Source organism: Apteryx mantelli, chromosome 3, assembly GCF_036417845.1.
Source record: "Apteryx mantelli isolate bAptMan1 chromosome 3, bAptMan1.hap1, whole genome shotgun sequence".
Lineage (NCBI taxonomy): Eukaryota > Metazoa > Chordata > Aves > Apterygiformes > Apterygidae > Apteryx > Apteryx mantelli.
This window is the reverse complement of record NC_089980.1, coordinates 122,478,774-122,622,952: the sequence shown is the minus strand read 5'-3', so window position 1 is coordinate 122,622,952 and position 144,179 is coordinate 122,478,774. Positions and strand designations below refer to the sequence as shown.

Here is a 144,179-nt window from a genome sequence, read left to right as displayed (position 1 = left end):
GGCATGACTGTTCATAAAGCTGAATTTAGCTCTACTTTCCTCTCTCAAAAACTTTTCAGGAGAATGAGCAATATCCCTTATTTCAATGTTATTTTGCCAGAAAGCTTCTTTTCTGATGGGAAAGGAGGTGCCTTCTAAATGTAACAAATTCCCTTGGATTATATCACATTCTTTTCAGCTCCCTGAGACACAATTTGTTGTAGAAAGGACTCATTTGCATTGTGTGCTTTTTGATGGCTTTAAAAACTTTAATGAAAATGTTCAAAACAGAGGACCTAGGCACTTTTAAAATCCTTTTCCACCCCAGTATAACTGAGGGAGAAAAATAAGTGTTAGCAGCTTTACAAAGATAAACTAATGAACTTACACATCTTTGAGGTAGTTAGGAAAGAAACTGAATCCAAAATGAAGTGAATGTAGTTGAAATGATAGAAAAGAGGGCAAGGCAGGATAAAAACCTCAAGCAGCCCACTACGTGGCCCTAAGTGCCCTGTTCCTGTTCTTCTTCCTTGCTTGGTCTCTGTCACCATGATAGGGGCTAAATACCCAGCACGGAGTCACCATCTGCTGTCAGTGACACCGCATGCTCCATTCAGAGAAATGCAGTCAGGATTGTAGTCTAACCAGAAGATCTTGGCTACAAAACATGAAAGCAAACTATTTTCAGAGTGCCTTGTCTGAGTTATTTTTGGTTTGAAAGGTTTCGTTTATTGTTAGTCTTCATGCCAGTGACCTGCCAAACAAAATGCTACAATGCATTAAAGCCCATGTCCCTCACAGGGAAGGGAAGTGCTCCATGGGTAGGGGCAAGCATAGTCTTGCTTTTGCACAGTTAGCATAGCCTTTCCAATAAAAACAGTATCAGTCAGCAAAAGGGTATCATTCAGGAAAAAAAAAAAAGAGTATAACCTTGCATATACAAGGTATTGTACAGTGGATTTACCATAGTGTGCAAATTGATTAAGTCAGGTATCCACCTAAATCTTCATTTTTCTATTAAGCAACCATTTTTCTAGTAAAAAATTAACAACTCTCACTGTAGAATAAGTCACATCATTGACTTTCAAAGGATATGAAAGGCGTTCCCACAAACACAATGAACGTTGTGTTTGTATGTGTAGTTCTCATTATGGAAGGCCTTTTTCTGCCTTTTAAAGTAGTGCTACAAATTGGCTAATGCATATGATCACCAGTCCATGTTCCAGGATGGATGAAGGAGGAGCTGTCTCCTTTTGGTCCCTTTACAGTAACTAGTAATCCTTTAGCTTCAGTCTTACTGGTCAGTCCTGTGATTCAGGAGGATCTAAGGTTGCTTATCTATCACTAATGCAATGGTCTTAATGGTCATAGCATGCAACATGATACTAATGTGGAGTCAGAGGAAGCTATAGATTAGTTTCAGTGGCGTCACTGCTGATTGATGTAGGCACTTTATTGCCTGGAAATGTGAAATGAATCTCTCACTCCGTTTTGGGGCCCTCCTTGTGGTTGCACACCCCAAACGTGCATTGGGGGGAGCCTGGGGTCTGGCTTTGATGCTCTGCTTTGGTGGCTGTCTGTCAGGTGGCTGGAGGCTGGCTACCTCTGTGTGTAAGTAACCCTATTCCACCTGTGCAGGAAGCACCTGTGGCTTCATCTCACACCGTAGCTCCTGCAACGAGCCCCAGCATGCAGCGCAAGCCTGCTTAGCCCGGGAACAGGGCAGTCCAGCAGTGAGAATGGTGGTGAGGCTCTACCTCCTTCCTCACGTCTGCTTGCAGTGACTCCTGTTGATGTCTGTGCTACGGTGTCCCAGACTGCAAACTTCAAAGGTCAACACCCAGTGTGAGTGCTGCTCTCCATAACATTTGAAACTGTCACAAGAGTCATGTTGATACCTAACAGAGGATCCATAAATGTGAACCTCTGCCTATTGTAGGAGTTCAGCTGGATCTCACGGGTCTGGACCTGGCAAAGTCCTCCACTTCTTCGGCCACGAACTAAGCAGGGACAGACACAAAGCAGGATCTCTTGAGATTTGGACAGGCTGGGAAACACTCATCCGTAGCTTCATTTTTCAAACAGAGCCTCCACTGGTAAAGAGATGGTTCCATCATGTCCCCAAACATCAACCGTACATAGGCTGTCAGCCAGAGAGGGCACCTACTTTATGAACAGCATCATCGTATTCACCTTTCATGATTTTCACTGTGTGAAGTTAACCTGTTCAGGTGGAGTGGGGAAGTCTAGGTTGAATATTTGTTTATGTGGTTCTCTTGCTTGGGACTGTATCAAAGAGGGGAGAAATCATCCAGCCAAGTACCTACCACTGACATCTTCATATAGGCCTGTTCTTGTGGAGGTCAGGGAGTGTGGGAGAAGGAACAAGTAACTCATGAAGATTTGATCAACTGGTGTGTTTAGATACACTGCAGCAGCAGCTTAAATAAGGCATACACATTCATTTTTAAATGTCATTTGTATTCCTCTCAACATTTGTACTTCTATTGACTGATGTTTAATTTACTGACCTCACTAATATCTCAGTCCTGATCTGGATGCTGGCCTCTAGATGTGTGCAGTTTCTGAAGTAGATGCAATCTCACAGGTCTGACCAGAGTTGTGTTGCTGTGTTGCCCAGGGGCCCACCAAGACATCCATGCCATGGTCCACTTTGGCCTATGAGAGTCTCTCCACCCCTGGTTCTCCGAGTGTGTGAGGGACACAGAACCTGTCCTTAGCACAAATTTCCCGACCTTTTTCAGGTTATGTAACAGAACTATCTGACTGCAGTTCTGCTGTTCAGCGCAGAAAAGGATTTTTAATCACCAAAATGCATCACCTTTGACACAATCTCATTTGTTATCTCCTTGCTCCCGCTTACAGAATAACTTGCATGCAGCGATCCTTCCATCTTGATCCTATTTCCGTGGAGGAGCTTTTTTCGGGCTGTGCACCTGTCACCAAAGCAACTAACCACTTTTGTGAGGAGTTAAACTGGCTTTCGCTGCCACCTACACACAATACCTCCCATGACGGCTGTTCACCATCGCCATAGAAACCACCCTCCCTCTGTGGTCTCATCAAGTTTGACCTGGTATTTGCTTCATCAGTCTGTACAGATTATCCCAGTGCCTCTGCCAGCTTCCAATGAGAGAAACACCTATCTTTTAGGTTATATCTCACGCCAAGACCAAGGTACTTCTCTTTAACATGTGTGTGTTTAGGGGATGGGTGTAGTTTTGTTTCCATCAGTTCTAGCAACAAAAAAAGCAAGTTTGTAGCTCACCATCACTTGCACAAAAAGTATTTAAATCTATGCAGGAGGTGAAATATTTGATTCACATTTGGTTTTAACAGCTTAATCCCTCAGGTAGAAACAAGGAACAGAAATGACAGCTCAAGATTATACTGTTGTTTTTTTTTTCTTCCTCTCTAATTTTCTTCAAAGCAAGTTAGTTTCTGGAACAGGATAATATTACTTTTCTAAACTCTGAGTTTCTAAGAACCTGAGAATGATCCCATTGATGGCTCCAAAAGCACACTTCCCACCAGCATCCTCCTCTGAGCAGAATGAGGTTTTTCTGTCTGCTGGCAATCTGGAAAAGATCAGGCATAAACCAAAACACAGGGGGAAACTCTCTCCCTTCACCTCTGAACTCTGGGAAAATTTCAAATTCAGGCCAGATCTTCCCCATATGCTAGGTAAGAGAGCATGCGTGCAGGGGAGAGCCTGTATCAGATCCACCTCATTCGAAATTTCAAAAGATGAAAATGAAGATTCCTCTTTACTTTTGGCAAGGTTTTACACTCTTTAGTGGCACCTACTCAATACGTAGCAACTTATGTGCAAAATGTGGTGGCTGTAATCACGTCAGATATTCAAGTCAAATGAATTTATGAAAAGTTCACCCAGGTCTGTCTTCTGTTTCTTCCTTATATATTACTTGGTTTTATATGAAAGACAGATGGGAAAATACAAGGAAACAATGAGGCAGTATTGGTTGTAGAGCCTTTTTAGAGTGCACTGCTTTCTCCTTGTGAAAGTATCTTTACACCCTAATCACATCACCTCTCAATCTCTCTTTTTGTCATAAACTAACAGATTGAACTGTTCATGGATAAGGACTTTTTCTCAAGTCTTCAAATCATTTTTGTGTCTCTTCTCTTCACCCCTGCTGAATTTTCAGGATCAATTTCAGCCTTTCACCCTGAGGGTCCTTGGCCTTTAAATTTTCTTCTGCATCCTGTTGCAGTTTGATAAATCTAAGTCACAAGGTTCACATTTTTTCCATTTTGTTCCTGGGATGGAAAGCCTCTCTCACAATGATGGGTGAAATTACAGGGCACTGCTTTCATCTGGAGTTATTGTGCTGATCTTCACTATTCACCCTGTGTGAATTAATCTTTCAGGAGCCCTCTTCGTTCAGTGCTCTTCAAGATGATTTGTATTCACTTATTGCAATTGCATCTCAACAACTTCTGCACATTGAGGAAGAGATGCAAATCCATAGCAAGAGGTTTTAGGAATCCTGTACTACTGCTGTGTTGAATAGTGTCCCACCCCATATGGAGCAAAACTTTCTCATGTAAACACCCACACACATGAGTTTATTATCCATTTTCTGCAGGCATTTTTCTCTCACACTGAAACGATCACAGAAGTGATGAACAAAATGGATGGGACTCTAGCCAAACCCATGTCTCTCTTTAATTCCAATGGCTAGTCAGAGAAATGCTTGGGAGTATTCACCCAGCTCTATTTTTAATATCGTGTTTGCATGTGTAATGACCATGTGTACATAATAGCTGTCCCCCTCCCTGCCCCACCCAGCACTTTCCAGTATTGCTCACTATAGTGTAAAGCAGACATGCCTTATGGCCATTCCCAAGTTTGGGATGGCATAATCCAGGGAAAGCACCGTGGCCATTACTCATGCAAACACCATAACTATCAAGAAGATTATTTTAATAGATTCTTCACAGATACTTTGTCCTGTTTGCCCCACTCCCCTCCCTAGAGACCCAGCCAGAGCAGGGCTGTGGTGGAGCCTGGCCAGATCATGACACCAGGGAAGTGGGGACACCAAGAGGGAGCACAAGCTGCAGCTCTGAGCTTTGCATACGGACAGGAAAAACAAGCCAGGCACTTGAACAGGGCTTGAATCCATCAAGGCATGTGACTTTTTTGTGAGATAAAACAGCTGAGCACCTGCTGTGCGTGCCTGGGGTAGTCTGAACCCCAGCACAGGGGGCCCAAGTGCTCTGGCTCTTCTTTGGTCAAAACTCCTGTTGATTTCTGACTGCCTTGAGCCAGAGACAAGCAGTCAGCGGCAGCGTTCAGCGGCACTGGGATGAGCAGGTAGGGTCAGCCTCCCCTTGCAAACATTTTCAGTTCTGTGGTAGTCTTTTCAGAAGTGCTCCTGTAGTAATCTTACAGATGCAGCAGCAAGCAATGTATCCAGGCAGGAGGCTTCAAAATGAACACAATGCATTGCCCTTAACTGCAGCAGAAAATTATACACAGGGGATAGTCAAAACCATGGGGTCCCACACAGTACAAAGCTTTTATTCAAACGAAGTCATCGCACAATGAAAAACAGGATTTCACATTGCTAAGGATGTCTGCAGCACCAAAACTTTCCAAACCTATAGCTCCAGGTTTTGCTGGGAATGTTACTTGCTCATTTGTGGTCAGCGTAGGAAATCAGTACTGGGCATCTTGACAGAAGAAATCATGTTCTGTGCTTACTTCTTAACTAGGTCTCCTAGGATTCAGCGTGGTGGCAAGCATGCAAAGAGGGGCCACTTGGACCCTCAGGGCAGGAGGAGGAGCATGATGTCCATCCTGCTGCAAAGTGGAGGGGCAGCCCACCAGAAAAAGGCAGAATCTGCCTTTATTTTGGATACTACCAACAGGGCTGGAGAGGCTGAGTGTCTGCTGAGCTGAGCTGCAGAGACGAGAGAGGCAGCTGGGGCCGTGCACCACTGCCCAGGCACACTGCAGCGGCCCCTGAGCGTGAGACCTCTGAACTGCATGTGGCCTATACCAAACCTACATGGTACTTGCACACCATAACCATCCCATCAGAAATATCAACAGTCATCCATTTTCGCTCCAGGAGAGACACATCCTTTGCTGTAACCCAGGCTGCTACCGATATAGCAATGAATACACAGCACTGCAACACTGCATTATTCTGTAGTAAGCTAAGCTGTTACGACTAAAATGAGTTTCAAGTTCTTGATGCATCATTTTTGTCCTTCTTTATTATTAACCTGCACTGTAATTCCCAAAGCACCAAGGCACAAAATGAGTAGGAGTTGGTGAGAACCAACAGCCAACATTTGTATTTATTTTTCCCACAAGAGGGGAAATGTCCCAGCCATTCTAATGAATTAAAAATTGTTCTCATGTTTCTTGCTGAACAGGAATTATATGATGGAAAGAGGAAGGAGTTCGATAGAAAAAAAACCAAACATTTGTCCTTTGCAGTAGGAGAGTTTCTTTGTTATCTTTTTGGGCAGTGCCTGGCTGCATGGACCACTGGCCTGTAGGCACTACGGCAGCACTCATCAGCAGTATCATCCTAGCAATAGAAAATGGCAAGGGAGGAGAGGAAACAAATGAACAACTAAAGTGATCACACTTGTTCTGTTTGCATGGCACTACAGGGCTGCCATTTTCCACCTGTTGGTCATGTGTTTATAATACGATTGCTCTGGAATATAATTTCTTTAGGGAATGAATTCCGTTTTCCATAACAGATTCAGCCCTTGTAAAGCGTGATGCTCATCTACAGTGCTCTATAAATAATAGCTTTCTGACTGACCAGTTATGCTGCACACAGCTCTATTTTATCACCAGATGGCTGATGGAGAAGAAGGTCCTATTTTTATCTGTTCTGCATTGTCCATAAAAAGCTTGTTGTTTACCCCATACTCCTCTTTCTGAGTAGTTCTTCACAAAAGGAGACAGTCTGCAAATGGGATTGTTCGTGTAACCATTGTTACTGGAGAGGAACAGAGGATTTCATAATATTTCTGGAAGCAAATTGAAACAAAGATGACATAGGAACTATTTCCTCTCAAACCATTGTTCATGAACACTACCAAAGAACTGTCTAACTAGAACAAGGCCTGAAATGTCAAGTACCAACATATATTGCTGAGCCGTGATTTTGTGGAAATTTTAATAGACAACTTCTGCTGTCTTGTCACTAAAGGTATTCAGGAACATTTTGATATGGCCTAACCTGTTATTATCCTCCTAGGGCCGGGTACAGGAAGTGAAAATGGCAATTACCTGCTATTTAATTACACTGTCTATTAGTTAAGCTTCTTTTTCCCATGCACAAAAAGACCTCACACAAAATGAATCCCTGCTCTAAACCTTAGTGGAAGTGTGAAAGTGGCCAGCAGTTCAATTAGCTGCTGTTGCACATTCTGACATTGCAGGCTGACTCCACCAAACAACCTCAAGTTGTGCTACTTGCTCCTTGGCAATGCAAAGTTCTTCCCTCCTGTTATCAGACTGTCGCTAGACTCTCCGCACAGGTGGAGTTAGACCTCCTCTGCAGTGGTTCAAGCAGAGCCAACATGAGATAGATTGACACACCTCAGACATTTCATCTTGGTAAGAAAGTCACTAGTAGAAGTCTCTTCACCCAAGAGGGTTTCTGCTTGGGCAGCACTAGAAGAACTTGTACCTGAGTGCTTCAACGTTTCACATCAGAAAAACTGTGTTGTTGTTGTTTTTTTCCAAATATACAAATAGCCTTAGGAAAAAGCAATGACTCAAAGGGGAGCATTCTTCCCCCTAGAACTTTAAAATAATAACGAGATTGCATTTTTGTGGGCAAACAACAAGAGCTGCCTTAATGCAAAGAACATGGAAGAAGAGTGTGAGTCGGGAGACTGGCCCCCTTCTTTGATGTGCTGCGCTCAGGAGGGGCAAGGAGAGCACAGCAGCTTCTCATGTTCCCCTGATTCCAGTGCCGCTGGAGGTTGCCAAATTGTATGAAAAGAGTGGAAAGCTGGGCAAAGCACAGCATGAGATGCCTTCTGCATGGAGGAAGTCTAGTAACCTGTTGACTTACTAACTGCTTTGTCTTACCAAAGCCACAAAATCTACACAGAGTGAACCAAAGAATCCTAACCCTAAATCTTTGTGCAGTTAAACTAGAAGCTCTACAGCTTCTTCTTTGCATATTTATATAAAGCAAGATTCACATCCCCTCACTTAAGCCACCTAAAATGTAGGTACCTCATCTAAATCTTCTGGGAGAAGGAGAGGCAGGAGGAAGTCTTAGCAATTATCTAAGAAAACAAATTAACACATGGGCATTGTGGGTTGTTAGGGGGTTTGCTACTGTGACCCACACAGAGCAGATAGGTTAGTGTGCATCTAGGAGTGCATACCATTTCAAAGCAATGTACTACTGGCCAAAACAGGCACTGTCAGTGCAGTGTTGCCATAACTTTTTAAGAGAGGATTCTCTGCTTGCTGCACTAAAACTTGTGAAAGAAAATCCTGGCTTTGCTCTTCAAGAGATGCTCTTAGAGAATTCGATTTTGCTCTCACTTCTGTGGGCTTTACTATGCAGAATAACCTACTGAAGGGACTGCTTATGAAGAAAGGCATCAGAATTGTGCTTTTTGTTTAGATGGTGGCAAGATGTCCTTCACATTGAAAGGGAAATATCATTTACAGCCCAATGAAAGTATCTCTACGTAGCCCTTCAAAGCAAAAGAAATTATGTGAAAAACTTACATTGCTGAAGATAAAGTCTCAAAAGACTTCCTTAGCTAATAAAACTTCTAAAACAAAACAGATTTGAAAGGAACATCCTGTTAACCACTGTAGCATCCTAGTTAACCACTAGATGAAACAGACTGCTTACCCCTCTTATGTTTTCTCTTGTGTCAGATCAAGCATTTCACAACAATTTAAAATATAATTAAAATTTAGAGTCCTCAGGATGGAATAATTATGATTAATTATTGTGAAAATGGGCGTGGAAAAGTCTTACGACCTGTTCTTAATAATTCAACTCACTCTTCATTGCAGCACCTGCAATACTTAATTTGTGAAACCAGTGTAATTGTATTTGTAATATACGCTATCGTGATGGTGTGACGAAAACAAGCAGATTGCTAGCACACCAAACGAGGAAGCAGCGGCACGCTCCATGTACGCTGCCCAACCTTCTGTCCTTCATACAATGAAATTGCCAGCGAAGCAAAATAAATTGCTTTTGCTTAGCAGGAACAACACTCTGATCTCACCCTCAAAATAGAGAATTTCCTGCTAACAGGCCAAATTAACTGCTCTTACTCAGCAGCTTGCTCAGAGCAACAGGAAGAAAACAAGCAGGAAGAGGTCAGAGAGAAGGGGAGAGCAGGGGTCTCTCAGCCCATGCAGCCAACTGCCTATTGGGATGTGAACATGCTTCAGAGGTCCCTGTGACACCAAAGCATTTTGGCATAGGAAGGTTTCAACAAGATTTTCCTTCTGCAACCATAGTAGTAAAAGAAGCAGGGATTTCTGTGTGGCTCCCGTAGACACGGCTCCTTCCCATTGGCACCCTAAACTGATTCATTAAGATTCATAAAAGGATCGCATTGATGCACTGATGGGACAAGGAATCAGCAAGTCTTGAATATTCCCTGCCCTTTGCATACAGAACAGCTATGCAAATCCAGCCTGAGAATAGCAAGGGGGTGAATCACCATGCTACGCTAGGTTTTGATCTCTTATCACTTTTACACTGCTAGCACCACTGACTCTAGTGAAGCTACTCCTGATTTAAAGCAGTGTAAGATCAACAGGAGCATCCGAGGATCCCAAACCAGAGCTGTGCAATTTCAGCACGGCCTTCCAAAAGGCAAGGGATGGGGCTGGAGACGTTACTGAGAGCAGTGTAGCACAGCGCACAAGATCCTGGTTCAAACTGGACAGAAGCTGGACTAGAACAAACAAGTTTCAGTAAAGACCACGTGGTATTTTATTGCTTACTTACATGCTGATTAGATAATGCCTTTGTATTTGTCCAGTTATAACCAAATGACCATACTCATGGTGGTATATAATGACTATTTTTAGATTTATCTGTAGCTCGTAACGCCAAGCCTCTCCTCTGTGAGATGGTGGTGCATAGTAGGAGTAAAGCAGCCGCATTGGATCTTTCCTTCACCGCTACTGAAACCTTCACAGCTGAGCACTTTGCTTGCACAGTTATTTATGGAATGACTCATGAAAAACAAATAAGCAGGGAAGGGAATTCAGTGTTTTCCGTTTTCCTGCAACTGAGTCAGGTACCCATAGAGCTGGAGGCCCAGTGGCAGAGACCCAGCGTGCTTGCGCCCCGTGACACCCAGGGGAGCCAGAGTGCCCCACAGCTCTTGCATTAAGTGGATTACATGGATGAATATCCTATCAGGAGCTCAGCATTTGCCCTCGCCCCCCTGCAAATGCTGGCTGTGTGCTGGTAAACTAAACAGGGCCAGGGCTCATGCCCAAATGCTAGCAGCTGGCACCCTGGGCAGCACCCAGGCATGGCTGGGGTGAGCCCAGGCCAGGAGCCAGTCAGGATGGAACCACCTTGTCCTGGAGGACTGGAGATGTGGATTGTGCCTCTAAGCGTCCGGCTTAGACGTAATCTCTACGTACCTCTGGCTAAAGCTGGCCAGAGAGCTGGCGTGCCTGTTCTTACCTAGCGCTTTCCATCTTTGGAGCTGTGGATGATCTGCCTTACAAAATGCTACAGAAATGTTAGGTGTTACACGCTCGTGCTTCCCTTCTAATCTCTCCCAGGCTCAGGACTGGGAAGCTGAGGCACTGAAATGATTCCCAACACTGCAACCAAGGCCTTTACCAGCGGTGCCAGCGGCTGCACGCCACGCGCTGGAACCCGGTGAGCACCTGGGTTATGCATGTGGAGCAGCCCTCACCAGCTGCGTGTGGTGGCACAGGCTGGCCAGCAACATGGGGCAGGACGTGGTGACAGCTCCTCGCAGCTGCAATGTGCGCCCATGGGGTCACCCAGGAACCCCCATTTCTCACAGAACTGATCTATAGCAGCGGTTGGCTGCATCCCAAAGGTATGCATCATTTTAAAAATCTATTATATGTATATTTAGCTAGCTAGATAGGTTGTGTGAGTCAGTGTGATGGCATTGTTAACCCACAATGTCATAATCTATTGCACCCATCAGCAACTAAAGTATCCCTCCCCAGTCCTGGACTTTGCTTTGGGGAAATTCTGCTTTTAATACAGGTTGTTTGCACATGCAATAAGGAAATAGTATCACATTTTTCTTTTCCTTCTTTTTCTTTTTTTAGCAGCTCAAAGTAAATGGCTTGACAAAGTGTTAATTGATGTAAAACTTCCAAAAGTTTGATTCTGATTTTCTGTGTATGTGTGTAGGAGATCTGAATTGTGCCACATGTTTAGTACTCAGTTACTGGGATAGTAATGCAGTGGATCTTGCTGCTTAAACCATGGCAATGAAAAAAACCCTATGAAATATGCATAGCCGTATGAATGGCCATTTTATATCATGCCTAAATCCAGCTATATGTGATCCAAACAAATTCTGCTATTAAAATTACTTTGCTTGATAATGAATTTGTAGACTTAAGACTTCTACGCAGTGCAGAATCAGTAGTCTGCATTATTTCAAAGGTGGGATCTTTGGCAGAAGCTTGTCAGCTGCCTTCAGCTGTGGAGCTCTTTCTCTCACCAGGTGCAGATGGCAGCAAATCTCCTTCCTCTGAGCTAAAATGCAGATTCCTCCCCTTTCCAAAGCTGGCACATTAGAGAGTAACCACTCTCTTTAATAACAAAAATTGAATTCACTACAGGGCACTTCCCTAGGAAAGGGCAGAGGAAAGAGAAGAATTACATCAGAAGAGAGACAGACGTGCACCAATCCTGTGTGAAAAAGGGCAAGGGAGAAAACCTGGGCACCAGAAGTAGATCATTAAAAAATTCAGTTAAGTGGTGAGAATGGGTTTTGGATCAGCTAGAGGAAAGAGGTATTGAACATATTTTCAAAGGACCCTGTCAATATGCAATGCCTTCCTTTTCTGACTTGAAATCACTGCAGCAGCACACGAGGTCTGCAAAAGCCTGCTGAGCAACAGGGAGAGATGTTGGAGCTGGGAGGGATGCACCCAGGCCTCCTCGAGCCTGGGAACGTGTTGCTGAAATCTGTGAAATAGTTCAGTGGCAGCTTACATCAATATCCACACACTCCTGTTTGCATCAGGAAAGGTATTGGAGCAGGCAGAAATGTACCCACTAAACTGTATTTTCCTGCATGTTGTTTATTTAGAAGAAAAACATACTAATACGGTCTTTTTCTCCACTGCCATCATGCACACAGACACATTGTTTGCTAATTGCAGATTGTTCATAAACACAGGGCACTAAATTTAGGTAGAAGTGTTGTTTCTTTAATGCAGCATTTGTTTGAAAAAAACAAGCAAAGCAAAAGAATTACAGGAGTCTGGCAAGTGAATATAACAAAAATCAAAACAGAGCCAAAATAGCACTTTTCATCTCCAGAGCTCAGGCTTCTTTGCAAAGCTGCATCAGGGTTATTGCTCCTTTTTGCAGAAAGGGAAACAAAACACTCAAGTCCACTCAAGAGTCAATGACAAAATTAGGAAAAATGTCCAGGTTTCTTGTCTCTGCAGCCTGTGCATATCCCATAGGAAAGATCTGAAATGTGGATTTCATTTTGAGACAGATTGTCTTCTCAGCATCTTGAATTATGAAATATAACTCATGTGTCTGATATGCTCAAAACCTCTCCATGTCTACCGAAAGCAGACAAAGCCAAATTGGACCCTCAAATCCAACACCAAAAATCCAAGACCAGGAAAGCACATCTGATAATCCTCCAAACCTGTGCCAGCCCTGCCGTTCTGGATTTTAGTCACTAACCAAGAAAAAACTGTTTTTCCAGCTTCTGCCTCAAGCTGGCAGGAATGCTGTGCAATCCACTGAGCTTTCTAGCAACACGAGCAAAAACCAATGATATCAGTGCACTAGGCACTGAGATCTTGGGAAACCATTTCAGCCTTGAATGCAAGTTTTGCCCCCTCCCCAAAACATCTACAGCCCAAATCTTTTACCATCCTCACACTGCTTTGGGAAAACTAAGAAAATGAGCACTCTCTGCCCCTTTGGCTGCTTCCCACATGCTTCTCGCACATGGGACAGCTTGTCCCTCAAATTCAATAGCAGCAAAAGGACAAGTGACCCCAGATCTCCCCTGCGCCGGCGCGACACTGGCCCAGGATGAAGCGGTGCAAGCTTCTGGCTCTGTACAAAATAAAGGGTAGTCACGTGTGAGCATTCGTGGGGGGAGGAATTAGACCTTTATATTGGCGTCGGGTGTGATAGGGTTTCTTCTGCTTGAGCCAGGGATCCCATGACCCCACTGTTTTCCCTGGAAGAGCATCAGCTTGTGTGGGTTGTACAAGGACTCAGTAAGCAGCTGTGTGGGGATGGGAACGATGACTAACAGGGTGGCCCAAAAAGGAGCAAGGGAGGATGAATTCGCACCATGTGCAGTAGCGCACGTTTCCCTGTCTGTTGCATGGTGCAGCCTTATGCAGCAAGTGCTCGGCTTTGTCCCAGGGCTGTGCGTGGAGCTGCGCCAGGCTGGCATGGCTTCGTTCCCTGAAGGCCGTGCAGAGGAGCTGCTTTGGGGAGATTTCCACCTCTGATGCCTGCGCCAGGCGGTGGCAGCAGCACCCACCACATCGCGGCCCGGAGATGTGCCCAAGCCCTGGGTCATGCCCTGAAGGGAGTCTCCAAGCAGCAGCAGGGAAGCGGAGGAGCAAGTAGAAACATCTGGGGACTGAGGTCATCGATTTAATCTCAAGGGAAGGGTTGAGCTTATTATGCAGACGGCGCCTTTAATTCCTCATGGTTAGGAGGAGCGGTTCCTTGCAGCCCTGGCCGCCGAGAGCTAGCGGCTTGGGTTTTCCCCCCTCTTTTCACATATGGAAACTGAGATAACTCGAGTACTCACCTGACTCAGCTGCTGGAGCTTCAGGAGAAAACCAACAAGTATCAGGAGCTTCCCAATAAAACAGTGCTGTGGCAAGGTTTCTGTTTGCTCGGTCGGGCACTCCCTGCCTCAAACACCAGCCGTCCTGGGCAGAGCCACCACACCTGCGGGCCAGATCCTGCCCAGGGTCCCACGCTGATACTCTGTGGGCTGGAGGTGCCTCTGCATGTTCACGGCTCAGGCACAAGGCTGAGGGCTGGAGATCAGGATTTATTCTTGTACAGTGGGTAAAGAGTGTAGACCAAGACATTAATTTTTCTCTATAGCTTTTTAGCTATCAGCAAGGTTTACCCGTGGAGCTCCTGATTTTGTTCACTTAGTATTTTTGATCTACTCTGGTTTTAAGTCTTCTAATAAAGGGCTCACTTACATGTGGCTTTTTTTTTAATTTTGTTTCTTCCATTAGCTGTTTTCTTGTCAGCTACCAGGAGGATATATGGCATGAACTCTTTGTCTGTGGCAATTTTTAAATTCTTATGGGATGCGTGTGATCTGGAAAATGAAAAACTAGGTTAACTGTTCAACGGGTTCAATAAAGTGGAGCGGCATTTGTGAGATCTGACCTTAGAACCACATCATCTGGCAGCGAGGGCAGTTTTTGTTTGTGTCACCTAGACGACTTTCCTTTGAACATCACTCACATCCCTGACATCATCGCAGGTGCTCTGCGCTGCCCTGTACCTGTGTGCCGCCACCTGGCTGCCGCGAGCGCGGGAGCTGGCGGGCTGCCCGGAGCTATTGCTGGGTGCGCTTGTGGCAGGCACCGCTTTGGGTCCTGAGCCGTAGCCTCCGAATCAGCGATGATTAGTGCTTGGAAAGGAGCGCGTTGCATCACTCACTTCACATTAGTGTTTCCCAGGTGAGTCACGACCTGCCGCGCGAGGCTCTGGCGCAGGGCAGGGCGCGGTTTGGCGGGAGGTTTTAGGTGGGCGGCGTGGCCCTGTCTCCCGCTCCCATGCTCTGGCCGTGCGGCACAGGCACTGGCACTGGCACAGCTGGACCTGGTGCCAGATGTGCGCCAGCTGAGATTTCCCCGGGGAATTGCTGGTTGCGCACACAGGGTTTGCCGCATGCCCTCGCGGGTGTCTGTGCTGGCTGGCACCGGGAGCAGGTGAGGCGGCAGGGGCAACGCTGCCCGCGGCCGGGGTAGCAGTGCCGCGCTGCCAGGGCCCTCCGGGGCCTCAGCGTCGTGTGGCCCCTGGCTAGAGTGAGGGCGGCTGCAATTCAAGGCAGAGGGTTTAAACCAGGACGACTGTTCTGCAAGGGGAGGAAAACACTTTAGTTAATGTTAGGCAGAAATTTGAATCCGTGGCTTGCATTTGCCTGGCTACGCAGGCTGTGCAGCGTAAGAGGTAAAGGCAACTTTGAGCAGTGTGGGTCAGGTACTTGCCCCCTCGGGCAGCACACAAGGACATATCTAACCGTCCGCAGGCCGCGAGAAGGCTGAGCCCCGTTAGGGAGGCCCTCTAACACACAGCTCTCTCCGATGAGACGTGGGCTTTATTGACCTTTCAAGTTTCACAAAGTCTAGTCACCTTCAAAGCCCAGGGGGCTAAAGCTCCTTGAATGAAAGGAGAGAAAGGTAAAAGAAGGCTCACAGCAGCAAAAATAAGGAAGAAGAGAGACCAAGGGCAATGCATGGGGCTCGTTCAGTGCCTGGGCAATGCGATGCCCGCTTGCTGCTGCTGGGCTGCCCCCCGCATACATCTGGACGCACCACAGGAACGCCAGCGTGTGCACCTGCATCCCTCCCTGGCCACGTTCGCTCCGGCAGGAGCAGGGCTCGCAGAAGCAACCCCTCTCCTATTCCTTAGCTCCGATGAGGCCTTTGGTTAGCAAATTGCAGAAAAGCCCTTGGTGTGCTCCCCACTCTGTCCCCGTACCGCTGCTCTCGCCCCGTGCCCGGCACCGTGCTGGTGCTCCTTGGCAGACCCCAGCCAGCGTGCATGCTGCAGTTCACAGTGATGGGTCTGTTCCCATCTAGGGCTCAATCCTCTCCCTTTCAAGAGCCTAAACCAAACCCACAGTATAGCAAGAGAAATGTTAAATTAAATCCAAAAGAAGAAATGAAAATAAAACCTCTGCCCTCAAAGGGTGACACTGGCTGGGCACCTGTGTTTGGGGACTCCCTGCGGGAGCCCAGCTCACCACAGCCGCCCCGGGAGTGCACCCAGCCCGCGGGGGATCCCCTCCGGGACGCTGCTCATCTCCACTGACTCCACGCCAAACCGGGAAAAAAAGAAAGCAAGGGGGTCCAGCCCGCACGTACCGGAGCCACGGTGCAGCGCAGGCAGGGTTTCGCACGGCCTGACCTCCAGGGGCTGGCAGACAGCCGAGCCGGGCACCGCGGGCCTGGAGACCGCGCTAACAAGCTTTGCGGGCTTGCTGGGAGCGCCGGGGGGGTGCAGCGCCCCGCGCCTGCCTCCCGGGCGCCGAGGGACAGCCGCTCTCTAATACAGACACAGCCCCGGCGGAGTGCTTCAAGCTGAACGGCTCATTAGATAATCCTCAAAATACAGCAGCAACATCGCTCCCTGGGAGCTGCAAACTGTCCAGCACTGGCTTCTTTAACCAGTGGTAGGATTTTCAGTTTCTAATTATAACCTCATTAACTAAGAAGAGCAAGTAATACTTAGACACAGTCTTTATAACTCTTAGGATTAGCAGGGAATTTGCAGACCTGGAGTCAAGGCATTGTTTGCTGCCTCGCACTGCCCTTCTGCTGCACAAGGCAGCCCGCTGATGAATTATCTTCCTAAATCATCAGTTAGAGGGCAGTCATAATAATTCATTATTATTTGTGTTCTACTCCTGATGTGCTTGACAGTGACTTGGTACATAGCTAGGATAGGAAACCTCAATGCAGGTTACAGCAGCGGCTTTAGACACAGCGAGCTACTTTTAGGTTATAACGTGAATCCTCCCTCGTACACAATAGTTTCTTAGACATGTCCAATAAAATCTCTATCCAACAAACAATCTCTCGCTCTTTCTGATCAACAGACCTTTCACTTTACAGCTTTGCTGTAGCACTGGTTAGCAGCTCCTTCCCATTTATTTTGCTACTTGTTCATTAAGATTGACACGTAATTGATGGTGTTGATAGGAAAGCCTGCTGCTGCAGGACTGCAGCCCTGCACTCAGACATTGCCATGCACTGCACTCTACTCCTCTTTTTCCTTTACATGCAAAAGCACATCCAACTCTAAGCCTGGCTATGGAGCTGCAAACGTGGTGCAACTTATGCCATCAGTGCATTTCATCGCATAGCAACTGAACTGCCTCTACAGCCGACTTTGTGGGATTTCATCAAAACTCTTCATGCCCATCTCCCTGGGCTGTTTGCTGGGAAGCACTGGCAGCAGCCTCTCTGGAGGTTGTCCTCAAGCCCTTCTTAATAGGAAAAGCACAATCCCTACTGCCCTTTTGGCACTGAGGGCTGCAAAGATGTACATGATGCAGATGGAGAGTGCTTTTCACACACCCTGACCGTTTGGGGAATTTCAGCTCAGTCCTCGATCTCAGGGCACTGAGAATATTCCCCCCTCCTGTTTGTACCCACCACCCTTGCGCTCTGCTTTTCCTGCAAGGAAGACTCGGGACTGTGACTTTATACAAATTCCGCCTAGCTAAGCCGGCAGCAGAAGTGTTTGTCAACTCTTGGAGCCTCTGATGTTTCAGCTGCAAATCCAGCTGCATTTGTAGCTAAGCTCATTTAGAGCTCTCTCCTTGTTCAAAGTTGTTCATCATGGTGTGGGTGTTGTTCTGCACTTGCAAGGATTTTATTTTGTTTCCCAGGGCTCAGGGGAGCCCTAAGGATTACCATTTTACTCAGTACATTGCGCTGTTACCAGCTGCTTGGGCTTTGACAGACGTGCACTGGCAAATCTTACACTGCTGCAGCAAAACTCTGTCCTGCTCTACGATTATTACCATAAATAATTGGAGACACCCTGATTTCTCTCATTAGTGGGCTTTAGGCTACAGTTTCTCAGCCTTTTGTATGGGTAGGCCTTGCTAGCTGGTAGCCAGCAATTGGCTGAGGGCTAAATTGCCCTTTAATTTGCCTGGGGGATGCTGTTGTGCAATGCGAAAGTTGAGGCCCTCAGAGGCTGAGCGCAATTCAAGACAGCAAATAACATCTAGCATCCTGCAGACTGGCAGGCTGGGGCTAGGTCTGCTCCCAAGTTGGCTCAAAAGGCACAGGGCAAACCCGGCTGGCCCACGTCCCTCTTGTGGCATTTCCTGCAGCACGTGTGTCAGAGCTTTGACCTAATCCTAGGAATGCTTGATTGAAGGACAGCTACAAGACAGACCGAGCCATTCCCCAACACGACAGTAAAACATGCCCCTTCAGTCCTTGCTCCTGTGGCTTAGGCCTTTAAGGAGCATTTTGCTGAAATACACAGGACTAAGTTGCGTGGAGATGAGACCACCATGTGGTGCAGGCACTGAAACACTGTCAGCAGAACCGGACATTAGTGTCCCAGGCTGAGGCTCCTGGAGCTCCTACTGGCATCTAGATGTGCTGCTCCTTACTGGGAACTGGACATCCAAGCTCTTGTTCAGCTGCAGATTACCAACATAATGTCACCACTCCAGTGGTGACAACCAACAGCAGCTTTCTCAGACTCATTGTAAGTACAACTTTTTTCGTCTTTAGTGGAGCTAAATTGCATCATCAGTGCTGCCTCTTGGCCCGAAAGCAAAACTCCAGGCTCTGTGGGGTGGCTTGTGGTTTATCCAGCTTTGCAGAGTGATACTTTGAGGCCCGCTCAACTAAGTTGATAAAATGTGATGGTGCTGGCCTATTTAAGGGCAACCTGATTGCCGCTGTTAGCGCCCAGTGGCAAGGCTGGTCTCTGACAGGCAAAGCCCCAAGTATGCACAGCATTGGCCCAGAGCACCAGCGTGCAGGGCTGCAGCGAACCGGCAAACCTCCTCCCAGGAAAGCCAGGCTGCTGCCCGTGGCGAGGCAAACTGGGTAGCACCGGCTAGTGCTGGAGCACAGCCCCTCGCAGCAGCCTCCCCCGTGGCCTCCCTCCTCCCTGGGGCAAGCCTGAATCTCCCTGGTTTTCCTCCTGGATCTTTGTCTCCGCTGTTTTTCACAGCGGTAGCTGCCTGACCCTGCCTGACACCAGCTGGCAAAGCAAAACTGAATCTTACCAGCATTTGCTGGGTAACTTTGCACTGGCTCTATGCGATGGACACATTGAAGAAAAAAGTAGGTAAGAAGTGCCGCAGAAAGGTGATCTTAGGAAAAGAAAGCAGCATAAATACAAAAAATATAGCTCGTAAAGAGCCAGCTTTAGGAAGATTTCTGTGATAGATCAAATTTTAATTCTAAGTGTATATCTGATACATCAAGGTTAGGGTGACTGTCTTCCTCATGCTACATTTAACAGTACCCCCTACATGTTACAGGCACAGGGGCCAAGGAATTTAGTAAAATCAGCCCTAACCTGCCAAAAGGCTACTTGAAGCTATTTGTAAAATTCTTGAGTGATATAAATGCGTAATTAAAGAAACTCCACATTAACAAATAATGGAAACTCTCTCCATGGCAATGAGGGAAACAAACCCCACTAATACTTTGTTTGCTTGGAAAATGCCAGGGCACAGGGCTTTTCCACTGGGAGCAGGGCTTGCCTGCACAAGGAATCCTCCCCAGCCCACGGGGGCTCTTTGCGAGAGTGAGGACTGGCCAAATCAGACCCTCCAGGCCTCGAGGCGAGAGCCCCCCGGGAGCTGGCTCGCTGGTGAGCCACGGCAGGGTGTTCGGGGGCGGCTTAGCCATGTGATGCACCACAGCAGGTTACGTGGAGCTGATGTCCTGCGACGGCTGCTCTGGGAGGCTTAGAAAAAACCCTCCTCCCTTTTCAGCGGTCAGATCTGGGAAGAATGACAGCGTTGTCTGGGCTCTCCATCCACTCCCCCGTCGTTTCAATCAAACAAATCCAATATGAGCTCAAGTGGGCCCACCTCCCTCTCCTGTTGTTTACAAGTCTCTGCCTCCTTCTGCACGTCCCTGTCCTCCCAGGTCTAACCTCAGCTGTAATCCACCCGTGAACAACCTTTGTCACATACGGAGTCTTACTTTCTTCTTTTTTGACATGAAGTTGGCAACACTCCACTGTCTGAAAGGCAAACGTTGATTCACAGCCCTTCCCACCTCCACATCCTGAAAGCAAGCTGCCCTCCCTAGGAATGACACTCTGCAAACAAGCCACACGGGACTGGGAAAGAGTCGTCCATCCTCTTGAACTGACATCTTCGCGGTAGAGTTAAGGCATATGACATTTTAGAAAAAGGGGCATTTTTATCAACAGCTTGTGTTGTCCTGGTTTCATCTGCAATGCTGCATCTCAACTTTCAGTACACACAACCCCTGAGATGCAAAATCATCAGAAATCCAGAAGTTACATTGCACCTAACTCATACTGTCTTGGGTCGTGGTTTTTCCCAATCTGTGCAGCATCGGAGCTGTAAACTCCGGTTTCCTTTCCTCTTTGCCCACCCTGGTCTTCAGTCTCCCAGGCATCCTGCAGCACTTGCTTTGTGGACAACTGGAGACTTTCACCAGGTGATGCAGGGGAAAGGCCCTTCTGGTATCTGGATGGGGGGAACCAGTGATAAGATGTATAAATGTCACTGCCAGGTGAGAGTGGAACAGGCTAATTCACATTGGTTCCTGTTATTACCTACACTATCCTGTTACATCTGCCCTTGTGACATCCATGAGGCCAAAGCTTTGACCCTCCCCACCAGCCTCTGCTGTCAAACTCTTGGAGACTCCAATATGCCCCTGGGGCACTCCTGGCCCCCTTTCAGCATCCTCCCGTGCACACACACACACACACACACACAGACATGCATGTCCTGGACAGCCCCAGCCTACTTACCTGCCCTGCAAATAGCTCTACAACTGTGCAAACACTGGAAATACTTTTGATCAGGGACTGCTTTTTATTGCTAAACAGCCAGGGAAGAGAAACAGCAAGAGAAAGGAAGGTTTATTGCCCCCATTTCGAGGTGGGGAGTGCAGCTCACCAGTCTCAGAGTCGTTTTTCCAAGCTGCCTCCCACCTCAGACCAAATCGCGGCGGGTATGGCCAATTCTGAGGCTGCCACGCTCCTGGCCAGGTTGGCTGCAAGCTTTGCATTGACATAAATCAAATAAACAGGCACAGCTGAGGGGTCAGGCCCTTGGCAGAGCCAACACATTACAGACTGGCACATTACGGCCTCGTAACAATTTTTGCGGGGCTCCTTCCCGGCCTTTCTTCACCTCCGGCGGCTCCGTCCCTGCTGGGACTGTGCATTGCCAGGCTGCGGTGGGCTGGAGTGGAGGCAGCAGGTCGGGAAGCCTGTGAAAACTTAACTAGGAATTTCCAAACTCTCAAAGGTTGGTTTATTCTGCAAATTGTGTCCCAGAGGTTCCTAGTGCTCACTACGTGTTTAGCTACTATCTGTGATGCAGATCTTAGCATAAACAGTCCACGATAGTTGTTTACAGCTTCGGCTTCATTCTCACTGGGGAGGGCAACGCGTGTTCAGGTCCTTCAGCCTGAAAGGTGCTATATCAAAACAAAGCTATTTCCTTGAACGATGCTGAGATTTAAGTGAACTGTCGAGGCGGCCTTTCAGGCTGCTGCGACCAGCCATTCCAGAAGGCTGTCAGAAAGGCTGACATTTTATTTCATTTTTATATTTATGGATTGTTGCCTGCATTTGTTTTTCTGCTGCAGGTAAAACCAAAATGCAATTCATTTTCTACAGAATTAGCACTTATTATATAGCTGGTCCTGCAGCAGCACAAATATATGGCCACAGAGCATTTGGTGGTGCAAGCTGGCTGGTAGCTGTTGTGCTGTGCTGTCGTGGCACGGACAATTCTCCCAGCTTCAGAAAACCAGAAAATCATTTTATGTTTTGTGCCATGCAGACAGCACAGTCACACAGAAATGCGAGCGAGCTTGTGTGCCCGGCTCCTCTGAGCGGGTGATCTGCAGGAGGCAGACCTTCCCGCGGATTTTCCCATCTCCCGCTCCATATGTACGCATCGACTCTCCGAGGGCCCTGGGGCGCGTGACAATTCATAATCAGTGCGCGGGGAACCGCGTCAGCCTCAAACGCAGAGTCCTCCCAAAGCCTGTCACTTACACGCTGCTTTCATGCTGCTTCTCCGGAGAAATAAACACCAGAGGCAAAGACTGTTTTGCACTCGCTGTTGACACTGCCAGTTATCTGAAGGGAGAAGCAGTACTGAGCCCAGCCGGGGGCCCGGCGGGCCGAGGGGGGTCTGTGCCGCTCCGGCCATCGGCAGCGGGATGGCCTGACGGGGCGGCCGGGAGCGCCGCTGCCGCGGACACAATTCCCCCAGCGCACGCAAAACGCCGGGCACTGTGCTTGGAAAGCACCTGTTGAATCCCGGGTCTCGCTTGCCTCTTAAGACTGCAAGTGAATAATTAAATAAGGCGAGAGGGGGGGTTGTCAAAGGCATTCGTGTTGTATTCGGTCCTTGTGCGTCTTATGAATTGCACATTTTCTTGTGGGAGTTAGTGTGCCAGATTTCTTTTCCAAATAATTGTGCACGATACGATTCTTAAGCCAGCCCTCCGGTGACTCAGCAGCAGGTAAAGCTTTGAACAACAGGAAAAAAAAAATCCTCCAGCATGTTTCCATGGACTCCGCACAGTCACCGAACAAACCTCGAGTCTTGCCTCTCTGTACTAGCGTCTGACTGCTGAATCCCACATCAGAGGCTCCAACAGGAACTTCGTGCATAAGGAAGCCTGCAAAAGATGGTCTGCTTTGGGGAGAAGTGGGGATTTCAGTGTTTTTAGTGGTCTCTCCCATTCTGTGCTGTGTCGTTCCAAGCTGCCAGGTCTACCAAGACAACCTGCAGACCGAAAGCATGAAAATATTCTCCTTCAGTGTGTGCAAAACTTTACCGCTGGAACTGCAATGTAATGCTGTGTTTTAGGGATAGCCCTGCAGGCAAAGAGCCTCAGAAATAATGAATCACTTCTGCTGCCTCCCTCCCGGCAGTGACCCGCGCGGCCCCGCTGCTTGGGAAGAGCTGACACCGCCGGCGAGCCCGGGGCGAGTCCCAGCCGGCCGCGGGAGTACGGGTGCGTGTGTAGAGCAACGCACAGGAGTTAGCACCAGCGCAGCCTGCCTTTGATTTTCAGAGTACGATTTTGGGGCAACAGCATGAAAGTTTGCTCCAGTAACGCCTCAGAGAGGAAAAAATCATGCCTAGAAACTTGCCCTTGGCAGTCATTTCACAGGAGCCTGGACACATGATCTCTTTTTAAGCATCCTTATTTTTGCGTAGCTGATGGACATGACACTTCACTGGGAAGCAGGTTGCTGCAGACCATTTTGGGGGCTGCTGGCAGCAGTGTGGCTGGAGGCGTGCGGCAGGGGCTCCTGCACCCAGGAGCAGGGCGGCCGCCTCAGGGATGGTGGCATCGCGCCCCTCGCCCCCCCGTGCCCATCACCAGCCGCCTCTGCTCTCGGGGCTGCCCTGGGACCGGGCCCCCGGCTCACGAATTGGAAGGGAAATAAATGAGCCGAACCAGGTCCTTCCCCTGCGCTTGCTCACGGTTTTTAGGCACGTGATGGCCATGGGGCCAGGCGCCTGAGCTGCCTCGGGGCATAAACTCCATCTCTTGTCACAGGAGCAAAGCGCCCGGCTGCTTTGGAAAGCTGAGCTGTGGTATATTGGGCTTACAACATCCCTTCCCTAGATCACCATGAAAATACAGCACAGAGCCTCAAATATGGGAGGATAAGGTGCAAACCAAGCAAAGTGACTCTGGGCAAAAGGCAGAATTTGGAAGGAAAAAAAGAAATGTGTTTAATTCATTTCCCCCCCCCCCAATATGGAAAACTGGATACTTGGAGAAGGGATGTAAGAGAAACTTTCATGTAAATTGATTTCACTCAGAGGCAACATTGAAACAACATTAGAGAGATGTTTAAAAAGGACTTTATTTCAGCTATACTCTGCCCTTCAAAATACTTTCTGTAACTAGAGGGTTTCAAATAAAGTTATTTTAGTTCAGAATGAATGGTATTAAACAATTAAAATGCTTATAGACCATAGGCTTCAATATTGTGCGCCTAATTTAATGTTGGTCTTTAATGCTGTGTTATGTTAACTACAGTGCAAAGAATATATAGAGGTAACAAATGTCCATTTTTCAAGTCCTTCTCTGCTTTATACTATTAAGTCACTGTTTATGTTCTATTTCTGAGCCTTATAAGATGCTTTCTTTTCGGTTTAAAAGACAGTTATATGGGTGCTTTTTATTTTCAACATTTTATTTTTTCTTAATTTAGAGATGCATCAGTGGGCAAAACATGCAAAAGTCCCTTAGTGTGTAGTGCGGCCCTCTCTCGTTGTTTGCAAGTAAAGAATTGGTACCCTGCTTCATAACATAAATGCACCCATCAAATCCCTCAGTGTGCTCATTGCATAATATGTTTTACCCACAAAAAATGCTTTCAATAAGCAATATAATAACCAAAATTATTTACCTTTTCCTAAGTTTGGGGGGGGTGGGTTTTTTTTTGGGGGGGGGGGGGACATTCTCTTTTTTCCCCCCTAGGCCTTCCAAATTTTCCATCTCTAGGCAGAATAAGAGTTCACCTTCAGACCCCTAACCTGGGTTATTTATGCGCAGTGACACCTGCCCGTGATGTACTCGAGGTCTTCAGCACCGGTACCCCCAAGCCAGCCCTGTTCTCCAAGCCACACGAGTATTTCTGCTGGTTGCCTTTACACAGCACCCCCTTCTGCTGCCGGCCACCAGCACACCCAGCTTGCATGCTCACCACCGCGGCTTTGTTAGCATCAACCTTATTCGTCCCCCATGTGCTTTGAGAGGAGACTCCCTTTCTCTGAAGGCAGGAGCGCGAGGTGCCCTCCTCTCCCACAAAAATCAGCAGGAAACCAAGATCTGCAGCCCTCCCTCTGAGGAACTCCACATTGCATGGGATCGGGATGAAACTCCCTTGCCCCATGGAGATATTTTGCAAAATTTTAATATAACAGAACATACTGCAACGAATGTCATGCCTTCCCCAGAAAACGATGGGAAAGTGCTTCTCGTTTCCATGGCGACTGTGCAACAGCAGCAGAAAGCGAGGCCGAAGCGATGCTCTCTAACTTGGCTGCGAAGCAGCACAGGGCAGCCGTCCCTGCCTCACCGTCGCCCAGGGTCTCCCAGCGGACGGTCAGCCTGGGCAACGCAGGCCTGGGGGACTGGGCAGCACGGGGTTGTGCCCTGGCCTCTGGACACCCGCTCACGTCACATTTGTGGCTGAACAGGACTGGAAACTTTATCAAGACATGTTCTCCTTTTAATAAGGAAACCTGGAGGGCAAGGGAGACTCAACAGCGCAGATATCTCTTGTTTTCTCCCCTCCAGATTAAATCTGGCTGCGTATGTTTTATATGTGACCTTGACAAGCTGATCAAGTGTACTTTTATTTCCTCTGTCCATAAATGTCAGTAGGAATTATGTGGCATATTGAGAGAAAACAATAAACATAAAGCAGTAGATAAAGAGTCATGCACATAGCATAACTAGCGACATCCTTTCTGTTGCCACGGGCATAAATCTCCAGCCATTAAGCTCTTTGATAGCTATCATCATCACAGGAGCGCTGCTGAATCACCTCTCCTCTTAGATTTCTATAAGGATGATTGCATGCCTTCACTTCACACCCCTCAGACCGATACCACAGCGTGCAGGGAATAAAATCAGACTATAGCCAATGCACTCACAGACACCATAGAGCTCAGTTCGGAGCCCTGAACACCAGAAACTTCTTTTCAGCCCATGGGAGCTTCCCTCCCCTGAGAAAAGCAAAATCAGATTCCCAGACCACCAGAAAAAACTAGTGTCTAAAGTTCCCTTTACATATCCTTGCACTTGCTCATACATCTGTGTTTTCTTTCAGTTCCCAAGAATGACCTGCGCTTTTAAGAAACTGAACCCTGCCCTTTTGGTCTACACTGAGGCTGTTTGCCACTATCTTTTTCTTTCAAGAAGATATACTCCACCCATACTATTTCAATCTTAATGCTGACAGGCACAACAAAGCAAGGGTTGGATATTTAATTATTTGGGGTCCTTGTGCAGATTCCAAACCAGAAATATTTCTTGCAGCAATGTTACAGTCTGTTTCCCAAACACATATGCCTCACTACTAATAAACAGTTCCATCATGACAGTATTTGGAGAACCAGGGAAGTCCAGGTTTGCATTGTGCCAGCTGCTGCCATCCTGCTCTGAATGCATGCTGTCAAATACCCTCATCTTTTCAGTATGATTGTGCCCTGGGTGATTCCAGGTTCATCATGGTCATTTCTGATTAACAATAATTTCTGATTAGCAATAATTTAAAATGAGAAAAATGGGTTCTATTAATAATAAAGGTGATAGAGAGATGAGACTATTCAGCTTGATGTTGCAGGGAGTATTTAAGTGGTCTTTGGAAGCAAGTGTTTTATTAGAGGGAACTTTGATTATTTTGGTTTATAGCAAGAAGATGAGTGAGGAGGTAGAACGACGTAGTAGAGTTTGAGCACTGGTTCAAGCCAAGGGCAGTTTGGGTTTCTGCTCCTAGCCTGGCAGCTCATCTTAGCGCTCTGTGTTCTCAATACTTCTATCTGTAAAATGGGGATGCTGAGGTCAACTGTCTTTCAAATCACTGTGGTCACCTGGAGATAAAAAATGGGAAACACACAAAGGACCAGGCCTGCAGTGCAAACCAGCACACCATTGCTTGGCCTCAGCAGAGGGCTTGGTTCAAACAGTGAGATACAGGACAGGAAAATGAGTGGAAGTCAGCACTAAGGAGGGAAACTGAGAGTTAATTGAATATTAAAGATAGCATCAACATAAAATGTGGCTTTCCTAGATTTTCTTTCAATATCATCTACTGCCATTTAGTAACTGTATGTACACACACACACACAATATACAGTGGTAGGATGCAAAGTTTTACTGGCATGGGCTTAGATGGATACATTACTCATGGATGGCAGAGGCACAAGTAAGCTGTTCTGATCCCACTCATGAGTGCCAATACACCACACCATTAAGCATTCACAATCCACCATCTGGACCATATAAAAGCTAATTTAAGAATGTTTTAAACACATCAGCTTATAAATTCAGGTGCATTAGTTACCTGGTTATCCGGAGGCCAGTTACACAGGATTCAAAGAGAAACAGGAGAATGAACGTGTGCAGAGTACTGCGAAACAAACTGCATCCGCAGCGGCACAGCTTCTGAGTCCTTCGTCTCCAGCTCATACGAAGCCCCAATTCGCTCCGTCGTGCAATGGGAAGCCATTGATCTTCCCATTTGCAGTGGGCTGGAGCTCCTTTTGCAGGGAAATAGCAGACTACAATCTTTTTACATGGAGCTATATCAGAAAGCTGATGTTGGCCAAGGCCCAAATTTTGCTGGCAGCAGTGGGGAGGAGGGCAGGAATTCCTCCACCGAGGAGAGGAGAGGAGAGGAGAGGAGAGGAGAGGAGAGGAGAGGAGAGGAGAGGAGAGGAGAGGAGAGGAGAGGAGAGGAGAGGAGAGGAGGAAGCAGCCAGCAGGTTGATTAAGTTTTATATGCAAACGGTGTCGCTTTGAACTGGTTTGGGTCTTGGCACCTTCAAGTAATTCTTGGTTCCAGGCAAGTGCTGTGGTCAGGATTATTTACTCCTCACTTGCCTGTTTCAGCTGATCCTAATTATCATGTGTGCAGTGCGCACAGCCACCCCCGCGCAGGCACTGTGGTTGGTCCTCAGCTGAAACTTGGGGTTGGAAGGAGCCTTTCCAGACAGGCGAGCAGCCTGTGTAAGTTGCCTATATTCTTCAACCTGGAAAAAAGACATTTCTTTTTTTTTCCCTCTCTGAGCTCTGCAGCAGTAAAGCGCCCTAGCTGCCTTCTAGCTCAGGAGCACCCATATATCTCACTCCAATGAGCTCCGTGCCTTGCTCCCTTCCAGGCCGCTCAGCACAGTTTGCTCCTTCCAGCCGGTGTGCTGCATTTGTACTCAGAAAAGCTCTTGTTAATCTGCATGATTTATCTCCAGCTAGGTATCCTAATGCCTTCCTTAGGTCCTTGTCTGCAGCTGGTTTTAATATGTAAAGGCATTTGGTTGTTCCTTCTGCTGGCTGGGAGCCTCTTCTGTTGATAGAGCCATCACTGACTTAATGAGACATGCAATTTTATGAACCCTTCCCCTCCCAGTGACAGCTGCTAACACCTTGCAGAATAATAACTATACACATGCACACACACTCACATACATACACTTGCCTTTTGGGGAAAAAGTACACTGAAGAAGATAGAATGTAAATGTAAAATTGATGTGCCTCTGGAGAAAAAGTATTTATTAACACAAATTAAGTGGGTTTGCTAAACAATAATATTTCAAAGAAAAGTCTCTTCTATTTGAATTTAACAAAGCTTCCTGTGTATTTTTGTAGAAGTAGAAATATCTTAATGAAGTGTAAATATTTGGCCAGCTAAAATGTTATGACTTCCTCTTATGCTCTTACAGCATATTTTCCTTCATATTTTTCACTTTATATCTAAGAAAGCTAAAGTCAGACTAGATTTAGTAAATTACCCTTGCTTTAGCTGAAGGTTGCTTGGGTTTCTTGATCCAAGTCTGGGCTGACTTTTCATTGGTAAGGCTCCTCCATATCTCCCTTTCATGCAAGAGGCTTATTCCATTTTGTGCGGCAGAAATCGTAGCCACGTCCCAGACAGCGCCGGGACATGCTCCACGCCACAGGGCTCTCTGGGCAGTGGGGGCAGATGTACTGCAGGTGGTGTTTGTGGTGTGGGCACCTTCTCATGAGATATAATATCATACTTTGTCTGTAGATTAGGTTTTTGCATTTACATGCACGGATTTTCTTGGCTAAGTCCACAGTGTTGAGGAGGAGGGCATGCGGGTGCCTCAGTTCTCACATGGGAAGATTTTTGTCCAAGCTGGGGAGAGCTGGTTGCAAGTCCCTTAACAGAGGCCTGGTTAGGAACAAAGTGGGAAACTTTGAACTCAAAAAGCCAGAAATTTCAGGGTAATTTCCAGGGTTTGACTAACAATCCCTGCCACCAAGCACCTGTTTTCCATCCCAGCAACCCTCCACTCAACCCACTGCCCCCAGACTACCTCTGCCCCAAACCGTAGGGCAGATTTAAGTCCAACAAGCTCCTTGGATGGCTCCCACGTGTCCTTTGCTTCCTGCAGCTCCGCTGAAGGAGTCCATGCTGTGCCATAGACTGGACTGCAAGCAAACCGCCTCTGCCTTTGCAGGAGGCGACGCTGGGCCCCTTCAAGGGTGGTCTCACAGCTACATGACTTCACCTTGCCACCTGGTGGGGCACCTGGAGGCAGTTAGGCCACACTCAGCATGCATGGCTCAGGAGGTTTATGTGGGGCTCAGTTTTGTCCTCCAAATTTTGCCCAAAACTTCTGCTGAAGTGCAGGCTTGCCTCTGCACAGCACACGTGCCTGGGATGCTGGCAGTGCAGACAGCTCTCCCAAGCTGGAAGGGGACGTGTCCCCAGCCCTGGGAGTCCTCCACTCCCATCACATTGTGCGTGCTGGTGAATGGGGATGCAGGGACCTGCTGGGGAAGGGACGTGTGAATGGCTCTGCCTCGGCCACACTGCAGGGCCCTGCAAGCTGGAAACAAGGAGCGTTGCTCAGCTTCCCCTCGGCTCTTCTCGCATGGTGCAGGACTGGCCCTGCAGTGAGCTTAGCAGTGTCTACGTGGCAGCATCACACAGCATGGCCGCGTTGCCACCTTGGCCAGATGGAGCTGCCCACAAGCCCACGGGAGGCAGAGGGAAGCCTGTGGTTGACTTCTGTAGCCTGTAAGGTAAATGAATCCATAAATGCAAGGTTGGGGCTTGTAGATAGTTTTTGCTTAATTAAGAAAACTCTGAAAATAGTATTTCACGGGAAAGATCCTGATATGAAGAGTCGCTACATGAGGCAGATTACATGCTCCCTCACCTCCGTAGCATGTCCTTCTCTGCAAGGGTCCATCCATCCCACACAAGGCACTGCAGCTCCATCTCTGCAAAGCAAGCAGGTCATGAGTCATGTCTCATTTGAAACGAGGCTCTCTGCACCAGTAAACCCAGGAAAAGTGGTTGCTGCATGGGTCAGAGAGACATTAGGAAGGACTTTGCGGGAGCACTGCTAAGCCCAGGCCGCGCAGTGCTGACTCGTGCAGTGGTGCCAGAGCTGATACAGGGCATTTCTCTCACCTGGGGCAGGCACACCCCTCCAATTAGCTTCCCCTTATTCAGAGTTCCCCTTATTCAGCTCCCGTCGGGAGCTCAGTGAGATTAATTCCCTGTCCTAGTTATGGCAGTGTTATATAACAGCAAGCGCTCCAAACACCGCTGATACGGGCTGACCTTGTTTTGTGCCTGCAATGTCATAATATGGCCCAGTTCACTTGCAGTCATCTGTGTCATGCCTGCAGAAATGATGCGTATTTTTGTGGGTCGTTACCTCCAAGGAGTGTCCATGAGCTTCCAGGGCGACGAGCGGTGCTGTGCTGGAATCCTGCCCGGCCTGCGCCTACCTCCCCTATGGCACCACTAGCACCCACTGAGGCCAGAGAATTTGCTCAGTACAAAATCATTGTCTCTCAGAAGACTTTGAAAGCTCTTTTGGGTCAACTTCAGAAAGACAAGCTGCAATAAGCCAACATAACATCCATAGAAATGTCTGGGTTGTATTTTGCTGTGACTTATAGCACTTCTCAGAGGTAAACCTCTGCAGCTCCATTAAACCTGCGTGCTAGCTGAGTAGGCTGCTCCAGTAGCCCCGTCTTTGCGGCTCAGTCTGCTAGCATGGTGCTTGTGCAGACATTTTCATCTATGCAAGGTCAGCGGTAACATCTCGCACTGAATTCGGCCGTGTTGGAAACCCACTTTGCACAGGAGAAAACAGCTACAGAAGGTGAATGATGAAGTGAACTTGATCTCCTCCATGAATGGTCAAAAGTACCATTTGCATGCAGAGAAGGAAAAGTAAAAACTAGGAGAGGGGTGGAAATAGCTGTTGTCAAGATATTATGGGATAAATCAGACCTTCTTCATTCACTGCAGTTTATGCTGCCTCATTCCCAGTGCCACATTAAGCTAAGTGTTGCCACTCCCAAATCATAGCGACAGTGGTGTAAATCTGGACTACAAGGCCCCAAATCGCTCTGTGCATATAACAGAGGAAGGATGATTGCCTTCTTGCAACTTTCTTGCTACTTGTTTTTCTTCCTGTATTTCCCTTTTCTGGCCCTTTTGCCTGTATATTGATAAACTGGAGAGATTTTAAATTGAATTCATTTACACAAGTAGCTGTCAGAATGCAAAGTGGCGATCAAGAATGATCCAGGCTACTGCTCACATGCTACCAGCCTGTTTGTCGTGTGACAAGTTTCTCCTTTCCCGTTTCCCTCAGGTAAATCGTATTAAAATGCACCTGAAATACAAGAAATATTTGCCTACTACAGTAGTTACTATACAACAAAGTTCATATGAGCCATTACATCTTTGTGTTAAAATACGGCTTTCTCTCTCTATGGCAGTTACCTTGACCCAAGGTTACCTAAACCTTGATTTACATCTAAACCGGAGCAGAAGTCCTTAAACATCTTTAACCCTCCTCTGATTTTTAGCCATTGCTTAGCATGGGATTTACTTAGATGCAATTCACAGGTCCAAACTGAAGAGCTGGGCTGTCCCACACAGACTGTGCCCAGCCTCAGCAGAGCACGGCAGCTTGCGCTCACATGTGCCTGGGAGCCCAGGTCATCTTCTCCTCAATCCTTCCAGTGAGGGGGATGGATGACAGGAGGAGGAGACGGACTTTCCAGGTTAATGACTGGCTGCGCCGCTGCTGTTGGCAACAGGGTTTTGGTTTCTATGACCATGGGACCCTGTTTGAAGATCGACAACTGATGGCGAGAGATGGGATCCACCTCACGAGGCGGGGCACGCGGGTCTTTGCCAACAGGTTGGCCAACCTGGTAAGGAGGGCTTTAAACTAGGAAAGATGGGGGAAGGGGAGAGTTATAGTGACAGGGTAGTTGGCAAAACACAGCTCAAGTCGGGATGCCTCCAGCAGGTGAATGCAGCCAGGGAAGTGCGCATGGGATGTGGCTATGGAGGACCCTCTTGTATCCCTCCTGGGAAACCTGCATGCTTGATCGCCTCTCTGAAATGCCTGTACACCAATGCACGCAGCATGGGGAACAAACAGGAAGAACTAGAGATCTGTGTGCGGTCGCAGGGCCATGATCTCATTGCCATTACAGAGACATGGTGGGATAGCTCGCATGACTGGAGTGCTGTCATGGATGGCTATGTGCTTTTTAGGAAAGACAGGCCAGGAAAGCGAGGTGGTGGGGTTGCTCTTTATGTGAGAGAGCAACTGGAATGTATTGAGCTGTGCCTAGGGGAGGATGAAGAGCGAGTCGAGAGCTTATGGGTAAGGATTAAAGGGCAGGCTAGCATGGGTGACACTGTTGTGGGTGTTCACTACAGGCCACCTGATCAGGAAGAGGAAGTCAATGAGGCCTTCTACAGACAGCTGGAAGCAGCCTCACGATCCCAGGCCCTGGTTCTCCTGGGGGACTTCAACCACCCCGATATCTGCTGGAAAGACAACACAGCTAGGCACAAACAGTCCTGGAGGTTCCTGCAGAGCATTGGTGACAACTTCTTGACACAGGTGGTGCAGGAGCCAACAAGGAGAGGTGTGCTGCTGGGCCTCGTACTAACAAACAAAGAAGGACTGGTGGAAGATGTGAAGGTCGGGGGCTGCCTTGGCTGCAGTGACCATGAGATGGTGGAGTTCAGGATCCTGCGAGGAGGCAGCAGGGCACCAAGTAGGATCGCAATCCTGGACTTCAGGAGAGCAAACTTTGGCCTCTTCAGGGACCTACTTGGAGGAATCCCATGGGTTAGGGCCCTAGAAGGAAGGGGCATTCAAGAGAGCTGGTTAATATTCAAACATCACCTCCTCCAGGCTCAAGAGCGGTGCATCCCTATGAGTAGGAAGTCAAGCAAAGGAGGCAGGAGACCTGCATGGATGAGCAAGGAGCTCCTGGCAAAACTCAACCAGAAGAAGGAAGTATACAGAAAGTGGAAAGGGGGACAGGCCTCTTGGGAGGAATATAGGAATGTTGTCAGAGTATGCAGAGATGCGACGAGGAAGGCTAAGGCCCGTTTGGAATTAAATCTGGTGAGAGAGGTCAAGGACAGCAAGAAGGGCTTCTTCAAATACATCAGTAGCAAGAGGAAGACTAGGGAAAATGTGAGGCCTTTGCTGAATGGGGTGGGTGCCCTGGTGACGAAGGATGCAGAGAAGGCAGAGCTACTGAATGCCTTCTTTGCTTCAGTCTTTACTGCTCAGGCCAGCCCTCAGGAGCCCCAGACCCTGGAGGCAAGAGAGAAAGTCTGGAGAAAGGAAGACTCTCCCTTGGTGGAGGAGGAGTGGGTTAGAGATCATTTAAGCAAACTTGACACCCACAAATCCATGGGCCCCAATGGGACGCACCCACGAGTGCTGAGGGAGCTGGCGGATGTCATTGCTAAGCCACTCTCCATCATCTTTGAAAGGTCATGGAGGACAGGAGAGGTGCCTGAGGACTGGAAGAAAGCCAAGGTCACCGCAGTCTTCAAAAAGGGCAAGAAGGAGGAGCCAGGGAACTACAGGCCAGTCAGCCTCACCTGCATCCCTGGAAAGGTGATGGAGCAGCTCATCCTGGAAGCGATCTCCAAGCATGTGGAGGAAAAGAAGGTGATCAGGAGTAGTCAGCATGGCTTCACCAAGGGGAAATCATGCCTAACCAATCTGATAGCCTTCTCTGATGGAATGACTGCCTGGGTAGATGAGGGGAGAGCAGTGGATGTTGTCTACCTTGGCTTCAGCAAGGCTTTTGACACTGTCTCCCATAACATCCTCATAGGTAAGCTCAGGAAGTGTGGGTTAGATGAGCGGACAGTGAGGTGGATTGAGAACTGGCTGAATGGCAGAGCTCAGAGGGTTGTGATCAGCAGTGAAGAGTCTAGTTGGAGGCCTGTAGCTAGTGGTGCCCCCCAGGGGTCAGTACTGGGTCCAGTCTTGTTCAACTTCTTCATCAATGACCTGGATGAAGGCACAGAGTGCACCCTCAGCCTCCAAGTTTGCTGATGATACAAAACTGGGAGGAGTGGCTGATACACCAGAGGGCTGTGCTGCCATTCAGAGAGACCTGGACAGGTTGGAGAGGTGGGCAGAGAGGAACCTCATGAAGTTCAACAAAGGCAATGCAGGGTCCTGCACCTGGGGAGGAATAACCCCATGCAGCAGTACAGGTTGGGGGTTGACCTGCTGGAAAGCAGCTCTGCGGAGAAGGACCTGGGAGTGCTGGTGGACACCAAGTTAAGCATGAGGCAGCAATGTGCCCTTGTGGCCAAGAAGGCCAATGGTATCCTGGGGTGCATCAGGAAGAGTGTTGCCAGCAGGTGGAGGGAGGTGATTCTCCCCCTCTCCTCAGCCCTGCTGAGGCCACATCTGGAGTACTGCGTCCAGTTCTGGGCTCCCCAGTACAAGAGGGATGTGGCACTACTGGAGCAAGTCCAGCGAAGGGCTACAAAGATGATTAGGGGACTGGAGCATCTCTCTTATGAGGAAAGGCTGAGAGAGCTGGGCCTGTTTAGCCTGGAGAAGAGAAGGCTGAGAGGAGATCTTATCAACGTGTACAAGTATCTGAAGGGAGGGTGTCGAGAGGATGGGACCAGACTCTTTTCAGTGGTGCCCAGTGACAGGATGGGAGGCAACGGGCACAAACTGAAACACAGACACTTCCACCTGAACACAAGGAAAAACTTTTTCACTGTGAGGGTGACAGAGCACTGGAACAGGTTGCCCAGAGAGGTTGTGGAGTCTCCTTCTCTGGAGATATTCAAAACCCGCCTGGACGCGATCCCGTGCAACGTGCTCTAGGTGACCCTGCTTGAGCAGGGGGGTTGGACTAGATGATCTCCAGAGGTCCCTTCCAACCTCAGCGATTCTGTGATTCTGTGATTCTGTGCCCTCGTGCTCATGCGCGTGCCCATAAATGTGCACGTGCACACTCAGGTACCAGAAACGCTTCCCTCCGTGGGTTTCTGCCAAGGGCATTTTGGCTGCCTCCTTTCTAATAGTCTCATTTACCGAGTTGAATGCTACATGTGTGGGTGCTCGTAGATTCAGGGAAAACAACCCTTTCTGTCAGAGTTGCAAAGTTGCACCAGATTTACACAGGGAGGAAAATCAGGCTCAGGAAGTTTGAGCGAGTCTGGCTGGCAGTAGTTTACCCATTTTGCAGGAAATGTAAGTAAGGCAAGAAGTGCCCTGAGGTGGCCTACGTACCCCTCAGCCTCCCAGGGAAAGGTGCCTCCCTACTCTCTCATGCTTTCCCCCTGGCCGGAGGCATGCACAGCTGGACATGACCAGCAAATGAGCCTGAGCGTAAATGAGACATGCTAAGAGGTAAAGGAAAAGTGAGAGCTGTGCCACCTCCAGCTTCACCAGGCTAATCTGCCCTGCTAGCCATACTTCTTGGCTTCCCTTTGGGCATGACCTGCCAGGGCACTTGCTCTCTCTCCAGCAGCAGCACAAGCACCGCCGCACCGCGCCAGGAAGCGCCTGCCAGCCTGGGCAGCGACGTCCGTCCTTCGACAAATTTTGTGCAAGTTTCCTGTCAGCAGAGACGAGAGGGTGGGGAGGTGTCGGCACGACACATTGCACCACTCCCCCCTTGCTAAAAGGAGAACAGGAAGATTGGATGGCAGCGATTATAAAATGGAGACACCGAAGCGAATTTATGAGCCTGGCACCACGTGGCACCGGGTGCTCTCCCTTCCCAGGCCACCAGCAGGAGAGGAAACCTCTCCATTTATTCTTCTGCAAAGGTAATAGGCATGGTGGTAGCAACACCTTATCTGCGCTCTTATCAGGTGCCGGCTCCACCCTGCTGGTGCAGGGCCTGGCTGTGTCACCGGGGCGGCTTCGGAGCCGGCGCGCGGTGACTCACTGCCGTGCCGGGTGAGATTTCTGGTAGAGGCAGGCTTTCGGAGTGCAGGTGTTTCGGAGCGCATGGTCCAGGGCATTGCACTGCAGTCCTGCACGCTGTGTCTCCAGCTGCACCTGCTGCCCTGGGGCTGCGTCCGTGAGCCAGCTCCTGCTGGGTTCGGGGAGCCTCACGTGTCGACGTGGTTGGTTGCATTGTGTGCAAACGTTGGTACGTCGCTGCCTCCGTGCACGTCTCCAGCCGCGGGGCCCAGGGGGCCCTTCCTGGAGCACCCGCCGGCAGAGGAGGCGGGTGGCATGCATAGCCCCGCACACCAACACCGAGGAGGAGAATGAGATGCTTTCTAAAGAAGAAGGAGCAGTTCTAGTATTTTAATGATGACAAAGACATCCCCCTCTTTTCTCTCCCCTAAGCCCCCAGTGGTGCCCCCCTCTTTCCCATCTCCCCCAAAACACACGCACTTACTCCCTTGCCAGCACAAGTCACAGCCCTCTCTGGGCACGTCTGTCTTTTCCAAATCTGAACATTTTGAAACAACCTCTCCCAGCGCCAGAGCGCAGCTCTCCTGTGCACACCCCTGCCTGGACACGGGAGAGGTTCCCTGCGGGCCTTTAGGTTTCAGGACACGAGGAGCTGAGGACACCCTGCCCCTAGCCAAAGGCCAAGGGCAGTACCGAGCGCCCTCTTCACCCTCCCGCCCGTGCGCAGCCCCCCGGCAGTGCTAATGTCGCACAGCGGCAACGCGGCCCTTTCTTCACCGAGTCAGTTGCTAGAACAAAAGACCTTTAAAAGTCTCCATGTTACCTTTCAATAAAAAATAAATGTCAGAAGTGACACGGGGGTTACTCAGTTTTGCAGTATGAAATCTACTGAGAAGGGACGAGCTTCGAACTGCCTGCGTCAGCGTAGCTTAGAGCAGCTTCTCCCCAGCAAAGACACCGCCGGCAGCCCCCGGGGCGCTGCACAAAGCGCCGGCGTGGGGACCCCCCGCAGCCTGCCGCTGCGTGCAGCCTGGCTCCTCGCCGTCGGGCTCGTGGCCCTTCCCGGGCTCAGCACCTAACGAAGGCAGTGCAGACTGGAAGGAAGAGGCGACTGGCAGAATAAAATCCTTTTGTTTAAGCTTTTATGTTTATCTGCTATCTAAGCACCATTGATGCCAGGGCATTCTGGTGTTTTCTTCCCCTAAATCATCTACGTCCAGGTGGGCATTTGCTCTGCGCCATCAGTTTGCATGCGTCTGGAGAATGAGACACTTCCTCCGCCTTCCTCCTCCTTCCTTCCTTCCGCAACTAGCCACATTGCCATTAAAAAGACTGATAAAAAGATAACTCTCCCCACTAGCTGCAAACAAGACAAATGACGTGCTCTCTGTCCTGCGGACCTGAGGAGGCACTGGCCTGGGCGAACAACTCAGCAACATGCTGGTGTCCTGAAATGCGCCCAAGCCCGCCGCTGCTGCAGCCCTGGAAGGCTGGGGCCCTCGGCTATGAACTCCCTCCCGCCTGACCCAGACACTGCTCCTGCCGGCAGTGACTGCAAAAACACTCTGTGGAGCATAACTGCACAAGAAATCATGGAGGGGAGAAAACTTCAGGAGTCATACTGACTCTTTCCCACTTGCCTTTGCTTTTCAAAAGATTTGCTGAAAAGAGAAACCCAGAGGGAGGGCAGGGAGTGTGTTTCTAACCTAGCCTCTGTGCATTTTTTCCTGCACTGGGAAAAGGTGAGAGAAACATTTTGCAAAATGAAAAGTTAATTCTCTTTCCCACTCATTGTTTCAATAAGTTCTACTCTTAATTATTTTGTGATGGTCTCACCACCATCCAAAATCCATCTTTTGCTGAGATGAGGTAGGTATAAATAGCTGTTTCGCAGCAGAAACTTTCCAGTGACACCCAGGGATAGCCTGACCTAGCCTAGCTTGAGAAGGCCAGATCTGGGCTTGTCTACACTAGAAATTGTGCTGCCTTAATCACATCAGTGCAATGCAAAGCGTTCAGCCTCCAAGCATGGACATCCTTCCCTGAGCACAAAGGTGCCTGAACACCAGCAGAACAGGGAGAATGAGGAACAGCTATGCTGCAAGGATGCCTCTGTTTTGTACTTCGAAAGGGTGGAGGAGCCCTCATCAACCTGGCTAATTGGTAAAACTTCAAGTATAAAGTGGACCAGAGATTCAGTCCAGTTCATGGTAAGATTTCTGGGCATCAGCATCCCTTAACTCATCGCTGCCTTTGAGCCACTGTCGGCAGCTAGGGATGCAGGAGCCGCGGTGCCTGTGCTCAAGACTGGGACCTTCCTGGTGGGGGAGGTGACATTTCACATTCTCCCTGTTCCAGTAACTGCCTGCCACTGCTTTGGTCACTTGGGACTGCAGGGATGGGTAAGGCAGCAGAAACAGACCTCAATATTATTAAATAAATAGAATATGAGTTCCTAGAGCAGCTGGCCAAGGATGCGATGTTCAGAGAAAGACCTTGCAAAACCCAGGCATGACAAAGGAAAGCTTTGGGGTCAAAATTTCCAGTACAGAAAGTGCTTCCTCAATTTGTGTTTTTTCTGGACGCATAAATTCTGCGGAAGGAATTTGGAGGTCTAGGGCAGAGCATTAGCACATTGTCAGCCTAATTACACAATAAAACCTGCCACAGTGTGTCCAGAATAACCATTTAGGGAGTGAGCTGATACTGAAAAAAATGTTGTTTACAGCTTACCGTCTAGTCTGTCTGAAAATCACCCAAAGAGAGGAAGGAACAGGGAGAGGATTTGTTTGGTGATTTGCTGTTTAAGTAAGAGCTTGAAATGGCTATTTTTTCTCCACTCAGGAGAATTCATTACTTCATTCCTACAACTCCCTGCAGCCACTCCTGGGGGGGTGAAGCACATGGATTACACCATGTCCATAGTGTCCCCAACAGAAGAACACCCTGGGTGGGAGAGAAAATAACCCATTCTGACTGGCTGAAGTGTATTCAGGCAGAGGGAAAAAGCACATGGGAATGGTGTGCCCCAACATTTGCAGTGGTAGTGGTGGGGCAGAGGAGAAATATTTTAAAGCATGTATTTTTAAATGAACTTCTTCAGCTGAATCATTCTGTTTATTAGCCACCAGGTAAGAAATGTGAATCCATCTTGTCGATGACTTCAGGAAGAGCACACACTGTGGAAGGAGCAGATCCTGATTTTCCTCTCCTTTTGTAGCCCTCTGGAAAGCCGTGGGCTGCAGCATCTGATTTGGGGCAGGGTGGCCCAAATCACACCTACACAGTGGCAGAGCTCCTGTGACACTAACATGGTACCGTCATGGGTTTTACCACTGTTGCAATCATCTGAGCCACTGAGAATTTGATCCCTGCAAGATCACGAGAAAAGTCAATAGTTAAAGCAATTATCTCCTGTTTATTTTGTTTAGTTTAAAGAAAGAGATCAGTACCTTCTTCCAATTACTATGGCTAATAATATTTAGCACTTATATGAAGTAACACTCTCCATTTCCAAAATAAACTGCAAGTTCAGGCTAATTAACCCTCATATTGTCTTTGTGAAGTAGATATTTATTATCGCTGTGAAGTAATAAAGAGCACTTAAAGGCAAAAAATCTGGTAATTAGGATTCATAATTGTTGAAAAAGACTGTATAAAGCTTCTCCAGACAGAGGAAAATAAATGAAAAATCTGCAAAGGAAAGAGGACGCTCGAGGTTGTTGCGTTCCCCACTGCATCCTCCCATCTCCTGCTGGGCACCTACAGGAGCCTGGGACCGGATAAGTCATTGCATGGAGGTGTCTCCTTCTCTGCGGGGACAGCCAGGGGACAGACACGCATGTAAGGCTTCCAGTGCCTAAAGCTAAGTGAAATGAATCCAGGTGTCAGATGAAGATTCCTCTCGTGTCCTGAAATGCCAGCCAAGGAGTCGAGCCGCCCGGCAAGGGTGTTTGTGAGCCCAACCTCCCCTCACTTCAGTGTTGCTACAAGAAGCAGCAGCCACCAAGCGTGGGGCAGGTTCCCTTCTCATGGCACCATTTCCTGCAGCAGCGCGTTGGAAATGCAGGCTGCCCCCTCCACACCAGCCTCCCCACTGTATATGTGTTAGAGTGGCTGGGATATATCATTTTGAAAGTATTTTTCCTTTAAGTGTTATTCCCAATGTCACAGGCAAAGGCAAGAGCAAGCATGGCCTTGGGAGCTCTCAGACACAGTGTCTGCTCCAATGTATGGCGCCAGTGCTGAAATGCCACCTTCAGCCTCGAGCCTTATGGTCACTCAAGCAACTCATCTAGGAGCTGCTCTAAGGTTGTTATGGGCAGAATATGGCCTGTGTCTACGATTTCCAGTTCCCTTTATCGGCACTGCCAGGAATCTGAGTCCGCTTTCTCCTTTCTCCCAGGTCCTGGCACATCACTGAAGCACAGCAAGGACTGTGTCTTGCCAAGTAGATGGTGGCAAGTGGAAGCAGGCATGTCACCAACTGATGCTTTCCATCCTCCCTGCTGCTTTCTGCCTCATCCTCCCACCTCGCTAGACAGCAAGTGGCCCGGGCAGTGCCTCTTCTGGCCTTGCTTGTGTGAGGCTTGGAATATGCCAGCAGGACACTGGGGGGGAGGGGGGGGACGCACCTCCCTCCAGTGGCTGCCAGGTTCCTCCAGAGAATTTACCTCCAGAGGATTTCCAGGTGCTGGTGGCAGCGGCTCCTTGGCACTGGGGGAGAGTTACTCTGAGCACAGCTCGATATCATTTGCCAAGATGGGTTCAAATATGGAAATCTTCCCAACTTTTCCCCACCTTCTTCAGAATGGAGCAGCATTATTCACTTATTCTAAGTGTCTGCAGGCTACATGGGGACACACTCACATAATGGTGGGAGCTTTCTGAACTGCCCCACAGAATTCTTTAGTAGGGTGGGTTGGTTTGGGGGTGGTTTTTTTGGCTTTCTAAAGACTTTCCTATGAGGAACATCTTCAGGGGCATTTTATTGGATCTTCATGTCAGTGAAAAATAGCAAAAAGGAATTTAACACTATTAACACACTGCTGAAAGGAGAACTGAACGTAATGTAGACCTTCACATTTGGACAGCAGGATTGTTCTGAAGTAACAGTGGCATCTGAGGGGCATACAAATATATCCCAGCCATTGCAGGTAATGAGAGGTTAAAAAGTGCCAAGCTAGTGTGCACGGAAATGATCTGCAAGACTGGAGGGATGCTGGTGTTGTGTTTAGGCATGGACAAGAACCCTTTCAGCAGAAGCCCTTTAGTGTAATTGGTAGTGGCATATAGGAAGAGAGCAAGCCCCGGTCCCACTCCACTTTTGCTACGGAGAAGTTATGCACCAAACAGAAGAGATTAAGTTAATTAACTTTTCCAAAAGTAAAAGGTTCCTAGGAGCCATAGTGTTTTCTGTGAGCGTCAAGGCAGCCCCGTGCTTCCTGCAAAGCCACTGTCCTTCCATGGCAAGAAAGACTGTGTTCACAACAGAAGAGCTTATTTCAGGCAATGGTTTTATCCTTAGAGATTCTTCCTACCCTCAGAAAAGCTTTAGCTGATGTGGACTTTAGGGGGAGATCACCCAAACTATAAAAGCTGTACTGAGTTGGGAGGCAAAGCTTCCCCTTCCAGTCAGGTATGGAAAATACCTGGAGGGATCCATGTGCCTGGGCCAGGCAGCCGGTGAGGGCAGGCGGTGCCATCCCTCTGATGAGTGAGGCAGGTGGTTGGGAACATATCCTGTACCTTTAAGGTAGCTAAAGCAGAGGTGCATGTTTATGGAGCAGGTACTTGATTGCTGTCAAAAGCACTGTGCACATCTGATTGCAAGGAGCAGCCTGATAGTAGCTCTGGAGTGTGATTTATGAAGCCCCCATAGGGAGAGAGAGTATTTGGGAAAGAGAAAGCTAAAAGCCATTATCTATACATGTGATGCTGTTATTTAGAGGGCAGGTTTCTCTTCTTCCAATGCTATTAACTTCCAGGTAACACTTGTAGGATGAGACCCTTTCTCACAGAAGGTAATTAATCAGAATATGCAAATAAGCATTTGAAAACATATAAAGCACAGGAAAAAATAACCCCTCCCCAGCACACACACCACTGCTTTCTCCTTGCCCTCGTGGAAATGCCACCTTGGACCAGAGGGCAGATTAGGTAGTCATATGTAGATTTCTTTTCTTCGTGAGTAAACTAATATTGTTCTACTTCTGTTTTTATCTTTATGGCTACTTTGTGTAAATGCAGAAACTGCCTTTGCTTGCCTTTTATTGGCAAGAGATATAATGTGGCATATAGGACCACCCATGTCCTTACTCTGTGTCACGACGCTGGGCTGCAGGCAGTGCCGCACATAGCTGTGCTCTCAAGGAGGCGGCTGCATTTGGTCCAGGCAACAAATCCAAAAGTGCAAGTAGCCCTTGAGAGATGGATAATAACTGGCTGTAGGAAGAGAAATAATTCACTAGACAGAACAGTGGTGGGTGTTATTGCATAAATAAGTAATAGCACATTAGCTGGTGGAGTAACGCTCTTATACTTTAATGGAGTAATATTGGTGTTTTAAGAGATAGAAAACTCTTCCTAGCCAGGGAGGCTGCAGATGAAGGCTCCAGCTCCTGGCTGTTTTCAGGAGGGTGTTTCTCGCTGAGCACAGTGGGAACACGTCACTGCGACATCAAAAGGTTAGAGCTTTCCATCACTCCCTGCGAGGCTGCTGAGAATGACACCCATGAACTTACACAACCTTTTGGCTACCTTGTAGCTACACTTTATTGAAAGACAGAGCGACCAAAGAAACTGCATATTTGAGATAGCTGATCTAGCCACATGCTTTCCAACACCAAACTTGCATTCCTGTTCTACCTCATCTTGTTCCAGACCTGCTCTTGCTGGGAGCAAGTGGCCCTCCTAGGACTTCATCCCAACTGGCAAACTAAACCATTTTTAGCCAAACAGGCTTGATTTGAGCGTAAATGGTTCAATCCCACTAAAATTGTCATGGTCTTTTACTATTGCCCCACTGCGCTAACCAATGCAGTCACAGAGCCAGGCAAAGGTGAGCCCTGGGGTGAGGCAACTCGAGAAACTCATCTGCACACTTTAGGGCGGTAATTGGAGGAATATTAGAACACTGCAACTAATATTATTTGACACCAGCAATCCTGGCTAAAAAAACTGGATTTGATAAGTAGTCTTGCAAAAGGAATATTTGGCATCCTCACAAAAAGCACTGAAAATTTCTGCGAGATATGTGGCAAATATTGTAAATGGCAGGTTTTTCTACAACATATTATCTGGGGTGGCCGAAAGCTCCAGGTACCTCTGGCTCGTGGACAGTAAGCCCCCATGCCGCTCCGTCTTATAGTGTTTGTGTTTCTGCATACGTCAGTGACACCCAATGGGACATGTGTCTCACAGGTAGTGGCAACTGTAGAAAGTGCAGATACACTAAGCTCACCTTCTCAGGCCCCACAAAAATAGTAATGACCAAATAAAAAGGTTCTCTAACCACAATTTGAAACTTTAAAAATGCTCCATCTCAGGCTGAAGGACTTGAAAAATGAAGGTAGATTTATCAATGTAGTCCATTTCCATGAGGCTCTATGGATAATTATAACAACTTTAATTCTTTATTCATGTTTTAATAATCAGTATCTAATGATCACTGGGAGCTAAAGGCTAACAGAAAATCATATGAATTGTGGCTGAAAAGTTATGGTACATGACTGAATGGTGCAGCTCCAATGACTTGCACCATTTCTCAGGAGAATAGTAAATGCTAACTCAAAAACTTGGTAGCTTAATTTGATTGTGTCTCAAACCAGACTGCTAATTTTTTGTGGTTTATACCCCTATAAAGATTGTAGCACCTAAATGAGCCATTCAAAAATAAATAAATAGCAAAATAATGGAAGTTTAGTAAGACTAGGATTCTTAGGGGAAATTAATTTTTTGAATACTGAAAAGTGTTATTGATGTTTTTCCCACTGCTAGAAGAGAGGTGAGCTGCAAAGGGGAGGCAAGACAGAGCTGGCAGCAAGAATCAGATGGATTTTACTGCCAAATATAGCTAGTAGACCTGACTCCAGTTAGGAGCTTCCTTTTCCAACTCACCCTCATGGCATAATTGGTGTTTGCCAAAGACAGAACTCACCTATACAGAAAAAATAGGGGATGTTTTGTAATTTATATCATGCAGAGTGGAAAACAAAAAAATTGCACAGCTATTTGGTAAGCTGAGATTTATCCTCCCCTTTTAACTTTTAATATTAGCACACAGGTATAATGCCACTCTTGTGTTCATTGTTCTGTATAGCACAGCGAGGATGGTCAGAGTCTTATGAACATAAATACTATGAAAAGTACATCTGACCTGCAATCTCTGCATCCAGAACTGAATCCAAACTTTCCAAAAGTTCAAGGATGGTCAGATCAGAGGGTCTGGTTCAGGCATGTCTCTGGAGACCTTAGAAACCCATTTACACTACGAAGAGAAAAACAGGAAGCAGACAACATTTCAGCCCTTGGGGCCTTTCCTCTAGATGAGCTGGCATGGTCTGAGAGAGATTATTTTGGCTGCAGGCACAAATAGTAGGAACTTTTCTCCTCTCTTTAATAACAGCTTCATCCATGAAGTATGAAATCAGTGACATGAGTCACTGCCTGCTAGAAGACTGTTTCCAGGCTCTTCTGATGGTAACTGAGGGGTGGTTAAATGGTGTTTCAGACTCATTTGCACTCAGAGGTAGCTCTCCTGGAGCATCCCTGCTGTGCTGAGGTTGTGACATGCACAAGCAAACCATCACATATTTCTTCAGAAGAGACCTGACTCCTGATTTGGCATATTGATGACGCTTGTGTCTTGGCTTTCGGTTGGCTTTCAGGTTGGGGTGATTGGGATTAATCAACGTGAAAACTCACAAAATAGAACAGTGAAGTGCTTATACAGATTTGCAAAAGTAAATTTGTAAAATAAATACATTTGTCAAAATTACACATGAAGTCTAGAAACCATAGCATACAAGTTGTGTAGCTAATCAGCCAAGCTTGTAACTGAGTCACAAGATAAAGTGGGAGAAATTGGGATGAACAGCAAGAATAGCCACATTCTTGTCTTGCAGAGACACAGAGCATTCTTGGTTCCCTCCCTGGGCTACCATCAAGACTTTGCAAGTAAACAGTGTTAATAAGTTATGCATTTCATTTAAAACTGGTAGGGTAGTTTTAGCATGCAAACGGTTTAAGAGATTTTGGGAAGAACTGCTCAGAGCAGTTTGCTTTCAGATGATTAGGTATTAGGCTAGGTATTAATGTCATGTTTGGAAATCCCAGTGTTTCACTGATATTAGCACAAATGCAGATTTGCTGCATATTAATGGTGTATCTTCCTGTCACAGCAGTAAGAATATCAGGGGACAGATGCTAAATTAAAGGTAAATATGCCACTGTCTTAGAGAATAGCCTTGTATCACATGTGAATGATACAAACAGTTTGGAAAGCCAGTAGGCTAAACATTTGTCATTGATTCAATCTGCTTAAGAAGGATTGGTAAATACAGCTAAGGAAAACCAGAGCTGATTCACAGGCTATACGCTAGTCAGGAGAGAAGTAAGTGTGTGCTGAATACCTTTGATAACAAGTAGTTCAACCAAGTCTCATTTCAAAATTGTTCATGTGATGATATTGTGCATCTATTCTTTCTCTGCTTTCAAAATATCAGATAGAGGATTTAGTTCTTCTCCCACACTCTCCAGACAATAAGCTATGCGCTACTCATAATAACACATCTGTTAAATTTCCAGTGTGAACATCTCCATGTATTCAGAGCCCAATATGATCTTACAGTTTCACAGTATCAGGATTATATGTTTCCAAGAGCAAATTTTTAAAACATGCAATTTGAAGTGATAGTTCCAACAACTATTCTGTTTGCAGGGAATAAGAGAAGCTGAGCTCATGATCTGAGTTTTTCTGAGAAGCGTGGAAAGAACCTATTCAAAGAAAATGAAAACCTTTGTAGGAAAAGGAAGTTAAATCCTCTTTAAGGAACTTTAGTGAGAGGTTTTCCAGGGTGAGTCCTGAGTAACTTTGGGCTGTGATTCAGTAAGCAGTGTAAGAAAGACGAGCACATATTTAAGGCCCATTTGAATCTTCTTTAGCTCTGCTATACTGAATCAGTGTTGAAGAGATTTTAGCCCCTCCAAAAGTATTTTTTATAGTTCGACTGGCCTTATGGCATGAGGTAGAGAGTGCCTCTCTCTGCTGCTCTCCAGAGAGCAGTTTGAGCTCAATGAAGTAACAAACCACCCTACCACAAGCCAATGCTGCAAGTTTAGAAAAGTTTGGCTAATGGGTGTTGGGACACAATTTCATAGCAGCCTTCTGCCCTTTTTCTGTTGAGGTGTCCTGGAAAGAATAGGTAGTCACCAAGAAAAACCCATCAGCTCACAGCATGAGTAAGGTTTTAAGGCAGACTGACCCAGCTCAGTGGCATCTCCTGTGTGAACCATCCTACTCCAGCAGTCTCGTTTTTATCTGGGAATGTGTCCTCACCCACTTTCAGGCTGATTTGTCAGGCATTCCTGAGAAAGTGTTGTACTGCTGCGACATGCCTGAAAATCCCATATTTGTCCACATGAGGAAATCAAACACTGAAGTATGGAAAATTGAGCCCAAGCTAGAAGTGATTTTACAGTATGATCAATAACTTTTGGGGGAGAAGTGGCACAGCAGGATCTTTATGTGATCCCTCCACCTTGCATCTCAACAATTTCTGATTATGGAACAGGTCATTTCTTATTTTACAGGAGTTTGAATCTGCAAACCTCTTTCATTACTGAATGGACTGTGGCCTCCTGCAAGGCTGGATGCAGGACCTTACCAGAGCAATTACGGAGGTCTTGCAATACGGCTGTCAGCAGAATAATAGGCTGGACAAACCTTCCAATAAAGTCTTTCAGACTGGCTTCCTGGGGAATATCCTGGGTTAGCTTCTACTGTCACTTTATAGAGGTGTCCCTTTTAATTTTTCCTCGTTGCACTCTAACTGTGTGTGAACAATTGGATTTAACCTCACAGTAAGTGCCAAGACCTGTGTACAGTGCCCTCTGCTTCAGCAGATTGCCTTGACTTTCATCACAGAAGGATCTGTCTTTGACTATTGCCATTTCTGTTTGCCACCTGAGAGGTGATTTTTCCTTACCCATGTGCTCTGACCTATGATTTCAGGGTCCTGAGAAACTGTATGCAGGCTACTCTAATATGTTTTCTACAGCTGGCCGTATAATTTTTGTATGAAGATTCCAATTTATATTTTTTCTTTAAAATGCAACATGTAAATTTGCTGAAACGTCACTGGTTGAAGCTGGTTTCAACCAGTATAAATCTATTGAAATCAGTGAAATCTGGATTTACAGCATGAGGACTGGCTGTGTCCTTGGTTATCTACAAAATGTCCCAGTGCAAGCAATAGGGTTTCTTCAGTATTACTGTCTTGGAGCCAATCTTGTTTAATATATTAAGGAATTACATTGGCACGAAATGTAAGAGTGAGCTAATGAAATTATATACAAAGGCACTGTCAGAGCAGCAAAGGTTCAGGTTCTCCCATGGGAGTCCAAAGTGGAGCAGGCTCAAGGAAAGCTACTGAGAGTGGTCAGGAGACAGAAGCTCGGCTGATAGGAGAAAACTAAGCTTGATTTAGCCTAGTAAACCAAGGGAAGAGCAAAGATGGTAGGGCTCTCCATTAATACAGCAGAGCAGAAACATTAGGAACAGGATGATTAAGCTACAGGACGACAGAGCTTAGTCAGCAATTACGCTGCAAGAACAAATGCGTTTATACTGTTCAGGAACTATTTTAGCCTGAAAAAAAAAAAGATGATTCTGACCCATTAGAGCAGTGAGGGTCTGGAAAGGATCTCTGTGAGAGCAGAGAGGGGAAAACGCAAAGGGGTTTGATGATAGGATTAGATTTGACTGTGAAAGGGTGGGAGGCAGATGGTGAGTAGCAAGGAGGTCCCTATCAGTACATGCCCTCTTGAACCTGGCCTTCAGGGTCCGCTTGGCCAGCAGGGCATTCACAGCACTTCCAGCATAGTAGTCAACTTTGCTAACAAAAATCAGGTCCACTGTGTTGTTGGTTTTGCATTTAAGCCTTTACCCAACAATAACTGGGCCTTTTGAAGGAGTGCAGCAGAAATGGGGCTCAGACTGATAACACAGGGGTGAGGAACCATGCTCCAGTGCCAGTGCCCTGGGTCATCCAGGTCCCAGCATCTCATAAAATCCTCTTGCTTGTTTATTAGTGTGGATCTAGATTGATATAGCTTTTGCTTGAACAACCTCTTTTCCCCTCTAGATATGTTGCCTTTTCATTTATTAGTATTAACTAACAAGCTATGTATTTAACAGCTATGTATTTGATTGAGCTGGCAACAACAGATTCTTTTGATCTTTTTTTCTTTAAATGAGAAAAGCTGCTCGTCAGGCTCCCCAAAGTGTAGGAAAGATAAACTAAATAAAGGTTAAATCAATGTCAAGAAAACAAGCCTACAGATAATGGAGTCCACAAAGAGGTCCTGGGGAGAGTGCAGCACTTGTCTGGCAGGTCAGGTAGAGCTTGTTTCACAATGTTAAACTTAGCAGTATCAAAAACAACCTTCTCTTTCTCTGCACATACTGAAGCCATTACTAGCTATTCCCAATCGTCAGAGGGCTTCACACAGGGAGTTTCTCAGTCAGACTCTGCTCTCACTGTGCTTTCTCCTGCTCTGCTTTCTCTTGTTGGCAGATCTTTTCCTTCCTTCCTTCCTCCCTTCCTAAAAAAAAATTCCACTGGAGTTAAAATGCCAGGGTCTGGTCTTTGCGTGAATAATCATCTCTAACCTCTCTTCTGCTGTCGAGACTCCCTTATAAGTGACAGTCCTGGGTATTACTAGACTTCGCTTCCTATAGGATAATTAAACTGCCAACTTTTTAAAAAGAAAATCTGGTTATCCTGTTCTAAAGAAATAATCTGATTTTTAAAGGGATCAGTTTCTCTGCTTAACAAGCACACACAATAGTTGAGATTTTGCTTTAAACACATTAGGGATTAATAGTTCAGGATAATATTTCTGTTATGCCCAGCACCACTTGTATAGTCACAGAGAAGGAAAAAATCCTTCAGCAGCAATTCAGCTGCAGGAAAACTAAAGAACAGACGCTCATTCCTGACATTACCAGAAAAATGACACAGAACAGAGAATATTCTGAGTTTGGTATAACTCCCCTAAACACAAGAGACCCATTAGTGAGAATTACTAGAATCTGAAAGCAAATACATGTTCATCAACTTACATTCAAAAATGTAAGGAAATAGAAATCGAGCCTTGGGGCTAATTTCCTTCCTCAGGGTCACTCATCTGAGCTGCCTATGAACCCAGAGAGGAATATGGCCAGTGCATTTCCAATGGGAAGATCAACATATACTCTGAAAATAGAGACACAGCTCTGATGGTGTTCAGAGTGCAGTTGAAAAGCCTGTCCGATGAATGAAGAGGAGCAGAAACTCACAGTCAAAAACCACCTCCTTCCACAGGTGGACCGTACTGTCGGTGCACTGGTGTGTGCCTGCTTTCTGGCACTGTTATTTTTAGGTGCAGTCACCCTTCTGCTGTGGAACTGACTCACCTCTGCAGGAAAGCATTGCACCTCCCATGCAGCTATGTGCATTTTCCTTCCACCTCGCCTGGCTTCCTTCGAGGGGATTGCATCAGACCTCTCACACAAATAGTTTTAGAGCATGACCATTGTGGCTGTTTTTATGGAGAGAAGCCTGGGCCAAAAAAAACAACAGATGTGTGAACTATGGTCCCATTAATCAGATCTCCAAGCAAGATTGTAATGAATCCCGTAAATCCCTACAAATTAATTTCTCCTCCCTTTACATACATGGAAGGTCAGGCATAGACAATTCAAATTGTTTTCCCAAATTTATACCCTGTGGCAGGGCCAGGAACAGAACACAGATCTAGAGATTCTCAGGTGGTCCAAGCTGGAAAAGATCAGTTTTCAATCAATGTCAGATCAAAAGTTAGGGAGAAGTGTCCTTCTCAGGGCTGGTAATTAGCCTCTGTCAGGAGATAAAGCTGGGCAAGAAGCTGCTAAGCACAGGGGAGATGCGAAACTTTCTCTCAGAAATAGTTGCTCTTTCTCCAGTGAAAAATTGTTCTTTTAAGTTGAAAATGAAACCTGATGACTCAGGAAACAAGCAGGCACCGTGTTGCACAGTCAAGCAGGAACTTGTTTTAGCGTTTCTAAAACAGGGTCAGTTCAGAGGTTCCGGTGACAGGAAATCCTACTGGTGATTTTTTCCCCTCAAATTCCCATAAAAGCATGCCTTTAAAATAATAGGTAACAGAAAAAAAAGTGTGCATCTTTGTGATCATTTTTGGACTTCAGTTTAAAAAAAAGAGGGGCAGGTAAAAATGTCTTGCTGGAGGTCTGCAGTCGGGGGACTGGTGGGCAGCCTGGGGGTAGGTATCCAATGGCAAATCCTGCCTTGAATGAGACACAGTCCTGCCCTCTCTTGGGATTTTTTTGTTTGATTTGGGGGGTTTGCCTTCATATCGAGCTAACATCCTCTGAGGTGATACAAGACCTTCTGGTACATTGCAGAGGGCAACTGACAGTTCACTGTATTTTGAGAACAATTTCATTTTTGCAGATCTCTCTGGGGCAGATGCATGGCAAGAGCTCAGAAAAAAAAAACAGTTTTCCAATCTAAATCCCTGCTGAGGAGTAACTAAAAAACTGGTTGTTCAATGGGCAGGTTTTGATCCTATGACAAGGACAACCAGAGAGACTCATGGCCTTGAGGAAGGAGAAAGAAATGGAAGGTGGCCACAGAAAATGGATGGGACGGGAAAGCCACGCACACACCCTGATGAGATGTCAGCCCTCAGCAGGGAGAGCTGTGGGGAGGTCAGGACATGGAGCTGGACCTGTGTGTGGGCATCCACTGCTCTGCCCAGAGCTGCAGACCTCTTGGGCCAGCTAAAGGGTCTGTCCTGCCGTCCACATGCCCGCACTCCCGCTGGATGTGTACCAAACTCAGCGAGCCCCCGGGGTTGCCTGTGCCCTTTGCTTTCAAGTGTCACTGGGTAAAGCATGTCAGGAAAATAGCTTTTGGGAAGATCATAGATCTTCCCAAAAGGAGCAGGGTCCTGCACTGCCTGCTCGCAGGACATTGCGCCTCTTGCGGACACGGCTGCTCTCCCCGGTGCTCTGGGAGGTCCCCGTCCCTCTCTGGCGCTTGTTTCCTCAGGGCCCTGGTGCTGGCAGGAGATGGCAGAGTCATCCTGCCCCATCACTCTGTCCCTGGGCGTGTGCCAGCCAGCTCCAGCCCTGCACCACCACCAGCCCAGGAAGGCTGAGAGCTCAGCATCCCCCCTCCAGTGCGACAGCACAAGGTACAACCACCCTGTGGCTCCTGGTCCAGAAAACCAAAGCATCAGTCAAAACTATAATTTCCTGGCTAAAATTTTGATACAAACTTTGTACATGAATGAGGCCTTCTCAGCTCATTCTCTGGGCTGATAATGTTTCTCTGCATTGACCGGTGCTCAATCTTTCTAGTTTGAAGTTTTTAATGGCTTAAATATGTAAGTTTTTAAAGAAGTCACAGTTTATGTCTATGTTTTAGGATAAAAAAGAAGTAAGAAGACTTATGCAACAGGGAGGTTGCTATAGCAATTGTTCATCAGAGAAGAGCAATCGCAACAACAACCCCCCCCAGAACAGCCACTGTGTGTATAGCATAGCCTCCCCTTTGCATCATTTTGGTCTGGATTTTGAAGAGGAGAGGTTGCACAGGAGACAAGTGTACCCTCCCGGCTTTCCGCTCCGTTTTACCAGGGGGTTATTGGAAAGCATGGACAAGCCAGTGAACTCATCAGTTCTGCCTGGAGTTTTGCCAGGTGACACACACAGGAGCTTTGTACACATGTTAAATCACTCATGAGTCACCAGTTGATCCCATTATTACATTGGTGCAAGTGCTTGCTTATAAATCATAGATGAATCATAAAGCATGAGTTTGTCTCCTTAAAGCATGGTGTATCAATCATATGTTTTGTCCTGGCTATAAACCTGCAATCACTTTGAGCCAAAGCTGTCCTCTGGCATACAAGCTTCTCTGCAGCATGCTTCTGCATGACTCAGCTGAGCTGAGATGGGCCACTACCTGGGACATGGGAAACAAATCCATGTGCAGTTTAGGAGAATTACCTTCATGAGAAGGTAGTACCTTACATGAGAATAATCTTGGACAGCCAAACACCGGATACATCCCCACAGTGATACTTGTACCATTATTTTCCAAACAGTGTAATGATAAGTTGACAACATTTAGAGAGAGTTTTTCACATGTGGGTTTATATTTGATGCTTTATGTTTTTCATTTGCTTACAGCTGGCACCAGTCCTTAATGGCTGACAAGCCTTACTATTTTCCTTTTATAAAGAGAGAAACAGAGATAGCATGCAAATGGGGGCCAAGGTGATAGAAACACAGCTGAGCTGGAAATAGATCTTGTTTCCAGGCTCTGTTCGACACAGACCTTCCCTCATAAAAAGTCGTGGTGGTTTTGCTGCCATTACGGCAGATAATGCTGGCACCTCCTAGATGCGAAGGTCATATTTAGTGTCTGAGCGTCAGCAATGCAGTGAGAATATTCAGAGTCGTCGGTGGAACATTTATATTTGCATGCCAATGACATTGGCCCAAGGAAAAAAATGTTTGCATAAACAGTCTAAAAATACTGTTTGGGAAATCTTTACCGTGTAAGACACACTCGTTTAAATCCAACAGCAAAGTGACCATTTAACCTCAGGAGGTGGGATGGGGTCAGCGCAAAGCACCTTGTCGGTCAGCAGATGTGCACCCAGCTGCTGTGAATGGCAGAGTCTGCAAGATGGCCACGTCTTCTCGCCAGAGACAGGGCAGCTCGGAAAAGCACTGTGCTTTCGGAAGAAGGATTTAGAAGGTTATTTCACAATAATAACCCACTGCACTACTGTTCCTTCAAACACAGAGTTGCCCAGAGAGTTGGTATTCGTTAAAAGCTGTGGAAGAACATGAAAACTGCTTTTCTAGACCAAACCAATGAGCCATGTAATCTAGAATCTGGTGTCTGCCAGGGGCCAGTGATATTGAAGTCAGAGGGAAATGCAAAGTGGCACTTAGCGTAAATTCATTGCCAGCATATCTTGCAATGTCATCCATGAGTTAGTATCATTCACTTTCAGAAAACAGGCAGCTTTAGGATTACTTACACCCACTTGCCCTATAGCTTTTTCGTGCACACAGCTTCCTCAGAACTGCCTGGTTTTGGTGGTTGCTGAGCAAATTCTTCATGCACAAACATCTTGTTGCTGTTTAAAATAAAAAACAGCTTGTCATAAAGAAATGAAAAACTGGGACCCTTTAGATACTCCCAAGGCAGTGTCCAAGACAGGATGTGAAAAGCTAAGGTGCATATAAAAGCCTGCATTAATTTAATGCTGTTATTAGTGAAGGCTGGGGAGGCAACAGCCACCTTGCCCTCAGAAAAAGCAGGAGAAAGTTTTGAGGTGGGAATTCATCTCCTCTGTTTGGACCAGCTCATGAGAAAACTGCCCCATACCCAGGAGAGCTTAGCCCTGATGCTTTCCCCTGGCAATAGGTTGCTCCTTTGCACTGTGTTGTTATCACTTTCCTTGTAAAGAAAGACAACTCAGCCATTCACTGATAGAAACATTCATGGGTTCCAGGTGCATCAAGAAGTGATGGTCAGTATAATAAATTCTACATATTTGCATCCATTTAGAAAGAAAATTCTCAATCTGCAGAACACATCTCTGCAGTCTTCCTTCTACAGCTTGATAACATTATGTATGCTTCATATCTTGATACCTTGATATCATAATAGTGTCACAAGATAAAACTATATCCATTGAATAATGTACTGAATACCAGGGAACACAAAACATCCTGCATTAGGAAATTTAGTTTGGTTTAAATGAGCTCAGCTACTGAATCAGAATTCATTTTGCTGCAGACATGATAGATAAAAAACACTTATATAATGTTTTCCTTTGGAGGGACTGAACTGAAAGTTTGAATTTTTCACAGACTGCGCTTCAGTTCACAGATGAAAGCTTTTTAGCTTTCTATTTTTCTACATTCCTGCTGTTTACCTTGGTCAAAGATCATTGTGATTGCCTGACAGGAAAGTACATCTTAAGGTCTGGAGGCTAAGTCAGAGCTCACGTTTGCTCACGTTTGTCTGTTAGGGCTCCCATGTATTCAGAAAGGTAGATTCAGACTTGATATCAGTCAAGCACAGTTTCTAAAGCAGGAGATCTAAAAAGCAGTTTCCAAATCCTCAGTGTGAAGGAGCTGCCACTGTCTTATGAAATACTTTACCAAGCGGAGACTGGTCTGCTCATGTATGTTTTACCTGCATTTCATGTATCAGGTTTATTGTAGCTGTTTACCTGAAAGCAAGATACTTTGTTCATAAAGATCATCTATTCCTGTATGTATTCCCCCACAAAAATCCAGGCCTTTTCAGTATTGTATGCAGAATTAATAAGATACATCAATGAAATCTGTAACAAATAACTCATTTTTTTGGAAATCTTCAGTACAAATAAAGTTTATAACAGCTCAGCAGGGCTATTTTTTATTGGAAAGCTTTTAGGTTTGTCAGCAGAAGATTACCAGTCATCTCATTTAATTTCTTAATATCCCTCTTCAAGGACATACATTCACTGGGACCCTTAAAAAAAATTTTTCCCCTCCCCCTGGCAGAAGGACTACCAGCGACTGAAGCAGACTCGTGACCAGGCCCAGCTCCCGCTCAGATAACAACCAGGCAGCTTCAGAAGGAGAATCTAGGACAAAATCTGTGTGCCATACTGTCTGCAAGATGACGTGCTTGGTCTCTCAGCTGCCGAGGGAGAGTGGGAGCTGTTTGGCCCATTCAGAGGCCAAGAGAAGCAGCCAAGCGGCCCATCAGGCTGTGGGGACCTAAAGTCAGGCTCTAGGCTGGTGACAACATACACACCATTTGGCTGGCCGAGTGGCACATATGTACTGCTGGCCAGTGGCCAAGAAGTATCTTCTTCATCTTGCCCAGCCCAGAGTACAGGCAGAGTGGAAAGTTGGGGGGCTACGAGAGAGCTATGGGTCATGAAGGAGAGGGCTATTGCAATGATGTGGGGTTTGAGACATGGAGAGCTCCAGGGATGCAGATCTGGGGGCAAGCAGGAGAGCTGGGAGGTGCTGCAGTGTGGAAGGCTGAGGTAGGAAAGAGCTAGTGATAACAGTGGAAGATTTGTAGGGTTTGATTGCTGTAGCCCCCTCCTTAGCTTTATCCGTGGTTGGGCACCAGGTCTGTATTCTCAGACACCAGCTCTGGAGTGGAAAGCCTCTGACTCCAGCCAGACTCTTTACAGCTATCCCAGTCCACAAGATCAGACTGCAAGAGCAGAGATTTAGCTACTGCATTACAGTATCAATGCAGCTAAGCAAAGCTAGTCTACTATTCACCACAGGGGTAGAAGTACTGCAGATTGTCATCAAATGAAACAGTCGGTATTCATGACATTATCATACTTTTAAAAATAATGTTATTCTTACAGGAAAAATATCATGACCACTTTCTTTGTAGCAATGCTTGCTTTACTTCTGCACTAGTGCTCATTAGCAAATTTCTTATATCAGAAGGTGATTCTGGCTGGAACGTAAAGTATCATATAGGCAAATAGGATTTCTTAAGCAAGTATTCAGTACCACCACGAGATAATGGAATTACCTATTCAAAGACCTCTGAACTGTTCACTGTTCACTGAAGGTGAACTATTATGTTTATTAACGGGAGGTATTTGTATGAGACAGCTTCTTCGTGCTCTCAAGAGGGCACAAAGGCACTGCAATGTGCGGCAGTCTGTGTAAAGAAAATTAGACACATCTAGGAAAATTAAAAGACCTAACCCCTCTGATTTCAGCTCTGAAGGGAAAGGCAGTGAGAACTTAGTGTTCTCTGTACTGCCTGCAGCAAGTCCTGAGGCAGCCCAAGCCCAGGCAGAGGCCCTGGGGTGGGAGCGGGCTTGGGGGGATGCACGTGCTGCTCTCAGCTCCCATGCCACGTGGGCTAGGAAAGCAGGAGTCTTGCTGATATGCACTTCTCAGAGTAAGCATTATGCTGGCTCGCATCACTGCTGGCACATTTCAGTGAGGGTACGGGCACAGGGGCACTGCATCTTGCCTTTGCTCTTCTGGAAGCACTTCCAAGCTTCCTACCACAGGACCGTATCTCAGCAATGTCTTCAACCTTTCCTGGTGAAATTTTCCCGTTATTGTTGCAAAAGCAGTGTGTTCATGAATAGCCTGCCTAAGTTTAATGTACATTTAAATCTTCCTCTGCCAGGTGTCCTTACATTAGGATAAGTCTTCAAGAAAGGGGCTGGAAAAAAAAAACTAAAATAAGCAGGCACAAACATCTCATGGTTATCCCTCTCAGCTCAAACAGTTACATGCTAAATCTCCCGAGGTCTCTGGCTTCATACACTCTGCTATTTCATCCCATGATGATGATCTCCTGGAACCATGGTCTGCATAATGCATGAGTAACATCCGTTGTAGCTGACCTATTTTGTGTGTGTACGGCCTGCACAGTGTTTATCCCATCTTGGGTATGGGCAGGGGCAATCTGCTGACCATTCAGCTGTCCAGTCCCAGCAGCACAGAGTTGGTCCTAATAGTTTTTGACTGGAGGGGATCTTAATGGAAAAGCTGATAATAGACTTCCATGTGGGTAGTGTGCTTAATGCAACAGAGCACTAAGTGAACAAAATCATGCAGGAAAAGAGCAGTATAGATTAATTGTTGTGAAGAAACTAATAACAAGACAAGAAGATTTATTTGTTACATGTTGGAAAACACAAATGGCCATTATTTCATAAAGAACCTTGCAACTTTCTCCTAAAAGTTCCTTTTCCAGCCGAATTGCCACATTCCAGCCTCTGTGAGCTTGGGGTTAAGCAGCAAAATCCCCACTAAGGGCTACTGTGTGGAGACCTTTTCATTGGCTGCCTTTGTGCTGTGGTGCCCACATTGCTGCAAAAGAGAACTGTGAAACACAGTTCTTGGCGATAGGTCTCCACCATCCCCTCCATGTGCCTGCATGCATTTTCAAGGTATACAAAACAGGTCTGTACGAAGGCATGGCAGTTGCTCAGGTCTCTCAGGGTCTGGGAGAGAGGCACGCAGCATGCACTTTCTGCATTTTCCTTTTTTGTCCTCACCATGGGTGCGCTAAGCACTTGCTAGCAGTTTAAAGGGGGTTGACAGACACTTCAGCTAGAAATTATACGCATTTCTTATTCCATGTTGTGGAGAAAATGAACTGCTGCTGCCTCATCTGAGAATGGGTAAGCAGGCGTTAGCTATGTTTTTGGAGCATCTACAGTGTGTGAATGCAAATTAAGTAAGGTTAGTAGTTTTAAATTGAAGTGATCAGCTAAGTATGGAATAGTTGTAGATAGAAACATGTTGAATTTGTCTGTAAACCTAGGAGGGTTGTACTCAGGGAAGTTGTATGTAGATGAATGAGCCAAAAGAAGGTTGTACTTTCAACAGGTTTGAGAAACACCAACTTGGCTGGACCCCACTAATAGTAAAACCTGTGTGCGCAGGGTCTAGTATGCGGCACGGGGCTGTGTGATGTCCCCAAGGATAGCTTCCCGGCCCGTGGATGGTAGTGCCTACGTTTGGTGACCACATGGGTACAGCTGAAGTGCCATTTAGTTACTGGTAAACAATGCAAGGGAGACACCAATTACATATTAGACTCCAATTAGATATTGCACCAATTAGATATTTTCCCCTGCCCTATTTGATGCTCTCTGGAGCATCAAAATCCAAAGTTATAAAATGTAGGAAATTTACTAAGGAAACTAAATACCTGAAAGAAAAAGCCATAGCTGGCAGGACAGATAACAATAAAAAGCTGGGATGTCCACTTTGCTGGTCCTAAGTGTTGAATAAAACTTGGCTTCCCGAGCAAATTATGAAGTCTAGAAGAGGGTTATTGTTGTAGCTAAATCAAAAATAACAGAGTTCTTTTGCCGCCCAAGAGCAGAGGGACAGTGAGTTGTGGTATCAGACAAAAAAGTGAAAAAGCTGGTGTAAGACAAGAGTAGGAATATAATTATAGAAGATAAGACCTGCCAAGCAGAGGAGATTTCATTCTTTGAGGAGATTATATATTTGATTTACAATTGCAAAGACATAATAGATTTTTGCAAGGTTCTTTGCTGAGCATCGTATGGACATTCTGATTAGAAATTATCAATATGCAATATTAGTAAAACATTAAGTGGATTAAGAAGTGACTAATAAACATCTTTGAAAGTATTTTCATCATCAAATGGATTTTTATCTGTGGGATTTTACAAAGATCAGCAGGGGCCAGCACTTCTCCAAAATTTCCATCCATTGTCTGTTAGATAGAAAAATCATTGTTGGTAAAATTTGCAAGTGCAGCAAAGATTGGGGAGGATCGAAAGATCTTGATCACACAGCAAACTGAGTCTTTCAAAAGCAAGGCATTTAAAGGCAATCAAATACAAAGTTACACACTGGACCCAAGTAAGGTAGTCCCTCCCTAGGAGGAACTGCATCTCGGAAAGAAGTGAGTCTGGAGGAAATCTAGGGTTGTAGTGAGCAAGCAGTGCATTGCAACAGGAGCTCCCAACATGGTTAAAAAGGCAGAAGAGTTGTCTAGTGGGGAGAGATGTAGTAAAGCAACGCACTATATTAAGGAAAGCATAGAGAGGTAGAGTTTGTCTGTCTCGGCCCTTTCAAATGCCTCCAGACGCCAGGACCTTGCCAGCAGCTCTGGCTGTGCAGGGGCTGGGCTCTTTTCCCACGCTCCCTCCACCAAACTGGCCTCCCTCTTACCTGATGCTGCTGCTTTTCTTATTTTTTAATCTCCTCTTCCTTGAAACCAGATTTTGCCCAATCATTTGAGAAATAGTAACCTTGACAGGGATACAAACAAGTCTAGAGATGTGGGTCTGAGGACGTAAGTTTTCAGAAAGCTAGTAGGAATAGAGAGCGGCTGGGCCTGGGAACTGCTAGGAAAGCACCAGGCATCACGAGGGCTTCTGCTGGGGCACGTACGAGAAACCGCACTGCTTTGTCAAAGGCAGGAGGGTTTAATTTCTCAGTGATTGTGAACCTCTTACACTGTACACATGCCAGCTTCTAATTTATGTTGGCTAATGAAATTTCTGAGAAGCAAATCAGATTGCTATTGACACTGAGTCTAATGCAGCCTCTTTTTTGTCACAGTCACTTTTTGAAATGAAGTTATAATGGTGGTATAAAAAATACTTGATTTGACAGGCTTGGGAGATAAAGTGGCTTGTTGATGTCAGTCTGTGGTAATGGAAGCCGAGCTGAATTGCTCCAAAGCAACGAATTATGTACGTTTAGGGCACAGAACAATTTCAGCTACATCATCTTAATGTCCTTTTTAATACAAACAAATTGCTTTGTGCTATGTAAATTGGTATCAGTGGGAGCTGGAAAGTTCAAAATGACACAAGGGCATTGCTAGGATTCTCATAAAGTTCAGCGGAAGTATGACAGAGTGGAAAATGAGCAAAGAACCAAGAATTTGATCCCTAACGCATATTCTGGAACCTTTTTTTGAATCCTGTACTGAGCTGTACTAATCCTGCTTATCATCTGACTTCATCAAAGTATCCATCAAATTTACTTAAAATTTGTAACACCTCTGAGGCTTGGCCTACGCTTCAAAGTTTTTTGTCATTTTAACTATGGTTTAACAGCAAAAACTCAACCCCTAAAACAAGCAGTTGTACTAAGGAGCTGTTATCTTAACACAGTTTATTTAAACTGTGGAAAGCAGCATAAGCACTGCTTATACGAATGATCATTATTTGTATACTATGGCACCTAGGACTCCCAGCAACACACCTGGATCACACTGTACTAGGTGCTAGATGAATATACAATTCTTAAGCCAGCATTTTTGTACCAGGCTTTTAATATCCTCAATACATTTGCAAAAAATCAAGTCTTTAACTGATATAGTGCAACCATATCTTCATTTTAAGAAGAGGAAAACTGAAGTCAGCTGGATTCTTCTTTTTATTGCAAGGGTGGAAATTGAGAGACTTACTTGGATTTCCACAGAGGAGATGTGACAGCAGGCCTTTGCCTGCAAAGACATTGGATTGCTTGTTCCACTTCACATAAGGAAGTGGGATGGAGTCCTTTCATCCTTCCCTACTCTGAACACTGAAAAACACTATCCTTTTTCTTTTGGAAATTACTATATTTTAGTGCCACTCTTCTCTATTGCAAAAGTGATATTTTTCAGGAATAAATCTTCTCCTTCGTATGCATAAATTCACAAATACCTTGAGGCTAGCATTTGTATTAGGTACAGACATAATCTACCTTCTGTACTAAAAAAATGTTGGGATCAAATTTTCAAGTCATTATAGCCTGTGTTGTTATAAGGGGCCACTGGAAAGACTGACTTTGATCAGGCTGGCAATCCTGATGAAAGAGCCGTGGTGATGTTCAACAGGCAGCACAACTGTGTTGTGGCTCCTGTGTGTGAGATCTCTGGGACTGTCCTAATGGGGTTGAGCTCACAGTAACCACAGTCAATAATTCTCTGTTTTGTAAGGAAAGAAAAGCTCTATAGCTTTGACAGGTATGTAATTCTTAGATCATATCCTCCTTCTAGCTTTCAATTGGTTAGATGACATTCAAAACACTTAGTGATTTTTCCATTAATGTTTCTATGAACTATTTTGTTTTGCTAAAGCATCCATAAGAAAAGCATCATAAATATTTCTGTAGATATACATTGATCACATGGCTTGCAGGAAATTGCTGCCTGGCCAACACAAAATGTCTGAATGACTTGGTAGTCATACGATTGGAAAGCAGAAATCAAGTTGCATGAATTTTCCAGCATGAACAATGGATTATGATGGGGAACATGAGCAAATTCCAGGAGGAAATGTATTTACTCAACTACTGGCCAAATAATTTGAATATGAAGCACAATTGTAAAAGATCAAAGTCTGTTCAAGGATTAAAAGGGCTAATGTGATGAAATACATTGGCTAGAGAAAAAAAATATTCTCTGCTCTATGTTCCTTCAAAACTATGCAAATTTCCAAATGGACTCCGGTCCCTTAAACACATTAGTGTTTTGGTCATTTGTGTACAGATGTGATGTCTACAAAACCATAAAATATCAATGTGAACTTGCATATCCCAGTGCTGCCATTATCCAGACACCTTTACACTGCCATGTTTAAGCCTCAGATCTGCATGCATGTAGAATAATTCCTTTCACAAATTACTGGTCTGAGCAATAACTATTCTAGTTCTAACTATTTGACATGTGGAGGGTTTATGAGGTGAAACCCAGGAAGCTGATAGAACCTGGAAGCTGAGAAGCTCCCCAGTACAAGAGAGACATGGACATACTGGAGTGAGTCCAGCAAAGGACCACAAAGTTGATGAAAGGACTGGAGCATCTTTCAGAGGAGGAAAAGCTGGGAGAGCTGGGACTGTTCAGCCTGGAGTAAAGAAGGTTTGGGGAATCTTATCAATGTGTATAAATACCAGGTGGGGGTAGAGTAAAGAAGATGGAACCAGACTCTTCTCAGTGGTGTCCAGCAACAGGACAAGAGGCAACGGGCACAAACTGAAACACAAGAAATTCCACTTAAACATAAGAAAAAACTTCATTACTGTGAGGGTGACTGAGCACTGGCACGGATTGCCCTGAGAGGTTGTGGAATCTCCAATCTTGAAGATATTCAAAACTCAACTGGACACAGTCTTGGGCAACACGCTTTAGGTGACCCTGCTTGAGCTGGACCAGCTGATCTCCAGAAGGACCTGCCATCCTCAGCCATGTTGTGATTCTGTGCTTGTGACATGTCCTCACTTGGTGTCAAAGTATCCTTGCCTCATTTGAAAGCCTAGTAGGAAGTAGAAATCACTCTTGCAGTTAAAATTTGTGATTTAGTTCCTTTTTCCTCTTTTACCTCCCTTTTCTCATACCCTTAATTTACTTCTGATGAAGTCTCTTTGATCTCTGAACTTCAGTTTTACAAGCAAGTGGATTGAGCTCTGCTACAGCTGGACTAGACTGTGGCTAGACTGTGTCTAATGTTTTTAATTAGGCTAAAAGAACTGGAAACAATATAGTCAGATAGAACTGGACAACTCTCGCATTGGAGTCTCTCTGTGTCAGGCTGCTGCAGGGAGTGTTACCATCCCTGTGTTGAACACTTAGTCATGAACAAACAATCCAGCTTTAAACTAGATTGCAGTAACATGGCTTTATTTAGTCTTATTTTATTGCAGCAGTTATAGCTATAGTAACAACACAGTTTCTGATGTAGAGCTCTTTAGATGGCTGATGTGATACCTTCTGGGATGGGAGAGATAAGACAGGAATTCATCTGTGCTATCGAGTTGGTAAGCTTCTAACTTTGTTGTCCCTCAGCCACCCACACTGCCTCCTGTGGGGCACGGGAACCCAAGCAATGCTCAGTAGCTACTGCCACAAACAGCACAGAGCTAGCCCACAGAGCTGTAAACATCTGTGGGATTGGTGATGCTGGACTGTAAGGACTTGTGTATCTGTCCCATCTCTCAGTGGGACCGTCTTCCCGACCCATCACCTACTGCTACATGCCTGCTCCTGGCCAGCACCATTCAGAGTGCACATGGACCTCAAGTACTACTAACCATTCATCTTCACAGCTCATGACATTAAAAATAAATAAAGTCCTTCCACCCTCTTTTTTATTATTATTGCCTTGTAAATTTTAGCCCACATGGTTGTCCCTGCTCTCTCCATGCCCACAGCCTCCACCCCAGAGAACTTGGAGACGAAGGAGGTAATTCCTTATCTGTGCTATCCTGTTTCACTGGAGGACATCTCACTGTGGTAACAGTCATCCAGAAGCCAAGGACATTTCCTTTATTAGAGTAAATCTTGTTCTTGTGCCTTAGAAACTGAAGAATGATGGAACAAAGTGTGTGTAAACTTAGCACACAAAAATCAGTCTGTTCAACACAAGGAATTTCAAGCCCCATGCCTCAGCTTCCTAAAGAAGAAACCCTTTCTCTATAGAATTGGGGCAGCTCCAGAAAAGGCAAAAATCAAAACAGAAAATTGTGAGTTGTGGTGTTTATAGTTATGTGTGCATATATGCATAGTTTTAGCTTAGAGTTTAATTGTGATGCTAATATTTAAGTTTGCCTCATTTTGTGTGACAGCAAGGATATTATATTGAGCTAGGTAATAGAAATGAAGGGGACTTTCAGTAAAAGTTGTCATCAAGTACAGTAAATCCTCAGAATCCAAACAAGACTGGACACTCGCTAACACACTGCCGTCCCTAGAAGCCCTTTTGCCAGTGGCCTGTTACGGAAAGAAAAGCCCTCAACCTGTGATAATATCATGCCTTTCCTACGCAGACATGCAATAATTATCTTGCCTGCATGTGAAAAGAGAGAATTTTCATTTTAAATCTGCTATCCAGGCAGTAAGCCTGCTACCTACTGAAACTTGACATATGTGATTGGTTCAACCTCATAAGAGGCAGAGATGGAAGAAATCCAGGGTAAGGAATAACTCATACAACAAGCAAACAAAATAAAAAAAGATTTCTTAGGTGCAAACTCCTGCTAGGTATAAGACAGATGGTTTCCTCAGGCCAAGAGCCAGGATTTTTTGAATATTGGCAAGCAATTACATGAAATTTCATTTATTTATTTATTTATTTAGTCTTCAAAGAAAAATATCATAGAAATAATTCTGACCACATTCCAATTCCGTTTGTTCTAGCCTTACATTTTCATCCACGGAGATGTTCCTTAGCTTTTTGATCTTTGCTTTCAGAATGGTTAAGCTTCAAAACAGTCAATTGTATAAAATCTGTAAAGGGCTTATGCTGCTGACATTTTCATTCTGCGTCAGCATTCACAAGGCTTGCCTGCTGCTTACCTGTTTAGGCTGCTAGGGCATTAAAAAGCCTTCCTTTTCTTTTCAGTCTGCATCAGCGACTCTCACAGAGGACGTCTACAGAGAGTGAGGACGTCACATTATGTAGAAAGAAAAAAATAGTCCAAGACCTCTCACTTCATGGCTGCGTGCAAAGAGGGAATCAATCCCGATATCTGCTGGAAAGACAACACAGCTAGGCACAAACAGTCCTGGAGGTTCCTGCAGAGCATTGGTGACAACTTCTTGACACAGGTGGTGCAGGAGCCAACAAGGAGAGGTGTGCTGCTGGGCCTCGTACTAACAAACAAAGAAGGACTGGTGGAAGATGTGAAGGTCGGGGGCTGCCTTGGCTGCAGTGACCATGAGATGGTGGAGTTCAGGATCCTGCGAGGAGGCGGCAGGGCGCCAAGTAGGATCGCAACCCTGGACTTCAGGAGAGCAAACTTTGGCCTCTTCAGGGACCTACTTGGAGGAATCCCATGGGTTAGGGCCCTAGAAGGAAGGGGCGTTCAAGAGAGCTGGTTAATATTCAAACATCACTTCCTCCAGGCTCAAGAGCGGTGCATCCCTATGAGTAGGAAGTCAAGCAAAGGAGGCAGGAGACCTGCATGGATGAGCAAGGAGCTCCTGGCAAAACTCAACCAGAAGAAGGAAGTATACAGAAAGTGGAAAGGGGGACAGGGCACTTGGGAGGAATATAGGAATGTTGTCAGAGTATGCAGGGATGCGACGAGGAAGGCTAAGGCCCGTTTGGAATTAAGTCTGGCGAGAGAGGTCAAGGACAGCAAGAAGGGCTTCTTCAAATACATCAGTAGCAAGAGGAAGACTAGGGAAAATGTGAGGCCTTTGCTGAATGGGGTGGGTGCCCTGGTGACGAAGGATGCAGAGAAGGCAGAGCTACTGAATGCCTTCTTTGCTTCAGTCTTTACTGCTCAGGCCAGCCCTCAGGAGCCCCAGACCCTGGAGGCAAGAGAGAAAGTCTGGAGAAAGGAAGACTCTCCCTTGGTGGAGGAGGAGTGGGTTAGAGATCATTTAAGCAAACTTGACACCCACAAATCCATGGGCCCCAATGGGACGCACCCACGAGTGCTGAGGGAGCTGGCGGACATTATTGCTAAGCCACTCTCCATCATCTTTGAAAGGTCATGGAGGACAGGAGAGGTGCCTGAGGACTGGAAGAAAGCCAAGGTCACCGCAGTCTTCAAAAAGGGCAAGAAGGAGGACCCAGGGAACTACAGGCCAGTCAGCCTCACCTCCATCCCTGGAAAGGTGATGGAGCAGCTCATCCTGGAAGCCATCTCCAAGCATGTGGAGGAAAAGAAGGTGATCAGGAGTAGTCAGCATGGCTTCACCAAGGGGAAATCATGCCTAACCAATCTGATAGCCTTCTCTGATGGAATGACTGCCTGGGTAGATGAGGGGAGAGCAGTGGATGTTGTCTACCTTGGCTTCAGCAAGGCTTTTGACACTGTCTCCCATAACATCCTCATAGGTAAGCTCAGGAAGTGTGGGTTAGATGAGCGGACAGTGAGGTGGATTGAGAACTGGCTGAATGGCAGAGCTCAGAGAGTTGTGATCAGTGGCGCAGAGTCTAGTTGGAGGCCTGTAGCTAGCGGTGTCCCCCAGGGGTCAGTACTGGGTCCAGTCTTGTTCAACTTCTTCATCAATGACCTGGATGAAGGCACAGAGTGCACCCTCAGCCTCCAAGTTTGCTGACGATACAAAACTGGGAGGAGTGGCTGATACGCCAGAGGGCTGTGCTGCCATTCAGAGAGACCTGGACAGGTTGGAGAGGTGGGCAGAGAGGAACCTCATGAAGTTCAACAAAGGCAAGTGCAGGGTCCTGCACCTGGGGAGGAATAACCCCATGCAGCAGTACAGGTTGGGGGTTGACCTGCTGGAAAGCAGCTCTGCGGAGAAGGACCTGGGAGTGCTGGTGGACACCAAGTTAAGCATGAGGCAGCAATGTGCCCTTGTGGCCAAGAAGGCCAATGGTATCCTGGGGTGCATCAGGAAGAGTGTTGCCAGCAGGTGGAGGGAGGTGATTCTCCCCCTCTCCTCAGCCCTGCTGAGGCCACATCTGGAGTACTGCGTCCAGTTCTGGGCTCCCCAGTACAAGAGGGATGTGGCGCTACTGGAGCAAGTCCAGCGAAGGGCTACAAAGATGATTAGGGGACTGGAGCATCTCTCTTATGAGGAAAGGCTGAGAGAGCTGGGCCTGTTTAGCTTGGAGAAGAGAAGGCTGAGAGGAGATCTTATCAACGTGTACAAGTATCTGAAGGGAGGGTGTCGAGAGGATGGGACCAGACTCTTTTCAGTGGTGCCGAGCGACAGGACGCAAGGCAACGGGCACAAACTGAAACACAGACACTTCCATCTGAACATGAGGAAAAACTTTTTCACTGTGAGGGTGACAGAGCACTGGAACAGGTTGCCCCGAGAGGTGGTGGAGTCTCCTTCTCTGGAGATATTCAAAACGCGCCTGGATGCAATCCTGTGCAATGTGCTCTAGGTGACCCTGCTTGAGCAGGGGGGTTGGACTAGATGATCTCCAGAGGTCCCTTCCAACCTCAGCGATTCTGTGATTCTGTGAATGCGCCTCCGCAAAGCAGGCTTGGTGCTGGCTTTTTGTACAGCATGGCACCTCTGTTCCCACAGTACCTCAGAGGAAACTACGTTGGCATAACTGGAGCATTGACTGCAAAAAAGTGAGACTGTTGCAGGACATGCAGCCCATGTTGCTTCTGCCAAAGCCATGCCAGGTCCTCAGCATGGGGGCAGCAGCCTGTGCTTAAGCACAGCTATTTTGTTTGCCCCGAGGGAGGCTCAAGCTCTCTGCAAGCATATGCTACACACAGATTGGGACTGTGCTTCTGCAGTTGAATGGCACCACATTCTCAGCGAGGGAGATCTGCATATCTGCAAACATTGTGTTCCCAGGGGCACTCCAAAGTGCATAAGGTCTGCTGCGCCTCTCCGCTCTAGCTTGGTTCACTAGATTTGGAGGATTTTAGAAGTCTGGATATGAAACTGATTCATCTTTTTCTCTTAAATATTTGAAAAAGGGCGGCCAAATGCATTTGGGAGTGGCGGTGGGGCGCACCATCATACCGAGCTGAGCTTTGCTAAAGGCGAGGGTGGTTTGGGGGGTAAGGTGAGGAGGCTAGCAAGCCAAGAGCCAGAATGTCGTTGGGAATGGAAACAGAGAGAATAAGAGCGACTGGGCTGGTCCATGCGGTGAGATGTGTTAAGCACAACCCAGCGAGCGTGAGGCCCGGCACAGCCCGCTTCAGCTGCCAACCCTCTAAGGTGCCCTGGGGTTCCTGAGGAAAAGGGGACGGAGGCCTTCTGAAGCAGACGAGGAGCTTCCAAACAAATAGGCCTGGAGAGACAGGGGAATGACCTGCAGGAATGGCAGGCTGCGTGACGACCAGACTGCGGGAGAAAATGCCACGACTGTTGGTCAAGGGGCCAGCAACAAGCAAGACGCAACCTTGTCGGGCTGGCAGAGGTTCGCCCTGTGCCTCCGAGTTTGCTGCTGCTACCAAACTGGGAGGAGTGGCTGACCCAGCAGAGGGCTGTGCTGCCGTTCAGAGGGACATGGAGGGGCTAGAGAAATGGGCAGAGAGAAAGCTCAGCAAGGGGAAATGGCAGGTCCTGCCCTCGGGGACAAATAAGGCCAGGCAGCAGGAGAGGCTGGAGGCCGACCTGCGGGAAAGCAGCTCCGCAGGAAGGCCCGGCACGTCCTAGTGGAGAGCAAGCCACCAGTGTGCCCTTGTGGCAAAGGCAGCCAGCGGTGTCCTGGGCTGCATTAGGAAGAGCACTGCCGGCTGGTCGAGGGAGGTGATCCTTGCCCTCAGGCCTGGGGAGGCCAGAGCTGGAGTGCTGGCTCCAGTGCTGGGCTCCCCAGGGCAAGAGAGGTGGGGAGCTCCTGCAGCGAGTGCAGCAAAGGGCTGCTCAGATGACGAAGGCACCGGAGCGTCTCTCAGAGGAGGAAAGGCTGAGAGCGCTGGGCCTCTTCAGCCTGGGGAAGAGAAGACTGACAGGGGCTGCAGCTTCCCGAGAAGGGCCAATGCCTTTGGCGACTTGCAACGGCACCCTCTGCTTTGGCTTCCGTGTGGGAGAGAGCCCCGGCTCCCACGGAGGGGGCCTCTTCTGCAGTTGCAGCCTGCCAGCACGCTCCTTCTCACAGTCACGGCTCCCGTCAGGCCCGGTCCTCTCCTGCCCCTTTCCTCGCTGGCCTGGGAACAGCTACCCCCGGGAAACAGCCCGCCTGCCATGCCCGGGGGCTCCTTTTCCCATCAGCCGCTTCTGCAGTAGCAGCAGCACCTCTTGGCAACTCCTCTGCCACCCGACTGCTACCTGCTGCTCCCTGGGGGCGGCCCCGGATTCCCGGACAGAGAGGCGTTTCTTCCCCAAATCTCGCTTGCCCTCCCTGACAACAGCAAGAGCAGCGATGCCGCTGCTCAGTGCCTTCCCCTCCGGCTACGTAGCTCTGCCAGGGCATTCAAGCAGAGCCGCCGTACCAGCCGAAGGGTCTAGAAGGAGCTGTGAGACGTGCAGTGCCGGCGGGTTGGAAAGAGACACAAGGAGCCGTCAAACAGAGCTGCGGAAAAGCGCTTTATTGTTGTCAAGGTACGGGGCAGTCCAGCCAAAGGGCCCCTGCTCCTGCTCCGAGGCTCCCCTGAGCCCTACACGGGGAGCTGGGTGCTAACCAAAGACCGCTGCCGACAGCAGCCAAAGCTGTTTGCTTCCTTTCCTTGTTTTCTCTCTTTCCTTGTTTTCTCTTTCCTTGCTTTTCTTTCCTTGCTATTCTTCCTTTGTCCCTTTCCCATTTCCCTTTCCCCTTCTTCTTGCCTTTTTTTCTTCTGTTTTTTTCTCCCCTTTTTTCAGTTGTTTCCTTTTTTCTTTCTTCTTCTTTCTTCTTCTCCTTTTGTTTCCTTTGCTTGTTTTCCTTTCCTGATTTCTTCTTTTTCCTTTCCTTTTTTCTTACCCTTTCCCTTTCTTGCTTCCTGTTGCTTTTTTCCTTCCTTTTCCCTTGCCTTTCTTTCTTTTTCCTCCTTCTTTTCCTTTCCTTGTTTTTGTTTCCTTTTTCTTTTTCCTTTCTTCTTTCCTTCTTCCTCTCCTTTTTTCACCTTTTCTTCTTTCCTACCCTTTCTTTCCTCTTTCTTCCCTTTCTTTCTGTCTTTTCTTCCTGGTTGTCCTTTGCTTTTCTTGCCTTGTCTGTCTTCCCTGCTTTTTTCTTTTCCTCTCCCCTTTCACCTTGCCTTTCTTTCTGTCTTCTTCTTCTTTCTGGGTTGCCTTTCGCTTTCTCTCCTTTTAGCTTTCCCTGGTTTTCTTTCCTTTCCACTTTCCTTTGTTCTTTCCTTCTTTCTTGTCCTGTTTGTCTCTCCCTCATGTTCTGGCCCTTTTCTTTCCTTACTTCTCTTTCCTTTTTCTTTCTGTTTTGCTCTCCTTTTCCCTTTCCTCTTTTTCTGTCCATGTCTTTGCTTTTTGCTTTTTCTCTCCTTTCTTTTCTTTCCTCTTTCCTTTCCTTTTTCTTCCATTTTTGCCTTTCCCTTTTCCTTTTCTGTCCTTCCTTTCTTCCTTTCCTTTTTTATTTCCTTTTTCCTTTTTCCTTTCTTCTTTCTGTCCTTCTCCTTCCTTTTCTTCTTTCCCCATTTTTCTCTCCTGACATTTCTGCCCTTTTTGCTCCCCTCTTGTCGTTGCTTCTTTCTTCCCATTTTCTCTCCTTAGATAGCTTTCCTTTTTTCTTACCTTCCTTTCTTGCCTTGCTTTTTCCTTCTTGTTTTCCTTTCCTTGCTTTTCTTCCCTTGTTCTTGCGCTCCTGTTTTGCTTCCCCCTTTTCACTTTCCCTTTTTGCTTTCCTTTGTTCTCTTCCCTTTTTCTCTTCCCCTTTTTCTTTCCTTGTCTTTCATTCGCTTCCTTTTGTTTTTCTTCATTTCTTTGCTTGCTTGCTTGCTTTCCCCGTTTTCTCCCTTGTCTTTCTTCACTTGTGTTTTCCTTTCCTTGGGTTTTCCTTTCCTTGGCTTGCTTTACTCTGTTTTCTTTACCTCTTTTCCTTTCCTTTTCTCCTTTCCTTTCTTCTCTCCTTTTTCCTCTCGCTCCTTTTTTTCATTCCTTTCTTTTCTTTGCTTTCCTTTTTTTAACCAATGAGCGGCAGGCGTAGCTCATTCAAATAGGAATCTACAATGTTTCCTTGCAGGTTTTAGCATTGTGACAAGGTGATAAGGACGCTGCCACGGGCTTTTTCTCTCCTTCCTTGTTTTTTCTTTCCTTGTCTTTCTTTCCTTTTTTCCTTCCTTTTTTGCCCTTCCCCTCTTTTCCATTTTGCTTTCCTTATTTCTCTTCTTTCTTTCATTCTTTCTTTCCTTTTTTCTTTCCTTTTCCCTTCCCTTTCTTCACCCTTTTCCCTTTCCTTTTCTTCCCTTTTTTCTTCCCTTGGTCTTCTTTCTTGTTTTTTTTCTTCACTATTTTCTTTTTTCTTTTTCTTTTCCTTTATCATTTTCTCTTTCTTTTTCTCTTTCCTTTCTTCTTTGCTTCTTTCTTCCCTTTTTCCTTTACTTGCTTTTCCATTCCTGTTTCTTTCCTGTTTTGTTCCTTTTTTCAGTGCTTCTTCCTTCCTTTTTTTCTCTCCTGATATTGCTTTCCTTTTTTCTTACCTTTCTCTCTTTCTTTCCTTTCTTTGTCCTTGTTTTCCTCTCCTTCTTTTTCTTTCCCCTCTTAATGCCCTTCTCTTTCCTTCTTCATATGATTTCCTTGTTTTCCTGCCCTTCTTTTTCTTTCCCTGTTCTTGCTCACCTCTTCTGCTTTCCCTTTTCGTTTTCCCCTTTGGCTTTCCTTTCTTCTCTTCCCTTTTTGCTCTTCCCTTTTTTCTTTCCTTTGCTTCCTTTCTTTTTGTTTTTTCTCGTTCTTTTCCCTTTTTCTCCCTTGTCTTTCTTTCCTGCTCTTTCCTTTCCTTTGGGTTTTCTTCACTCTGCAATGAGCGGCAGGTGTAGCTCTTTTGAGCAGGAATCCACCATGGCTCCTTGCAGGTGTTACCATTGTGACAAGGTGATAAGGATGCTGCCAAGGGTTTTTTCTTCATTCCTTCTTTTTCTTTCCTGTTTTTTTCCCCTTGTTTCTGTCGCCTTTTTGGTCTTCCTTTTTTCTTTTTTTCCATTCTCCTTTTTGCTGTACATTGTCTTTCCTGCTTCCTTTCTCCTTTAATTTTTTCTCCCTTTCCTTCCTTTTTGTCCTTTTCCTCTTTTCCCATTTTTCTTTCCTTTTCCCTATTTTGTTTTTCTCTCTTGCTTTCCCTTCATTTTTCCCTGTTTTTCTTTCCTAGATACTTCTTTTCTCTTTCCTTTTTCTTACCTTTTTCTTTTTTCCTCCTGTCTTTCTTTTTCCTTTTTCCTTTTTCACTTTCCTGTTTGCTTTCCCTTTTCTCTTCCCTTGTTTTGCTTTCCTTCCTTTTCTTTCCATTTGCCTTTCTTTTTTTCTTTGCTTCTTCCTTCCTTTCCTTTTTCCTTTCCTTGTTTCCCATTTCTGTAGGGAAAGAGGTTTCTTTCTTTTGTTTCCTTGCTCCTTTCCTTTCTTCCTCCATTGTTTACTTTCCTCTTCTCTTTCCACTTTTCTTGGTTTCTTTCTTTTCTCTTTTCTTCCTTCTTCTTCCCTTTTTCTTACTTTCCCACTTTTTCACTTTTTCTTCCCATTTTCCTTTCCTTTTTTCTTTCCTTGTGTTTTTCTGCCCTTGTGCTTTTCTTTTTTGATTCCTTCCTCTTCTTTCCACTGCTTTGCTTTCCATTTCTCCTTACATTGTACTTTCCTCTTATCCTTTCCTCTTTCCTCTTTTCTTCTTTCTTCCATTTCCTCTTTCCTTTTCCTTCCCTTTCCTTTTCCTCTTTTCTCTCCTCTTTTCTTTCCTGTTTCCTCTCCTTTTTTCTTCATCCCGGCTTCTTTCTTTCCCTTTTGGCCCAAACCAGGCCCACGCTGGGCCCTTTCAAACAGCAAGTCACAATGTTTCCTTTCCTTGCAGCTGTCATGTCTTCTTGGCTCATACAAGCTCGCCTGAAGCTCCTCCTGCTTTCACCTCAGCCTGCCCAGCTGTGTAGACTAAAAGCACCTCCCAACAGGCACAGCTTCCTTGATCCCTGCGCACGGTGACCTTGTGGGGCTCTGATGGCTCCCGACCCAGGGCCAGCATGCAAGAGGAATGCTGGCGACTGCTCAGGTGGTTCTCGTGGACCACAAGCCGCGCAAGGGAATGGCAGCAGGTCCCAGGCGCATCGTGGAGGGGCCGCGGGAAGCTGGCAAGGCACTGTCCAGGGAGCGCCTGGAGGATGTTTGGGGTGGAGCGCCATGGCAGAATTGGGCAGGCAACATGGCAGGCTGCTTCTGCAGGGCCTCGTGCTCCAAGCGCAGCTCTTGCTGCCCAACAGCAACATTGTCCGCGCTTCTGCTCTGCTTCTGGTGCCTTCTGCTGCCTTCCGAGCGGACCTGGCAGGACAGGGCTGGCTCTGAGTAGCTCCTGTCCATCGTGCTGCGATCGTTTTTCCAAGGAGGCAGCAGTGGAGGGGCAGAGGCGCATGTTGCATATGCCCTGCGCCCGCTGGGGCTTCTCTCGCTGGGCTGCTGCTGCATCTCAGCGGCTGGGGGGCCACATGCAACTTCAGGCTCTGGGCTATGGTTGGCCAAAGCATCTTCCTGAGCAGCACCTGGACGTCCTGTGGGCAGAAGGAGCCTGTTAGCTAGTTCTGAGTGGCCCACTGCAGGGAAAGGGGGCTTCCCGGCGGGACCACGTAGCCCCGGCAGATGGCAAGCTGCAGCCCTAGCCCCTATGGAGGTGAGGAGCAGTTCAGGAGACACAAGTACTCCCGGGGGCAATATCCTGCACGGGGAGAGTGCCGTTCTAGTCTGCAGTGAGCAAAGCTGTGAAGAGCAGAGCTCTACAGAGGTTTAACATCTGGGAGGCCTCGTGTGGAGTGAGCATTGTCACTCTCCACTTCTGGAAAGTGCTGCAGGACAAAAGCACTGCCATGAGCTATTGAACCCTCGGCACCTCTCTGCATTGCCACAGGCATCTTCCCATAGCCAGCTCAAGAACAGGAACCAGCAGCCCTGGGTGGTGCCAGTCCTCAGGGCAGCCTCCTACCTGCAGAGCTGCTGGTGTGCTTGGAAGACTGCTCGGCAGAGGGGCTGCCAGGAAAGGCCATGTCCTCCCCAAATATTGTTGTGCAGTTGTCGATGAGGAACTCCACCAGCACCAGCACACAGAAAGCACGGACATCAGGGCAAGGGGCTGAAAACGGGCTCAACAGTCTTTGCTGTTCCCGACTGACGTTTCTGTCCCCAAAGCTGTAGCTCTGTGGCTGCAGCTGCAGTAAGAGATTTGCCTGTCAGCTTGCGGGTAGCCCAGCGGAGGGGCGCCCTCATGCTCCCAGGTGCTGCTGCTGCTGCTGCTGCAGTTAGCTTTTGCAATGGCCATGGGATGCATGGGCATGGCTCGGCTGTGCCCCGAAGCGGGCAGCTAGCAGGCGAGTTCAACATACCTTGTCGTTCATCTCCTTCTGCATTTCCAGTGCCTGGGCTCAGCAAGTTGGGCCCAACGCAGATGGCCAGGTTTCTGGAGTCCATCCTGTTGGTCTCCGCATTCTGGCTGATGCGGTGGAGCACAGCAAGCAAAGGCTTGAGCAAGAGGCAATTAGCCCGGGACAGTTGGTCAGCCACCCTACGTGAACACAAACAGAAGGCGCCATGACTTCAGGGGGCAGTGGCCGCTGCTTCTTGCTGTGAGCAAGTCTCAAGTAAACTTCCACAAATGGCGCCTCCTCCACAGAGAGCAAGGCCCCTGCTTTCTGTTGCTGCTTTGCACAAGTCCCATCAAGAAACCCCAACGGCAGCTGAGCAGCTGCTTAAGTACCAGATCTGGAACGACAAGATCTTGACTGAAAGGCGGGCGCCTCAGCACAGTGCCTGCTTTTTAGGAGGAGATCGACAGCATGAATAAAGGCGAGGTTGTCAGGAGACGGGCTGGCAGGCTTTGCGAAGGCCTGTGAAAGCCTGGGGCTGTGTTGTGTCGTATCAGCACTAGCAAGCTGACAGAAAGGACAGGTCTTTGCAGGAGCCTCCCCATTGCCAGAGAAGGCCCCGGCCCCTCCCAGACACTCCAGAACGCTGGCACTGCCTACAACACTTACACTTTCAGTTCTTCAATCTGGTGCTCCTTGCTTGGCTTCTCCAGAGCCAGCATCCACTTCTCATACAGGGCTGCCGACAGGAGCGTGGAGGGGATACTGTGCAGGAAGTCCTGCAAGGCCAAGATACGGAGATGAGGCTTTGACATCAGCCCTGAGCCCAGAGGCAGCATCCCCAGGGGCACTTGGACTCCCGAGGAGGCAGCTTGCTTTGAGCTACCAGCTCTCCAAGGTGCTCATGGCCACTGGCCGAACAGTGGGCTGCGCGAGTCCCTGTCCCGCTGGCACATGCCTGGCTGAGTGCAAGAACAGCCTATCAGCCTTGAGTCCGCCCCAAAATCTCAGCCTTCCTCCCTGAGGAGGCTTCTGGGCATGAGGAGGAGGAGGAGGAGGAGGAGGTGGAAGTGATTTTCCCATGGGCAGGCAGGAAATGGGTGGCCCAACAAGGGGAACTGAAAAGCAGGTGGAAAAGACAGCTGCCAAACTTTCCCCAGCCTGAACAAATGTCATCTGCCTTCAGGAGGCTTTCAGCTCTGAGTGCCTCCTGGGCCCACCTAGGCACTCGAGTGGGCCCCTGCAGGATCGCAATGTCCTCTCACAGCTGCAAGGCAGAAGAATTCACCTTCAAGATGACAGCCAAGAGGTGCACCAGCTCGTTTTCCAGCTCCACGGTCCTTCCTGTGTTGAGGGCCTCCTTCAGGTCCCTGCAAGCTCTCTCGCTGGCAGCTTTGCGGAATATGCCCTCGGTGGCAGGTCCTTCCCTGTACAATATCGCCAGGAGATCCTGCAGGCAAAAGCAAACAGCAGAGTTGCTCGGGTGCAGAAAGGCCCTTTAGGGATGGGACCTGAGCTTCAGGCCTTGCCGGTGAGAAGTGCGTGTGGAGGCAAAGCCCCCCATGGCCTGTCTCCTGAGAGCCACAGCCCGAGCGCTGGGCATGGCTGCGTCGCGCGAGAAGCTGGCTAGCTGCATGGCCAGGCTGGCTTACCTGGACTGCCTGGGGCAGGCTCTCCTCTTCCCCACAAAGCCTTGCCAGAGGCTGCCCAAAGAGAGGGCTCCTGAGGACAGGCTCCGGCTGCCCTGGGCAGTCCCCGCTGGCCAAGGTGCGCCTCCGAGCAAACGGCCACGGGATCAAGCTCTTCCTTGTCGTAGGCCCATCAGCTGCAAGCAAGGGGAAAGCAAAAGGCAGGTTCAAAAGGCAGCAGGAGAGTTGTCTGCGGGCAGTGCCGTGCGCTGCCGACTGAAGAGCAGAGCTGTGTGTGGCAACAGCGACGGCGACCGCGCGGGGGGAACTGGGGCAGAGCCAGGGGCTGGCTTCCTGAGGGAAGCACCAGCTCGGCTGTAGAAGTGTGACCATCCCTCTGAGCACAGCAGCTTTGCTGCTCTTCCCACCTCCTAGTGACTGCTTCCTCTCAGCAAGGGGGAGCACACAGAAATACCGCGGGGTGTCGGACACGGGCAGAGGTTTTTGGCACGGCCGAGGTGCTGGCGGGGGGGCAGCAGGGGCCCCTGCTTTTGAGCCGCTGTCGAGCGCCGTGTGAGAAGGCAGCTGCTCAGCTGCTCTTTCCAGCTCACCAGGCGAGTGGCAAAGCCCGTCCGCAGGAGCTGATGGCACCGAGAGGGCCTTGCGTGGTGCCAGCCTGCAAGAAAGGGGTGCAGGTTACCGAGCCGCCCCGCAGCAGCAAGGGCCGCCAGCGAGTGGCTGCGGCCGGCCTCGCCGACCCGGCCCTGCGGGCCACAGCCCCCGGGCGGTCTTGGGGGGCTGGTGGATGCCGAGAGGGCGCAGCCCCGCGCAAGGCGCCCAAACGTGGCCCCAGGGGACAGGCTGCCCTCCCGCGCCGTCCCCGGCACTGGGCAGCTCCTCCCAGACCGCCCCGTCAGGCAGCGGCCGGTGTCTCGAGGCCTTCGGCCCCTGCCGCCTTCCCTCCAGAAACTCAGGTTTCAGAGACTGCCGCCAGCACCCGGCAAGGGCCGGGGCAGCGGGAGCCCCCGCTCACCTCTGCCGAAATCAACGCCTCCACGGTCTGGGCGCTCAGCGACGCCGACCAGGCAAGAGAGCAAAGAGGCCACGTGAGCTGCTGCTCGCAGGGGCTCTTGCCAAAAGCCCCCGGGCGCTCGGGGCGGAGCGGGAAGCCCAGGGACACTCGTGGGACCGTAGAAGCCAACGACCTCCATGAGGAGCCGAAGGGAGGCCAGGCGGGTGACGCGGGTCTCCTGGGCCCCTCGGCTTTGCCTGGGCACAGGGCAGGCACAAAGGCAGAGCTGGGTCACCCGCCGCCCTCTCTGCTCGCTCCCCAACACCAGCCCAGCGCCCCCACGCCACCCTCGCCCAGCAGACCTTCCCGCAGCGCTCGCCGGCAGCACCGCTCTGCAGCGCCCCCGGGCCTGCTGCCCGCGCGCCTCCTCCGTCTGGAAGGGGCAGCGGCAGCTCTGCCCAGGAGCTGCCCCGCGCACGGCAGGGTGTCCCTTTGCCCCACCTCCACTGCTGCGTCGCTGGGGCAGCTGCCCCGGCAGCTCTGCACCACCTGCAGCCTGGACGCCCGCCGCCGGCAGGCTGAGCTGCCCGGCAGGGCTCACCTGAGCACGGCGCTGAGCCACAGCTCCTTCGCCTCCTGCGACCTGCCGCCAAGAGGAGAAACAAGCCTCAGAGCCCGCTGCTCCTCCCCTGCAGAGCAGCCCCAGACAGCCCTGGAGGCGTCCCCAAGACTCACCGGAAAGTGACCACGCAGAGGTCGCCGGGCCGCACGAGGACGAGGGTGTTGGCGCATTTTAGGCCAAAAACCTCCTCCTCATCTTTCCGCCCGCACGCCGCCTCGTCCTTCCCGCACAGCACCCGGAGCTCGCTGAGATGCGCCCGGTGCTTCAGCAGGAAGGTGGTGCCGCATCTGCCGGGAGGAAGAGCAGGCAGCGCCTTGGAGGCTGTGACGTGGGGCAGCCCCAGCAGTCCTCCCGGGCAGAGCCGCTGCCTGGGGGCAGAGACTTGGGGTGGGCCCCCCGAGCCTCGGGCAGGAGAAGTGTGGTCAGGGCTGCGGATGAGGATGGCAAAACCAGGAGGCGGCCCCTTTCCTCTCACAGCGCCCTGAATTCAAGGGCAGGTGTGTCCCGCCTCGCAGCGTAGGGACAGCCATGCAGGGAGCTGCAGGTCATTTGGACCACAAGTCCTTGTTGGGAGCCAAGGGCATCCACGCAGCGCGTTCACAGTGAGGACAGGAGGAAGGCCTCCTTCTGGGGCACCTCCGTGGGGCTTGGGCTCCTAGAGGCTTCAACAAGCAAGCGGTATTGGGCAGGACTGATGATAGCTGTTGCAGAAAGATGCTCTTCAGGAAGGAAGAAATGCAAAGAGCTCAGCCAAAGTCCCTTCTCGTGCCCAGCTGTGGGTGCCTGTGTCGGCATGCCGGCTGACGGGAAAGCACGTGCCGCTCTGCTTGCGCGGCCCTGCCAGATTTCAGAGGAGCCAGCCCACGTGTGCTGGGGCCAGGTGCCCTGTCGGCAGCCCCCAGGAGGCACTTTCTGCTCCCGCAGGAGCAGCTCCGGGGAGGAACGGTGCCTGGGGGCTGCTGGCAGAGGCGGTGGTGGGTGGTTGTTCTGCTTACCTGAAGCTGGCAATGGCGACGGCGTCGGGGAAAAGCAGGAGGTGCCTGTCCCGCGTGCGCTGGTGCCAGGTCACCCGCGCACGGTCGCTGCGCAGGAGCTGGGGGCTTCTGCGCGACACGAAGGCGCCGAGCGGCGCCGGGGGCCGGGAGGCTCCCCTGTCCACGAGCCCGAGGCGGGTGCCAGGAGCCGCGCGGCTGCAGGTCCCGGAGCGTGCCTGCGAGCCGGCAGCGGGGCTGGCAGCGCCCCGGGTGCCGCAGCAGTTGGCCTGCCCCATGGCACCGCGGCCGGGCAGACGGCTGCGATGCGACCGTGCCCCACGCCGAGCAGCGCCAGGCGCCGGCCAGGCCTGAGCAAGGCTGGGAGCGGTGTCCCTGTGCTGGGCAGTGCCGCTGGGCTGGGAGCCTGCGTCTCCCCGCTGCCCCGCGCCGGCACTGCGCCCCACTGGGGCACGGACGGGCGCTGGTGGCCATGGCCAGCCGGGTGCCACCGCCACACGCTGTGATGCGCTGGCCAGACCACGGCACAGCCACAGGGGTGAGGGCCGGGGGCTGCGGGCGCACAGGGCAGCCTGCCCAGCATGGCTGCAACAGGCCCTGTTCTCGCTGGGACAGAAAAACAAGGTTTGGAGGCAGCAAGCAGCAGGGCCTGTGCCCACTTGAGAACCGGGGCCAAGACTGTTCCCAAAAATCCCAAGTTTCACGCTTCCTCTGCACTCAGTCAGCCTAGTGTCAGCCTCAGATTAGAGCAACCTCCACTCTAGATGTCTAAATGTGGCACGAACATGTGAAAGGGCAAACTCGGCTCCAATCACAGTCAGAGAAGAGTTTAGGGAACGATTCAGTTGCCTAAACACCAGGACTGCTATCCACTTGTGATGCCTTAGGAAATTCCTTGCATTGCCTTGGAATACCCAAAGGCCTGTAGACACCAACTTGCAGGCAGCTGAATTCCACCTTGACTCGGGTCCGTCCCAGGTGTCTGCAGAGAGACTCAAATGCAGACTACACAGCAGCAGTATGAGCAGATAGGCTCATGTAAATGCTTACATACAGGTACCAAAATGTAAGTACCCATGTGTGCAGGCTGCACCTCAGTCCCAGTGTAAATGTCTGTGAAAACTGCAGGGATGGTCTTTTTCTCAGTCTTCACTGACACTTGGCTCTTGAGTGGATGCCAAAGTCCTTTTGCTGCAAATTGCTCTCCTAAATCAAGTGGCTGAGATGTGTGTGGCAGAACAAAAGATTGCACCTCACTGGTTCACAAGGGTGTGTTGCTCCAGGAGGAACTGTGCCATGGCATAGGGCCCAAAAGGGAAGAGGGATCCAAGAAAGCTGGTTGATATTCAAGGATCACCACTGCCAAGCCCCAGAATGGTCCATTCCAATGAGCAGGAAGTTGAGCAAAAGGGAGCAGGAGACCTGCATGGATGAACAAGCAGCTCCTGGCAAAACTCAGACCTAAGAAGGAAGTATACAGAGGGTGGAAGCAGGGACAGGTCACCTGGGAGGAAGATAGGGACATTATTGGAGCATGGAGGGACAGGGTTAGGAAGGCCAAAGCCTACCTGGAGCTAAATCTGGTGACAATGTCAAGGACAATAAGATGGGCTTCTCTAAAGATATCTGTAACAAAAAGACTAGGGGAAATATGGGCCCACTGCTGAATGGGTCAGGGGCCCTGGTGACACAGGGCACAAAAAAAGCTAAGGTACTGCATGCCTTCTCTGCCTCAGTCTTTATTGGTAAGACCAGCCCTCAGGAACACCAGGCCCCAGAGACCAGTGAGAAAGTCTGAAGAAAGGAAGACGTTCCCTTGGTGGAGGATGACTGGGTTAGGGATCACTTAAGCAAACTGCACATCCATAAGTCCATGGGCCCTGAGGGGATGCACCCACAAGTGCACGAGGACATGGGAAGCACCTGATGGCACTGATGGGATATGACACACTTGGTTTGGAAAAAAACTCAATGCACTAGGTAAGCCTTTATCTCCATGCTGGAGGATCAGGAAATAAGAAGAATCTTGTGTTGCATAATTACTTTTAAAAACAAAAGCAGAGGTTTAAAGTAAGAAAGGCCTGGTTACATGCCCTAACTCTGTTTTTATTTACAGACCATGCCCTCATTTCATGTTATATTGTTTCTTGAAAGCAAACTGCCCAAAGAGTGAATTAGGGTAAGTCAGAGATTTAAACCCATTAGTTTCCAAAGTTTTAATTTTCTATTTGTTTAATCTAGTGGAAGATCTTTTATAACCCCCTAAATGTGTTATTTGACAGAAAATGTTATTTTGGTGGTTAAAACAGGAGACAAGGTGTAAGGGCTTATGAATTCAGATCATAAAGTGTAAAGCAATGAAGCACCACTGATTTCCATGAACCTGAGCCATTTTACACCACCTGAGCATCTGGTGTTTCAGCTTCAACTCACCTCCACTGCCAAATCACTGTTGTGATAACGTCCTTCAATGGAGGACATCCATTAAGGAAAAAAAAAAAAACATGAATTTTTCTCCCTTCTGTTGTCCGAAGACAACTGCAACTAAAGGCACTCCAGAAAGGTTTTTTGTCTCTGCTTTTCAGTTTTGTACATTGACATTAATTTGAAGTGGTGGACACAAGATTTAACCACAGCTTGCATCTTCTTAGATACCACTGCTAATCACCCCAAAACACAAGTGGAAGAGGGAATCCAGCCCCTTGATGCCACTGCTAGCAGATTTATTGCTAGTGTTATAATGCAGACTTGCCAAATGTTCTGCATTCTTGTGCCTCGCAGCTGTCTCCTGCAGGAGAGCTAGAGGAGGGCTCCCTCCTTACAGACCAGTTGTCTGTTGCTCTAATTCCAGCTCTTCATTTCTATGTGCATTTCTTGGTCTTTGATAATGAAGGAGAGGCAAATATCACTTGCTCATTGTGCAGATAAAATAACTGAAAAGAGAGTCATGGTAATATCAGCCTGCAGCCATAGCTGGAAAGCTGGACTCAATGGAGAGAAGCCTGCTGGAAAAGGAAGGGCTTTGGAAGACTGTACAGGAAACCATGGCCCTTCAAAACAGCTGGGAAGAGACTTCAGTAACACTTTGTGTGTCCTGTCTAGAGCAGACCACAGGGAAGGGTCCCTTTGCTGAGTTATTCCATCATTTACTCACTGGAAACTCAAGCTTTTGTATCCAGCGATCCTGGATTTGCTGCCTGCAGGTGACCCTAATGAGCATCTTTGCTCTTGGACGTGCTGAACCAGAAGACCCATGTCCTGAGTAGAAGCAGGACCCAGCAGGCGCCGCATCTGGCGCTCTAGTGCTGGTTCACAGCAAGGTGTAGATCTATTTTCGGGTCTGCCCTGCCGAGTGAGGTAAAAGTGTGGATCTAATCACTTGCTTGCAAGTGCACAGTCTGCAGGAGACTCCGTTTCAGACCAAATGTGCCATAGGAGAGATCTTCACAATCTGGAAAGCAAAAGCCTTTCTTCAGTCTAAACTGTGATCACATTTAGATTTAATAAATTTCCTTTTCTAAGAAGCAAACTTCACTTTAGAAAGGGTAACGCAACACGTAGCATGGAGTTGAACAGCCCAGCATGGTGCACACAAGCCTCAGAGCCTCTTATGTGTAGATCCACTGCATAAGTCACACCAAATTCAATCAGCATTAACAATCTCTCTAGTCCACTAGATGTGCAATAAACCTGACATGAGGCAAGATTTTGAAGAGTCTCAGATCTTTCTAAGTAACTCCACCTGTTACTTCAAAGGCAGTTCCCCCACTCAGCAGAGATGAGGTAGGCTGCCAGCAGTGGCAGGGGGGGTGGGGGTAGTTTTTTTCTGATTCCCCATAGCAAGACCAGTAACTTCAGCCACCTGGGTTACCTTTCAGCAGCCCAAAAATCGTATTATTTTTAAGGACTGTGTATGGCTGTTAGCAAGTTAGTTGCAAGTAAACAAATTAGGTTAGGTTATTAAAAATTTTGCATAAAAGGCCATGCAAGACCGCACAACTGTGCATTTGGTTAGTTCACAGACCTCTGTGTGATGCCTGCCAAAAATTCCTGCATGTTAAGGTGGCATCCTTTGGTGATGCCTAAGGTGGCAGCAGTGGGCTCCCTTGGGCGCACAAGCCCAACTGCACAGCTGCACTAGGCTACCCAGCCACTGCAGTGAAAAGACACTCACTGTTATCACAGATATCTGAACTCAATGCACGGGGCAGCAGTCCCCAAGTACAGCTGTGAGCCTGGAAATGCAAATGGCAACTGGACTGTGACACACACACACACACACACACACACATTATTGGCAGAAATGTTTGGAAAAGCTGCCCTGAGGCATCAATCCAGCAGTCAGCTCTGGTACTGTATCGACCTGTGGTGTCAAGGCTGTCTTCACAAAATATATGTTTTGCAGTTGAATAGTCTGACACTTGGTCCAAAGCTCACTGAACTCAGATGAAAAAGCTGTATGTTTCATAGGGTTTGGTTTAGATCTCTCACCTTTAATATAAAATAAAGTTCTCTTGAGTTACTTTTCATTATGTTATTTTAAAAAACACAAATACCCAGTAAAAGAACTGCTATTTGAACCTACAAGGTAAGTCCCCCAGATCTTTATCATTTTGCATTCCAGGACATATGTGTATATTTAGCAATGGAACTATTATCTGCAACAAGGCAGGTGTTTTAGCAGTATTGGGAGTTAAAAAAATGAGAGTCTTGCTAAAAACTAATTCAATTCATTGGGAAGTTCTTTAATTTAGCACACAAATTGATTTGTTTTGGTTGATTAGTAGTGATAAAAATAGACGTATTTTGAAATAATTAAAGAACTGTTTGACTGGAATAAAAACATTAACTACAAATGCCTTTTGACTCAGGATGATTTTGACTTCAGTTTTCCGAGAAGAGATTTTGAGCTGACAATGATCTGGACCAGTTCTCTAATACTGGGGTCTTTGGCTGGTTCATTGGTTGTCATCCTGTTACAGACTGCACAATTCAGATGCTATATCTCAAAGTAACCTCCCAGCTTCAGGATTTGGGCACTTAACCTGGTTGCCTAGTTTTTAAATTACATTTCCTTGCACATCTTGTTCAAATCCTTTTTCAGTAGGCAACTCAATGCTCTAAAACCTGAAAAATCACAGGTAGGGAAAATGATGGCTCTTAGTTTCTGCAGTTCCTTCTCATTTATTACTGCTGTGAATTGCCCAGGAGATCCTGAAAAATGAAGAGGCATCCACCTCTAAAAAGAGTTACACAGTGCTTTGCTTTGCACTATAATAAAGAAAATGCCACATTATTGAGTGGTCCTTCATCTCTGCAGAAAGTAAAGTATGATTTCTCTGCTCAGTACTTCAGCTGGGGTCTAGCTTGGGACCACAAGAATGAGATGGAAATTAATTAATTTCCTAAGAAAAAGTAGTTAAGGCAACACCCTGAAAGCTAAGATCTGGCCCCTCAGGATGAAAAAACTGTAGTGAGAATAAAAGAAAAAAGTGCTGAGTGGTTTTTGTTTTTAAGTTCATGAGCTTGGCAGACCTGGAAGCACTCCACAGGCATTTGCATGGTCCTTACTGGAGAAGTTATCAGAAAATATTAATAAAAATAATTGAATCACCTTTGCCAAGAAAAGGTGCTACTCATCATCTTTATTTTTACAGTCACAAAAACAAACCTGTAACAGGTCCATATGTTCAAATGATAGAGTGAAGTGGGCTTTGCTGATACATATGAATTTCTTTTATCTAGGGTCAGTTTTGCATTTTGTGTGATTTTGCATACATTTGGAATTACATCAAGGACTTGTTGAAATAGCTTGAAAAAGCAGTACAGAAGAAATTACTCATCTCATACAAAAACCCTACAGTTCTCCTTATAGTTTTAAAGTATTACAATTCACAGGGCAAACTGCTGTATGTAGCAAATGTCTAAGCAATCACTATTGCAGTGGGTGAGAAAGCAACAGAGTTGGTGCACGGACTGTGTGTGGGACTGTGAGGCAGGACTGACCATCTGGGCTGTCTTCCTGTTTGTGCCACTGACCTGCTGGGCCACCTCGAGCCACATTTCCTATGGTACTTAGCATCTTCAGCCATTAGATGCTTGGCCACCTTATAAATTTTGTTCTCCAGAGCTTGATGGGTTGGGAAGTGATGAGCACCCTCAGTTTTGGCTAAAGACAATGAGTGTTAGGGTGTCATGCAGCATGTTTGTCAAAACAGCTATGTTAAGCCGGAAAATCCTTGGGAGGCAAGATACAGGTCCTTTTTACGTCTGTGTAGCTGGCGAAGAGCATTCCCACCAGCAGCTTCCAACTGGGGTTTCCTTTCATTAATTATCTCAGGGTACAACCCTGCCCTGTCTCCATTAGCTTTTCACACTCAGGTGGCCAGCTTTACTTAGCTATGCAGGTAAGAACATTTTCTATTTTGATTTTCCAGTAAAGACAGTCAGGGCATTACATTCAGCCTTAATGCTTATAAGGTGCTCTACAACCATTAGATCGAAACTTTATACTGTAGAAGAGGAAAATATCATTGTCATAACCATGGAGAGCAAAGGGTGACTGCTCTTTTTCACATCACCTATACTTTTCTAATTGCGATCTCTAATAGATCTTTTATAAATAGAACCACTGTGCAATTAATATAGTCTCTGAATGAAATGTAAAACATAGCAGTTTATGCTGGATGTCAGTACTAAGAAGGGACTAGAAATAACACTGGTGAATCTGCTAATCAAAAAAGAAAAACTGCAGGAAGATTCCAGACGGTGCCAAGAAAGTCACTGCATGTGAATGTAAGTACTTAATTTGCATGATAAAGACTGCCTTCCCCTGCCAAACTGCTACTTCTTTCTGCTTAGTGAAATCAGAAGAAATGACATGGCAGCCACTATTCATTTGATGCAGTCTCCATGCTGCTACATGGGAAAGGAGGCTGGCCTCTCCCATATGGCCTTAAGTACTTTCTGCAAGATACTAAATTCTCATCAAAGCATGTGCATTCAATGCCTTGCACCTATACAGGGCAGGATTGTATTCTGCATTTCCTTTGTACTGCAGTCAGCCCCTTCACTACAGCAGTGATTCTGCAAGCCTGACTCTTAAATACATTGCACTGCTTCAATTATTCATTCAGTATCAAATTCCGCATGGTAAGAAGATGTCCTTTAGATGCAACCACTGTTCTGTCACTTGCCACAGCAGAAATAGTGTAGAAATAAAGGGAAAAAGGTGAATCACCAAAATAATCTATAGTAAAGCAAGTTTCTAGTCTCAAACACATGTAGCCTCTTGACACTGACCTTTTTAGGAGAACCAGCCACACACTGCTAAGACACAAAGGGTGGGTAATTCGACCGAGTGACTTGCTGGCTGGTGCCAAACTGCAGAAATGAGACCTTGCTGGAGAACGTCATGATGACTAGGCAGGGCAGTGCCCCAGGCACATGCTGCATCAGCATACGAGCCCATTGGACACACTCCTCATCAAACACTGCCTGCACTGCAACAGTGACTCTTCTAACCAGATTTCTTTAATCTAGCAGTATGTGTCACTTTTGACTCATTTTGCTTCTGCTCTCCAGACGAACCAATTCGGCTAACCAGTTTTACTTACTGTAAACTCAAACTGGACTGCAAAACCTCAGACACTTGAGTGCCAAGTTGTACTCTGAGCTACATGGTGAAAGCTAAATGAACTCCAGTGAAAAAAAAGATTTACACAGAGTAAATAAACGGACATTGGTCTTTTTTTTCCTTTACCACTGACTTCTTGAATTTCTTTCTAGCCAAATATCTGCAATGGTTTTGGCAGGATTTTCACTCCCTAATCAAACATAGCTCCTGATAAAGACCAGGTCCCAGATCAGGATCCTCCTAAAGACAAAGGGGAATTGTTCAGAACAAGATTTTTTTTTTTTTTTTGATAAAGTAGCAGCTGGTAGGATAAGAAGCTGACCGATTTAGGAACCAATTTTTAAAAGAGCATCTACTTGCCTTGCAGTTCTGTGCCAAAAAAAATATTTGAAATGTCAAATTTTAACAATTGCCCATCTAATTGCTTGCTGGTACCAACAGTTCAGTAGGGTCTGCAGAAACATTATTATTATGGGGTACAGAGACACTGTGCCAGATTCTGATCTCAATTGCATGGGGTATAATTCAGCCTATGTTTATATTTCACTAGAATAACTGAGATCAAAATGTGTCTCACCCTTGCCCTCTTTTTTTTCTTTAGAGTTTAGGAAAGGGGAAGCTTTCCTTCAAAATGTAGGAACAGTGAAATGATTAATAAAAGCTAAAGAGGGCAGTTTCAGGCTGAAAAATATATGATTCATAGCAACTTGTTCAGACATATTCCTAAGTCATATACATTATAGCAATTTAATTATGTAATAGAAGGGATCATGTACTGTTGCATGCCCACAGTTCCCACTCATTCGACTAAATGCAGATGGGCTTGCACTACAGAGAAAGTAACACAAAAGAGAGAGAGAGAAGTGGTTATGGAATTTAAGAAAAACCACGTAGCAAAAATAATACCCAAATTGCAAGCTTTGCATACCACAAAGTATTCATTTGTTCAAATGTAGCAAAAGTCTGGGCAGAAGAGCATCCCAGCAACAAGCCAAGGCAATCCCAGAGTAGGATTAATGCCGTTAAATTTAAGGGAAATGTCACAGCATGCATAAGAAATCTGAAGACTTCAGACCGCAGTACCACTGCTCTTGAGTGAATGTGGGTGTTTCTATTATAAAGCTAGAGGTGGAATTTCACAGGCTTTCCAGTACATTTCTCCATTTAAATCACAGGTTTACAGGACAGCAAGTGTTTCTGGATGTTCTGTAGCATTCTGATGAGATCTAACAGATTTTCTGAAAACATTTTGGGAAGAGTGCATGTATTTTGTAGACCACTCGTACCCTGACTGCAGCTTCACTGAGGCCACAGTACTACCCACTTCATTCAAAGAGGCACAGCCTTTGAAAATCTCCTGCCTTGTTTATGCACAAGGCATGTAAGTATGTCTATGGGAACACGCACCCTCACAAATCTGTATCAGATCAGCTTCTTTTGAAAGTAGTGGTGACAATAGCACAAGGGATACAATGGTGACAAGACTCACAGAGATAAATTACTGTCAGCAGTGACGAGACACTTCTGAAAAGCTCATTCAGTCCACTTGGGTACCAAAAGTGGCATCTGTCTTTTGACTGGCCTTTTGATCATGAGATGTGAGCAATTCCTGTAATTTATTGTGTCTCATCTCTTTGTTTACCTCTTGTCAGTAGGTATTTTTACAGTGAGTCTTCACATTGCAGAATATCACTGGCACGAATCCCTATAGCAATCTCTTCTGGATGAAGACCATTTCTTTAAGAGAACTTGTGGCTGCAGTTCTGTGATCATTAATGTCAGATCTGTGCCATAAAAGATAAAACACTGGTATGTATATGATCTAGATCAGACACAAACATGTAATTATATTTCTATGGAATCAGCAAGATCAGATAATGCAGAGTTTATGCTTGCTTTATAGCTTTATTTCTGCTTTTGCCAGCTTTGGGAGGACAGGTGAGAACTGATTTGTCTTAGAATGGCACAGACAGACAATACCCAATCCATCAGAAAGGCTGCCACAGCATCATTAACTCATCGAAAACTGGTAAACAACTCTGACCCAGCAGAGTGAGTCTGCAGCAGCAAAGGTGAGTGCCTTGCACCATGGAACCATGCTCCGCGGTCCCAGGGAGAAGGACTTCCCACAGGTCCTGCTGCTGGGGCCATGTCCTAGCAGCAGAGGATGGCTCCCATCCAGAGAGATGGGCAGGCTGGGCTTTCCCTGGGGCTCAGGGGTCCCTCCTGACCATGACAAGTGCAAATGTGGAAGCCTGTTTTTGCAGAAGGGTGGGAAGGGGGAGTAGAGCCAGAAATCACCGGGGACTGGAGGATAGAGACAACTCTTTTTACCTCTGTTTGCAGCCTGGCCCATGAGTGACGAAGTTTATTTGATTTAGTGTTGCTCAGGGCAGAAAAATGGCCACCCTGTACATTTGTAAAGAGGTTAAGATTATAAAATATAAATTTAAAAATAAATAAAACCTAATGCTTCGGTGGTCTGCTTGAGTGCTGGGGCATCCCCCAAACGCATGTTGTCTGTGTGCCAACTCTAACAGGGATATGAGCACACTGCAGCGCTGGAGGAAAACCTGCCTGTTCCGGGTGAAAGGCACAGAGGCAACATAATTAAACATACATATAGGGAGCACAATGCAAATGGCCTCTGATAAAACAGGCAGGGGGCAAAGACTCCAGCAAGCCATGCTTTGTCATATTTGGCTACCTACCGAAGGGGGACAGTAGGATGGGCAGGAGGCTGCCTGCTGGCCCAAGCCCTCGCTCTGGACAGCCAGATGTGCCAAGGGACACAGGCACTTCCCGGCACCCGCACTCCCACAGCAGAGGAGACACCCTGCCCTTGTGGAGCCATGTGACATGTGGAGTTGCCACTGGAGGAGCCTGGCTCGTAGCGTGCAGAGGCAGCCTGTACGAGGGCAGAGGCACCCTACTGCGTAGGGGAGATACTCTCCTGCACTGTAAGGAAACCTCTATTTACTAATCTGTGCCTCTGTCAACCAGCAGAGCCAGACTGCTCCCTGCAGCCTGGCAAACAGGAGCCTGCTCATGACATTTGCCCAGGGGAGGTACAGGGAGGGCTGGCAAAAAGAAAGCTTGAAGAAACAGGATTAATTAATTTAAGGAAGAATAGGAACATTTAATAGTCTTCTGCAGAAGTGAGGTCTGCTCTGAGGTCTGGAATGAGACAAGCCCTCTATGATCAGCTACATGGTCTCTGAATCACCCCTGCTAGAGGGAACAGCAAATGAAGACACTGCAGCGTGTAGGGAATCCATTAGCTGCATTACATCATCCCACGGGAGTGACTCAGATCATTTGTATCACCTCTGGATGCTGAACATATCAGGGCATTAAAAAGATTTAAAAGTACTGAGGAAGCAGGCCTAATATGTACAAATCCCTCAAGGGAAAGGGGGTGGAAACAAATGATAGGGAAAGGTACATTACTGTACATTCCTGTACATCATCCATCCATCCAGTAATAAGCAAATATGATCAACATCCATCAGATGTGCTGTTCTTTCTTCCCTCCAGGAAGCGTGTGGCATGTTCATTCTTCAAGTGCGTATTTCCCTCCATCACTGTGTTGTGTGCTGTTATCAGCGAAAACCAGGTCAAAGTAGTTCATCTGCATTTGGAAGAGAAAAGGGTGGTGTGCGACACACTGCTAAGATCTTGCATAGCTGGTTGCACAATGTTGAGCTAGTCCCTGAAAAATAGCAGCTAAAGAAAGAACTCATATTCCACCATAAATATTCATCATAGCGTTTACAGATCTGCTTTCACTGAGCGAGACCTTTGGGCTCTATTTGCAAAGTTATGGGATTTTAAGCCTACTGAAGGCTGAGAAAGAGGAGCAAGTTTGATCGCAGAAATCATTCTGGTCTGGATACCAACTAGAATAGTATCTTTTTGTATGAGAAACTACTCTGTAGCTATCACTTAAAAATGTGGAGTTGTGCTTTTGGGAGTAATGCAAGGACTACAAGTGAAATTGCCTCACCTTCTACAGCTTCAAGTGAGAGGAAGCTGTGTCAGGACAGAGACAGAAACCAACCCTGACTTTATATGGCACTGCCCCATCCAGCTGAGTTAAACATGCTGATGTCCTCATTTCTATACCTGGGTCATCCCTGCAAAGGTTTCAGGTGCTCTCCTCTGTCAAAGCAAACAGAAGGGTATTTCTGTGCACTTCCTTATGAAGAAACTGGGATTACAGTTTTAAGCAGAGCACTGAACTTTTTTTACGTATAAGTAAGGCACTGGTCAAAACTGGCTCAGTGACAGTATAGCTTGCATCCTTTGCCTTAAAAAATGCAGCTCTCTTATTCAGAAATGGGCCTAATTTTATCTCAGATTTAAACCCACCAAAACCCTAAATGCAGAAGGTAGATTTCTGACCTCATATTTGAGCTGTTGAATCTTCACATAACCAAGTTGGTAGGCAGAAGCTATTTCTTGCTTCATCCTTACTAACAGTGTTTTCAGGGCTTACAGTACAAATTTTTAGAATTACTTAGAATATATTTTGCACTGATTTCTAACCTGGGTTTTCAAAGGTTTGCACACACTAAAATAGAAACACAGGATTTAATTTTTTTAATAGATCAAAATTGGGAACTCATATATTTAAGCCATGAAGAGTATCCATTTTATTTCAGTGTGTTTTTAAGCAGAATAAAGTGCACCAGCTCACTCCAAATACAAGTGCTGTCAATACGCAATTAGTGTGGAGAACCACTGCTGCCAGAGTATTCTTGCTGCTCAGGTCTCCGCACAGCTTTATCTAGTGGGAAGGTCACTGCAGACACGGCACTGTACATTGCATTCTGCCAGCCATGTTGCATTTGCTGAAGAACACTCTGCCTGGCACAGAATTTGCTGACTGTTATATTTGAAAATATTACATCTTTTTGCCAGTCAGATTGAGAAATGGAAGGGGGATCATTCTGGTTTCTGAGGTGTAGCAGGTCATGACAAACAACCAGGAGAAATGTCCCTGGGGCTAAAAAACAGGCCTGGGAGCCTGGAGATCTGGGTTCTTATTACCAGCCTCAGCTCAGCCTTCATGCAGAGACTTGAGCAAGTTTCTGTGCATAAAGTTCCATCCTATTGAAATTGGAGATGATAAAACTAACCTGTCTCATGGGAGATTTACTGAATTCACTAATGCTTTTAGAAGACAACAGTAGCTTAGTGAGGGTGAGTCCAGAACTAGGAACTGAAACAAAGGTAACCTTTGGAAAACTGCTCTGCAATGTCTGCGCAAAAACCTGTCCCACTCTAATCACTGGGATTTCTGCCATTGCCTTTAGTGGGGCCAAGATTTCATTTTTTGTACCAAACACAAATAAAGAAGGATGTAAAACTGGGAACAGTAATATTTACTGGACATCATCAACTGCTTTGATATCTGAGAGAGTAATTGTAAAGTGACATGATTACATCATCACACTTTTGGCTTTCCCCAGCCACTGTGTAAGAGCAGAAAAGGACATTCGTGTTAAAATGTCAGAAATAAGATTCTCTTTTTGGATAGCTTATTAGCAGCAGAATCTCAACAGAGGTATAAAAAGGCTGAAAGAAGGATTAACACCAACTTGAACCTGACACGAACCATGGATGCTTCTATATGGGGAATTATACCAGTATAAAGGAAGGTGTGAATTTAATTAATCATGCTGGCAGCCTAATTCCCCATGTGAGCATTTTTCTTCCTTTATGAACAATGGCCATTTTCAACACAGTTTATGATTCTTAAGAGGTGGTTTAAACTAAGCTGAGAAAAGTCACTTTTTCCTGTAATAAGAAGATCCACATGGGAGATTATACTGGCATAACTGTAGCAATTTATCTATAATTACACCAATATGACTTCCCATGCAGATGAGTCCTGACTCTGGTGGAGTTATTGATCTGCCCTGATGTATTTGAGAGCAGAACAAGCCTGTTGTGTTTGAATTCTCTTCTGTATACAACCAAGAAGCAGAACAACAATTCTTGGTAACAAGGAAACAAGAGAAATGTCATTTCTCCCTGCTCTACTTCATGACTTCTAACAACATTCTTTGATGTGAAACCACTCACTCGGTAAGGACTGCAGTCTTCCCAAAATGCCATTTGATTTGTGGCTGAAAAAAATACAGAAACGGATTTCTTTTTATTTCACTTTTTTTCCCCCAGACATTAAAGCAGTTAGTTTAAATATTAAAACATAAAAGAAAGGAGAATGTGTACCCCCCTGTTGTCTCTGAAATCAAAAGTTTGAAGAGCTGGTGCTGTAGGCTAAGACTGATTTCACGGCATCTTCTCTGACTGCTCACTTTCAAACCCTGTTTCAGCTGTCCCTGATCACAGGTGTATTGCATCAGACCTACTAGCTCACTGGTAATTTCATCAAACTACATATAGTATCCTGTATTCCTGTATAGTGTACTCTATATGTAAAAAGCATAATGTACGTCATATGTAAATGTCTAGGCAGCACTGTTAAGCACAGTCCAAACTACCATTAACTTTCATCAGGCTGCTGATAGTCAATTTATGAACTAGTTTCACTACTCTTCTGACCAGGGTCACAGCCAAGTAAATGTAATGATTTGGGCTGAGAGAAATTTTGCCTTGGCGTAAGCATATCACATTTTCCCTCAAGCAACACTTTTCACCTAAGCTATCATAAGTAAATAGTGTGTGAAACCAGAAGTGCCTGTTAAAACACTTTTCTTGCTGAAATATTTAATACATTTGTTAATTAACAACATACATCCTCCTTATCTTTTTAAAAGAAAAAATATTGCTGTCTGCACAATGAATAAAAATGAGATCTCAGAAACCTTTATGAATGAAAAACACCTCTCTGTTTATGGCTTTAGATATGCCCTGCCCTGAAGTAAAAAATACCATTAAGGGGAGGCAAGATCCTAGGGTAAAAGCACAAATGACAAACTCCACTGCAAAATGCCTGTGGAGGGAGAGGAGACAGGAAAAATGCTCTTCTGTGTAGATCCCCTGGACCTTGGTGACCATGAGGATACAGGTAAATCCGCATGGAAATATGGGATATGGGAGTTTGCTATAACACTTATTAAGGGGAAAACCCCACTCCTGTAATGGCAGGGGCCATCCATGAAAAACTTCATAACGAGAATCTTGCAGAGGTTTCTTTCCCCCTCAGTTGATCCTCTCGGGATCAGGACAGCATATTCAGTCCTCTCCTGTTTGAGCTGGGTATGTTTCTGAAAGGAAAGGGCTGGCCCTAGAGGTGGTGTTTGTTGGTGAAGTTGTGGTGCAACGGTGGTGGGGAGAAGCACCAGCCCTGTAGGTTCTCCAGATCACGGAGGAGAGCCCATGCTGGCACAGAGGTGATCTGGGGGCAGCCGGAGGCACAGCCCCTTTAAGTGTACTTGCTTTATATGCGCAGTTGTGCCAGTGACACAAACCAGGTCTGCAATTTGAGCCAGTCCACTGCCCTCTAAGGACCCTCCCTCTGGAGCATCCTCAGAGCAGAGGATCCACAGCAGAGGCAGGGATGACTGTGATGTATTTGTGTGATTTTTGAACTGAAGAATAAGGACAGTAGGCAAAAAAACAGAATTTAGTTCTGTCACGATTTCCGGGCCACATACACTCCCTTCTGGAGACTCCCCAGGCAAGCTCAGTGAGCGGAGGAGCTTGTGTCCTTCCTCTCACGGAGGATTTGCCAAGGCTTACACTAAGGTTTGGGTTATAGTCTCCCTGTGACCAACTACAACCACTTCAGCTCTCCCTGAAAAAGGTTTGTTTTTGCCCTGGGAGCCTGTGACAGCAGTTGATTACCATGAATCAAGTTCAATTTCTCCAAAAGAAACCCTATTTATTCTTCCCCTACCACCCCCCCACACACACACACACTGCTCCCAGTATACTCCCTTACCTAAACATATACTTTCTGTTCCTAGCCCAGGCAGGTCCAGCTGGCTCCTCCTCGGGAGTCACAGGAGCAGCCTGCACTGCTTGCAGTCAGCTCCAAGTGAGTCTTCCCAGGCTGTCAGTTCCTCACCAACACACCCTGGCAACCCTGCTCAGCTCCCTCCCTCGCTGCAGGGTTTATATCCTTGCAGATCAGATCTCCAATGTCTGCCCAGCCCTCACAAAGCAACCTCATAGCCCACGATTGGAGCTGAGGAGTCCCTCTTCACGTCCCTAAGCCTAGTTATCCATATATGCTTGAGGGAAGGTTTTTATCCAAGCCATTGTTTTCTCTTTCCTGTCTGGCTTCTTAAGTAATCCCACTACAGCCTTAACTCTGCATTTTCAGTTAGCAACACAAAATTGAGCTGGGAAACCCAAGTCATAAGTGATAATCATAAAAACATTTTGGAGGTTTTCTCTCGTTCCTCAGAAATCCAAAAGCATATACAGAAAATGGTCTGCATAAAAATGCAGGGATATTCTGCTGAGTCACTGAACCCAAGGTGCTAAAATCCTGCACTGAGAGATTTTCAGAGACTCCAGTGCTGAGTCATGCTGGCAGACAGGGCTCTTGGAAAGGAAGCTTTGGTTGAGGTTTAGGCTTTCTTATGTTTTCTTAATAATCAGACATGCCAAATCCCAGAAAGGGGTTAAGTTCAAACATTAAGTCAGAGTCAGTGTGCTCTGATGGAAATGAGTTGCAGGGTGTTTCACCATGCTTTAGCTCCTCCCTAACCAACAACTGGCAAAATATTCAGATTTTTCCCTTTAAGAACTGGAAACTGCCAAACCACTATTAAGCCTTAAATTTATGCTGCTGGAGTGAGCAAACTATTTATAGAGTTAGAAATTGAATGAGTTTGCTGGACCTAATTCATATTTGGTGACTTCACCAAGTTATATAAGGGCAGATTTTAAACCACCACCTTTGGATAATTCTTTTCAGCCTTTTCCCGTTTTTTCCTGTTGCTTTGCTCCACTCTGTGCTGATTAGAGCTGGGCACCATTTTGCAAGAGTATTTTAATTTCTATATTTCTGACGTTTTCTTTATGTCAGCATTCTGTTGCTGTGGCCTGGTCCTGACCGTCCCATGTACAGAGCCTGCTCAGGACCCTGCTGCAGTCAGTGGGATCTACTGGCCTCCTAAAGTCTATGTATAGGATTGCCCTGTAGTCTATGCCTGATAGCACAGTGATGATCTTGGAAGGGATGGGAGACATATCCTTCCTTCAAATTCTTTAGTATTTATCAAGAGCAAGTTCAGAATAAAATATTGTATGTACAAGATATTGCAACTTAACCTGGCCAATTGTTAGCAAAAGTGCTTTATTAAGGAATATTTCATGATTTGCATAATGAACATAAAATGAATTAACATACTTAAATATATAAATTGAAATTCAGAACTGAGCACCCAGAAACCAAGGAATTATGGGTGCTTAGCGCTTCAGAAATATTATTTGAACTCTCCAAATTGAGATACAGACAGCTAATATTGATAAAATATTGACCTTTTCAATAACACAACTTTGAACACTGAGACAAACCCTTTAGCTAAGGACATGATCTATTTATAATCCAGAGGAACACAGAGAACTGCTTTCCTATTGAAAACTGCTCCTATAAACTGCTGAGAACTTCTCACAAGATGATAAGCAACCGCAGCTGCCAATAAAGTCAAAGTGCTTTGCAGGATGTATGCAGCATCTCAGCAAAGTGGAGCTCTAGTTTTCAACTGATGGGAAACAATCTGTGTTATAAATAAGGCAGCATATCTGTATCAGTGTGCAATGCCACTTTCAACTTGTCAAGTAGAAGGACTGTTTTTCTTATTTCAGGATACATCACAGCAGCACATGACCTTTTGACTGGAATGAGGGCCTGGTGTGATTTTCTAAAGCATTTCAGAATCTAACTGCTTTTTTTAAATCTCAGTGTCTACCTAAGAGCCCATATTCATTTACAAATGCAGCATCTTTTGACAAGGTAAAGCAGCAGCCTAAGGACGGTTTTAGCATCTCTGCCTACCACAGGACTGTGGTAGAAAGAAGTTGTTGAGGTCACATGAGAAGGTGTGTCTTATTTCCTCTGGTTAACAGAAACAGCAAAGTACCCCCTGGGGACTGTGTTTAGTTGAAACATTTCCTTTGTTGTAAACAACAAGTTGTGCCCTAGGAAAGGACCTGCTGAAAGGATCTGGAGGATGAAATGTGCTTCACTCAGCTTGGCTTCTCTCCTGGTGACACAGACCATCAGCCAGTGCAACTGAGTAAGTGCCCTGATTTCAGAGATACTAACTACCCCCAGCTCCCATAGCCTTTAAGCATCATAACCTTTTAAGCATCATTCAGATGCTTATGAGGTATTTAAGTGCCTGAACAAGGAACTGAGAGTATAAACATTGCATGAAATCTGTTAACACAATCTCTAATTTTGTTCATAAACTGAGGGTGTTCTAATATTTTGGAACTTTAGATTTGTGGGTAAAAAGAGAACTTCTGAAATGTAAAAAGCAGTTGAGTGTTTCAGGCCTAAGGCTTAACCAGTACTTCAGGGTTCTTAATGACTTAGCTAAAATGATGAGTTATAAAGCAGTCCTTGGCTTGCATTTAAATATTTTAAAGCTCTGCCAAACTACAATCTAAATGATCTAAATATTGTGTTGGCATATGAAAAAACAGGCAAGGAAGTGGACTTTAAACAAAAGTCAGATACTGCTTCAAGTGCAAAAAAAAAAAAGAAATTAAATGAAGTGCTGGAATGTAACTTAGATGTTTAACATTCAGTTTTAACAAGCTCTCGAATGGTGTTTGAAGCAGGGGTTAAATTTAACCTTTGAATCAGACAAAGCTTTAAAAACTCCATGAGAGAAATGTGACACTTCTTCAGGCCGGAGGTTATTAGCAGTGCATAACTGACATCTATGCAGTGAAAGCTGATGAGAGCAGGGTCTCTATCAAACAACCTCCTGTATTCTGGAGCTACTCAGAGTGAGTAAAGATTTCCTGTGTTCTCAAATGCAGTTATCTATTATGCTCCAAACACTTCATCTTTCATTAAAAAGCTCCTAATGTCCTCAGCAGACAACATACCAGGTGCTTCTGTAGCTCTGGAAGGGGCTGGACTGAGATGGAAACATGGAAGTGACTACATAAACAAATAAAGCAGTAATCACATACAGACTGTGATATTTTTCCTGATATGCTAAGTACAGTCATGATGACAAAGTGAGAGAAGCTACCCAAAGATATTATGGGCAAGTCATCACTGCCTGTTGCACAGCAATGCCTGCAAACACACAGGACTCCACCTTAAATAATTGCCTTTAAATTGTTTATACATCTCTAACAGCTAACTGACGCATCTGGGTAAGGCAGATACACTTTCACCACTGGACTGTGAGTTTTAACATGGAATCAGTCTCACTCACTATGCAAAATGAGGACAGAAGGAAAATCACCAGGGTACTTTGTGGCAAGGGAAGCACAAATTAGCGTGCAGGTTCTGTTACCATGATTACAATGGCTTTAACAGGCATGATGCACATCCTAGAAATGCTTTGACAGGGATTAGATTTCAACTATAAAGTCCAGATAACTTGATGTCCTTAATTTTTCTATTCAATTAGATTGATATAAAAGGCTGTGAGGGTTCTGCTTCACTTTGCTTTCTTTGAGCAGGAAAAAAGCAACATTCCCTATTTCTCAGCTTTATTTTCTCTAACAGCGGGATGCAGTGTTGTGGCCATATTCTTCCTTCTAGCTGAGGACAGATGCTTAGAAGCTGTCTTGGAGCAGGTTGCTGAGGTTTCTCAAACAGTCCTTTGCTGGGCATTAAAAAGGAACTGTCTCCTTAGGGCAAATGCTTCAAAGGACAAATGCTTGGAGAACTCTAGCATCATTCAGAACAGATCCATTCAGGTACATGTATACCTGCATTACCAAATGAATTAAGCTACTCCCAAATATTTGGCAATGAAAATTGCAACATTAATGGGAATGAGCCCCTTACTGTACATATAAGGCATACTGTACATAGTGAACTTTAAAATGTAAGTCATATCCTCCTGAAGTGTGCTACCTGTAGCTTCTGGACCCAGGCTAATTGGAGAACAGGAATGGTAAAATCAACAGAGGAAGGTAGGTAGTATGATGTCCAGAGTTTAGGGCCCAAATCTACTGCAGGTCCTGCCATTTGCACTGGAGAAAGGCCAGAGGACTTTCCTCTCCACCTCATTGAAAGGGAATAGATTTGATCGTAAGATACTTGTTCCTGATGCTCCCTCTCCATTCCAGACAGATCCCTAATCCTTTAGAGGAAAGAGATGCTGCACAAGGCACACTCCCCCTTCTCCTGTGGCGGGGGATTCCCTAAGCTTTATCTTTGTGCCTTACACCTGTGGCTTTACAGCAGGTTCATGGTCTGGCTGGTTTTTGCTCCAGACCCAGCCCTAACTGCAGAAGAATGCAAAGAATGTGGGGAAATTGGAACAAAAGGGATTTTCTACAATAAGACATGAGGGAGGTGAGGGCTTTTTTTCTTTCCCTTTCTATGCCTAACTCCAGCTGGAAGGATGTCAGAGAGATAGGATTTATATATAGTACATTTCATAGACTTGCTCTGAGTTTAACAGCATTCAGATTAATACTTCATATACAATACACAGTAACAATTGTGTCCAGCTGGAAATGGCAATTCCTTCTCCACTGCAAAGAGCCCCTTAAGACTACAGACTGGTAAACAGTGGGACTACAGCCTAAACACTAATGTAGGGAATTAAAAAGGGCAATACTGCATATTCAGATGTGGCTCCATGACTGCTCAAGTGAAGGAGGCACAAGCTTTTCCTCCTCTCCCTTTTGCCTCCTGAACTGATAGAGAGATCAATGCCATATGAAGGAAAGATATTGTCCTTGTGTTCACCTAGGATCCTTGTAGGAAAGCTTGTAAACTAATGTTAGCTAGATTGGCTCCTTCCTCATTATAAGCTCTGGCAAAGGATTAAATCCTGTTTGGAGCCAAATTCAGTAAAGCTGAGGAGGAGTCTATCCCTTCAGGATAAAAGTAGGTACATCCTTCCTTTGAAATGATTCCACATTCTTCTACTGACATCCCAACTTATTCTGCTAGCTACCTGTGTTGGTGTGGCTGTTACCTGCCTCTTTGTGCTCTGGCAAACAGCCAAATGCTGTTCTTCAGTATTCTAGCTGGTGGCAGGTTGATTTACCATCACGATCCCACAATCCCATACTGAGGCCTGAACTTTATGGCCTTTTTGAGAAGACTGTCTCTTGGCCCTGTCACTGGCAGGTGCTTAGTGCTGGGCTAAAAATAAGTATGAAAAAAGCACATGGGGGATACAGCACTAGTTAGGATCCTCAGTGTGATAAAAATAAAGGAAATAAGAGCTGGGCTGCAAGAATGGTAACCTGCTACTGCACATTACTGAAGACCTGGCTGCTTAGGTTCTCTCTCTCAATCCCAGCTGGAGCATCACTCTCAGTCACAAACTGGGGAAGGGACCATTCCAGGGGATATTATATGATACATTATACTACAAGTGTTCAGAGACTGCAAAAATTCATCTCTTCAAAACAAATATGATGACAGACAACATGAAAATCTGCTGTATCCCCCCCAAAACACCCTTTCATCTCCATCCCAAAGATTGTTGCTTCCTCCTCCACTTATCTGATTGCCCAGATGATGAGGCATCACATCAGTTAAAGAAACCCACAGCTAAAGAAAAACCAAATCAGTTGGAAGGATGTTCATTAAGCACTGTTTACTCTAACAGCGCTTACTGAACAATGGGGGAAAAACCTTCTAGAGTCAGGTTGCTGGCTTACAGTTTAATTAATGCCCTCAGCCAGAATAAATTATTATAAGGTAAATTGCCTAGCTCAGGCTACACAGACACTTGCCAAAAGAAAGCTATTCTAAGAGATGCTATAGGGAATTCTCTGCAGCTTTCCTGTCATTTTGTAGCGTACTTCATGTTGACCTGCTGGAATTAAATGAATTTATGCCAAAAGTAGTGATCTCCTTTAGCATGGAGACTGTGAACTGACGCAGCTTTCAGGCACTGCTCATGCAGGGTTAGTGTGTGCTTGTGCCTAGTCTGGGGACATTATTCTGGGGGAATAGGATGTACTGTCATGCTCTGTCCTTACCCTCCTCAAACAAAATATTAATTTGCTTGTTGGTAACACCTTGAGAGTGACATCCTTCAAAATGAGGACAGCCTTAAAAGTGCCAACTTAGTAATTTGCCTCTCATGCACTTTGCTACTCCATCCTACAAACAGGCATCAACCCTCATAACAGAGTCCACCCCCCCGCCCTGAAATCTCTCTCCAGTTACCTTCCTACTCCTTTCCTGGATATCAAAAAATACAAGCCATGTTTAATAAAATTCTCTTCAGGTTAACAGAAGAGTCAGGCACCTCCTTTATGCAACAGATCTAAGGAACCAGCAACAATTTGGGAAGATCCTTTTAACCCAGATTTGTTTAGGTCAAGAAAGAGCCTGCAAAAATGGAGACACAAACATGAGGAAAAGGCAAAAGGACATCAGCACTGGATTAAAACCTAGAAGCTGGAAAGTAATCTCTTGTTCTTCTCCTTTTTTTTCCCTCCAGAGCATCAGTACAATAAGGAGAAGAGAGACAGAAGAGGACAGGAAAATGGCTGGTGTGCCACAGCAACAGCTGTTGGGGAACACAGAAGGGCAGACAACCCTCCTAGAGGCCACAGGCTTTAATACTCCTATCAGCTTTTCAAATGCTTAATAATGTTTTTTTTTTGGTTTAACACAATGTTTAGCTCAGTGTTTAACAAAGTTTTCACTGTTATTTATTACAAAAATCACTGAAAATGTCTTTCCATTCCACAGAAAGTGCGATTAATTCTGCACATAAAATAAGGTAAAACATACACATGAATCATGATAATAGTATTCCATACACAAGAAGACATGCAATAAGCTTGATTAATGCTTTATACAAAGGCATATCTATTTTTCACAAGTGGCTGTTTGAGTCACACTAGGAGCACAATGCATTTCTGACTCTGTGACCCTGAGAACATATAGCATTTCTGCAAGGCCTCCTTATCTGGCTATTCAGAGCATTCAGCTACCATATCCACCTCCTCTTCCCAAATCTCCGGAAGACTCTCTTTTTTTTCTTTACCAAATCACTGCAAAATGCACTCAGCAGCAAGAGACTAGTATTTCTCACCAGCCACCACCTCAATGTGTTATTCCTCTAACTGTGCTTCTTCCAAATCCTATTCCATTCCTTATAAGGCTACTCAGGCCATAGGAAAAGGAACTGTTTTGCTGTATGCAGGATGAAAGACCAAAATGAAGCAACATCCTCTGAATAATCAGGATAACTCTATAAAGGTCACCAGGATTAGGCTAATTTTCCCCCATGAGGATCTGCTGTGTCCTTTGTTTATCTGCAAAACATATCCTGCACAACCAATTAAGGCTTCTTCGAGCTTGAAACCTTGGAACTGATCTTATTTCATACTTTCATTAATGACCTTGGCACAAGAAAATGAAAACATGCTAATGAAACTAGAGCATATCACAAGATTGAAAGACTTTGTCAATGCAGAAGAGGATCAGGGTATTGTACACGTGGACTGAGTGACACAGGCAGGATAAAACTGAAGATCATGGAGTATAAAGCCATATTTAGGGATTAGCACCAGAATTTCTGTTATAAACTTGGAAGCCCATCATTTAGCAGCAAAATAAAAGGACTTCACATTTCTAGCTGAGCACAATCTGACAACCCCTTGCTAATGTGATGCAGGGCTGAGAAACCTAAGTGTGTTGCCAAGAGGTATAAGATTCATTTCCATCAGTAAGAGAGAGAAGTCAATGTGCTAGCATTGCAAGCCCTACTGAGATCTCGCTAGGATGCTCTAACATGCCAAGTATGCCACGTTGAACAATGACAAATTCATGTTCAACAGGTACTGAGGCTGCCTGGAGTGGCAAAGAGCCTACTGTGCAGGAGGTTTAGGCTATGCTTGTGCAGGCAGCATTAGTGAATCGCAAGTTTGAATTGCAGCATTCGAGGTAGAGCCTGCCAACCAAGCAGGCTCCCACCTTGAAATGTACACAGAATTTGCTCTTGTGCTTCAGAGCACAAGCACAGGGCCTTCCCATATCCCCCATACTGCCTGCCGAAAAGCACCCACAGCATATTTCTACTGTCTGTGATTAAAGACAAATCTTAGAGGAGAGAGACAGGCCTGGAAGAATGGCTGTGGCATAGGCTGCAAGGTAAAGATGCGGACAAGGCAGAGTGGTGGCTCTTAGTTTAGGCTGTGTGAGAATGGCATTGACTATCATAATCATATAATCATTCCTCAGAGTCAATTTGTTTAATCTAGCAGAGGGGACTGTTCCAAATACACTGGAGAAGGGAAGTGGAGGGATAGAGGGAGATGGAAGTAGCAGTGTTTTGGTATGAAAAACAAATGGGACTCCATGAATCAGTTTAAACTGGAAACTGGAAGCTTTCTAACCATGGCAGCAGTGAGGTTCAGGACCAGTAGACACCAGACGCATGCAATCCCATGGAGATCAAAAGCTAGATTTTCAAAAGATACTTGGGAAGCACCTCAAACTCCTAACCACCCTGCTGCCCAGTTAAAACACTCAGCTCCGATCAGGCAGATTTCTACATGTAGAAAGAGGCACCCAAACATCCTCAGAAAAAATCTTTAGGTACCTGAGTGAGAAGCAGCTCAGCTCAGCTCCCTCAGGAGTTGCCTTAGCAAAATGCCAAAAAGTAAGTCGATCTTCCTTGCCAAATTGGAAGAGACATCTACTTCCAACTAACCAAATGCTTCTTTTTTGCTCAGGTTTCTCAGCTGTGAATCCTTTCCTGGTGTTTTGATATCTGATCCCATTTTTCCCCCATCTGCTCGCACATTCTCTCTCCCCCTCCCCAACCCATTCCTTCCACAAGTTGCCTACATGCATCTGAGGGATGAGATGAATTAAAGAAAGGAATGTCTCATATCTTGTACTTAAACACAGGTTTCAAGTAGGTCTTTTGCCATGAAGCAGCATCAATATTTCAGGAACATGAAAACAGTGGAAAGCCAACAACTGACTAGGGGCCAGGCAATCATTTGGCAATGTCAGAGATGCCAGGACTTAGTCATCCTAAATTGAAGATGTGGGAATATAACATAGGAAAAAAAAAAGATAGCAGTTTTTAAGGACCGTAGGCCTTCCATGCTATCCCATGCTTGCTGAATGAACCACAGTGATCAAACAAGTTATGTGAAGAAATTCAGCTTTCTGTTAATGACTAGAAAGTCTGATGTGAGAAAGAGAAAAAAGATACACATAGCCTTACAGCGACCGCAGTGCAATCTAGTCTACTGTGTACAGTCTCCAGTGCGCCACTCACACTTATGCATATTTTAGAGAGCAGAACATGCACCCATTACACCCTAGCTCACACTTTGTCTCCCACCCCAGCAGTTAGCTGCTGAGCAGGTAACAATTGGGGACTCTCAGATTCCAAATAATAACTGCATGGTTCTGCACACTGTAGGAAACATCCATGCATAGACTCCACTCCTGCAACTCCTAGAGGTTACTTGGAAACACCCTCAGATTCTGATGCCGCCACAACTAGTCACGGTATGCTTCTTTTAATCCAAACTGATTCCATCTTCAACCAATGCTGGGATCTACAGGGACAAAAAGATTTTTTTAACCACCTTCTCAGCTGCATCAAGTTCTGCTGTTGTCACTGATGTAGGTAAAAAAGTGGGAACACGTTTTTAACTTTCACTGAGGCCAAAGATTAACTGTGCAGATGCAGGCTAGTGCTCAATGTCTTGATTAGTGATCTAGAAAAGAGTGAGCAGGGTAAATTTACAAGTGACACAATGTTATTTGACAGTCAAAACAGAAGCTTGAGATATGGTTGTGAGTAAGTACATACAGACCTAACAAATGCTGGTTAAATGAACAACATAAAACAGAGGAAATGCCATGTTAGCAAATGCAGTCTTGGAAGAAATTATCTGAATATTGATGTGGTCAGCAAAATAAGAGCATTACCACCATGTTCAGCAGCAGTCTGAAAAGCTGACAAAATATAAGGAAGTATCAGACAGAAAAAAAAAATCCTAAAAGTACTAAACCACTGTCTAAATCAATATATCCTCACCTTGAAATCTGTGTTCAGTTCTGAGTCTCCCACCACAAAGAGATGAGACAGAAAGTGCCCAGAGAGGTATAATAGAAGAATTTCAGAAGCGTGGATGGACTAAATGATATTATGCAAATCCTACAATGGATGTATTAGAAAAATCTTAAAGCAATTAATTAAATACAAAGGACACACACATTCACAACAGGCAACATTTTCCTCTGATTTACACCAGATGAAAAGCTGGCCTTATCCTTTTAATGTGAGTCATAAGGAGTTTGTGCTCTGTGAAAGCAAAGTGCTAAATGACTCCCGATGACAATCATCCTACTTATCAGGCCCTACAACTACTGTTCATTCAAACCAATTAAATTTCCATGTGCCCAGAATACTAATAAACCCAACTGCATCAGCAATATAGAATATTCCTCTCCGGCTGAAAATGCATGACTTTGAATGAAAGTATTTAAGTATGAAGTAAAAGGGAAAAATCAGTCCCCCAACAAATGACACTTTAAACATAGTATGAAATGTAGCCCTATGTACAGACCTCAGCTAGGGTCTGATTACCATTTTAGTGCTTTCCGAGTGAACTTATGTGAACTTAATTAGTATACACTCTTTGTATAGGTCCATTAGGAGCAAATTTCAGCCATAATGAAAATATATCAAACTGCTCTTATAAATGTAGACTTTGGCTCATGTTCATCCTATTTCATTTTATTTAGGAGCACAGTTGCTTATGGATCTGGAAGGAGACAGACACCTCCAGAAGCTCAGTCAGATGGGAAGAATTGTCCTCTGGAAACGCCGATTACCTTCCACAGGCTACAAAGAGATGTTAGGGCTACTATGCTCAAAATTTCAGCAACTTGGAACTATACCTACAAGGGAAAAATTCATGTCTGTCTTTCTGTGGGAATGTCCTAACAAAGTCTTGGAAAACAGACTTGACATTTCTAGGACACATCCTTCTACTAATCTGTAAGAATGAATTCTACATATTCAGTAAAGGTTCAATTAAGTAATTTTAATTATTCCATCAAATAGTTCCTCAAGACAGTAAAAGAGGTTCTTGACTTTTTTGTAAACTTATCATGAAACTGGAGCATTCAATATTTCTCAAATGATTACCTACCATATAAAATATTTGTTACTTCACATTATTACCATACAGACTGTATTTGCCCCCTACTTTGCCTAAATCTTATCTGGACATCTACCTAGCCAAGAACATATCACCAGACAGTTGAAATACTCTTCTATGGAGAGTATTATTTTCATGTAAGACTCTTCTGCTTCAGTGATGACTACCTGCCAATTCTAAAGAACCTTAAATCCAGTCATCTTTACCAAAGGACTGTTTTCTTAGAAAAAAATATCAAAATGAGCTGTTTGAAGTGGTGTAACTGTCTTACAGTTCAAAACCTTGAACACAACACTAGTATTCCTAATGGTGGTCTCAAGAGAAAATTGGTCCACTAATAGGCCAGGTTAAGAAACCAGCTCTGAAGCACAACGCTTCCCATGTGATGTCTCAGACATTAAAACCATTTCAAGCAGAAATGCCTTCCAGAATTGAGACATGTAACTGATTGCTACTTTCTAGCAAGGAGAAGAGAGAGGCAGGAGGGAGAGAGGGGAGGGAGAGAGGGGAGGGAGAGAGGGGAAGGAGAGAGGGGAGGGAGAGAGGGGAGGGAGAGAGGGGAGAGAAGAACGAATATGACTGAATATATGGAGAGGGGTGGCAGAAACTGACTTTCAAAGTAATGAAGCAATATTTGATGCATTTGGCCCATTGTATAAAATATCATATTTGGGGAAACAATATGCAGAAGCCTTAGATTCTGATGGTTCTTCAGAAGAAGGCATTGACTGGACTGTGGAAATATGCTGGCATAGTTTGTATTTGTTGCCTTGAGAAGGCTGAACTTTTTTAGTTGGTCACAGAAAGTTTGCTTCTGACATGTCCTAGGAAAAAGTCTTTCAAAGGTTCTCTTCTTATGCAGCATTATTTATAATGATTCTGATACAGATTCCAATATGCGATAGTATGACAGCCACAACATAGTTTTTAAACTATGCATGCTAAGAAGAAAAACCTACTTATAAATAATAACAAAACCTTTATTTTCTGCATCATGTTTTAGAACCAGACATTTCTTCTATATCATGCTCATTGATTCCACAGTATGTGAAGTATGCAGATTTTGTGTATTTATTTTCAGTGAAAAATTTTGGACTGGAGCCAGAAAACAACAGCTGGCTCTGGTCCAGAATTATCTGCTGTAACATGAGGTGGGGTCACTGGAAAATTAATGGTCAGTGAAACATCTGCTTTGAAAAGGTTCTTGTATACAAGATAAGGAAAAGACAAGACAGATCACCCTATATATAAAATAACTCAACAGATTAAAAAAGGGCAAAATGGGAACTTGAAAAGACATCTCTCACATACCAGGTGACTGCCTTCACTAATACTGTAAGAATACAGTTTCTTTTTTCACAAGAAAAGTTCTGCAGTCTTCTTATGTAGAATAAGAAGTCTGTATTCCTGAAAAGTTTCACAGAGCAGGAAATTTATTTCCTACCCTCTCATGACAGTGGTGTGGAAACGACAGGGCAAACCAGCCAACCAGTACTCCTCCAATATTGCATTCCAGGAAAGAAAAAACACTGTCTCTCCAAGAAAATATCTGAATGAAATGGCTAAGAAGGGTGGTAATCAGTAATGTCAGAAAAAGCAGAGACTTATGAAATATTTGATACACTTAACATAATCTTTTACACTAAAGCTTTCTCCTTAATTATCTTATGATTTTAATGATCCCTGCATAACTTTTATGCATAGGCAAAGATTTATAAAAACACTGTATTTGAACTTACAGAAATTAAATTAATTCATAGAATTCCCTATTATTAAGAAGGGGAGCCCTGCTAATTATATATCAATAACATCTAACCTTTCAAAAATACTTTACCGAAAGCTATACAAACAAGAATAATTTGATAAGAACAGGAACCATTTAGCTGCACTGGGAGGAGTCCAATAAAGAAACGGAATGAAATAAATCCTGGAATTTAATTACAACTTCTCTGATTATTTAATTTGAAAGTCTCCAGTGTTCAAATACATGGAAATTAAATCTGAAAACTCCTCCCAGTGTTACTGTTTCCCATAGTGAACATCTAGCACCCTCAGACTAAACTCCTTTTGTAGTCATCTCTGGATAAGTTTCACATTTAAATCTCTCCATTCACAAATATCTCCTGCTGCAGAAATGGTATTACCTGCCAACACAGCAAACAGCAATGTGTGATCTTACTATTTTTTGTGCTATATATTGTAAGCAAGCTCATTATCTCAACAGAAAGCTCTGCTCTCTCATTAGCAGCAGAATGTGCAAAGAGGGAGAAGGGAGAACGCTCTCTTATTTAGGTTTCTCCAGAAGGCAAAATTTCCCCTGGGTAACCTCATTCCAGTAGTGTAGGAGGCAACTCATTGCCTAGGTACCTCTTTCAATAGTCTTGAGCTTTTTTCTTGCTTGTAGCTCCATGGTTGCTCATCCTGCTTATCTGAGGCTTTCTATAATGTTAATATATGTAGTTAAGAGCATTAGCATGGGCAATCTTTAAGCAGCTTGTTTATAATGATGACATATAAGTATGATGACTTTGCTTCAGTAAAGCAAAGATGCTATATGTTTACCATTTCAAAGAATTTAATTATTAAAGATGCATGTATAGTGCCCTGTTCTTGGCTTGACAAAGTGTATTCAGCCTGGTATATAAATAAATATCACTCCCTATTCCACTAAAGGATTATTCAATTCTATACATAAGCCTTTATTAATTGTGTACCAGGTACATAATCGTAACTAGTTAGAGCTCTAGCATGCATTTTTCATAGTCCTCAAGTTTCTGATCTTTGCATAAGGAAGATGGTAATAAGTTTAATTAGGGCTTAATACTAAGAATCTTGTAATTACAAACTATGGAAGAATTCAATACATACACATCCTACTTCCAGCTTATGCTGATTGAAGACCAAGAACTCTTCAATACTGAGTTTGAAAAAAATACCATACCTTGAAACAAATTTATTTTCTGAGACTTTCTACAAGCTTTGTTTTAGCCTATAAAGTTCACATGAGAAAGGATAGTTATATCACATCATCCCACAGCTAACTCTGGCTAACCACTTGTCTACTTTCTTCACACCTCTGTCTTTTCTGTCTTCTCCCCTTACTTCCTTTATTCTTATAGTTTGTTTACACTGGGAATAATTTGCTAACTGTAGTTTTGTTGGTATTGCTCCCTTAGCAGACACTCTATTTCAGAATGAAAGTGACTTTTTTTCTAGAATGGAGTTTCCACATAGCGAACTACCCCAGCTTACCTACAGTGGTATAATTATTCATGATTCCTTTACCAGTCAGTTTCCCTATACAGACAAATATTTGATTTTCAAGTACCTATCGGCCCTAACATTATATGGCATAGAATAAAAAAAACCCTCTAGTATCTAGCATATATAGAGAACTTCATTGGATGCTTTCAGATCCAATGCCTGTCTATTTTTTTCCAACTCTATCAACTGATCTAGTAAGAGATATTACCTCTCTGCACCAACTTTGCCTGCTTACATCCCTAGGCCATCACAGCTACACAAGACTAGGAAACCAAACTAATCATAGTGGTTTGCAGTGATCTGCCTGCAGCCCTGAGGCCTTCCTCACACCTTCAACATACTCTTAACTACACTGCCTGCCACCAACCACCCCTGCTTGTGTAATCTGGTTGACTGATGTCCTATCTCCCCTTTGGATAATGTGTGCATAAGGCAGCTGCAGGGGAAGGAGAAAAAGATAGAGATGAAAAGGAAAAAGTGCAGAGGTCAAAGGCATAACAGAAAGAGCTCTCTCTGAATTTATTAAACCACCAACTGATGAATCCTTTCCAAGTACCAGTGCATCTTTATACATTTCTGTTTTGTTCCCCAGTGCCCCCTTCCCTCCAACACTACTCACTCCCTTAAAGCCATGCTAAAAGTGTAGGGCTTATGCTTTCTGCCCTATGCATTTCATTTTCATGTCTTACACATCCATTCCTGCTACCTGCTTTCTCATTTGTCATGACCATTGGCAAAATAGCAAAAGAGCCAAAAATGTATACATATCTATTGCAATACAGACATTTTATGAAACTAGCAATTTCATAGCACCACAATGAATTGTTCACGGATGAGGGACCTTAATGGTACAATCCCATAAATTGGATAATTTTTCTTGGATAAAAGCAAGCCATATAATTAGAAAAGAGAACCAGTTACTTGTAATGAAAGAATAATCAAATCACCATTAAAAGGAAATTAGCTGCATTTATCTTAATTCTATGGGCCCTACTATTACCTCCTGATAGAAAAAGCTTCACGAGGATAAAATTTACTCAACAATCTCAGTGACTTTTGCCACTCCTGCTTGCTCATGCATAAGAGCACCCTTTATTAGGCTTTGGCAGAGCAAGTTGCATTTAACTAAGGAAAAGCCATTAAAAGAATATTTGTTTCCTTTCCTTAAAAAGGTACACCTCACCTTTCAGGGATGCCATTTGGCTCCACCTGGCTCCCCTGTCCTCCCACTTACAACTCATCATTGCTGGGACAAAGCCAAGGAAGAAAACAGAGAGGCCCAAGGGAGATCTGCCAAAGCTTAGCGTCTAGCCAGACCTGTGCACTGTCTTGCTGAGCAGGAATCCCCTATGGCTCTCTCCCCCACTTTGGAGTCACTTCACATGAGGTTCATTGGACCTGCTTAGGACCAGTTCTAACATACCTCTACTTTTTATGCTAACAGCATGAAAAAGGGAACTGTTCTGTGTTTGGTCAGCATCCTCCCTCACCCACAGGTCAAAAGGCAATCTACGTGAGGGCGGGAGATAGAAACACAGATAAAGTAGGTTTGATTCTACTCCCCAGAGCTCTTTGAACTCTTCAGTACCAGATGATATAGAAGGAAAGGATCACAGAATCACAGAATCACAGGATCACAGGATCACAGAAAGGATGCAGAGAAATACTGTTACATGCAATAATGTGATATCTATTTCACCCCAAGAGAGAAGTAGAATTTAATAGCAACTACTGTAGGTATGAGAGAAGAAAAAGTGTCAGACAAAGGCTGTAATTTTACTACCAAATGTGAGCAATAGCTGATCTGGTATATCACACTACAGCAGCATTTACCCCAACAGCAGATATCAATATTCATCAATATCATCCTTCACCAGCAAAGACAAAACTTCTCTCAGTACACAGATACACTTATCCCGCAGCAGCAAATTAAATCAGACAAGTGACATTCACAGCAAAACTGAATTTATACCAGTCTCCCACACTGACACTTACCTTCCTAACTCAAATATTCCTTGATTCCCCTCCTCCAATCAACAGAAAACCGTTTGCATAAGAACAGCACCCAATACAAATTACACACTCAGCACTTCCTTCAGAGGCCTGTTCTCCCTGAAGCTCACGAAAGCTTTTAACATTTTATTGAAGAACTCCAACACCTACAGCCATCAGACTGACTCCTTTAAAATAGACAGGAAGTTGGCCGGTTGGAAGTTAAGTTTTTTGCCATTTTCATGGAAAACTACCCAAATATGGTAAACTTAATGAAAAAAATCAATTTCAGTATGCTCAGTTGACATCTTTAATTTGCCAGCAAAATTTTCTGAAGACTCCATACTCCAGCTCTCACATAAGACTAATATATGTCTAGTCCTCCTAGGCAAGTCTTTTTCTCTATCCACTTTTACTGGCAGTTGGAAAAAGCAAAGAAGGGCAGAGAGTACAGCTACAGAAAGAATGGTAGCAAGGAGCACAAGACAGGGAGCATAAGGGTAGAAGCTGAGCAGAAAGCAGAATAGAAAACAGGATGGGATGGGATAGCAATATAAATTTGGGGACAGGTGAAGAGGCAAAGAAGAAGATAGGAAGTAGCAGGCAAGAAAAAGAGAAAAGTCCTGTAATTGCCATAAGACAGGCTCTTTATAAACATGAAATATATTCCCTCACCATTATGCAAACAGATATGAAACCTACTTGTAAAGAATCTCCATCCCACACAAGGCAGGATCCCAAATGGCTACATTTTTTCTATTGCTACCCATTACATGTCCATTTCAAATAGTGTAGATATTGTTGATCTAAAGAGCTAAGTCACACTGATGTTCAGTGGGAGCCTGTGTAAATCCCGTAACAGAAGTTTGCTTTTTCTATTTGCAAGTTTGGGGTTGTTGGTTGTTTTGTTTACCTGAATTCACTGTGCCATGCGTCTGTTTTGTGATATACTATCCTCACTTGCCATGAACTCGGCGCACAGGACAGGCCTGGTATAGAGACTAGGCAGGGAAGCTGTTGTCTGTAGTATCTCTACCTCACTGCTGCAGAGATGAAAGGCATGTGATGGAGGAGGCAGGATCTGCCAGAACAAAAGGAGAGTCTTATAGTTACTACAGATGACTGAAGCTCTAGAAAACTGGATTCTAACTCTGTCCTAAAGTTCACATGTAATTCTAAGGAATTTGCATTACATATTTCCCATTTCTCTCCCCCACCTCATTTAAGTAATCTGCGGCATGAGTTGCAGAGATGTTGAACCTGCAGGTACACTTGAAGTCAGCGGGAGGTGGACTTTCAGTATACATGGAAGAGTATAAAATGTTTTCTACTCTGGAAATGAAGGTCTTCAGTTTCTTCATATTTGTATCTAGAAGTGCTGATATTTTTAATTTCCTGGATGTAAGATATGATAACGCCATTCATTTCATAACCGTGTTATAGAGACAAAGTCATTCATGTTTAGTAGAATGACAGCACTCCTGAAAAGCCTTAAAGGAAATTAATGATTTTAGATTCAATGAAATATAATGCCTTGCAGTAAACTGTACATTAAAATATACATGCAATAAGCATTAAAAGAAATATTAAATAGAAACACAGAATCGGAAAGCTTCTGGAGTTTAGTCTACTGCTATCTCAGGCGACTACATCACATAATCCTTCTTGCAAGCTGTCCACCTTCAGAGTAGGTGGGCTTCTTGCCCTCAGTAAAAGAAAGCTGTTCCACAACCCCATTGCTCTGAGAAGCCAAGGTCTTCTAATTCTCAGCCTAAACTCATTAATAGACAGTTTATACACATTTGTCTTTAATTTAAATCACAATTCTCCAACCTTGTTGTTTACTCTACTCCTTCTGAAACATCAAACCTCCTCTTAGCCTTTATATTGATAAACTAAAGGCAAGAAATTCTTCTAGCCTCCTCTCATAAAAGCTCTCCAAAGAACATCATCCCCACTGCGAGACAGGGTTCCTCTGGGGAAACTAGCTTATGGTTATGTCATTAAAGACCATATCAAGATCACAATCACAGAATCACAGAATTGCTGAGGTTGGAAGGGACCTCTGGAGATCATCTAGTCCAACCCCCCTGCTCAAGCAGGGTCACCTAGAGCACATTGCACAGGATTGCATCCAGGCGCGTTTTGAATATCTCCAGAGAAGGAGACTCCACCACCTCTCGGGGCAACCTGTTCCAGTGCTCTGTCACCCTCACAGTGAAAAAGTTTTTCCTCATGTTCAGATGGAAGTGTCTGTGTTTCAGTTTGTGCCCGTTGCCTTGCGTCCTGTCGCTCGGCACCACTGAAAAGAGTCTGGTCCCATCCTCTCGACACCCTCCCTTCAGATACTTGTACACGTTGATAAGATCTCCTCTCAGCCTTCTCTTCTCCAAGCTAAACAGGCCCAGCTCTCTCAGCCTTTCCTCATAAGAGAGATGCTCCAGTCCCCTAATCATCTTTGTAGCCCTTCGCTGGACTTGCTCCAGTAGTGCCACATCCCTCTTGTACTGGGGAGCCCAGAACTGGACGCAGTACTGCAGATGTGGCCTCACCAGGGCTGAGTAGAGGGGGAGAATCACCTCCCTCCACCTGCTGGCAACACTCTTCCTGATGCACCCCAGGATACCATTGGCCTTCTGGGCCACAAGGGCACATTGCCGCCTCATGCTTAACTTGGTGTCCACCAGCACTCCCAGGTCCTTCTCTGCAGAGCTGCTTTCCAGCAGGTCAACCCCCAACCTGTACTGCTGCATGGGGTTATTCCTCCCCAGGTGCAGGACCCTGCACTTGCCTTTGTTGAACTTCATGAGGTTCCTCTCTGCCCACCTCTCCAACCTGTCCAGGTCTCTCTGAATGGCAGCACAGCCCTCTGGCGTATCAGCCACTCCTCCCAGTTTTGTATCGTCAGCAAACTTGGAGGCTGAGGGTGCACTCTGTCCCTTCATCCAGGTCATTGATGAAGAAGTTGAACAAGACTGGACCCAGTACTGACCCCTGGGGGACACCGCTAGCTACAGGCCTCCAACTAGACTCTGCGCCACTGATCACAACTCTCTGAGCTCTGCCATTCAGCCAGTTCTCAATCCACCTCACTGTCCACTCATCTAACCCACACTTCCTGAGCTTGTCTATGAGGATGCTATGGGAGACAGTGTCAAAAGCCTTGCTGAAGTCTAGGTAGACAACATCCACTGCTCTCCACTCATCTACCCAGGCAGTCATTCCATCAGAGAAGGCTATCAGATTGGTTAGGCATGATTTCCCCTTGGTGAAGCCATGCTGACTACTCCTGATCACCTTCTTGTCCTCCACATGCTTGGAGATGGCTTCCAGGATGAGCTGCTCCATCACCTTTCCAGGGATGGAGGTGAGGCTGACTGGCCTGTAGTTCCCTGGGTCCTCTTTCTTGCCCTTTTTGAAGACTGGGGTGACATTGGCTTTCTTCCAGTCCTCAGGCACCTCTCCTGTCCTCCATGACCTTTCAAAGATGATGGAGAGTGGCTTAGCAATGACATCCGCCAGCTCCCTCAGCACTCGTGGGTGCATCCCATCAGGGCCCATGGATTTGTGGGTGTCAAGTTTGCTTAAATGATCTCTAACCCACTCCTCCTCCACCAAGGGAGAGTCTTCCTCTCTCCAGACTTTCTCTCTTGCCTCCAGGGTCTGGGGCTCCTGAGGGCTGGCCTGAGCAGTAAAGACTGAAGCAAAGAAGGCATTCAGTAACTCTGCCTTCTCTGCATCCTTCGTCACCAGGGCACCCACCCCATTCAGCAAAGGGCCCACATTTTCCCTAGTCTTCCTCTTGCTGCTGATGTATTTGAAGAAGCCCTTCTTGCTGTCCTTGACATGCCTTGCCAGAGATGTAGTCTTAAGGCACATAAATCCACGACCCCAACCTGAAGAGACCTAGACAGCAGCTGCAACACACAATAGGTCTGAAGACAGACACACAAGACATGCAGCTGACCTGCACACGTATAGTAGACTCTACATGATATGTGCAGTTAACTCCAGACTCATCGCACAGCTGATATCAAGTCCTCTGTGCCTATGACTTGCTATGCCCAGCACTTCCCAGTTTTTTTTATGATGGTCCTGCATGTCTTAATGCAAGTTTACAATGGGTGGGAGAGAGGTGCAAAATAAATTGCATGGCAGACTGTAATTCTAATATCTTCCTAATTTTTGAGGGGAAACAGTAAAGGACGTAGTCTTGATTAGGTCAGTTTTGCCTTTGATTAGGACAGATTTGCTCCAATAAAATCCACTTATCCATGCTTTATAGGTGGAATAGTTTGTTTTATCTCTGATGGAGACGCAACACTAATCCAGAAAGCTTCTGTGGTGCAATTCATCAGTTTTGATTTAGTTGTTTTTTCTTACCACTTTCACTTCATATGTAAATGGAGGTGATCATTAGGCCCTTAGGTGAAAATGAGAGAATACCTACTGACAAGGAAAAATAAAAAGATAACATAAAACTGTAGCAAGTTGCCAGGACAGTAATTTCTGGAATAAGTTATATATTTCCATAAGGTTTTATGACAGAATTTCATTAACTTTGAACAGGGTATTATCAATAGGTCCTTTGCTATAATGGAATAAATGCCCAAGCTTACAGGACAAGGACAAATAATGGATTCTTCACAGCATAGACCTAATTTCCACATATATAATCTCAGTTCTAGTCCAAACAAAGATCAAGAACTTTACAAGCTGAGACAATATCCTGAGGTTGATTCAGAGAATTCATCATCCCATCTGGATGCTGAAGTTGCTGAACATTACTGTATTTGGCGATGCTGAAATCAAAGGTGAGAAATTTCATCACTTCAGCAGAGACACTTTGTACTGCACAGACATTTGTGAACCCAACTAGCCTAAGGCCTGACAGGCAGTATCTGATCCACTCCTGGATTCTGTATGCTGAATGCTGTGGCAAACAACACAAACCCACTATCTCTTTACCACTTCCTCTGGGACTCAGGCAGTATGAGTCTAGAAGAAATCATGATAAAGCATGAAGAAGACCATCCAATTAGCATTTTGAAAATACATGCAAGAATAGTTGCCTCACATTTATTAATTCATCGATGGATAACATTCTATTATTCACTACGTAAAAGCACAAACCTAAAATTCTAATCTCTGTCCATTGTATCTCTGACCTTTTGAGAATTAACTCCAGATGGAACGAAGGAAAAAAGGCAAATATACTGATTGTTGCTTAAGCCAAATGCTTGCCTTCCCCTGCCCAGGGCCTCATGACCACAGCAATATTACACCTTTAAAAACCAACTTTCCTCTCACCCAGATCCTAATGGCAGAGCACAGTCATGATAGTTTCACAGTGACTTATAAATGGCTTTTGAAAATCTATCATTGAGAAAACTTCATGTCAGGCTAAGAGTCTCTAGGGCCAGAGCAACTATTCATGACAAAAAGAAACTCCTCCAGACTTATCATTAGGTTAAGAAACATGGAGGACTATATAACAGACCTTATTGATCCTTTCTTCTCCCTGGCCTCAGGAAGACACACCTTATCCTAAACCGGGTGCTCCGAAAGGGCCTAACTTCCTTTGTCAGAGATGTCTCACTCTCACCCATATCATTATCCTCACGCCTCTAGCGTGAGAGCGAAACGGGCTGCGTGTCCCGGAATCAGCAACTCCCGCCACGGTTATCGATTCCCCCGGGAAGCGGCGCGCCTAGTCACGCACGCTGCGCCTCCGACACGGCTCCACCGCCGCCGCCGCCACACGGCACCTCAGCAGCCGTAGCCAACCGCCAAAGAATCGCCCCGAAGCCCCCATTTCCCCCATCTCCCACCACCGACGCCCGCACCCCCGTCTCCGCCCCAGCAGCGCCTCGGCCTCCGGCACCCCTCTTCCCCAGGGCGGGCTGGCACGTCGCCACCGCGGCCCTCCCGCACCGTCCCCCCGCCCCGGGCCCCTCGGCCGCGCCGCTTCCCCGCCCGGCCACGGCCGGGAGCCGCGGGGGCCCCCGGGCGGCTCCCGTCCCGCGGGAGCCGAGGGCAGAGGCGGGCGGAGGGGAGCCGGCAGAGCGGCCGCGGCCCTTTCGGGAGGCGGAGGGGGCGCGGAGCGGGGGAGGCGGCTCCCGCCCGCGCGGGCCCCGCCTCGGCCGGCGCCTCCCGCCCGGCAGCGCCCGGCCGCTTCCTGCGCTCCCCTCCCCTCCCCCCGCGGGCGCGCGCCGCGGCCCCTCGCGCCACCAGGGCCGCCCCCCGCCCCCCCGCCGCACGAGCCGCTCCAGCCGCGCCCCCGCACTGTCTCGTGCCGCGACCGGGCCCCGGCTGCCAGGGGAAGGGGTGGCGCGGGGGGGGGGGAACGTGCCAGCGGGGGGGGAAGGGGTTGTAGCAGCATCACCATGGCGACAGTGACGTCATCTCACCCTGGATCTAATTGGAGGAAACCCCGTGGCCCCAGCCGCAGCCCACGGGCCAACCGAGCTTGCGCTCTGCCTGCGCTCGCCCCCGCGGCGGCGCGCTGTGCTCGGATTGACTGTCGGGGCGAGAGGGGGCGGGGCCTGGCGCGAAAGACAGGTTCTGATTGGCCGCGTGGGCGCGGGTTGAGCAGCGGGTAGGCTTGCCTGTGCCAACGCCCTTTAGCGCTGGCTCTTGCTTGAGACGGGAGCGGCTCTTTCTCTCCGCCACAGCCCCGAGCGAGGCAGCCGATCCGGTGGCGCCAGCCGGCCCGGCCTAGCGCGCGGACTCAGGTGAGCGGGGCGCCGCGCGCCTGGCGGCGGGAGCGGGCTCCGCGCCGCCGCCCCGCCGCGTCCTCCATTTTGTGAGCGAGGCGTGGAGTCCTCGGCGGCCCCGGGGAGCGGGAGGTGCAGCCAGCCAGCGCCGCCATTTCGCACCCGGCGGGGCCGCCGGCTTCCTCTTTCCGCCCTGCCGCCGCGGGGCCAGCCTCCGGCCGCCTTCGCCTCTCGCCCCGCCGCCCCCTCCCCCCCCCTACCCCGCTGTCCCCGGGGCCGCGGCCGGCCGCGGCGTGGAGCCGCCGGGCCCCCGCCCTCGCCGGGGCCGAGACCCCACCCACTGCCGTGCCACAGCGCTCCCCGCCCGCCCGGGAATGCGGAGCCGCCGCCGCGCCCCCCGCGGCGCCGGGGGCCGCCGTCCCGGGGTCGGGGCCGCCGCGGCCGCCGCCGCGGCCGGGTGGAGGCGGGGAGGCCCGGGGCCCGGCGGCGCTCGCCCGCCGGGGCCCGGCGGCGCTCGCCCGCCGCGCCCCGCCGCCAGGAGGCGAAGCTGCCCGGGGCCGGCCGCGCCGCGGGGCCCCGGCCCGGCCGCCCCGCCCCGCCCGGGCCTCGCCCAGGTCCCTCGGCCTCCCCGCCCCGCGGGTCTCCCCGAGCGGAGCGCGGGAGCCGAAGGGAGACGGGTCTTCCCGCCGCGCTTCCCGGCCCGCGGCCGGGCCGACCTGGCGCCCCGTGCGTGTCCCGGGTCCTCCCTCGCTGTTCGCAGGTTTATTTTTAAACCTTTGCGTTCCCAGGGGCGAGCTTATCGCGTGCGTTTATTTATTTATTGCTGGTCCCAGCCTCTTGTAATGGCTTTGGCATACCCCGTCCTTTTTCAGCACTCATCTGCAGGGCGGATGGTGTGCTGAGGATGGACTTTGGGTGACTAGGTATCTTTCTCCAGGCCCTTGTTAAGCAGCGTGTTAATATGTTCACTTGAGGCAAGGAAGGAAAGCAGGGTGAGGACAAAAAGACAGCTTTGAAAAGATAGCTATTTCCAGCACTTGATCTTTAGGCTGTTGTCCTTTGCATAGAGCTGAGTGTGCCTTCCCCAGTTCAGTTTCTAGGTTGTCATTTCTCTAGGGGTGGGCCCTTGAGACTATTGCCTCTCCCCCTAGCTCTACATGGAAGAGCAGGATGCTGCCAGTCCGTCGATCCAGGAGATGCCCCTGGAGATGGGGAAGAAGAGACAAGACTCAATACAGTCTTAGTTGTGAGGAGCAGCATAAGATCGTGTTCTGTATCACTTCGTCCCAGAGTCATGGTTACTGTCTTCTTTCTGGCAGGTTTTGAGGACGTTCTCTTCTTGACAGTGTGACATCCCCGGCTTCTCCTGCTTTTGCTACTATACTGCTCTCGCCCCTCTGCCAGTCACCATGGATAAGACCGAGTTGATCCAGAAAGCCAAGCTGGCTGAGCAAGCTGAGCGCTATGATGATATGGCCACCTGCATGAAGGCAGTAACCGAGCAAGGTGCTGAGCTGTCCAATGAGGAGCGCAATCTGCTCTCAGTGGCCTACAAGAACGTAGTGGGGGGGCGGCGCTCTGCCTGGAGGGTCATCTCTAGCATTGAGCAGAAGACAGACACCAGTGACAAGAAGATGCAGCTTATCAAGGACTATCGGGAGAAGGTGGAGTCGGAGCTCAGGTCCATCTGCACCACGGTGCTGGTGAGTAGGGATTTTTCTTCTTTTCTTTGAGAGAAACAAAGTATTCATGTATGCTGCTGTACTGAGGAATAAGACTCTGAAGTTGGCTGAGGAATGTCATGTGCAATATAATGCTGGGTTAGAGGAAGTCAGTGCAGTAACTTCTGCAACTGTTGTGAGGATTAGTGTAAGGAGGAAGATCATGTGTGCTGTGCAGCACGTATAGAGGTATTTGAGATCCACATGCAGTATTGCTGTATGTAACTGTAGAGTTGCAGAGGATTTGGTCTCATGTCTGTTTGCACTGTGGTTAGTAAGGTTATCTCTTCATAAGATAAGCTGAAAAGAAAATAAAAAATCCTTTTTTCCTTCAGATCAGAGCTAGTAAATTGTTTAAAGCATTTAAAGTAACTGGGTGTGTGTTTCTTTCACTTAGTTTTTCTTGCAAAGAAAAAAATTCTCCAGAGGGCTTTAAAAGACATTTTGAGAATTTTCTTTATATATAAAAGTGTGAGTTTTATAAAGTAAAACATCTACAGATCTGTATTTCTATCTTCAGTGAAGAAATTGACTTTGTCATGTTCAAGTTGACTTTTCAGTGGATCTTTACAATGAAGTTGTGGTAGATATTGAATAATGTAAGACCAAGGTTTAAAGACTGACGTAACACACCTGAGAAGGCAAAGAAGCCCAGGAATACAGAATTTGCTTTATAAGCAGCAGGATTCCAGGTGCTATTGACAGTGAAGGTATACTGCACTGTGGTGGGGGCTGAATGTGTGTCGCCCTAGTCTACATGATCAGGGAGTTCTGGCTGCAGGAAGCTGGAAAGATGTAATGCACTAAGAATTGTGCAGCAAATTTTAGTGGCTTATTACACCTCAGAGAAGGGGGGGGGAACCTTTGGTATCTAGTATTGCAAACACAAGAACAGGAAGAAGCAAGTCTATAAGGAAATATTCATTTCTTGATGTAAGTGAATCCTGAATTAGATTAGGAGACCTGAATTTAAAGCTGGTTTGTTTGGAAGTAACTGAATTTGCTTCTTGATTCTGGCTTATATACAAAGGGGTGGTACTTCTTGGTTGTGTTGAAAATACTTATATGCTGCTATCTGAAATTGTTTTCTAACTAAGTCAAAATGAGTTATCTTTGCTTCAAAATCATTTGGAAATTTATTAGCTTAATGAATCAGCAAGGTTGGTTCCTTTCCTCAGTACTTTTAAAAGAGTCCATGTCTTTCAAAGAAGCTGTTTCTACAGTTACAGATACAGGTAAAAACTGCAAAAAAATCAGCTTTTTGAGAGTAATGTGACTTGTGTAGGGCACTGATTCTTCTTTCCTGTGACAAGAGTTTTACTATAATTAGTACTGTAGTGCTAATATTTATGCTCCTATCGCTCTTCTCAACCTCCTTTGTTTGGTGTTCCAGTTTGGGAGCTAGCATCTTGATTTATACATGAAGCTTATTATTTATATTTCTTAAAATCTCCCTCTTTCCTTCTACCAAAAGTAGTTTGTAAGAGGAGGTTTTGGACAAAACCTTGCACTGGTTGCTGCGCTGTCTTAACAAGGATCTTTCTCCTCCTATAAGGAGGTTGAGTGTCTTTGAAATGGAATGATAAAGGTAGCAAGCCATTTCATGCAGTGTCCGTATTGAAATTATTCCAGTTGTATCAAATGGTGGACAGCAGGTAGTTTAGTAGCTGCACTAACACAAACCTTTAATGTAGGGAAAGAAAGCTTTTTCTTTTACTAGCTGAGCTCTTCCCTGCATTCTAGTCTTTTTGCTCTGTTCTCAGCTGTGGCCTGGTTGGCACCTCTCTGCTTTTTCTCCCCTGGAAGACTGCAGGAAGTAGTGAAGACAGAAACCTACAAGCAGGCATGCTTTTCTTGTTCTACCCTGCTGGCCAAGATATGCCTCCCTTTGGGAGGAGGAGATGTATCTGCTGCCAGCCTTCGTATTTTTACTTTTCCTTTGAGTGCCATGTGCAGTTACCCTTTTTTCCCTTTCCTCCTTCATCTACCACTCCTGTGATCCGTGAGTCGGCAACAGTGAGACTGAAACTCACAATGGGCAGGCACTACAAAGTATCAGTTTCCTAAAGCTCAGCCACAAAGTGTTTTTGAGTCCTTCCTCTTGGAATTATAACTTCATGTTTAGTAATACTATAGAAACTGCTTTAAGCTCTTCTGAGTTGAATCTCAAACATATTTTTTTAATTCTAGGAAGACAGCTAAACTGAAACAACTGCTGGCAAGTAGTGCGGAAAGGTTGCTTGTCATCTGGAGTATATGGATTTAGCGAGGGTGGATGTGTTGGGTGGAGTGTGACTGCTGTTAGTCATACTACTAACAGTTTTTTCAAAAGGTTTTTTCATCACTGCTGCAACACAGCTTTTTAAAGAGAAATGTATCTGCTGTTCTAGATACCTTTATTTAAAAATACTTTTACCAGTATTACAAAATACTGCCAATGGTTAATTGAATTGCAGTTACTTTTTTTTTTCCCCTGTAAAGAATGCCCCAAGCCAATTAGGTAAGCTATTATTTTTAGGCCATGGCTTGATAAGGAACTTAGATTTCATCACCACTAAAATACTAACATTCAAAATTATGTTGATGACCTGCTTTAATTGATATATGTAACTCTTGCTAATTATTTAATTAATGCACAAACACTGTCGGTGGTCACAGTAAGATACTATTCCATCTCATGCCAAGCAGTGAAGACATTTGTTTTAATTGTCTGAATTGCATGTAGGAGTAGATGTGATCTGAACCCTTCTTAACTGTTAATTGTATGACTGGTCTTTCAGGTGAGAGTGACTCTTTAATGAAGGAATTATGACTTTTTCAAACAACTCATGGCTGCCATGAGTTTTTAATTTGAGGGAGGTGCACTAGCAGGTTTTACCAAAAAATTAGTCAATCAGTATAGGAATTTTGGTAATCTAAAGTAGAGAATTAATGTTGAATCTTCCCTTGTGAAGAATAGTCCAAACTGTTCTTGAAACTCTCCTATCCCTGAATAAAGAAATAGGCTGGAGACTTGACTGTTTTTTAAAGTTGAGCTATGTGTTTTTGTTTTTGTTTTTTTTTTCCAGATACTCTCTGAGCACTAAGTTCATGTTTCTTGATAGTCTCTGAGTGATTTCAAGACAGGCTTAGTACATAATGTAGAAAGGAATGGTGCAGGAACAACTTTCACATCATTGGGGAAATAATGTACTAAACTTTGAACACGGAATACACAAAATAAGATCTTATGTACCATGTTGTTTAATGGCTTCAGGCTTTCAGAGAAGGTAGCATGTATTCTTTGAAGTGGAACTTCTCTGGGGCAGCAGATGAAACTGGTTTGCTGAGAGCCTTAGTCCCTTTGTATATCAATACCCCATATCACATTCAGGCTCCTTCATTCTTCAGGGAGAACAGGTGTAAAGGAAAAGGAGGAGAAGGAACCCCAAACCCTTGACTGGAAGCAGTTTCTCACCCCACCTGTAACTTGCAGATTTTTCTTCATTTGTATTTGGTAGCGCACTGCATGTGGTCAGTTGCTAGGGCCTGATGTTGAGCTCTAGATAGAGCTCAATGTTGCATAGAGCAATAGAGACGAGATTTGATGACTACTAGTTTATAGTTTAAAACTTGAGGAAAATGCACTGACTACAATTGTTAATGCTTGAAAACAACTGCACCTTGATGATTACTTATTCTCCTATGTCTCTAGCCAAAATTTTAGAGATCATTTTAATCTGTTTTTAACTTATCTTCACAGAAGAGTTACATACATGAGAGTTTTCAGCTGTGCCACCATCTGTTTTTTGCATTGTAAAACTGTTTGTAGAGGACATTGTACTGTCAGGCCCAAACTGGCTAGGATTTCTAAAAATGAGCAAAGCCATCATGAACTCTAGTGATGGACCAACAATAACATCACTTGGGTTTTTTTGTTTTGTTTTGTTTTTTTTGGCACCCTATAGCAATCTCTGCAACAAAACAGCCTTGATCTGTAAGATGTATCTTATTTCAATTTTTACTGTCATAAGGTTGAGAGGATGCTTGTAAATGTTTGATCTTCTGTGAGATTGCAGTGTTAATTGTTGAAAGCATATATGAGTGCGTTGCTCTTGCCAGCTTCCTTTTCCTTCCTTCCTTCCTTCTCCCCCCTCAAAGTTGCAATACTGTTGCTACTTCTGCTTTGTAATTAAGAAACAATAAATGCTAATAGAAATAAAGGTAAAAATCTCTTATGTCCACTTCTGATTTTGTCCATTTTCTAGATCTACTTCTTAAGTTAATCACTAGAAAAAACATACTGGAAGGTAACTTAAAAAGCAGCTTTTTTTTTCCTTTTTTTAAACAGTGCAAGTTAACAGCTTCATTCAAAATGAAGCTGGTGTTGTTTTTGCAGCAGCAAATAGATTCCTCAAGTCAATTAAAGTACCTGATGTCAGAGAACGAATAAGCTTTGAACATGACTTTGTTTTTCATTACTATTATCTTTGGCCTGCAGTAAAGTGAAATCTTAGTTTTTATTTTGCAAAACTGGTAGATTCAGTAAGTATCAGCTTGATGCTGCTAATTATATGAACAATTTAGTAGTGAGTGTTTTGTTTTATGGATCCTTTTTCTTTGTTGCTTTCCTACTTTCAGTGAACTGCCAGAGTTTATACTGAAAGATGTGATATTATAGAGGCTAAGCTTTGGCACCTGATTAAAAGGATATTATAGTCTTTTGACATTGGAGAATATGTAGGATACAGTTTTATTCTGAAGAACAGGCATGCTAAACACTTGAGGTTAATATTACTGTTGAGCTTGAATTAGTTGTCTTGACAGTGACTGGGGCAGTGTCTCAAATATTTCTTTGCTTTTTACAGGCTAAAGCAAATGCTGTTTACTCATCCATTTTAAATAACTGACTAAAAGGACTAGCTACTTCATGGCTTAAAGCCAGACTTTAGGTTGGGCGTGTAACTTTTTGGCAGATCCAGAATCATGGAGTGGATGTTAAATGAACATTTTAATTTGGAATAACTGTCTTAGTTGGAGGGTAATGTGTTTGTGGAGGGAAGAGGTGATAAGAATTGTGAAACTTGATGAGTGAATCCTTTCTATTCTAATAAGCTCAGATCATGAATTTTAGTTTCAAATTTGTTTTAAGCTTAACTTATTCATATTAGAGCCTGCTGTTATGGCTGGGGTTTTTTGTTTGCTGCTTTTTCTTTTTTCTGGATTTCATTGGAATCCTCTGAATCCTCTTATGTTTTACCAGTAGTTAATTTTGTCCAAGTTGAGGTTAACTGGGCATAATCAGAAAATTAGGAATTGTTTCTGTGAACTTTTTCTCTCTGATGGAGACAAATAGGTAGATGACATACCAGAGCAAAACTAGACTGTTGCTGCTAGAGTACTATGCTTTTCTGCAAGAAAAACTGAATCCTTTTCTAAGAAAGGACTGATACTTGCAAAAACAAAGTCTAAAATGCACTGGGGTTCTCTCAGGGGCCAAAAGCTGTTAGAGCCCAACTGAAAATAATCCAAGGAATTCTTATAGTAGCTGAGACCTACATCAAATGCAGTCATCAGTTTGCAGACCCCAAACTGGATGACTGGATACTGAATTTCTAAAACATACAAGCCAACTAGTGGAAGACGGAGGATAAATCAGTGCAAGGTATTATGTCTCAGGTTCTGCAAACTTGTCTTTGATATTTGCGTGTGCAGTGTCATTTCCTTTTTCAGAGGCTACTGGAGTGAGGTTAGATCATTGATTTGATTTGTGTGGATGTCTGAATCTAAGGTAAAGCTGAAGTGGAGAACAGAGTTACTTTATGTCTGTGGAAAGCAGAAAAGGCAGATCAATGACTTGCCTATTTTTAAAAGTTTAAGAAATGGTCACCAAAGGATTCCACTTTTGCAAATTCATAGCTCCTAACAGCTCTCTTGAAGACCTGTCCTGAATGTTAGCACCCTATGCAAAGCAGGGTGTGGAGTAACTGAAAATAGGAGATAATACTAATGCAGGTGACCAGCTGTTGAGAACAATGGTATAGCCAAAGCCTCACCTACTTCCTGGAATCATTGCAATGTTAAATCCATTTTTCTAACAAGATTAAAATATAGATTAACCAGCACGATTGTAGGAAAGGCTATTAAAACTTTGTACTATAGCTCAGTCCACTTTTACATCTAGAATTATTAAATTTCTGAGAGGAAACTTCCTGCTTTGGTGGCCTTGAGACAAGTAGGATATGCTCAGCAGTTAGTACAGGGCACTGAAAACACAAATTCTATTTTTCTGTTAATGCAGCAAAATTTTTTTTAACAGATCTTGTAAGTCTCTTGTGCTTACCTGCTGGATGGTCATTTTGAAGGAATTTTCCTGAATTAGATACTAATACAATAGATGCCTTTTTAAAGTAAAAAGTGGAAGGCTATATATCAAAGAAATAAAACTTGAAGGGGAGGGGACACAGTAGAGCTGAAGGTTGCTAGTAGTTGACTTCTGTATGAAGACACATTGGAATTGTTTGGCACATTATTAAAGTGATAGATTATGCCAATTTCTATATGGGAACAGAAGCATGGAATTCTTTTGGTACTGGGGAATACCATCTTTTCAGAGGAAGGTAGTGAGAAAACACTGAGGGGAGGAAGTGCATGGATGTGCTTTCTTCATAGTGTTTGCTAGGTGGAGGTGTTCCATTGGTATTTTCAAATCCTTCCCCTTCTTTAGTCTAATGCTTGGTCTTTGAGAATGATGGGCCTGCTGCCCCCGGATAGTAGCTTGTGTGTTTAAATACTTTTGTTCTTAGCAGCAGCAAATTTGAAGTTAATTTTATCAGAGACTTGCTAGGTAGAGTAAATAAGAATGTTCTTGAACAGTGTGTTTGTAGCGTTTATTTTGTGTAGCTCTGAGTTTATTGGTCTGATGTTTTCAGGTTCTTCATCCTCTCTGTTTCCCAGGAAGCTGGGACCAGTATCAGAATGCTCCAGCTGAGCATAACACTGACTATCAAGCTTGAATTATTATTCAGATGTTCAGAGTGAATTAGCAAATTACATGTGAGCTGGGCACTTAGCCATATCAGTTACTAAAAATAATTTACTTTAAATGCTCAGTTTCATATACTGTTTCTCCCCATCCACCAGAATTTATTAGGTGTAATGACCAATGGACTATAAAGTCCTGAATTAGCTGTGATCTCACTTGTGCCTTTCTCTTAATTTATTAAAGGAAGACGTGTTTGATTTATCAGCCTCTAACATTGATAAGGGTTTATTCCTTGATCTAGCAATCTTTATTCTGATGTTTAATTTGTACAGTCCAGCCACTGAAGCAGTTGGCTATAACAGCCATGTTCAACTCCGTAAACAGAAAACTCTCAATTTGCTGTGATATTAAATTTTCTAAATACATTACATACAGTCTTATCAGACTGACACCCTCATATTTCCTGGCTAAAAAAAACTTTTTCAGGAAATTCTGTTCTGATGTGGAATGCATTTTGCAGAATTCTTGTACGCAGACATTGTTTTAAGTAGAAATATGTAGGCAGAACCTTAGCAAGATCAAGGTTCACTTTCTATGAGAAATTGTTATAACAGATGATCTTGAAATGTTGACTTTTAGCTTTTGTAACTCTTTGTAATGTTAATCTTCATAGTTGAGGCTTCTTCAGTTTAGGGAGCAATAAATTACTGCCACACTCTTAAAATACTGAATGAAATAATGTATTTTTGGACTTCCTTCAAGTTAATGTGAAATTGAGCAATACAAAAGGCTCTTCCAAAACTTTTGACTCCACCAGCTGCACCACATGACTTAGGGGAAGTACATCTAAAGTTCACTATTTTTCTGGATTTTGATGACAACAAGCTTCTAATCTGTGTTTTCCAAAGGGAGAGCAGAACTGAAGCAAGTAAAACTCTTAGACAAGTACCCTACATGGTTTATTTGTTATCATAAAAGGCTGTCTTTAAAAATAAGTTACTTACATGGTTTGAAGTTGCATTTGTGTAGTTCCCATGTACTGCAGTTCCTTTTTGAGTGCAGCTGGTCTAAATATATAATACAGAAATATTTTTAAAATTCAAACTTGTATTTTTTGGTTGATTTCATCATATTATGGAAGATCACCAATGGAGGACACCGGAAGAAAACTTCTAGACATATCAGGATTCTGAAGAGAAGGTTTTGATGTCAATAATATGTATTTACTAAGGGGAGAATAATATTTCAAGTATTTTAAGGAATCAGAAATATGGAAAATATGATCATGGAAGAATGTTAGAATCAATTTGAGATAAATCTGATACCAAGAAAAATCTCCTGAAAGCTTTTGGCTGCTTTGTACAGCCATTACTTCAGTGAAAACTATACTTATTGAAAAAGAGGATGACATTTTTTTTGAAGACTCATTTCTACATTTGGCACGGGGAAACTGGAAAACTTCAGGCCTCTTCCATTAAAAACTTGAATAATTCTTTGACTTTCACTGGATTGTTGGTTTTGTCTGATGAAAATCTACAGAAAGAAGAACTCGCATTTCCACACACTTCTATTTCCTGGCTTACATAGCTCTCTGAGGACCACAGAACTTTCGAACTTCTTGTTTTAAGAGAAATATAAGCAGTGAATATCAATTCTAGATTAAATTAATCTCAACCCCAGGTGGGAATAGTGTGGGCAGACATACTGCAGCTGAAGCTTCCAATGCATCTGTTAAGTGGGATTCCAGATACTTCATTCAGGGCCAATCCTAAATATTGACTGCCAGTTTTTTAAAACTATGTAGACAAATATTCAGAACCAAATGAAAAAGACAAATTAGGTCACCTTCTTCTCTATGCCAGGTATGTTTGTCTCTGCCAGGTATGTTTGTCAGTGCTTTGTCAGGTCGTCTTAAGCTACTGTAAGGCCATGCCATTATTGGAAAGATGGATATTTATTTTACCCAATATATAAACTGAAATACTAATGTCTTAAGAGAGCTATATGAAAAATAGGAATTATTGTTCTCCCAAAAGGAGTTGATGCACAGAGCTTGAATCAAGAAGGATGAAGAGCTTACCTCTGCTGAATTACATTATTGAAAGTAAAGTGATCTTACTGTTGCAGCAGGGGACTCTCCCTTTCCTGTCAAGAAAACAACTGCTGAATGTTAAAACACGCCTAGGTTGCAGTGAGTCATACTTGTGGAGTTTGGAATGACTAATTTAGACTTGAAATAGTCAAAAAGTCTTAATACCAATTTACTAGATGGTTAAAATAGGCAAGCATTTGTCAGTACAAGAATTTTTGAAAGGTATGATCACCTGTGCTGTCAAACAACTTGGCAAACCTATACATTAAGACTGTTTAAAATCACATTTAACAGTAATATTAAGGGAACGCACTGGTCTGAGCTGTCTTGCCACCTTTTTTTAGCTTTACTTTTTGACTGCAGTTGGTGGAAACCAGTTCTTTGTATGTTACTTGTGACAGGGTTTTCTCATATTGGAGCTGGATAAACCTTCTGAAATACCTGAGGCTGAAGACTTTTCCCCCTCCTTAGAAGGGAAGATTTTAAGTGTTGTGCAACACTACATAAATTCAGCCTGGCCTGGAGTGTGCAAGTTTCCTGTGTTCTGTTCATAACGTGCCTGTTGGATCCAAGCTGAAATGGCAGACTGCTCATCTTCTAGATGAGACTGAATGTGACATTGAATCCATGTTCAGAGTGGTGGGTTAACTTGCTTTAAAAAAAAAAAAAAAGTGTCAACATGTACTCTCTGCATGTGTGTTATTTTTAAAGAACCTTGTCTCAAAATAGGTTTATTTCAAAATAGTTTCTTCACTTGCATGTGACCATTTGACTTCATGAGGTTTGGCCAAGAAGTATGCGTTATTACAGGCGAGTACAGCATTAAGTAATCAGTTACTTGCTGTCACCCATTTAACATCTGTTCTGGTGGCCAACTTCAGCACTCCCTTAAAAAAGGAAAAAAGCTAAAAGCTCAAAATACAGAACATTCAGTGTCAGTTCAGGAAGGGCAGGAGTACCTAGAAAACAGTAATAAACCGAATCTAGTCTCTTCAAGACTTCTGAAAATCACTACTTGCTGAAATGGCATATTTTTGTTGCAGGTACAACAGTAAGCATTTGGGCAGCCAAGAACTTCTGAGCATTTGATTTAAAGTCCAAGTTGGTCTTTTAATACAGTATCAGTGAACTTTTTCCATCATGGGTGGGAGAGAAAAATACCAAACTTTGAATATTATATGCACTGATTTTGATTAGCTGCTGCTTGTCTCAAAGAGTATCTCTATTTGATTTTTCTTTCCTGAAGGTGCTTTTGTGTCATGTTAGTGAAAGCCTGACAGGATTTTGTCTTAAATTTCTAAAGCCTGCAAATATGAATTGCTTCTCACTCTTTTGAAGAGTAGCATGTTAAATCAAATGCCCAAGTGACTGGGGGGAGAGGAGGGCAAACTAAGCAGTTTTGAACAACTTAAGACTGAAGCAAGGTGCATGGGCCTTAATACTCAAGAATATTGCTAAAGCAGTCTGACTTGAAAAAACAAGCTTTAATTTGTCTAAACTTTATTCACAATACCTCTGCACCAGGGATTTTGAACACCAGCATACTCCTTCTTGCTAAAGATCATACAGCGACTTAAGCAGCTTATATTTACGGAAGTAGGGTTTTTTTAGTGCATTGCTGCTTATATAGTGACTATAACTTTGTTTTTATTTATGATGGAGCAAAAGTAAGGATGTATGTTACTAAGTTGGAAAGAAATACAAATGGCAATTTAGATCGGTCTTTTAATAGCATAAAATAACTTTAAGACCCAAACATGTAAGTACAGATACTGTAAATATTTTTGAGTTGGGAGTTTAGGTTACCACACTGAGAACTCTTTTTGGCAATACCTAGGCACATGATTATCTTTAGCCTGCTTTGAAAACTTGACCTTAAACTATTTGATAAGTAGATAATCTGCGTAGATGACCTGATTCATGTTCATCCTCTGGTGTTGAACTTCAAGTGTGAAACATATAGGTATTAGTTAATGGCATTGGAATGCATGCATAGATTATATCGATCTATTTGTTTTTCTTACTGAAGGTCAGTTCTGGATGCTGCAAGTGCAGAAGGTAGCTTGCAGGTCAATTACTACTCAAGAATATATTTTTTTAATCATTTTTTGATGTCAAGATTCTTTATAACTTCATCTGTGGGAGGAGAGAACTGCACAAATCAGAGTGGTGGTGTTTTTCTGCCACTTGAACCTGCCACATTGTTAAATTGCGCAGAGGTATTTAGTGTATGTTATGGTTGAACTTGACCTCTCAGTCAGGCTTGTCTTGATGCTGTGTGTGGTTTTTTTTGTTGCTTGTTTGTTTTTCAAATGGCAATCTTTAGAAGATGGAATTGCCCTAGAAACGGGTAACAAAGCCTGAATGTAGTGGGACTGGCGTATGAATTGCAGGGGATGTGTGTGTAAGGAAAGGCTGCCTGGCTGGCTGGATACACAACAAATAATTATGAAGGGATGTGTCTTCGGGGAGCTTCCTTGTTATCTGTATTGGGCACCTCAAGTGAAGATATGGCTGTTGTATTCCTTCAGGGCTTGCTTGCCATAAAGCTGAAATAACAAGGGAAGTGGTGAGAGCTGATGACTTAACCTGAATCAGAAATACTAAGTTTAATTCCCATTCTTTGATACTATGATTACATGTTAACCATTGTTACTACTTAAGCAGAGGGAAACAGATACTAAGGAAGGATGGTTTCTCATTTGGGAGAGAGTGAAAAGAGAACTGTAAAAGGATACAAAAAGGCAATTGAAATGTAATTTTCTCTTGGCATGTAAAGGAATAAGTCGGCCAATGAAGAAAATAATAAATCTCAGTTTTAATGGGGGAAGAAGTGGATTGCTGCCAGGCTCCTTACCTTCTCCTAGTGGCTCCTTCAGGCAGCTGCAGATCTGTTCCAGGGCCAGTAGCCCTTTGTTGCTGACATATCTTGAAAACAAAACAAAGAGGCAAAAAAAAAAAAAAACCTACCTCCCTTCTGGAGGAGGGGGAAGAATCTCATGTATGAGATTATGATGCTATTGGGAAGAAAAGATTGCTAGTGCACTGTGAAGATCGAAATGATACAAGTCAGCTGAGCAACATTAAAGCTGAGAAGTAGGGTGGGAGATCCCGTGACAGTAGAAGAGGACCAGCATGCCACTCAAAGGAATAACATCAGTATAGAGGAAACAACAGATACTAAGTACAAGTTGTAATAGTGCAAACATCTTCTAATGTAATCGTACCAGAACATGAAAGATCTAGTTTGAGAACAAAATTGTCTTGCTTTTTAATTCTGTTCTTCGTTCTGACAGTCACTCAGCAACAGAACAAACCAGTGACAAATCACTCAGATATCACTTGTGTTTTTTCATGGAAGTGTCTAATGCATATTTCCCTTTGTAGAGCAACTAATTGCTAGTTTTTCAGACCTTCGTTTAATAGGTGCTAAGAGCAATCACACTTCTTAATGATGATGGCAATTGTATTTTGATACATAACTCTCTCTGACCAAAGAAGCAATGAGCGTGTTTGCTTTATGTGAAAACAATTGACAGTCTTCCTTGTCAGAGAATCATACCTATGGCAATGCCTGATTCTCTTTATATAAATTTTATCATAAATTAATTTTGAGATGGATGAGGTCTCCTTCACTGTTCAGACTGCCTGTATTCATTTTACTTTTTATAAACTGATATTTAACATGAGGATTCATGACTGATTGCTGTCTGATGGAAAGATAGGCAAGCCGAAGCAGGGAAAGCCAGAGAACAGATGTAAGAAATCTTGAATTTTCTTGGCTATTATTGATTTGCAAGAGTGTAAAGTAAATTTAGCTTATTATGCATCTGTCTGCTCTTACTGCCTCACCAACACTTTCCCTCTATTAGAAGGAGGGTGAGATGCATTCCAAGAAATGATCATGTCTTGATGAATGGCTCACTAAGTGTACCGAATACCTTATAGATTTGAAAGGTAATGTCTGGATAGATAATTAATTAGCTTTAGTCCAAATATGCTTGCATTCTGTTCTATCCTATGTGATTCATAAGCAAGAAATCTTGTTCCATTTAAGGCCCTTAAACAAAAACAGATATGTAAAATGCAGAACAAGGATGTTCCACCCTAGTGGACCAAGGTGCAAGTCTCTCACTATGTGGTGTGGGAATGATTAAGAGGTCCTAGAGGAGATGTAACTGAGAGTGGAACTGCTGCCTGGACAGCTCAGCTTGTGCAAGTGAGCAGTGCCTAGGAAATAAAGCAGTGTACGTAGGCCACTCTTCCCTGCTTCAGCAATTGCAGCTCACTCCCAGCCTCCACTTTTTTCTGGAAGTTCCTCAGACCTCTGCACAAAAGTTTTCAAACTTAGAGTGCATGCAGCAGTTGCTGGATCCACTGATCTTCTGTATCCGCACAGAAGACTGTAGTACTATATGGATGCAGCGGGGCAGAGGCCATGGCAAAGTCCCCTCCTGCTCCTGGAAGTAGTGTGTGGCCTACCCTATCAGGAAAAAAAATGGACATCAGGGGTCTAAGGAAATTAAGCTTAGGGCTCTGCTTATATAATACACTCTAAAGCTCTCCTATGAACATCATTTAGTATATGCTCATTCCAGTGTGCTAGTTTTGGGGTGATAGGCGAGCCACATTAGTTGCCCATGGTACCCTTCTGTCTTTGGAGGTAGTTCTAGCAGTATTTTATAGTAAGATCAGTAGTGTTCTTTGCACTAAGCTTTCAATAAATCTTCATTTTTTTGGAAAGCATAAAAAAAGTTTGTTTGCTGCCTTGTATTGATATAACTGCAACATCTTGAAAAGCTTTATTTCAGTATTTTAAACAAAGTCAAAGATATGTTTTTTTGTCAAATATGTGGTTTCAAATCCTGTACAGCGTATCCTTCTCAACTGTCTGGTCAATGCTAATTAGATGGGCAGAGTCCGTGTCTTTCCCCCCACCCCCCCAATCTGATCAAGCACATGGATAAATTGGATCTCTGCTGCTTGATGCACTCTCAACCTTATAAATAATGTCCTTTAGAGGCTGCTATCTTTGATCATAACTGATTTAAGGAACCTTGCTAAATATTGGTGTATTAAGCTTCAGCTTTCTTGTTTCTGGGAAGTATTTCTCTTTAAATCACATTTCTGTGTTAAACTTGAGGTTATTGCACTGCTGTCTCTGAGACTTTGAAACTGTTTTGTGTGGTTTTGTGCTTTCATGGCTTGCGTTGGTATTTGCCTTTGTGGAGAAAAGCATCAAGAAAACATCTAGGCAGAGCCAAAACCTGCAGTTTCTCTCATTGCATAAACCTGTAGGGTGGGGAATAACTCATTCTAATATGTGAGTGACTCATGCAAAATAGAGTGTTCATATGGGATTGTCTTACCCATCTGCCTACTGCATCTTAATTCTTGTTTTGAAACATCTCATATTTTTGCTGCTTCTTCTGTAACACCAATGAGGTGTACTGTTCCATACATTTGCCCAAACCCTTGCATACTTCACTGCGTTAAACTATCATAAAAACTGACAACTTATTCCTATGCCATACTAGCCAGTGTCTAGTTCTTGGCAGTGTTGTTCTTGCACCACAGAAAGTCCTAAGAATGTCTGTTTCTGATTTGGTAAGTAGAAGGATATATCAGGCTTGGTATCATTTTACCCCTCCCTCTGCTTTCTAAGGTTGCAGTAAGAGCTCTCATAACTCTACAGTTTCTTAATGCTCTGGCATTGGGTGGGGGGGGAAATCTTTGAAGGGATATGTGTGATACTATATGTAATATTACATCCATGGTAAGCGCATTGTGTGGAAGCAAAAAGGCTTTCTCACCATATTGAAAGCACCCCACTACAAGCAGCAGTTTAAAATATTTACCAACACCTCAAAAATTGGCTTGGAAATAAGAAAGATCTTTAAGCTGGGTAGCTCTGTTACAGTCGATCCTTAAAGGAAGTAATAATGGCATGGCAGTAGACACTGGAAGTGGAAGGCTTGTTTATTTTAAAAAAAAAAAAAATTGCCTGGTTTTGATTATGGTGCTACAGTCATTAATTAAAATGCTGGAGGGGGGAGGGTTGCCCTAAAAGCTTACAGTTTCTTAAACTTAAATGTTTTCTTTGTAGCTGCTTTGTGAATTTGGCTATGTATTCCTGCAACAAAAATCTTACTGAACTAGCCACAGTTTGCAAGCATTGGAAACTGTCTTCTGTTTTTATGATCTTTTTATTTTCCAAGTAACTGAATACAGATCTTTATTGTTTAAATTCTTAGTGTAAAGATGCCCTGAGTATTGTGGGGCTTCCTTGAGCATATTGGAGCTTGCTTGCATCCCTTGTAAGTTCCAGAGAATGTCTCCTTTGTGGTGATGAGTTAGGTAAAGCCACTAGGGCAAGGGATAGGGAGGTCAGCTAGAAATTGCTCTTCTCCTCAGTTCTCTGAAGGTCCTGAGAACAAAATTATGCTTTGATTGGGAAAAATCCTTTGTCTTCTCTCCTTTTCCTTCAACTCTACCTTGTGGGGGCAACAATGGGCTTATTTTGGCCTTGGAGAGAGAGAGACACTTCTCATCTTGCTGGAGATTTGCAAACTTTTTCATGTCCCTCTGGCTATCAGGAAAGAGAGCTGTGAGCACAGGGAGCAGTGTCAGCAGCAGCTCAGGGTGGTGCTGGAGAGCACTGTATTGCTCTATTACTTCCTGGAAAATGGAGAAGCGAGGAATGCCTCCCTAGGATGCTAGAACATGTCTTAAGCTGCAGCCTTACAAAGATCTGGTAAAGGCAGAAGAGGCTAAGGCTGGAATGGGAATTCTGGTTACAGATTAGACAGGCTCAAATCCTTGGCTATCTCTGGTAAATGGGTTGGAGATTCTTTATCACAAGTCTAATGAATGCCATTTATACAAAATATAGCATAGTTATTTTTCCTTTTTATATATGTGTGTGCAAAGTGAGAATGACTTATTCTTTAATAGCTCTGCAACTTCTTGCAGTATTTCTCTTTTCCAGTAAAATTACTCATTTGAAACTGTTTTTAAAATGACAAGTGCATACTCTGCAACAAAATTTGGTCCTGAAACTGTGTGCTAGTAAGTCTTTTTTGTCACTTTCTTTGTAGTCTGATCACATGATTGACTGAATCGATTTGAGACTACATCTTAATGTAGTCTTAATGTAGTCTCTAGCATTGTGCCTTTCTGCAGTTTGGGTTAAATGAGTATGCATCTATCTGAAATGCCCTTAAAACTGTGTTTTTTTGTTTTTTTTTTTTTCTTAACTTGTAGCAAGCATTTGAGTCCATCAAAACTGACTGGAGAAAAGGGGAAAAATAGATTGAATTTTGCAATGTTATATGTGGAGCTGATGGCTTCTCTTTGTTTCAGGAGCTGTTGGACAAATATTTAATAGCTAATGCAACTAATCCAGAGAGCAAGGTATTCTACCTGAAGATGAAGGGAGACTACTTCCGATACCTTGCTGAAGTTGCCTGTGGTGATGACAGAAAACGTAAGTACCTTGAGATCTTCAGGTTTAGAATAGTTAATGGATTTTAGTTTTGAGCCATGGGAGAGGAGACAGTAAATGAAGCACACATGCCAATATCTTGCTCTGAATTAATATGAAAATAGCTACGGGGGAGAGACTGCTTTTTGGCTGGAAATCTCCAGTGTTCCTATAGACCAAGTATAAAATTCTGAGCAGACCTAAAGCATCATATACAGGGGAATTTTGACTGGTGTTCCTGCCATCTACCCTATACTTTTGGATAGTTGTCTGATAATGATTATTCAGAACTTTTGGAAAACATTTTTGCTAAGGGTCTGCTAACATATTTAACGTTGTTTTCTTATGTTTCTTCAGTACAATAAGCTTAGTGAGGAAGAGAAAACAGATCTCCAACACTTCTATAGGTTGACAGAACTCATTCATGGAGGAAATTTTAACCATTTAATTGTGAAGCAGACTTCACTGTAGTCAACTAAGATTACAAATAAGTAACAAAATTATTAATTCTGTACACTGTCAAAAAATTGAGCTGTAATCTAAAATTGTTGATGCTGATTGCCCTTTTGGACCTAGCAGACAAAGGCTTGGAAAGCTTTGTGGCTGATATGGTCACTTGATACTGGGTGTCCAAAAAATGTAGTTGGAACATGTGCTTAGGTGATCGTGAGTACTTCAGAAAGCTCTTCTGGGGAGGAGTCTAACCCTCTGTTCAGAGGATGTATTGAATTAAGCATTGGAACCATCTTGTAACATGCCCAGGCACTGTTGTGACATTAAAGTTTTGGTATGGCATAAGTTATTGATATCTTTCTATATAACTAACTAAGATTTACTCTTGGAGTGATGCCATGACACTGAAAGGAGGTGGACTGTTGGGATCTGGCAGAGCTCTGAAGTGACTGTCTCTGGCTTGGGCATGGTAGACATTTGATAGTGTTGGCTACTTAAACTGATTGATTTGCAAAGTGGGAAGACAGAACTGCTTATCACTTAAGCAAAGAGAAGATGAAAATATATAAAATAGAGTGAAAGTGTTTGCATTAATGAGTTGCATTCAGAAATTCTTAACCCTTGGCCTGATTTGGATGACAGCAACAATCGCCAACTTGGTTTTGGCTTATATTCCAAGTTATGTTTTTATCTCAAGTAACAGTTACAGTTTTGTGGGCTTGTCTAAACAAAGAAATGCCTGCTTAGCTTGGCTGAAAAGACTGTGCTTAAAGTGGTACGGATGCTTATTATCGGACAGGGGCTGATTGATGACCTTATTAGGTGGTTCTGGTGCTTTCCATTTGAAGAGTTTGTGTATCACCATGCAGACAATTCATGCTTGATTTTGCAAAGTTCTGGGAATCTTACTTGACTGTAGGACCTCACTAGACCTATACTCTCCCCCTTCCTATGCAGAGCTGCAAGATAGAACTTTACTACCCATGTCTATTTCTCTGTGCTGGTGCAGTTCATAATTTTACAGGCTGTTAAAAGCTTCAGTGGTAACATCTTCAAAGGCTTGCACATAATACCTATAGACATGACATATGCAAGCATGTGGTTCGGGGGCGGGGGGGTAGGGGGTAAAAGAACATCAGAGTCCCAAAAATGGGGCACCTCTGAATTGGAAATCCCAAGCTTAAGGTTATTGTTGCAACTTTCAGTCTCCTTCTGTGCATGTATTAAATTCTTTTGCTGTTAAGTTGTTATATGTTAACTCTTCCACAAGATTGTTATTACATCAGTGCCCAGAATTTAATAAGAAAATTACAGAAGCATATAAACAACTCTCCCTTAAATTCTTTAGGAATCTCTTTAAGTATTGAAGATATTCTGTGTGCTTTTTAAATCTCCTTTGTCTCTTATGTTTCTGGTACTAGAGCTGATGGTCATTCAGTTTTTCATAGATTGAGATAAACAGGCTTTTCTGATCTCCCACCACTAAGTACTTGTATGTTTTCTCTGCTTCAAATAAACTAGCTTAAAGCACATTAAATATTTTCTGCAGTTGCTAGCTTTGTCTTACTTTTTAACCTGCTTTTAACAAATTAAGAGTAGTCCATTAGCACTCGTTACACAGTAAATACTGGAAAACTTTAGGCTATGTTGTTGCTCTCTGAATATGTAAAGGATTTGTTTACCAAATTCTGCTTTTCTGGCATCTTCTAGAGCTATTATGGTATTAGTTCCCTCAGAAGAGAACTGAATTCTGAGCTCTAGGAACAGCTTTCCTTTTCCTGCAGTCTCCTCTGATTCAGCAGGCACCTTTAGGACTCCTATTGGTCCTGTGGTTGTCCTTGGGAGAGGAATCTTGAACAGACTGCATTTAGCACTCTTGAAGTGTCTACTTTGGCCTGGCAACTGCTTTTCTCTGTGATATTTCATATATTGTCCCAAATTTGTGCAGGACCTTGTTTTATTTTATCCTGCCCTCCTACTTCTCCATGGAAGCAGATTTTTAGTTTTTCAGGAACACCCAGTATATGCCTTCCAGGCTTCCTCAAAAAGAGATGAGGGCCCTGCAGACAGTAGCTGCCTTTACTACACAGACCTGATTCAAACCCAGGCAGGTCCATCCTCTGCAAGGAATCAAGCAGGACTTCCGTAGAAGAAAGTTGCACACAACCTCTTGTAAATAAAGACTGTGCTATATCAAAGTGCATATATTCAGAGGTCAAACTAAGATTGTAGAGTCAACTTTGATACTTGCCTTTATTAACTTCTCTGTCCTTATCATTGTGTTTCTCAAATACCTTTGTTTGCAGTAGCTTAGCTGCCCCCTGTGGTTTTTCACTGTAGCAGCCCTATTTAAAATGGGTTTAAGATCATAATCTTAAATGCAGTGTTTTGCTAAGGGCAGGCTTAAACAGTGGACTGTTCAGTCCCCTGTTAGGGGAATATTTTAGTCATATTTAAAAAATAAATAAAATAACCCCACCTAATGTTGAAACACTTCTCATTCTTAACAGAAACAATAGAAAACTCACAGGGAGCTTATCAGGAGGCATTTGATATCAGCAAGAAGGAGATGCAACCAACACATCCAATTCGCTTGGGTCTAGCTCTTAACTTCTCTGTATTTTACTATGAGATTCTCAACAACCCGGAGCTTGCCTGCACACTGGCAAAGACAGTAAGTTGTATTTTCTTCTGTATGCCTGTAGGGACAGTAGAAGAGTTTATATTTAAAAACTAATCTAAATGATTATTTCCCAGAGTTTGTGCAGGAATATCCTACTTAATGTATCTGGCTTCCAAGTTCATAGTGTAATTAAAGGAAAACAAGCAGACTGTATTTACAGTGTGCCTTAAGTTTTCAGCAACACTGAAAGCTTTTGCTGCTTTTCATACTTCTCTTTCAAGTAGAGCAAGTCAGCTGACTAACTTCTTATATTGCTTTTTGTTTTAAGGCTACCTATACAAATAAGGTTAACTTCCTGTTGCTTAATGATCACTCAATAGAAAGACTAAAGATGGCTTAATTATTCTAGGCATTCGATGAGGCTATTGCAGAACTCGATACACTGAACGAAGACTCATACAAAGACAGTACTCTCATCATGCAGTTGCTTAGAGACAACCTAACAGTAAGTTGCTTTTTTTAATGTATGTTATTTAGCCCATGTCTGTAACCATATAATGGCTATAGTTCGACCAAATTTGTGATGAAATGAAACACACTGTTTCACTCTAGCACAAAAGATAGTGCTGATTAGGGCTGTTTACTCTACTGTAACTTGTATAAAAATTTCTGTTCAAATTTTTCATAACTTACTTTGAACATAGTCTTCAGCAGCTTCATACTGCATAATCTAGAATAACAGCTTGGATAGTTAATATTCTGTATTGCTTGCTGACCTTGCAGTGAAGATGGAGAAAGTGCATTCAGTTAATTTTACATGCAAGATAAGCCAAAGAGTTTGCAAATAATAGTCCATGATCTGTCAGAAATCCTTACTAAAACGTTGTTCTGTGTACTGCCTCAGAGACAAAATATCTTTGTGTATCCAGTGCAGCTTGCTTTATTTCCAATGGAAAAAAACACACACACACACATGAAATTTCAATGTATTAAGGTTGCAGTTGGATACAATGAGTTGATGCTTGTGTGTATTATAATAATTAATTGTTTTGGAAGGGAAGTGCCTAATGGGACTACTAATTCTATTTGTATGGAATATCTTACCTATGAATATTTCCTGCACTTAATTACAGCAATATTTCTCATTTTGCAGTACCTCTTGAGTAGATATGTCTTTATTAGCACTGTAAAATGCTTAGCTTCAGTAACCAAAGTGGTAATCTTTACTTTTAGGATCCAGACCTCTGCTTTTGAGATTAGTGTTATTCATGAAGCTATCAATCAGACTTGTTGAATGACTGAATATCAATGAAATAGCTGACTACTAAGCACAGAAGTCTGAACTTGCATAGAACACTGTCTGCTCTGCGTTTAATACCTGAGGTGCAAAGCTGGCTGTGCCCATGCATGGAGAAATATCTCTAATTACAACTGCCAGGGCAAGTACTGGAAGCCAGGGCTGTACAGCTCCAGTGCCTCAGTAGTTTTTACAGTTCCTTGCATCTACTTCTTTATTATCAGTAGTTGCCCCTTTTTGGAAGTAAAGAAGCATTTCTTAATGTTGACACTATTTTTCTTTTCTTTCTAGTTATGGACATCAGACAGTGCAGGAGAAGAATGTGATGCTGCAGAAGGTGCAGAAAACTAAACTGCACATGGGGTGTCATTCTCCCTTTCCTTCTCAAGAAACCTTTTTACACGTCTCCATTCCTTATAGCTCCACTTGGATTTCCTATAGCAAAGAAAACCCATCCATGTGTATGGAAATCAATTTATAGTCTTTTCACACTGCAGCTTTGGGAAAACTCCATTCCTTGATTTGTGTTTGTCCTGGCCTTCCTGGTGTGCGGTTACTGCTGTAGAAAAGTATTAATAGCTTCATTTCATATAAACATAAGTAACTTCCAAACACTTATGTAGCGGACTAAAGTGTACCTGGTATTTAAAAACAAATCTGAACCAGTTCCTGCCAGTTGACTGTGTTTTTTGTATTACAGTAAAGATATGAAAATGTAGTTAATTGCAACTAAAGAGTGTTCCACATAGCTTTTAATTCTCCACATTCCCTTCTTATTCTGCAGGGTTTCCTTTCCATAATTGACTTTCACATGCTACTGTGTATTCTTTTCAGTAGGGATATGGAAGTATTGGGCCAGATAAAGTTTAGCATTTCTAGTTTGAAAATTTACATTTCTAGTTTGAAAATTTACAAATTGAGTTGCTTCCTGTATAATGTAATACAGGAGCATGTGTGTTTGAAAACAGGGGCTACTCTTACTCTTAAGTTGCTGCTGTTTAAGTTGATATCCCCTCCCAATAAAAGTTCACTTACACTCCTGCCTTTGTAGTTCTGGTATTCACTTTACTATGTATTAGAAGCAGCATGTTACTGCCAGAGTACAGGCAGTGCTTTTTGGCAGACTAAAGTGCATGTCATTTCTTAATACACTGGAATGGGAAAACCAATTGAAGTTCACATGTCCAAGTATAAAATTTAGTACTTTTCCATGCAGGTTTGTGCACATGTGAGAAGGTGTCAAGTTTGTCCAGTGATTGTTATTTAGAGAGTTTGGACCACTATTGTGTGTTGCTAATCATTGATTGTAGTCCCAAAAAAGCCTTGTGAAAATGTTATGCCCTCTGTAACAGCAAAGTAACATTAAATAAAATTACATTTTATAAACCACTTACTGTTGACTTGTAACAATTCCATGCAATTGCTTAAGGGCTAAACTTAATCTTGTGCTAGAAGTGTCTTTCTCAAATTTAGTGCACACTTTTTAAAGTCTGCTCTTAAATGAACTCAATTCATATTAAATAATGTGCATTTTATTAAAATATCATGGATAACATTTTGTAGTGTAACCTGACATGTGGACTTCTCAGTAACTAAATCTACTTGAGCTAATAGCTTCATCTTACTAATGACCTAAGAAAAAATAGCTAATTTTTTGATGTTCTTCCACAGCTTGCAAATCTTCTCACCTAAATTATGCATTTTATGCAGTCTCGTGAAATTCTCTGATCTATCCTCCCATGTGTTTTTCACTGATGGGCATCATTTTTTTTATTACAGTATTCCAGATACACTTTTAGAAATGCAGAGGAAGTCTTTCTGCTCTAGAATGTTAGTCTGTGTGCTGCCACATCATAATCTGCTTTTTGTTGTTCATAGACTGCTTCTAGTATAACTGTTTCCCTGATTTTTTTGAGCTTTTTTGTAATAATACATTGCTATGCATTTTTTTCCCCTCCTAGATCATTTAAAAGTTTTTTCCTAAACCTCTACCTCTTAGTTCCCCATGTTGGTGGGTTTTGAAAATATTTAACTCCTATTAGTGTCCTGGCTAGACGGGATATGACATTATGAAAAGGGACATATTGCTAGTCCTTGTAGACTTCTGATGGTACATCTTCCACCTAGATCAATATGCTTTTTTTCTTCATTCTTTAAGAGTGTGCACAATGAGTATTCCTACAATAAAACTGTTTGGAAAATATGCTTCAATTGACATGCATTGCTGTTTAAAAACAAAGAAGAATAATTGTATCAATTCCGTTCTCTTCATGTGGTCACTTTGAAATGCTGTCAAAGTATTGTGTGGCAGGATTCTACATAAACTCATATGCTTCTTAATTTGTGTTTTGGTTTCATAATTTCTTCCCCTCCCCCCCATGCATTTTCTACTGATTATTAATTTGTTTCATAAAGATTTTCAATCCTAAGTGCTTTCATTCTCCAGTTAATGTTTCAGTACTGACATGTTAGGAATCAGCTTTATCTCCTCACTTACGAGTTGCTTTCTTTGTTCTCTTCCATAATGCTTTCTTAGGGCGCACTGCATTGTCAACTGACGTTTTTCTTGTTTCCTTCCTTCTCCCATTTTATCAAGAGACTGTTCTGGTTCAGAAAACAGACAACTATCTGGGTCTTGTACTGAGATTATAGCTTAATTTACTGAACACTGCCTGGTATCTTCTTGCTTAAATGTCTATCAGGCTGGGCAAACTAGTGCTTTCTTATTTGTAGTATCTAAATTTTGTGCAAAAATTAATCTTAACTCCAACAACAGATCTTGCATTTTAATAATACTGAATGCAATACCATCTCTTCTTGTACTGATACTTCCAGAGTATGCTTATATATATGTATTGTTTTGGATGGGGAGGGGAAAGAAAGGTGTAGGAGGAAAGGATGAGGCAAGGAAGAGACCAGTTTCCTAAATGACTTTGTCTAGTCCCCCATCACAGGTAAATTCCATTCTTAGTACATCACCCAGACTAATTGGAGAGGTGCATTCATGTGGTATTAGGGTTTCCTGTTCCAAGAGATAATTTGCATTTACTTAAATGTTGCCCCACCTTGCTCAAGAGGACATGCCCCACAGTTTAGGAAACGCTCGACAGACTAATGCCTCAAATCCTGAACTGCGCTTATTCCTTGCAAGCCAGACATGCAATTGAAAATTTTACAATCCAAAACGTCTTAGTAACTAACAACTTTGTCTTGATTAAGGTTGGGGTTTTCACATTCTGAATACCGTGGTATATTGTAAATCCTGTGAGGCAGAGTTATTGTCTTAATCTCAGCAAAGAATTTCACACTACCACACTAATTATCTGAATTTATTAGTATTTTTGGAACACTAATGAGAAGCTGAGCTCTTGAATTCCTAGCTTTTCTGCCAAATGGATGATGGTGGTAGAGATGGTAAGCCATTTTCTTTCTTTTGAGATATTTGTGCTATAATTCAGTTTAGCAGAAAAATGGAGTTTTGTACTTCAGGATCTTTGAATTTCAGTAATGTTAACAAAAATATACTGGTTTTATTCCGTTCCATAGGTCTAGTTATTCCATTACGATGTTCCTGTTGGTGTGATAGCTATTTGTTACACTGGTAGATAAATTATTCTGTAATTCTGTAAAACAAATATGGGACTTACCCCTTTGCACCTAACTTTTGTCTAATACAAAGCAGGCTGCAGTAAGTTTTGAAAGCTTTTTGCTTGCAGACAAAAAAAAAAAAAACAAAAGCCAATAGAAATGTTGATTCAGGTAGCCAGGATTTATATGGGCATATAGAATATATCAGTTATTGTTTTAAATGCTAATGTAGTTTTGAAGTATGGAAATGATACAGCCAAAGTAATATCCTGTATGTCTGAGAACTGTCTGATGCCTTCCAAAATTATCTTCCAGCCAAGCAGAATTTCCTTATTAAACCAAGAACATAAGATAGGCAGTAAATCATCTACTATAGAAAAAGCACTAGCTTGAAACTTATTCCTGACACTTCGTTTGTAGACTCCAAACTTACAGTAATCTCAGACTTCTGTAACAAGAACTAACTGCCCTCTTTTGTACGAGTGTAGCTAGATGACATAACTGCTGAAAGCTTCAGCAATTACAGCTTGGCCAGCTTTCAGATGAATAAAATGTCAGTGTGGGAAGGGTGAAATGTTAGTACCAGTTTTGGATTACTGCCATGATACTTTCCACTACTCTATGAAGACGCCAGCTTGACAGAGATATGCCTTCTAGTCTTTTTGTGCTACAATCCTTAAGTCAATAAATGGACATTAATACATCTTTAATATTAAAACTGTAGCCCAAAACTATGATAGCATTTTAAAATAGAAATAGCTGTACATGAAAACTCACTTAAGGCAAGCTGTCTCTAGTGTAGTATCTGTGATTTGGCATCAGCATAAGAATCATCTGGGGTGGGTGATTCTGTAAATGCCATTAGAAGTGGCTCATAAGCTTTTATTACAAATGATATTCTCAGTTGTCCAATCTCCTTGCTTAGTTAAATCCTAATTCCTTCTGTTGTGGTCATTTTAACTGTCAAATCCCTCTACTTTTGGAGAAAGAAAGGCCTGTTTGTAAAAACCTGTGGGG

General features: G+C 44.9%; 2 protein-coding genes and 1 long non-coding RNA gene across 4 annotated transcripts; 1 reads left to right on the top strand and 2 right to left on the bottom strand.

Moving 5' to 3' along the window:
- Positions 1 to 72,482: 72,482 nt before the first annotated feature.
- Positions 72,483 to 78,315, bottom strand: LOC106494726 (T-cell activation Rho GTPase-activating protein-like). The gene is given in 10 exon segments (XM_067294609.1): positions 72,483 to 72,979; positions 73,408 to 73,554; positions 73,801 to 73,838; positions 73,840 to 73,983; positions 74,453 to 74,562; positions 75,072 to 75,233; positions 75,436 to 75,608; positions 77,025 to 77,066; positions 77,159 to 77,217; positions 78,041 to 78,315. Coding segments are annotated over 10 exon segments (1,647 nt in total).
- A 5,352-nt stretch (positions 78,316 to 83,667) lies between these two features.
- LOC106494763 (uncharacterized) lies at positions 83,668 to 115,998 on the bottom strand. Of its 2 annotated transcripts, XR_010883840.1 has the most exons (5): positions 115,726 to 115,998; positions 114,609 to 114,671; positions 113,523 to 113,703; positions 111,139 to 111,306; positions 83,668 to 89,304 (listed from the first exon to the last, which is right to left on the bottom strand). It is a non-coding gene; the product is annotated as an uncharacterized lncRNA (long non-coding RNA). The 2 variants fall into 2 exon arrangements; XR_010883839.1 differs by lacking the exon at positions 115,726 to 115,998 and having other exon boundaries at positions 114,609 to 115,347.
- Positions 115,999 to 116,831: 833 nt separating this feature from the next.
- YWHAQ (tyrosine 3-monooxygenase/tryptophan 5-monooxygenase activation protein theta) lies at positions 116,832 to 141,914 on the top strand. Its single transcript, XM_067294283.1, has 6 exons — positions 116,832 to 116,959; positions 118,261 to 118,644; positions 135,081 to 135,204; positions 138,165 to 138,328; positions 138,687 to 138,782; positions 139,866 to 141,914. The coding sequence occupies exons 2-6, from the start codon at positions 118,351 to 118,353 to the stop codon at positions 139,923 to 139,925; spliced, it is 738 nt and encodes a 245-aa protein (XP_067150384.1). The 5' UTR covers positions 116,832 to 116,959; positions 118,261 to 118,350; the 3' UTR covers positions 139,926 to 141,914.
- The last annotated feature ends 2,265 nt before the right edge of the window (positions 141,915 to 144,179 follow it).

Coding starts and splice junctions, on each gene's coding strand:
- YWHAQ (XM_067294283.1), top strand. CDS start 118,351: ATGGATAAGACCGAGTTGATCCAGAAAGCCAAGCTGGCTGAGCAAGCT. Junction 135,205..138,164: donor CTGTGGTGATGACAGAAAAC/GTAAGTACCTTG, acceptor CATTCTTAACAG/AAACAATAGAAAACTCACAG. Junction 138,783..139,865: donor TGCTTAGAGACAACCTAACA/GTAAGTTGCTTT, acceptor TTTTCTTTCTAG/TTATGGACATCAGACAGTGC.